This window comes from Hippocampus zosterae, chromosome 11, assembly GCF_025434085.1.
Source record: "Hippocampus zosterae strain Florida chromosome 11, ASM2543408v3, whole genome shotgun sequence".
Lineage (NCBI taxonomy): Eukaryota > Metazoa > Chordata > Actinopteri > Syngnathiformes > Syngnathidae > Hippocampus > Hippocampus zosterae.
In genome coordinates, this window is record NC_067461.1 from 23,169,256 (window position 1) to 23,288,268 (window position 119,013).

The window sequence follows — 119,013 nt, forward strand, 5'->3', positions numbered from 1 at the left end:
GACCGACCCAGTTCTTCAGACACTGACGCGCTACATCCTACAAGGTTGGCCCACACGGGTAAGCTGTGTACCTGAAGCGATCAAACCATTCTTTGGCTTTCGAGAAGAACTGACTGTTGAAAATGAGATTGTTATGAAAAATAACAGAGCCGTTGTTCCAGCTGTTCTACAGGAAGTGTACTTGCAGGAACTACACAAAGGACATCCAGGCATGGAGTCTACGAAAAGAAGGGTGAGACACTGTTTTCTGGCTCACAATCAACTCTGACATTGAGGACCAAGTAAAGTCATGCAGTGTTTGCAACAGCCTCAAGCCTCACCAACAAAAGCAACCACTGAAACTTCACAAAGTTCCAGACCTACCATGGTCCACCAGAGCTACAGACCTATTCGAATGGTACAACAACAACTACCTCGTACTCGTGGATTCCTACTCCGGATGGTTCGAAGTGGACAAACTGGAAAACATGACATCGATGTGTGTCATCAAGAAACTCAAACGCCAGTTTGCAGTGCACGGAATACCTCAGAAACTATATTCTGACAATGGGACTCAGTTCACCAGTCAAAGCTTTCGTGATTTTTCTGAGTCATGGGAGTTTGAACACGTTACGAGCAGCCCTGAATTCCCTCAGTCAAATGATCTCAGCGAGAGAGCTGTTCGTAGTGCGAAAAGACTACTGGAAACAACAAGGAGAGATGGAACCGATTTCTACCTAAATCTATTATATCTGCGAAATACACCCAGAAATACACGGTCAACTTTACCTGTCTGCAAGAAGTTACTCAAGCCAAACCCAATAGCCACCAAAACTGTCAAGGCTCATCTCACAAAGAAGCGCAAAGCTCAAAAACAGTATTATGACAAGACCAGCAAGCCACTCACTCCATTGAAGACAAACCAAGTAGTGAGACTTCAAACACAAAAAGGACATGACAAAATCGCTGTTGTACGTCAAGTTTGCAACGAGGCTCGTTCATACACGGTCGAGTCAGATGGAAAGCAATACAGACGTACAAGACAACATCTACTACCAGTGAAGGAATAACTACCTGCACAAGTCCCTGTGCAGTCCAATGGAATGAACAATCAACGCATGGACAAATCAGAGACTGTTGAAAAAGGAAGAGACACTCTTGAAAAGACTGACATTGTTACACCAACAAAGGACAAAACCCGGAATGAACAAGAAACCACCAACCAAACTGAGAAACAAGATACAAGCCCAGTACAAAACAATGCTGATGTATACCGTACCAGAAGTGGCAGAGTATCAAACCCGAATCGTAAATATTTTGAGTGAGATTCTTTTTCTGTTCCTGAAACTGTTGCTAATTTGAATCAGCCACTTCATGTGTGTTTTAAAAAAAAAGATTTAAAAGGAGGGAGGTAGATCTGTTTATTATTTTGTATAATGTCCCAATTACTTAGCCATTCTAACCCGCTGTTATGCCACCCGTCCACAAGGTGTCGCGGGAGCTCTGGGGTTGATTGGCAACACGAGGAAGCCTGTAACATGTTCTTGGTGCTGCTGAGTAAAGAAACACTTTAAAGCTCATAAGGACTGGTCTCTTCATATAAAAACTACAGTGATGTGTCGTTCGCGAACGAGCCGGCTCCAAGAGAGCCGGATCTTTGAAGTGAACGATGGGAGCCGGCTCCAACCTCATTGGGAGCCGGAAGGGGAGGGTTACACGCGCACGCGCACGCACACGCGCACGCGCACACACACACGCACACACACACACACACACACACACACACACACACACACACACACACACACACACACACTGCAGTTTAGAGAAGGGGGAGGGGTTAGAGAAGAGACGCACAGCAGCACACTGAGCAGCACGCGAACAAGACAGAAGAGGAGACGAGAGAGCTAGTTAGTGAAAAAATCAACACGGTGGAAAGTGGAAAGGTGAGAAAATGGATAGGAAACGCAGTGAAATATGGACTCATTTCAATTTAATTGATAGTTCAAAGGCAGCGTGTAGACTGTGCAAGGTTAAAATATCCCATAGATCAGGCTCCACAAATAACCTGCACAGACACATCAGAAATATCCACCCATCAGTACAATTTGAAGAGAAAAGACAACCAAGAGAACCAGCTATTGATGAAGGTGCTAGTGTGTCTGAAACTGTTGCTGCTGCTGCAATGTCACAACTGCCTAGATGTACAACCCAGAGCTCTATGAGCCACTTTATGCAAAAAGCTATAAAACCAGCAAAACAGAACACAATTGATGAGGAACTGGGTAAAATGATTGCAAGGGATTTTCATCCATTTTGTGTTGGCTGTGTGTTGTCGCAACATCTGTCCCCTCAGAGAGAATCTTCTCCAAAACAGGACAAATATTAACAGAGAGGAGAAAGAGGATCAACACCTCAAAGCTGAGGCACTTGGTTTTTCTTCATGCCAATCTTCGCTAAAGACAAGCTAAAACCTTTACCTGGATGCTGCTTTTTTTCTTTTTGTTTTACAAATTTTAATTTATAATTTGTTGTGTGGTATTCAAAGCTTACTTATGTTGTTTTACTGTAAATAGTTAAAAGCTTATAAATAAACACATTCAGAGATTGGAACTTTTTGACAACCTTGTTTTGAGATGGGTCTTTGTACTTTTTTTTTTTTGTAGCGCTCCATGTTGAGTATGTTCAGAAGAATATAAATAAAGCCATATAAATAATAAATATTTGATATAATGTCTATTTTTTGCATTAGTACTTCATTTTACACATAATATTACGTTATTTTTGGTATTAAATTAATTTAAGCAACAAAAAACTGAGGAGCCATTTGGGAGCCGAAAGAGATCTTTTTAGGGAGCCGATCCAAAAGATCTCTAAAAGGAGCCGGAATTCCCATCACAACTGCGCAACAACCACTTTGGGTTGGCTTGACGAAATTTTTAAATTGACTTTGAAAAAAAATCTAGCACGCCTTGAGCGTGACCCATGTGACCATATTATGCAGTGAAGAAAATTGTTGGATGAATGTACGGATTTTCAAAAATTTGGAGCACCAGAGCTTCAGGAGAGCAGGGGGGGAGGCGACCCTCCAATCAAGTGTGGCCGTTTAGGGCACCTCATTTTCGGCGGAGGGCGTGTGCCCTGGAGGTGGGCTTGGGAAAAAAAAAGTAACCTTGAGAGATTGTATACGATTGTATACTAATATACTGTATACGGACAGATGAAAAGCCTCATTGAATGCATCGTGTTGCTATCTTGGGGAGTGTCATGAAAAAAACTAAATTGCTAATTTCCTAGTCCTCTTATAGAGTGAGGCATGGAGAAGCTAATCCTTGTGATATTTTCAGAAGTTGAAGGGGGCATAAGCACAGAGGGTAACATACATTTGGGTGCCAATTGATCACTGTTTTTGTATGTACAATGATCTTGAATGGGACAAATTGTGTCTAGTTCCTCTGCTGACTCACACCAAGACATGAGAAGAAGGGGTGGTGGGCATGACTATATTGCTGACTAGAAAGGGGAATTTTGAGAGTACTTACTTTTTTACTGATTTCTCCATAACAAATAGCTAAAATTTAAAATAAAAGCTAATATTACTCTCCTGATCAAAAAATACAGAATCAGAATCATCTTTATTGGCCAAGTATGCAGAACACACGAGGAATTTGTCTCCGGTATAACACACTGCATGAGTATCATCATAAACAAGGACGTGACAAATGGAAGGACATTTCGTAATGTAAGTGAATCGTAGTGCGGTGGTACCACCCAGTAACAACTGTGAGACAATGTGCAAAGTATCAAGCAGAGCTAAAGTGATCCGTGGTAGAATGCAATACTATGACAGTTTGTACAGTTGGTGCATAAAATCATTGAACCATTTTAGAGTGACCATAGCAGTATTTGTTGTACAAGAAATGTGACTACGTCTGTGACTGTTTAGGGAGTTAATGGCTAGAGGGAAGAAGCTGTTTAAGTGTCTGCTGGATTTGGTGCGCATGGATCTGCAGCTCCTGCCTGAGGGGATGTTAGAGGAATCTATGAGCTAAATTGTATCATGTTAAAAGTTTCATTTAATATGGGCACATCTAAACGTTTGGGTGCATATCCAGCACCCCCAAATGCCTATAAACAAAGGCGCCGGCCAAATGGCCGGCGGGCTGTTATAGTCCACACTAACACGTCAATACAGGTGGGCGACCACAGGGAAGAAGGCGAAACTTGGTCACAAAAGGGGAATGAATAGGGCCGTTCACACGGCACACATTTGCTCCGGCGCTGCACCGATATATTTTGTTGCGATATATTTTGCACCACAGCAAATTGTGTGGAGCGTTCACAAGTACAAAGCCGCTGAGCGTGGCAGCCCACAGAGCGACTGTGTCGGGGCTGCCCCACTTGCGTTCACACGGCAGTTTCAGCAGCGGAGCAAAACGACAGAAAACAAACGAGCTGTCGCGTTGGTTCTTTTTAAAACGTACTGTATACACACAACTCAAGCGACTACTAGACCGGCACGTCCTTCTCCTTCTCTGTCTCCGTGCCTTCTGCTCGAGAGTGACTGCCCAAGAAAACGTAAATGAACGATAACTCACAAAAGCAAACACTAATGCGCCAAACAGAAAATCAAGAGAGGAAATCACAAAATAAATTCGATGGGGGCTGGGGTGTTGTGAACAAACAACAAAGGAACAAACAACTCCGAGACAGTCCAGTCTCCTACAAAAGGAAAGATGTTACTAGCCAAGTCTTGTGTCGTTATGAAACAAACACATTACGGAAGTCCAACAGAGCACGAAAGCAACGCATTCTCGCCATACGTACTCTTCACAAGCATTTGCTCTGGAGCAAATTTAACCCAGTTGCGTTCACAGGTGCAAATTTACACCGGTGCTGCTTCGCAAACGAGCATTTGCTCCGGAGCAAATTTGGTCCGGTATAAGCTCTTTTCCGGGGCTACGCCGGAGCTAATTTGCACGTGTGAACGCTCTACTGCGGCAGCCCCGGCGCAGCACCCGACCAAATCTTGCCGTGTAAACAGCCCTATAAATTCGGGAACAGCGGGTGAGCAACAAAAGACGAGGAGAGAACACCCGTCGCGCCCAGGCGACATTGGCCATCCGCAAAGTCTGCAACATGTTGATTCAATGTAGACCAGACAGAAAAGGCGCCAATGTACTTGTGGTTTGAGGTTGAAAAACAGGTAACGAATCACTACTGAGGGGCCCGACCGGGGGCGCGCTATGCAAATATCGGGGGCAGTGTTTTTCTTGTATTTTGCATATGTTACAATAAAATGTAGAACTCGCGGAGACGGGACTTTGAGTGTGATCGCGGAGCAACAACCGTCCTTCGCTCTCAGAGGTCCGCTTCCGCCGATATTGAAGACAATTTTCCTGTGTGCCGAGTCGTTTCTTTAAAATCTCTGACAGGGGAGTAACTGGAAAAGATGTTGGGCAGGGTGCGGGGGATCCAGGAGAATTTTCCATGACCATGTCTTGATTCTTGCAGTGTGCAATTCCTCAACAGTGGGTAGGGCGGTGCCAATGATTTTTTCCGCCGTCCTAACTGTCCGTTAAAGTCGGATTTCGTCCTTTTTTGTGGCGGCCCCAAACCAAACCGCGATGGAAAAACACAGGATTGATTCGATGACTGCCGTGTAGAACTGACGTAGCACCTCCTGTGGCAGGCTGTGCTTCCTCAGCAGCCTCAGGAAGTACATCCTCTGCTGGCGATGGTGTTGACTTCCCACTTCATGTTCTGGGAGACTGTGATTCCCAGGAACTTGAAGGTCTCGACAGTTGACACAGGGCAGTTGGATCATGTGAGGGGCAACTGTGGAGAAGGATGTTTCCTGAAGTCCACGATCATCTCTACAGTCTTTAGCGTGTTTAGCCCAAGGTCGGCTGCACCAGAGAGCCAGCTGCTCCACTTGTTGTCGCTATGCAGACTCGTCGCCGTCTTTGATGAGACCGATGACCGTGGTGTCGTCTGCGAACTTTATGAGTTTGACAGCTGGACTTGAGGTGCAATCGTTTGTGTAGAGGGAGAAGAGCAGTGGACAGAGGACACATCCCTGTGGGGCTCCAGTGCTAGTGGTGCGTGTTGATGATGTTGTTGCGCCCAGGCAAACTCAAGAGGGTCCAGCAGGGGTCCGGTGACCTTCTTCAGGTGGTTCAGCACAAGGTGTTCAAAGGGTTTCATGACCACAGACGTTAGAGCGACAGGCCTATAGTCGTTCAGTTCCGATGTTGTCGATTTCTTGGGAACTGGGATGATAATAGACTGTTTGAAGCAGGATGGGACCTCACACAGCTCCAGGGATCTGTTTTTTTTATTTGTGTGAAGACCGGAGCCAGCCGGTCAGCGCAAATTTTCAGGCAGGAGGGGGACACTTTGTCGGGCCCCGCAGCTTTCTTGATCTTCTGCTGCTTGAAGAGCCATCTCACGTCCTGTTCGTGGATCTGTAGTGGAGAAAAAGAGGGCGGGGGAGGGGGTAGAGAGAGTAGTTTCTGGTAGAGGTGGGTGTGTGTGGGAAATGGGGGTGTCTTTTTCAAATCAGCAGAAAAACATGTAGTTCATCAGCAAGACCCTTATTGTTCACTGTTTTGGGGGGGGGGGGCATTCTATAGTTTGTCATTGCTTTCAGGCCATTCCATACAGATGCAGAGTCGTTAGCAGAGAACGGTTTTTTCAGCCTCTCTGCACAGCTTCTGTTTGCGATGTTAATTTCCTTTGTTAATTGGTTTTGGGCGTGTTTGCACAGTGCCCGATCTCCACTTCTAAATGCGTCCTGTTTCTCTTTCCCGAGTTGCCTGAGTTTGGGAGTAAACCATGGATTGTTATTGTTGAAGGAGCGGAAGGACTTCGTTGGTACACACGTGCTCACAGAAACTGATGTATGATGCTAAAGTGTTTGTGTATTCATCCATTGTGCCCGTTGAAGTTTCAAAGACACCCCAATCAGTGCAGTCTAAGCATTCTTGTAGAGCTAGCTTTGCTTCATCTGTCCATTTTTTTCACAGTTTTAACAACCGGTTTAACACATTTGAGTTTCTGTCTGTATGTAGGTATTACGTGGATTAAATTGTGGTCAGAAAAACCCAATGCTGCACGGGCGATCGATCGGTATGAATTTTTGATTGTTGTATAGCAGTGGTCTTAGAATGTTGCCTTCTCTGGTGAAACAGTCGATGTGCTGCTTATATCTGGGAAGTTCACGGTTAAGATGTGCTCTATTAAAATCGCCCAAAATGATCAAAGGTAACACTGGGTATTTTAGTTCGAGTTTGTTTACTTGTTCAGCTAGCGTTTGTATCGCCGTGTTAGCGTTAGCTTGTGGCGCAATGTAAACACCAACGAGTAAAAAGGAGGTGAACTCATGTGGCGAGTAGAATGGATTGCAGTTTAAAGACAGCGACTCCAGGTCCGGGCTGCAGTGTGCGTCGAGCTTTGTGACATCAGTGTACCATTCTTCATTGATATAGAAGCAAATCCCACCACCTTTCTATTTCCCTGATTGCTCCATGTCACGGTCGGCTCGGAGAAGGCGGAAGCTGGGTAGATGTAACACGGAAACCGGGTGGCGGTCACTGAGCCAGGTTTCAGTGAAGCAGTGCGCAGCAAAACGTGCAAAGGTTTTATTGGTCTTTGTGAGGAGCAAACAAGATGCAAGATGGTTCGAAGGGAGCGGGGTTCGAAATCCACGCTGCCGCAGCTTGACTAGCACGCCGGCTCGCTTCCTCGTCCTCCGGCGGCGTTTCCAAGCTCCCTACAGCGCAGCCACTGCGCTCGCGATTAGCTCCGAAAAGCCTCGTGGATTTTCGTGTGCTGGTGAAAAAAGACCGAGCGGAGACTCCCCGATGCTAAGCAACTCGTGTAAGTAAGCTGCTCCGGGTCGCCAAAACGAAAACGACAAAAACAGAGATAATACTAGGGAGCGTGTAACCGAGGCTGCCATACCTGTCGGCACCTGAAAAGACATACAGTTTTTGAGTAAAAAATGGGCCATGCCAGACCGATGTGGCCAAGCTGGTCTCCATACCTCAACCCTCTTGAGCATCTATGGGGCATAATGAAACAGGAGTGGGAGACGATTCCAGAGGCAACCTGGGATGCATTGGTGATCTGCCCAGGTAGGTTATGGTTGGGGGAACAAAATGGTTCAATAATTATATAATTATTATACAAAGATTATATAAATTATTATATAATCGATTATATAAAGAGAGTACTTTAACCTTGTGACAGAAACTGATCATCACTACTTCATATCGTTGCATTGTCCTGATATACATCACTTTGGGTTTAACTACCTGTGAGGTGCATTTGTTTCACTTGTTTTTACTGTAGAAACCAAATCTAAGTTACAAAGTCTTTCTACCCACATTCTTGCTGCTGGAGACTGTAAATTTCCCCAGTGTGGGACAAATAAAGGGTATTTTAATCTTAATCTTAAATGACTTTATTGTCATACAACAAGCCTTTACAAAGGTGGATCCAGCATTTCATAATTAATGATGGTTGTAGAGTCAGCCGGATAGTTAACTGCTACTGGTAATCCTTTTTCATTTCGGTCTTGCTCTTATCCTCTCAGGGACACTTTCAGCTGCTCATACATCATCTGGTCCTGCAAAGAAATACACATGTAGTCAATGCATGTCGCATCACATTTCTTTAGGACTTCAGCCCAATGTTGCTCTCAAACAAACCTTAGTCATTTTCATAGATCATTTGAATAAATACGAACAAACAAAAGGCATTGAAACTTTAGTGGTGGTGTGGTGTAGTGAATCGTTGTCATTCCTATTTGTGTGCCCTGCAACTAACTGGCAACAAGTCTACAGTCTACTACACAGTGTAGGCTGCCTTTCGCCTAAAGTAAGCTGGGATAGGCTCCAGTCCTGACTGTTTTTCATCTCTTCCTGCTGGAAAACAACTGATTCAGGACATCGGCCCTTGAGGACAAAATTTGGATACTCCTGATCCAAGGGGACTTCACCACTCATGGTCAATGACAGTGTGACCTGGAAGGGTGATTGGGAGGAATCCCGTTAGTGGACAGCAGCAGTGAGGTATGCCGTGAAGTTGAAGAAGTTGTTGTCCGGCCCCGTGGAACTCCGGAGGCAGTTGATGGGGACTGGCAGGCCAAACGGAATGAAACATCTATGCACATCACTGAGGCAAAAACTCCCGCGTTGGAGTTCGTAAGGCCATGGAGAACAACTTCCAAATGGCTTTATGGATATTCCAGTTGACAGCTGCCCGGAGTTGTTAAAATCTGTCAATGATGACGGGCTTCTGTACCATCGTGTGGATATCAGAGAAAGTGCCTCTGGATTGGAAGACCAGAGTGTGTATTCCAAATACAGGTGATCACACACCTCAGCCTCCTTGGTAAAGTATATTCCTGAGTGCTCGGGAGGAGGAGGGTCCATTGCAAAGTGGTGTTTGTTGTGGCCATGGAACCAGCTTTCCACTCTCAGCAATCTCCTCAAAGGTGCAGTGGAGTTTGGCCAACCTGTATGCGTACGTTTTGTGGAGAAGGCCTTTGAATGTGTTCCTCAAACAATTCTATGGCAGGTGTTCCAAAAGAATGGAGGCAGTTAGGGAAAACAAATGAAATAATGAAACAAAATCTGACGCCCGCCCCCCTTTTGTTTAGTTTTTTTACAAAATAAAACAAAAATGACTTTAAATTGAAAATTGAACTGAAATTTGAAACTCCATTTTACATTCACAACACTGTTAATATTGTATTTTGTAGTCGCTGGATCATTTTTACGATATGTATTTGATGTGTGGATGATTACATTTTTTTTGTTTTGTTTTTAACTCCACAATCCTTCATGTGACTTTATTTCATCTTGCATGCAGGAAATACACCGTACTTTAAAAAAAAAAAAACCCACAAAAAATAATAAAACCGAAAATAAAGCAGCAAAAACACTAACCTGCTCATGAAACAACTTTTTTTTTTATTATAAATGTAATTAATTTATTGTTCGGAAATAAGATCAACGTACAGAACACTTCACTTGAACAGTTTAGAAACTCACATCGTTCAAATGTGCCATTTGGTTATTCAGAGTGCACCCAAAAAAGGAGCTCTCTTTCTCAACACTTTCTGCAGTACAGATGGAAAGAGTTGGTGTATGAGGTACTGACTGATGTACAGAGGTGGGCAGTCTGTCAGAACTGATGAAAAGTGTGTCAGCCCATCTCTGAAGGACACCCGTTTAGCTGACTATTGATGAATGACGGGGGGAAAAAACAGACCAAGCACTGACTGGCACGAACTGCGTCAAGTACCGACGGATCTCTCAGTCTGTCACTGATGGATCTCCATCCTGTTTACACAAACACACCTGTCTCGTGTGTTTGTTCATGGGGCTGAATCTAAGGAGTATTGCTTGTATGTTGACTACATATGAACACACTTTGTGGTTCTTGTACAATAGGTGACGGTATGCACCAAAGAGCTGCAATCCATAAATGAACCAAAAAGATGCAAAAGAGGAAAAAGAAGGAGAAGAAAGAAGAAGAATAAGAGCACATGAGCACAGGAGTAGGTGTGCAAGACACTTAAATTGGATTTTACCATGCGGTACAATCCATTGGCCACAATGCGAAGTGGGATTATGGTTAGGCATTTTAAACCATACCATACTATTTTCTACCGCTTATCCGGGCGGGGTCAGGTCACAGAGATATTAGCTTTAGCAGGGAAGCCACTTCCCTCTCCCCAGCCACATCTTCTAACTCTTCCAGAGAGATCGGAAGGTATTTGCGGGAGACATAATCTTTCCAGCGTGTCCTGGGTCGTCCGCGAAACACCTCACCAGGGAGGTGTCAAAGAGCCATCCTAATCAGTGCCCGAGCCAACTCATCGAGCTCTTCTCAATGTGGAGGAGTAGCGGCTCGACTCAGAGTCCCTCCTGAAGGACCGAGCCTCTCACCCCATCTCTAAGGGAGAGCTCAAACTGTGGAGAAACTCATTTTGGGCGCTTCCATATCTGGGATTTTTTGGGGGTGTAGGGGGTCACAACCCATACTTCATGACCATAGGTGAGAATAGGAATGTAGATTGACCGGTAAAAAAAAACAAAAACACGACAGACCGATGCAGAGTCCGCATCACAGCAGACGCTACACCGATCTGCCTGTTGATCTCAGGCTCCATTCCACCCTCACTCATGAACAAGACCCCAAGATACTTAAATTCCTCCACTTGGGGCAAAGTCTCATCCGCGACCTGGAGAGGGCACACCACCTTTTTCCGATTGAGCACCATTGTCTCAGATTTGGAAGTGCTGATTTCCATCCCAGCTGCTTAACACTCAGCTGCGACCTCCTCCAGTGAGAGTTGGAAACATTGGAGCATCTCCATACTTTCATCACAGTTTTGGAGAATGTATGGTAGTTTCCCAAACCATTCCCTTTTGTGCTTTTGACACTTTAAATAGGCATTTCATGGTTTTCCTTGCCAGAATTGACTGATCCCTGCTATCGTATTGTTTTGTGTTTTTTGTTATTGTAGTGTCCTTGGGTGTCTTGAAAGGCGCTTATAAATAAAATGTATTATTATTATTATTATTATTATTAATTTATGTGTTGTTGGGGGTTTCAAACGGTGATGTTTCGCGTCCATGTATGATGATGCCCAGATTAGAGTGATTAACCCTTGTGTGCTCCAAATTAAAAAGGCCTTAAATTACGCATTTTACAATTTTTGTAATGATGTATTTTGTGTTATACATTCTTTTTTTTTTCCAAACACTCAAAATGTTCAGAGGCATCTGTGCTATCCATACATATATAGTTTTTATTAGTTCTTTGGGATTTTTTATTCTTTATTTTTTGCAAAAGGAAAAAAAATTGTGTCTGGAGGTCCCAACCAAGCCCTACTAACAATCCCGACCGGACGTGTTCATGTAAAATGCATTGGTTTGAAGCCTCCTGCAAAAAGGCAAACTCATTTGCGATCCTCTGGCGCCACCTAAAAGTTGCACAATTGGAATGACCTCAACCCAACAATGCGGCATGCATACGTCTGTCCAAGCGAAAACAAAGCGATTGATGTAAAAATTGCGTGAAATGCATGTTTACACTAAGGGCGTGGAAAATAATCGATATTAATCGATACATCGATGCGCACGTGCGCGATGCGAGTTCATCGGCTCATTCACTGGGTACGACGCGAATGACGGGTGAAATCGAGATTCATCACGATGCATTGGTGGGTACCGGTATAATCCGATTCAAGTGCCGTTTTATTCATGTTAAACGTCACCTATCTGCCCTTTCCTAGGCGCAATGAATGCACCATCATTGCTTTGCGTTTTGTGTTGAATACGGACGAAAGCCGTGCGTCACATACAGTCCAACAACTAGCGAAACACTATGGAAGTTCGCGCAAGCAGCAGCGAAGAAACTACTGTATTTAATGCTTCCGCAACATTCAGATCTTATGTTTGGAAATACTACGGCTTTGAAAAGAAAGACGGAAAGATTGATAAAAGCTCCGTAATTTGCAAAGAATGTCGCACTACGAAGCCATACAACGGCAGCACCACAAATATGCAGACCACTTAAAACAATGGCACCAGATCACCGACAAGTTTCCCGCCCCCTCCCCGCGCCTCCCCGTCCAGTTCCTCGTTGGACACCGGAGAAACTCTTGGCAAAACAGGTCAGGATCAGAAAAAAATCACCTCTTATTTTGGGGGTCCCCTTGCAGCTCACTGTGACCGCGCAAGGAAAAACTATATATGGATGACTCTTTTGGACATTTCATTTTGACTCAGTCAGAGTGGTCTGTGTACGCTACAATACACACAGCAGCTTTGAGGCGGTGACTGCCACATTGTTTCAATTGGTATTTTTTTCTGTCCTATGGAGATGGATATTTCATGTAAGACACTCAGTGAGTAGTCTGTTTGTGTTTACACAACAGCAACAGCTGTGAGTCTCAGGTGCCAAATTGTTTACATTTTCTTTGCACAAAACCCAATTGTGAAAGGGCTGAAATAAGTTGTTTTACACGTTCTACTGTTTATAGGGAATAAAGTGGTCTACTTTTTGCAATACCATACTGAATTCCATCTTTTTTTAAACTTTTTTTCTTTGCGTATTTGCATCATGTTTAATTGCACAATATCACAACAAATTGCACTGTATCGTATCGGATCGCATTGATTTGAACTAACATCGTGAAGACGGTGAAACGTATCGCATCATGTCGCCAGAAAATTCCACGTATCGTTTAAGTATCTTATCGCTGGTAGTGCATCGAGATGTGTATCGAATCGTCCTCAGTGCTGAGATTCACATCCCTAGTTTACGCATTAGGTTTACGATGCATTCAAAAATATGAATTATAATGGGTCTCTATGGTGCAAAATATGTAAATTGTGAAGATTAAGGTATCAAAACGTTTTTTATTATTGCTGCAATGCCTGAGAATTATCAGGCGGTGATGTCATGAAATTTAGGCCATTTTAGAACCCCTCCATAAGTTTCAGCTCTCTCGTGTTTTTCTGAATGCCTTTGCCTTTGATTCAAAGACATCATTTTACATTTATCGCAAGCGGTGCACTACGAGGGTTAAAAAAAAAATCTAAGGAATGATTCATAGTGGGGGACACAACCTCCTTGCTGGGAGTGAAATTGCCACAAAGGGATGAATAAGAACTATTTCATCTGCAAGATATACAGCCAAGTGAGCCAATTCTACTTTTAAGCTTACCTTCTTTGACACAGATGGTCTAATCTTTCCAAAGGCCTCTTCCATATTCTTTTTGCTCACTCTGATATCAGCGACAGGTCCATGGGAGAATGTGTGACCTGTATGAAACAAAATCACCCACAAGTTTGCATTTCTTGTTCTTTATTCTCTCCATTGTAAGCACTGACAAAATTGAATGTTTCGTTATTTGGACACCCTACTGAAAATTCTATCAAATAATCACGTATTTGGATAAAGTACTTTTTAATGCAACTGTGTCAGGCTGTTAGCATCAGAAGTGTGCATCGTCATTTTTGCTTATTAAATTGCTTGTCAAAATTAGTCAGACGGCTAGCACCTAGCCATTACTTGCTGACACTGGAAACAGACACCGCATTCTACAATGTCAGTGGAGTTCGTTTTTTTGTTTGTTTGTTTGTTTGTTTGTTTGTTTGTCTTTGGAGGGGTTTTTGGTTCCTTGATTAGCAATTGGGGCGGCCCACTGGGTGAGTGGTTAGCGAGTTGACCTCACAGTGCAGAGGCCGTGGGTTAGATCCCGGCTCCAGCCTGGACTTTGCATGTTCTCCCCGGGCCTGCGCGAGTTTTCTCCGGGTACTCCGGTTTCCTCCCACATTCCAAAAACATGCATGGCAGGCTGATTGAATACACTAAATCAGGCATGTCCAGCTCCGGGCCTGGAGGGCCGCCGTCCTGCCTGTTTTCCAACTCTCCCAGCCGCAATACACCTTATTCAGATGATCAGATCATCAGCCAGGTCTGAAGCATTATTAGTAGCATCCTGATGATTTGAATCAGGTGCGTTGCTCCCGGGAGAGCTGGAAAACAGGCAGGACGGCGGCCCTTGAGGACCGACTTTGGACACCTCTGCTCTTAATTGTCCCTTGGTGTGAGTGTGAGTGCAGATGGTTGTTCGTCTTTGTGTGCCCTGCGATGTTCAGGGTGTTCCCTGCCTACTCCCTGAAGGCGGCTGCGATAGGCTCCAGCACCCCCCGCGACCCTTGTGAGGACAAAGCGGATCGTAAAATGAATGAATGAATGAATGATTCGCAATTGAACACGATGTCAGGATGACATGTTGATGTTGTTGGCAATAGTATGTGATGGCACTTTAAACTGAAACTGGGCTCAAACCTTCAGTCAGGAAGATGAGTCCAGTCATCCCCCAAGTGCTGCCACAAACTCTAAAATAAATCACGTCACTGATGTACGTATCCTACTAAATTTGGGAAGATTTTATTTTTAAGTTGGTCTTCTCAGCATGTTGGTGGTTTGACAAATGCCATTATAAAAGAGAATAAACAAGATTTAACTTACCTGAGGAAGAAGGTTGGAAAGAGCTGGACTTCAGGTGGGCCTTCAGAGCATTTACTGATGCTTCCCTCACCAACGCAGTCAGGTCAGCACCACTGTACCAAACAGGATATTTTAGGATCAAGAAACAGACAGGCAGGTAGATACCGTTTTGGCCCGAATATAAGACGATGTTTTTTGCATTGAAATAAGACATTAAAAAGTGGGGGTCGTCTTATATTCGGGGTCTAGACGTTATACCTTATCCTTGAAGTGAATGCTGAACTTCACTCCCCAAGCCAAAGTGAACCCGTCACGAAGAATAAAAATAAAAATTGTGGTAGCACGAAGAAGAAAAATAAAAAATAGCAGTAAGAAAGAAAAGAGAGAAAATAATAGAAGAGATAACAGAAAATGGAGAAACGTGGGTCGAAGATCGGCCAGGTTAATCGGCAGCTGAGAAGTTATGATGTAATTTACATTTCAAAAACCAGAAGCCATTCATTTACGAATGTGATTGCACTTTAGTTTGCATATTTAAACGTTATTTTCTGTATAAAAATTAAATGGGTGTTCAAAAAGTCTTTTTTCAAACTTGAGTCTTGAAAAAGAGGGGGTCGTCTTATTATCAGGGCTGTCTTAAATTCGGGCCAATTCGGCACATCTATATATATATTGCGCGTCGTCCCGCACGCGGTCTGTCCTTCCGTCTGTCCCTTTTCAAAACGTACCTACTTCACCGCGCCGCTATGCGCCGCCACTGCGCCGCTCAGGCAGTGGCTCACTACGATCGCGCGGGCATCTTAGCGAAAAAATGTTGTCTACCCACAAGCATTGCAATGAAATTGTTAGTTATTTAATAGAGCTAAACATCTCTTTATTTTCGCGATAAGCAATGAAGATGAACAAAAAGTTGAACCAAGCAACAACACTTTTGTGGGCCGAAGGCCCACCTTACCAGCCTTCCGCAGGAACTAGCTGATGAGCCGCCCGGAGGGCGGCGAACCAGCTAGTACAGTATATTAAGGGTGTAATCAGGCTGTTGTTTTGGTACATGTATCCTTACTCAGATTGTGTTGAACCGAGGTCAAAAAAGCAGAACATTTGTTGCCTCAAGGAACACTGGGTAAGGGATAGAAAGTCAAAAGGCGCTTTTCCATCACCGTATTTTCACAACCACAAGGCACAATTAAGTCTTTAATTTTCTCCCAAATAGACAGGGCATCCAAAAATGCGGACTGACTGATGTTGTGAAGACATGCTGCTAAAAGGGAGGAAAGGCTGACGTAACTGAGAATAGCATGCAGATGCTAAAGTGGCGGCGGCGTGAAAGAGAACAAAGATGCCCCTGGAGGTGTAGTAAATAGTAATGTGGCACGTTAAAGCTGTCATAAACAAGGCAAACAAAATGGCCTTGTAGCACCACCTGCAGTGGAAAAGTAAAAGCAAACCCGGTACGTTTGACCAAGGCCTATGGCAGGTATATGTCGCACCCCGAGACTACTGTTTAGAGCAGGGGTGCTCAAACTTTTTGGATCGAAGATCTACTTTTCGATCAACTAACCTCTCGGGATCTACCCTTACGCACGCACGCACGCACGCACGCACACACGCACACACGCACGCGCACACACACACACACACACACACACACACACACACACACACACACACTCTGATGAGAAACAGCCTGAAACGGAGGCATGCTCGCACGTGTGACCACGTTAACTATCGTAGCTCACACGTACTGTTTTAAAGTGCTTCCCTGGGCCTTCCTAGATTCCTATTCTTTGCTCGTGCCCTCGGTGAATTGTACACGAAGCAAACTCTGAATGAGAATAATGACGATAAAAGATAGAGCGCAACAGTTCTGATCACAAGCTGCAATTCCAGACTGCTTCCCCTGACCGCACGTCTCTGCTTGCCCCTCTTAGTCACCATCCGACCATCCGCCTTTCTCAAGCCCGAATGACATCCCGATGTCGCTGCTGAGTCTATGTCCCTTTCGCTCTGAGCATACAGCTTTATGTCATCCACATGTAGAGGAGGTGACTGATCGTAGATCCATTTCTGAGGCAGTATCCATAGCCTGTATTGGCGATTATTTGGTTTAGGGGGTTCAGTCCTATGCAAAACAGCAGTGGGAGAGTGCATCACCTTAGTATATGCCAAATGTGATGGACACAAATGGGTACCATATTTTCACAACTATAAGGCGCCATTAAAAGTCTTAAATTTTCTCCAAAATGGAGAGGACGCTTTATAATGTATGCGCCGAGTTCCAAAGACTGAGAGCACCTCTGGCCGACACGCTGTTTATATAGAGAAAAGGCGGAGTGAGTGTCGACAGGCATGCGGAAGTCCGCCAATGAGTGAAGGGTGGGCGTGTAAGGGGATGCTAAAGTCACGTCTCTAGCAGGCACCAGTCCCCAATGAGTGAAGGTTGGGAGTAGAAGAGGACGCTAAAGGCACGCCCCTAGCACTTTCTGTTAACAGCAAATTTTTGGGTGAGGGCACCATCTGATGTTTCAGTTTATGGCACCCAAAGAGGAAAGAGCAGAACTGGTTGAGGACCAGAGAATTGAAGAGGCGAAATCAAGTTGTTTTTACTAGTGAAAATGTATTCTTTCATTCGATAGATTTGATCTATAAATAATTGTAGAACACAATATTCTGTGGGTTCTGAAAAAAACGGTCAAAATGCTGTAATAGGCTTGCACTCAAGAGGGGTGACCACTGAAAATGGCTGTCATTGAATAGGTTAATATCTGTAATTCAAATGTTTTTGACCCATCCTCATGATAATAGGTTAAAAAAAAGGCTCAAATTACGCACAAAAGAATTCCAAGACATTTTATTGGTTGTAAAGAACTCAAAATACCGGTAGTCATTTGTTGAATTTGCAGCGTTAGATAGTCATATTTACAGGAATCAAAGAATGATGCAGAGGTATTCCTTGCTGCATGAGACTATTAGCTGATAGCCAGGGTCACTTCCCGACAAGACTGCAATGTTGTAAGGAGGTAGGATAGCTGTTAGGTTGATTGTTTTTAGTTATCATACATTTGCTTATTATTAATAATATATTGATTATGCCCGCAAAGAAGAATGCTTATTATTATTAGGCCATTAATGATAAATTGATTATGCTTGCAAAGAAGAATGCTGATGTCTGCAATGATAAATTGATTATGGCTGCAATGAAGAATGCTTATGCTTTTAATCATTATATACTCACATTTATAATCAAGAATGTGCACTGTGGGTGACGTGCAGAGAACTGAAACCCACGCTTCTCCTCGTTCCCCCCTGGTACCAGAATTGAGTCTCCTGTCTCCTCCTTGTGTTTAATGTTTGAATGTCAAATTGATGGACTTGACAAGAGCCATGCTTGCGCCAGAATCATGGGGAGAAAGTTGGTCGGCCCCTTTTGGGTCCTTTAAGGTGTGAAAATGCCCACTGAAAAAGTGAGATTTTAGAGGTTTTGTAGTGCAAATCGGATGTTTTATTATTTTTTTAGAAAATATAACCAAGATGGTGGGCCCGTCTCACATTGCTACTAGGTGGCTATCATGACATCCTTCAAAGAAAATTAAAATTCCAAAGAACATAAATTCAATGGATGCAAAAATGATTTAGATGCTCTAAGATAAGATGGGCGGCCCGGTAGTCCAGTGGTTAGCACGTCGGCTTCCCAGTGCAGAGGTACCGGGTTCGATTCCAGCTCCGGCCTCCCTGTGTGGAGTTTGCATGTTCTCCCCGGGCCTGCGTGGATTTTCTCCGGGTGCTCCGGCTTCCTCCCACATTCCAAAAACGTGGCAGGCTGATTGAACTAAATTGTCCCTAGCTGTGAGTGTGAGCGTGGATGGTTGTTCGTCTCTGTATGCCCTGCGATTGGCTGGCAACCGATTCAGGGTGTCCCCCGCCTACTGCCCGAAGACAGCTGGGATAGGCTCCAGCACCCCCCGCGACCCTAGTGAGGATCAAGCGGTTCGGAAGATGAATGAATGAATGAATGTTCTAAGATAAGATGTTCTATGTTGAAATGTTAATGAACATGTTAAGATATTGATTGAAATAACAGAAGTTTGTTTTAGTAAAGGAACTTAATGTGCATTTTCACAAAACGCTTGCCCTCCTGAGACTGACGAAGCAGGAAAAGTTCAAATTATTACTGTGGCAAACTCAAGTGGACCGCATGTTAGGAATGTGGCCTGGGGGGTGGGGGTGGGGTACACATTGTGTGACTGAAGCCAAATATTTAAGAGCAGCAGTGAGCAAAAAACATTTTACAGAAGACCTGTGGTAAGTTATGCAAATTTAGCAGTACAGATCAGGCTTTGGAGCACTGGGCCTTTCATGAAATGTGGGATGCTGACATTTCCATTTGAAACTTACGTGAAGCAGTCACAGCGTTCATCATATGCAATCTCTTCCAGACTAACATCTTGCTCCAGCTGAGGTTTGGTTCCATTCTACAGGATAGATAAAAAGATGTTTATTTTAAAAATTTGACAAAAAGATCATCACATCATTTCATTTAGAGGTGCATGTATATCTCAATAAAGGTCATTTTACATCCTGACAATGATACAGATCCCATTCTCTATTTTTCTTTAAAATTTGATTATCATATAAAATTATTGGACATTTTCAGCAATCTATTAATCATTTATATTTTAAATAAATGTTTTATACAGACCACACAATATATTTTTTAAAAAGTTCAATAAAAACATCAAGTGTAAAACAGCAAAGGAGGGTTGGCTCCCCTCTGGGAATGTTTGTGTAAGTGTATAATTTTATTTATAAGCACCTTTCAAGACACCCAAGGACACTTTACAATAACAAAAACAGTAAAACACAATACGGGTTGAGCAGCGCCAGCCAAATGCACTAGCGCAGGGGTGCTCAAACTTTTTGGATCGAAGATCTACTTTTCGATCAACTAACCTCCCGGGATCTACCCTTACCGGGACGCGCGCGCACACGCACACGCACTTCCCTGGGCGCTCCTAGATTCCTATTCTTTGCTCGTGCCCTCGGTGAATTGTACACGATGCAAACTCTGAATAAGAATAATGACGATAACAGATAGAGCGCAACAGTTCTGATCACAAGCTGCAATTGTAGACTGCTGAGAGCTAACAACTTCCGGTGATGTAATCACGCGCCACCGTAAATTCAAGATTTACCTGCTTTATTTTATTTTTAAATATTTTTTGGGTGAAAATGAGACTGCTAAGATGATTAGGGTGCAGTGTACATTAACACAAAAAATAAAATTATATGTACAAAGACACACAGATGGTCGTTTGTTTTTTTTTCTCCTCGACACTCCTCGGATCTACTTGGGACCTGTCTTAGATCTACAGGTAGATCAGGATCTACCTAATGGGCACCCCTGCACTAGCGTTTACTCAACCTGGAAGTCAGAAAGAAACCACAAGGGAGGGAGAGGGGGAGAAAAGAAAACACACTCGAACTATCCTCATTTTGAGCATAATTTGAGTTCGGCAAAAAAAGTCCTGCACAAGCATATGACAGTTACAACAGGTCACAAGGCATAAATAATGAAGGCCGTGATACAAGGGAGTGTAAGCGCGAGTGATTGTCTGGCTGTGTGTGGGTGTCAGGCCGCAGCTGGTACGTCAAGGTCTTCTCATTGAGACAGTCCTGGCATATCAGTCTATGGCCGAGAAGGAGGGGGTGATGGTGGGGGACTAGCTTCCGTGCGTACTTTCATCGAAGGTCGAGATAGCAGATATTGTTTTGGTAGCAGGCTGCCCAACAATTTAAGACAGCCTTATGTCTCTTAAGTGGCGTAGATCAGCCAAATCTGCGATTTCTTTCAATATTTGAGCACGGATTCCAGTTTCTCCAAGTTGTTGTCCATCTTGCAGTGACGCTCCAAAACCACAACAGTTTGTGGTGGAGCACAGTCTGAATCTGAGTGTTGGACATCCACACTATGCCATCCTTAGACCGGCAGCCTCTTCACTTCCAAAAGAGCCGCTCCACTCGGTTGAATTTTGAACCTCGAACAACATCCAAAGAACTCCAGATGTTGCTGGCCTTAGTTCAGGTCAGTGTTCACAGCCCGACCATAAGAAAGACATTGGCCAAAAATTGCATCCATGGGAGAGTTCCCAAAGGAAAACCACTGCTGTCCACCAAGAACAAAATGGCTCGTCTCACGTTTTCCAAAAGACATCTTGATGATCCTCAAGACTTGAAAAAAACGTCGGTGGCCAAAAATGGAACCTTTTGGAATATGTGCGGCCCATTAGATTTGACAAAAAACATGCCACAGCATTTAACAAAAATAACATTAAGCCAAGAGTTAAGCATGGTGGTAGCATTGTGAAAGTCTGTTCTGCTTTGCTCCCTCTGGATCGAGACGACAAGCTGTGATTGACGGGACAATTAATTTTGTTGTCTCCCAGAAGTCCTGAAGGAGAACATGTGAACATCAGTTTGTGCTCTCAAACTCAAGTATTCTTGGATCATGCAGCAGGACAACAATCCGAAACACCCCAGCAATTCCACCTTTGAATGGCTACAAAAATAAATAAAATAACGTTTTGGAGTGGCCAAATCAAAGTCTGGATTTGAATCCAATTTAGATGCTCTGGTGTGACCTGAAAGAAGAAGCTCATACTAGAAAACCCTCCAATATCGTGGAGTTCAAGAAATTTTGCAAAGAAGAGTGGGCCAAAATTCCTCCACAGTGATGTTAAAGACTCATTACCAATTATCGCAAACATTGGATTTCAGTTAATGCTGCCAAGGGTGGCACAAAGTATTAGGTTCTAATGTTACTTTTTCACACAGGGACAGGTAGGTTTGGAATCTTTTTTTTTTGGTCCAAATTGGCATTTAGAAATTAAAATTTTGTGTTTCCTTGGGTTATCTATGTGATATAAAAAAAACACATTTCATCGAAGAATTCATCCCCAATTTTTTTTTTTAATCATAGTGGTAGTGCCACCGATTGATTAGCTAAAGGAAATATGTCTTGATCTTTGATGATTTTCTCTGAGCGGGTGAACCAGATCTACCTCATTATTGCTGGGATGCGTGTTTAGTATTTCGTGATGTTGAAATACGTTTGTAATTTTCATGAGATGATGTTGCCATGGCGAAGAAGCCCCAGTTGTATTTTTCACCAAGATCTATGAAAATTTGGACCAATATGTAAGACCCCACGACCTACAAAAAGGCTCTTGTCTAAAATCTAACAGGAAGTTCACCATTTTGAAAGCTCTTTCAAATTTGGACAGATTTTTCGCATTTTTAAAGGTTAGTTTCAAAGACCATATACGTTGTTTCCACTTCCCAGTGGAACCAATCTTATTTTATATATTTGTTTAAAAGCTGACATTTTGCAAAAGGTCAAAACGTTCAAGGTGCTTAGATACTTTCTCAAGGCAAGATCCTTAACGTACCTTTGTAATGGTCAGCAGAATTGCAAGGCGGTCAGCTGGAGGTGGCATACCAACATACAATGTTTTATCTAGACGACCTGGTCTCAGTATAGCAGGATCAATGATATCTGGCATGATGGGGAAACAAGGAACTATTTAGTGTCATAAATTTTAAAAAAACACTATTTTCTGGTGATTCAACAACTTGACCAGCACTATTGACTATGACAAGCAGAGCACATCCTAGACAGATTGCCAGCTGGCAGACATTGTAGAAAATGATTTAAGCCGTATCATCGAACTGATGATGTCCATCGGCCATTTTCTTACTTTCTGTTGACTGAAAATGACATCACAGTTTCTCAGTGCTCGGGTAACGACGCATCATGGCTCAGCTTCTGAAAACGCTTGAGCCATGAACAGACAAACTGGGGTGGGGGAGGGATGATTTGGAGAAAAATAAACCGGGGCAGTGGACCAATCAAGTTCTCTGTGTTTTTTCACGATTTGCCATTTGGGCATCATAGGCAATGTTTCACTTCACTACTTTTTTTTTAAAGACATTTTTAACATGTCGGGTTCGATTAGGTAGGTATAAAGGTATAATTGGTGCGTGAAAGCCTGTGTGAGTGGGTGATGTCATTACGCTGGAGTATGCCCTACGTTCAAGTGCCCCAAGGAAAATCAGCAACTCTTCCACTGAGGCACAGTTACAACTAATAAAGATGTGCTTCGGAACTGAAATTTGGTACCATTTTGATTTCACGTGAATCGGTGTTCAGCGGTACCAACCCTAATTGCTGCGTACCACAAAAAAGTACAATTTCGGTTCAGTGTTTGGACAGACACAAGTGTCTCAGGCCTATTTCTGGTATATGGTGACTCAACAGGGGTGGGCATACGGCCCGCGGGCCGGATCCGGCCCATTGGTCTTTTTAATCTGGCCCGCCGAAGATTGGTGCACAATGAAGGTTTGATTGCAGGTATTTCAACGCCAGGTGGCGCAGTTATTTCAAGTCGCAGAGCACAGGGAGAGAGGGGAAGATGAAGAAAGAGGGAGAGAGTAATGACCATGGAAGGGAAAGTGATATGTATCTGATTAAAGGAAGTGGGTAACAAAGTACGAAACATTCAGGAGATGCCTGGAGTCGGAAAGACTCAAATCTACAAGACTTTGAAAAACAAGGAAGCGATTCTTACTCGGTCCGATTCTGGCAAATAATTGCCCACCCCTGATGTTGAGGGTATTTTATGGACTGGCCATACAGCCAGCAAGTAAAAAGTGTGTTTGTTCCCCCCCCCCCCCAACAGGCTGGACAAAATCTGGATCACTACCTGGTCTGTTGGTTGCAGCCATGATAAAGACTTGTCGGCGAGTTTCTAAGCCATCCATTTCTGTTAGCAACTGGTTCACCACACGTGTGCTGGCTCCTGACTGAAGATAGACAAGATAATTCAATGCAGACATACAGTACATGCATCACTATAAAAACATCCATCCATTTTCTAATCCGCTTATCCTCACAAGGGTCGTGGGGCGTGCTGGAGCCTATCCCAGCTCTTTTTGGGCAGGAGGTGGGGTACACATCATTGGATTTAAGGCCGTATGTCTTATAGAACTGCTTGAAAAGAGCAGTCAGCTGTTCACACAATGGTGTGCTGGCTCTGATGGCAGAGGGAAAAAAACGGCCCAACCAGGGAGACCCAAACGTAATTTGAGGGCCTGCAAGGAACAACAAGCAGAGTCCCCACTCTCACTTTCCATTCCCACCTGCGGTCGAACTTCATTCACATTCCGGGTGAGGCGGAGGACAATGAGTCCGAGCGGACCATCTTCCGCGCCTCCACTGCAGAGGTGGCTGACCGGAACTATAGCCCCAAGTTGCCTGTCGTGGCGGCAATCCCCGAACCCGTTTGGACACCTGCAGTAAGGGTTTGCAGAGGAGTGTGAAGCAGTTGGGCTGAAACATAGCCCTCCGAATCTCAGACTATGGTCTCAGCCAAGAAAGGGTGGAGTTGCATCTCCAGGGAAGAGATTATGCCCAAAATGGAGAAGTTCAACAATCTTGGGGTCTTGTTCACGAATGAGAAAAGAATGAAACAGGGGATCAACTGGCTGATCAGGGCAGTATCAGTTTGTCATGGTGAAGAAGTAACTGAGCCAAAAGGCAAAGTTCTCAATTAGGTCGATCTAGGTTCCGACGCTCACTTATGGTTACGAGCTGTGGGTCGTGACCAAAAGAACATAATTCCGGATATAAGTGTCCGAAATGAGTGTCCACAGGGTGTCCAGGCCCTCTCTGAGAGATACAGTAAGAAGCTCACTTATCTGGGAGGGGCTCAGTGTCAAGCCACTGCTCCTCAACATTGAGAGGATCCAGATGAGTGCATCTGATTAGGATGCTTGGACGCCACCCTGTTGAGGTGTTCTGGACACCTTTCATCAGGAGGAGGCCCCAGGAAAGACCCAAGGCACACTGGAAAGACTGTCTCCCGGCTTGTCTAGGAATGCTTCGTGTGAAGTCGCTGGGGACAGGGAAGTTTGGGCTTCTCTGTTAAAGCTGCTGTGCCCGCAATTTGACCAAAAGTAAGCAGAAGTAAATGGATGGATGAAAAAGTTGTGTAAATTTTGAAATTTACTGTACTCTATTATAAAACTTGTAAATGTTAAATGGAAAGTCAAGTCAATAATATATTCTATGTGACCCCATGAGTCACATAGAAAGCCCAAACAACTTTCTGATTAATATTGGATTTGTGGAACATGAATTAAGCGGCAAAATGCATCAGTTTTTATCCATCTTACATTTTGCCACTTGCTGTCGACTGAAAATGACATCACATTGCATAAGGGCTCAGGTAACGACCAATCCCGCCTCGCTTGTTTTCTGTGTTTGGTCATAAGACATTCACAAATGGAGAATTTGTAAGATATTAATCAGAATATCATGTTTGGATTAGAGGGGGAGCATCGAATTTTTATATTTTTTTTACTTGACTTGACCTTGAAGGGCAAGTCACTGGTGTGCCGATATTGTACCTATATTTAGTACATATTTTCTCACCTCATGGCCTGAACGTCGAGGACATAAAGCATCAATCTCATCAAAGAAGATGACACAAGGAGAAGAATTGCGGCCCCTTTGAAAGACTTGTCTAACAGCCCGCTCACTTTCACCAACATACTGTACAAATAGAAAGCACAATTAGGAAGTGTATCCAAATTTCAAGCATATACTGTATAGGCAATTTATATTCTGTTCAACTGATATCGGACTCCTGACTCTTCTAGTCAAGAAGTAGTGGTAGTGAAGAATCAATTCGAACAGAGACTAATCTCCTGGGTCATCCGGATTTTGAATTTCCAGTTCCCTGTTGATGATGATGACTCGTTATCGACCCAAAGAAGGAGAGACCAACTTATACCAAGCATGCATGTGCTCTCATCTACAGTAATCAGCGCAACATGTCCAGAACAGACACACTGTTAACACATACTGTACCTGCTGCTAATCTGAACTGGGCTGCCAAATTGCTCTGTTTTTTCCATCTAGCCAATCATTGTATATTCATTTTGGGACAGGTATTGAAATATCAATGGAGGTAAGGGCTGTTTTGATTCATTTATTCAGCATGAACCCAATTGTCAGTGCAGGGAAAAATATGTGAATCTATATTTATTTTCATATATACTGTATAGTTTGAAAACAACAGCTTGGTAATAAAGCAAAACTAGCATGGCTGGTGGCTTTGTCCAACGATGATTAATTGATTGAAAACAAGGAAATGAGAGATGAGAATAAACATTCCCCTTAATTGCCACTCCATGTAGAAGGTAGGTACCATAGTACAATGGGCAGTGTCAAATGTTATTTTAGTCTATGCTGGGAGCTGCGAAAAAGTGAATGGCCTGATGCGAGTTGTCAGGTTCTGAGGCAGAAAAGCAGCCCCACACCATCACACTGCCGCCACCATATTTCACTGTTGGCAGTCTTTTCTTGCTTGGCTCTCGACGAAGGCGGACGCGTTTGCCTTTGCTCCTGTCTCCCCCACCCTTCCCTGCTCGCCACTCAGTCCATGTCTTTGACTGACATTTCCTAGCTTCCTGTCGTATTTTTCATCCTAAAAACAAACATGGAATTGGTTGGCTGGTCTCGATGCCATCGACAAAATTTTCTCGACGAGAAGAGCAGGCAGTGCGGAGCCTACTTGCCCCTCGGGGACTTTTGCTGCTGGCTACACCCGAGATCCTTGGAGGAGTGGAGAATGGTGTGCCTGTCAATACTGTCCGTTGAGTAGGAGGAAGACATTATCGGACTTTCTGATAGCAGGTGTGCTGTTGTTTGGTGCTAGCAGTTTTTTCCTGATCTATCGTAAAATTCAACCGACGGGAGCGGCTTTATTGAAAGTCAAGAAGCTGCCGGTCTTTTTTTTGTTGGGGACGGCACGGCGTAGATATACAACACTCAAGCGATGACTGAGCTCAACCGCAAAATGGATGCGTTTTTGGAGCATCTCCGCATGATGGTTTTCAACTGGAGAAGTTGAATCTACGCTTTGGAAAGTAATTGCGGATTTGGCTGATGGGCGCCAGTGAAGGGATACAGCCAACGGACTCAAGGCCACCTGAAATTGTTGGCGGCCGTCCCTCCAAAACAAACAACGGTATTTGGACCCCTTTCTCCTGGGTGGAAGGTATGCACGGAAGCTAGTGCCCCCACCACCACCCCCTCCTTCTCGGCCATGGACTGATAAGATAAGAAAACCTTTATTAGTCTCGGAATGGAGAAATTCCCAATTCACGGCAGCAAAGTTATGAAAGGAAGAATTAGAACAAAATATAGAAGCTGCTGGAAAGGCAGCCACTCTCGCGGCGCCATTTTACAGTCAAAATAAAAAAAAACACAACACAACACATAGGACACAGACAGTCGTGCAATCTTCACCAATTTTCTGCATACACTTTGTTGTCTGAAGCAGTTATAGATGAAAGAGGAGAGGATCAAAGTGTCCTTTCACCAGTGGATCAGAGACGTCATGCTGAAAATGTGCACACGTCTGCTACAAGCTAAGTTTTGAAAGCAAACACGAAGCTGTAGCGTCCATTGACGAAAAGAGATTAGTTCACTTCTCCTGACCCACATAATCCGCTTCAAACTCCAAGCCGCGACTCCCCATTTCAAATCCGCATTGGCGCTGCGCGCTAACGCTCCTTTCTTCTCATCGTCGGCTCCTCAAGCCTTACATCCATCCATCCGCAGACCCTCCAACAGCACCGATCTCTCCGCTGAACAAAGCGGGGCTGTGAAAAAAGCTGCCCATTACAGGCACAAGACACAAGCGCCCAGGGACTGTCCAACAACGACAGTCAAATGGCGCCGACATTCCTCCCAGTCAAAAACAGTGCTGGTATAGCCATGATGCCAAGAAGGTGCAACCACCAAGCACAGAGTCTCCCCCTTGATGAATGTCGTGGCCAAAAAATGCTGAAAAACGTCCACATCAGGTCCACACGACGTAACAACAAACACAAAGTGACAAAACAAACACAAAAACAACTAAAAAAGCAAGGCTCATGAGAACACTTGCCGACGGCTGCCAACTCGGGCGCCATGTTGACTTCCTTGATAAGCCAGGACTGTCTCCATGAGCAGACCTTGACGAAGCAGCTGCGGCCTGTTCACGCAGATACAACCAGACAATCACATGCGCATACAGTACACATCCTTATCATCACCGTCTTCATCGTTCCTATTCTTTTCCCCCGCAACGTGGAATGATCTGCGGAGTGCTCGGTGGACCGCGCAGCTGGAAGGATGGGCCGCGTTACGGTCCCCCGTCCACCTTCCTATTCATCAGCCCCCTCATTACGTTACGTCTTGTGACTTGTTATAACTGTCATATGCTTATTTATGGGATAGGGTCTTTTTTTATCCTGGACTTAAATTATCCTCAGAAGAGGATAGTTCGAACGTGTTTTTTTTTTCCTCTCACTGCCTTGTGGTTTCCTTTCTGAACTCTGACTGTAAATTTCCCCATTGTGGGACAAATAAAGGATATCTTAATCTTAATAATGTTCTTCTGATCAAATCCTGTGTCATTTTAATTTGTCTGTCCTGGTCTATTGTCTTGTCATTGAGTACTGCAACTGTTTGTACTGCCCGTTTTATGATGTCTTAACCTCAATATAAGGACTTAATTGCACAAACCAAATCCAACTATTACTCCGGCCTCATCTTCTCCAATGAAGGAAACTCAAGAACTCTCTCCTCTGTCATGAACAAAATCCTCCAGCCACCAAATTCTACCCCGGCCCCACCTGTACTACACAGCAACCTGCAACTCCATAATGCAGTACTTCAATGACAAAATCGTCAAGATTCATCATCACCTCCATCAAAACCTGCGAGCTCACTCCCCACCTGAACCTCCTTCTCCTTGTCATCCGTTTCCCAATTTTGTTGCACCCATGCCTGCTAAAATATCCAACCTCATTCACAAATCCAAGCCCACCACATGCCAGCTTAATCCCCTCCCTTCATCCCTCGTCAAATCCTGTCTCCCTTCCCTGCTTCCCCTCATATCTGCCATTATTCACTCTTCACTTTCTTCTGGAATTGTCCCATCACTTTTCAAAACTGCTGCTGTTGCCCTTATACTAAAAAAACACGGTTCAGACCCCAATAACTTTGATAACCTCCGCCCCATCTCCAACCTTCCATTTATCTGTAAAATCCTTGAAAAAATTGCTGCTGCTCAACCAGTGGCGGTTCTGGGGGGCGGGGGGTCAACGAGGGCCAGTGCCCCTGTAGCACCGATTCTGGCCGCCCTTGTGGCCCCCCCTTCGAGCGCAGATTGCGCGGTCGTGCCGAGTCGCCAACGCGAAAGGTGGAACCCAAGTGCGTGATTTAACATTTACGTAGAATTACCACGACACTAGTGCTATTTGCGTGTATGTGTGTGTGTGTGTGTGTGTGGTTTTTTTAGTCTCCCTTTTTATTTAAAATTTTATTTAACAGGATCAATATATAAGACATTACCTTTTAAAATTTGGATAATTATATGCATGTAAAACATCTAGCTTCAGTGTATTTAACTTAGCTTGTAGCAGACGTCTGCACATTTTCAGCCTGATGTCTCTGATCCACTAGTGAAAGGACACTTTGATGTTGTTGTTGTTGTTGTCGACCCCACCCGTGCCCCGACATTGGGGGACCGGGCCCTCACTCCGTCTCCCGGATCCCCAGACCCCCCTCCTCCGCCCAGCGGGCGAGCAGGGCCGCCACTCCGCTTGGGTTTCGCCAGAGGTCCTCCGGAGTCAGTGTGGTGGGTATGTTTGTGCAGGTGAACAGGTGTTGTGTGTCGTGCACTTGCGTGCCGCATAGCGCACAGAGTGGTGTTGGGTGTGTGTCCGGTGTAATGTTGTGTAGGTAGGAGTGGAGGGCTGGTGATTTGTTGGTTCGGAGTTGTGCTAGGAGTTGTCTGGTTCTGTGTGGTAGGTCTTGCTCTGATGGGTCTATTTCTGGTGCTGGTGCATGTATTACTTTGTTGTGTTGTCTGGTGTCCAAGTGTGTTTGTACAAAGTGGGTGTGTATGTCTTTCATGTTCCGTTTTATGGTGTCGTTGTTGGTGTCCTGTGGTGCTGTGTCTTTGTTGTGTGTGTAGTTGTTGTTGTGGAAGATTGTTTGTTTCTTTTGTCTGGGTGGTGGTGGTTGTTGAGTGAGTGGGTGTAGTGGGTGGGTTGGGTGTTGGGCTTTTTGTCTGATTTGCGATGCGTGTAGTTTTAGATGGGTGTTCAGTGGGAGAGTTTTTGTTTCCTCATGCAAGTGTTGTATGTTTGTGTCTTGTGTGCATCCTGTTGCTATTCTGAGTGCTGTGTTCTGTGTGGTCTGGAGTTTTGTCTTGTTTGTGTCCGATAGTGTTGGTGACCATATAGTGTTTGCGTATTCGAGGCGTGTGAGTGTGGTTGCTTATTCTCTCTTCTTTCATCTATAACTGCTTCGGAGAACAAAGTGTATGCAGAAAAGTGGTGAAGATCGCGCGACTGTCTGTGTCCTATGTGTTGTGTTGTGTTTTTTTTTTTTGTTATTTTGACTGTAAAATGGCGCCGCGAGAGTGGCTGCCTTTCCAGCAGCTCCTATATTTTGTTCTAATTCTTCCTTTGGAGCATTCTGGGACTTCCGGGTAGAGTGAACGCTGGCGCGTTTTTGGCTGCCGCTGCTCTCCCACAAACTTTTGTGTTTTACGGTGTTTTTACGCTCGATTGTTTTACTGTTTCGCATGGAATCACGATCATCATCTCACAGTCATTCCACCCAGCCCCCATTCAGGCCTGTCTCGCACTCTCAACTATCTTCGACTGTTTCGTCCCGGCGTCTCAGCGTCCTACCTGTCAACCTGTCGATCCTCCATCGACCTGTCAAGGGTCTGCTCCAGTACTCGTTGGCCGAGCTCCTTCGGCTCCGCTTCCAATGGCTGGGCCCTCCTCCTGCGCTACACCGGCTCCCGGACATCGTTCGCTTTCCTTCCCGGAAATATATTCATCGTGGGTCTCGTCGGGGCTTCTGCCTCAACCGATCCAACACCATCGTCTCCTTCTGGTCTTCCTCCCGTCGGCCATCCAGAAACGCCGGCCGATCCATCGACCATCGTGCGTTAGCCGGCTTGGCTAGGTCGGCTAACGGCCCCCGCAGCAGCGAGACTGCCGCCGTCAACTTCGGGCTACTTAACATCCGTTCGCTTACTGGGAAGGGTAATCTCATTCAAGATATCCTCACGGACCGTAAGCTTGACATTCTCTGCTTGAATGAAACCTGGCAAACTCCCGGGGACTTCTCACAGTTGAACGATTCCACTCCCCCGGGATTTGTTTACATTTCCAAGCCCCGCGATTCTGGTCGCGGAGGAGGTCTCGCGATAGTATACCGCGAGAAGTGGAAAGTACTTTCGGTTTCACTCCCGCCACTTTCCTCCTTTGAATGCCTTGCCTGTCAAATATCCGGACCCATCCCCACGATTATTGCCACAGTGTACCGCTCCCCCAAACCCCACCGCGACTTTTTAAATGAAGTGTCTACTGTCCTCTCCCATCTCTCCTCTCTGTCACCAAATGTAATAATCCTGGGAGATTTTAATATACATATGGACAACACTGCTCTTCCTCTCACCATTGACTTCACTTCTTCAATTAACAGTCTTGGTTTTGATCAATTTGTAGATTTTCCCACACACATCAAAGGTCACACCCTGGATCTGATCTGCTGCTCTGGTATTTCCCCCTCCAACTGTACTGCTGACGAACTTCCAATAACGGACCACTTCCTTATCTCATTCAACATTACACTCCAGCTCTCAACTGCCAAATCACCCCGGACCATTGTTTACCGTAATATTAAAGACATTAACATTGACTCTCTCACTGCATGGCTGACCACCCTGACTCCGGACATTGACTCCACTCCTGATGATTTGGTTTTCCAATACAACTCTGGTCTCACCAGCATCCTCAATACGCTCGCCCCTGTCAAGTCCCGCTCTGTCCTTTTTACTCGGTCTGCCCCTTGGTTCACCCCTCATCTACGTTCCTTGAAATCCCAAACCCGGCAGCTTGAGAGACTTTATAGGAAAACCGGCCTCACTGCTCACAAGGACATCTATGCAGCTCAGCTATCCCTCTACAAGGATTCCATCTCTCAAGCAAAATCACACTACTACTCCGGACTCATCTGCTCCAATGCTGGAAATACTAAGACTCTCTTTTCCCTTTGGAACAGAATCACTCAACCTCCTGACTCCCTACCACCTCACTTTTACTCTCGTGACACCTGCAATGCACTTCTCCTCTTTTTCAATGAAAAAATCAACAGAATCCACCAGCATCTGGGCTCCTCTGTACCTTTCCCCTCATCTGAACCTCTCACCCCTTGCAAACTGTTCTCTTCTTTTGAACTCCCCCATCTCTCATTAATTTCAGACCTCATCATTAAATCCAAGACTTCCTCCTGTCAGCTTGATCCCCTCCCCACAGTTCTGGTCAAATCCTGCCTACCCTTTCTGCTTCCCTTCATCTCAGCCATTATCCATTCCTCTCTGTCGACTGGAATTGTTCCTGTACTCTTCAAAACTGCAGCTGTCACACCAATCCTGAAAAAAACTGGTTCAGATCCCAATGACTTCAATAACCTACGCCCCATTTCCCATCTTCCCTTCATCTCGAAAATTCTGGAGAAAACTGTCGCCTCTCAGATCCACTCCCACCTCACCGACAATAGTCTTTATGAACAATTCCAGTCCGGCTTCCGTCCCCGTCACAGTACTGAAACAGCCCTCATAAAAATCACAAACGATCTTCTCATGGCAGCAGACTCTGGCCTTATCTCCATCCTCATCCTCCTTGACCTGAGTGCAGCCTTCGACACAATCTCTCACCCCATCCTCCTCAATCGACTCTCTACCATAGGCATCACCAACACCCCTCTACATTGGTTCCACTCATATCTCACTGGCCGCTCTCAGTTCATTCAAGTTGATTCTTTTACTTCACAATCCCTCCCCGTTTCTTCTGGTGTTCCCCAGGGTTCTGTCCTCGGTCCGCTCCTCTTCATTGTCTACCTCCATCCACTCGGAAACATTTTCCGCAAATTTGGCTTACACTTTCACTGCTTTGCGGATGACACCCAGCTCTATCTCTCCAGCAAACCCGACGCTTCTCTCCCACCCTCGTCCCTCTCTCACTGTCTCTCAGAAATCAAATCTTGGTTCACCCACAATTTCCTCAAGCTAAACAGCAATAAAACTGAACTCCTACTCGTCGGTACCAAATCCACTCTAAACAAAGCCGACAGTTTCTCCCTCACAATTGATAATGCCACTATATCTCCTTCCCCCCAGGTGAAGAGTCTGGGTGTCATCCTTGACAGTTCACTATCCTTTCACTCCCACATCAATAACATTACCCGGTCCGCTCATTTCCACCTTCGCAATATAAACCGCCTCCGTCCCTCACTCACTCCGCACACCACCGCTATCCTTGTTCACAGTCTCGTCACTTCCCGTATTGACTACTGCAACTCACTCCTCTTCGGTGTCCATCAAAAATTCCTCCATAAACTTCAACTTGTTCAGAATTCAGCAGCCCGGATCATCACGAGAACCCCCTCCTTCCATCATATCACCCCCATCCTCCGACAGCTCCACTGGCTTCCTGTCAAACTTAGAATCAACTTCAAAATACTTCTCTATACATTCAAAGCCATCCATAACCTTGCGCCCCCCTATCTGTCAGATCTTCTTCAAATCTCCATTCCCTCTCGCTCACTCAGGTCCTCATCCTCCCTCCACCTTTTTCTACCCTCTGCCCGTCTCAGTACAATGGGGTGCAGGGCCTTCAGTCGCTCTGCCCCCAAACTCTGGAACTCACTTCCTCCCAACATTCGTAATATTGACTCTCTTTCCTTATTCAAAACCCAGCTCAAAACCCACCTATTCAGACTTGCCTACCCGCCTTAAATCTTTCTTTATTTATTTATTATTTTATCTGTGTTTTATTATTGGTCTTGGCTGTACAGTGTCCTTGAGTGTTGTGAAAGGCGCTTACAAATGTGATGTATTATTATTTCATAACTTTGCTGCCGTGAATTGGGAATTTCTCCATTCCGAGACTAATAAAGGTTTTCTTATCTTATTTGCAATTTTTGTCCCCGGCAGGCTGGTACTATAATCATCCCATGGCTTGAATATTCTCAACAGATGGACACAGCGTATTGTTACGCTTGCAGACATTTTAGCCCTACTAATAGTTTTTTTTTCCATCACTGTAATGTTATGACTACAATTTCAAAATCTGAAGAAATAAAAAGTCAAATAAGATTTCGAATCTGTCTTTTTAGCCCTGGGTTGAATGTGCCCCCCCTCATCAAAACCCCTGGCCCCAGCCCGGCCCCCTCAGTGAAATTGATTCAGAACCGCCCCTGTGCTCAACTCCACTCCCACCTATCCCTCCACTCCTTCTATGAACCTTTTCAATCTGGCTTCCGCCCCGCTACAGCACAGAGACCACCCTAATCCAAATTGTAAATGATCTCCTTATAGCAGCCGATTCTGGTTTAGTCTCCTTTCTCATCCTCTTAGACCTGAGTGCCGCCTTTGACACCATCTCTCACTCTATACTCCTCAATAGACCCTCCTCCATTGGTCTCTCCCACACTCCCTCAGTTGGTTCCACTCCTACCTCACCGGCCGCACTCAGTTTGTCCAGCTCAAACCCTTCACTTCAACGCCCTCCCCAGTCACCACAGGTGAACCCCAGGGATCTGTCCTAGGTCCCCTTGTCTTCATCATCTACTTCCTGCCTCTTGGCCATATCCTCCGCAAATTTAATATCCACTTTCACTGCTTTGCTGATGACACCCAGCTCTTTCTTTACTGCAAACCAAACTCCATACTACCACCCACTTCCTTGCCTCTTGCCTCTCCAAACTCAAAACATGGTTCACAACAAACATTCTTAAATTAAATTCTAATAAAACTGAAATCCTCCTTCTTGGCACCAAATCCACTTTATTTTAAGTTAACAGTTTCTCCCTCAACATTGACAGTTCCTCAGTGTCCCCCTCCCGTCAGGTTAGGAGACTGGGTGTCATCCTTGACAGCATGCTCACCTTCCAGTCACATATCAATGCTATCACCCGCAATGCTTATTTGCACCTCCGCAATATTAACAGACTTCGCCCTTCCGTCACCCCCCGCACCACTGGTATTCTTGTCCACAGTCTTGTCACATCCCGCTTAGATTACTGCAACGCTCTCCGCTTCGGCCTACCTCAAAAGTCTCTCCATAAAATCCAGTTGGTTCAAAACGCCTCTGCTCGCATTGTTACAAAAACACCCTCCCAGCAGCACATGACCCCCGTCCTTCAGTAACTCCACTGGCTCCCTGTCCATTACCGCATTAATTACAAACTGCTCCTATATACATAGGCCACCGGCCACTTTATTAGGTATACCTGTCCGCCTGCTCATTATCACTTTTTTCTAATCAGCCAATCACATGGCGGCAACTCAGTGCATTTAGGCATGTAGACATGGTCAAGACAATCTCCTGCAGTTCAAACCAAGCATCAGTATGGGGAAGAAAGCTGATTTGAGTGGCTTTGAACATGGCATGGTTATTGGTGCCAGAAGGGCTGGTCTGAGTATTTCAGAAACTGCTGATCTACTGGGATTTTCACGCACAGCCATCTCTAGGGTTTACAGAGAATGGTCCGAAAAAGAAAAAAATATCCATGAGCGGCACTTCTGTGGGCGGAAATGCCTTGTTGATGTCAGAAGTCAGAGGAGAAAGGTCAGATTGGTTCGAGCTGATAGAAAGGCAACAGTGACTCAAATAACCACCCGTTACAACCAAGATAGGCAGAAGAGCATCTCTGAACGCACAGTACGTCGAATTTTGAGGCAGATGGGCTACAGCAGCAGAAGACCACGCTGGGTGCCACTCCTTTCAGCTAAGAACAGAATTTCGACAACAGAAGATTGGAAAACCTTGCCTGGTCTGATGAGTCTGGATTTCTGCTGCGACATTCGGATGGTAGGGTCAGAATTTGTCATCAACAACATGAAAGCATGGATCCATCCTGCCTTGTATCAACGGTTCAGGCTGTTGGTGGTGGTGCAATGGTGTGAGGAATATTTTCTTGGCACTCTTTGGGCCCCTTGGTACCAATTGAGCATCGCTGCAATGCCACAACCTACCTGAGTATTGTTGCTGACCATGTCCATCCCTTTATGACCACAATGTAACCAACCTCTGATAGCTACTTTCAGCAGGATAATGTGCCATGTCATAAAGCTGGAATCATCTCAGACTGGTTTCTTGAACATGACAATGAGTTCACTGTACTCAAATGGCCTCCACAGTCACCAGATCTCAATCCAATAGAGCATCTTTGGGATGTGGTGGAACAGGAGATTCGCATCTTGGATGTGCAGCCGACAAATCTGCGCCAACTGTGTGATGCCATCATGTCAATATGGACCAAACTCTCTGAGGAATGCTTCCAGCACCTTGTTGAATCAATGCCACGAAGAATTGAGGCAGTTCTGAAGGCAAAAGGGTTCCAACCTGTTACGAGCATGGTGATGTGATAATAAAGTGGTAGGTGAGGGGATATGGCCATCCACAATCTGGCCCCTCCCTACCTGTCCGACCTACTTAGAGGTGCATTACCCCACTCGCTCCCTCAGATCCTCGTTCTTCCTCCGCCTGTCAGTGCCCCCTGCCCGCCTCAGCACCATGGGAGCCAGAGCCTTTCGTCGCACTGATCCAAAGCTCTGGAACAATCTACCTCCGGACCTCCAAAACTGTACACCTCTCTCCACTTTCAAGTCCTGTCTAAAAACATACTTGTTCAGGAGTGCCTACAATACATAACTCTTCCATTTGCTCTGTTTTGTGATCTTATGTCTTGTTGTTATACAATATTTATTTTATTTATTTTTACATTGTATTGTCTGTACAGTGTCCTTGGGTGGCATGAAATTTTAAATGAATGTATTTTTATTATTATTATTATTATTTGGTTCTTATTTCTGTCATCGTGGTTTTAAGTCTCACTGTGCTCTTTTAGAAACCTGCCTTGAAACTATGGCTGACAACTAGTATTTATTATAATTCCGGCGCAGCTACACTGATTATTCTCGTGTTGATTAATGTAAAACTGACCCAATGAAATAAAATACTGGTACATTAAAATAATTATATTTTTTACCAGATGTAATGGGCCATAAATCTTCCAAAAAGTTCACATTTTTGATTCAACAGTCAACAGAATGTTTTTCTAAAAGTCTTTTGAGGATCTTCAAGATGTCTTTTGGTCAATGTAAGAAGAGCCTTTGTGTTCTTTTTGTGTGATATTAAAATTGGTTTGATGAGCTCTAAATTCCATCAGAGGAGTTAAACATGGCACAAAGTGCACTTGTTTCGTTTAAAAGCCTTTTAAAGAATGCGTACAAACTTTGAGGCATACAGTTAGTCAAAAGCTTTGTCACTGAAATTTTTCACGTCAGCCATTTTGTATAAAACTCAATGCAAAACAAGAAGGTATGAAACTAAACTATACAGGATAGTAGCTAATACCTAAAGGACAAAAAAAAGTAAGACTTGATCTCAATTGGAAATACATTGATGTGAAAAGTTCCCTTATACAGTATATTGAATTGCACTCAACTCAACAGTATTTATAGAGCACTTTCAAACAGCCATTGCTGCAAACAAAGTGCTGTACATCAAATAAATTAGTAAGAAATTCCACTAAAAGAGCAGATTAAAACAATAATGCAAACAAATCTGTGGCTTTTCCACTTGTACATACCCAACTTCATGTTTCATGAAACATGGTACGTAAACACGGACTGCACTTTTTAAAACAATACAATACATCCTGCTTTATATAGCGCTTTCACAACAGCTGCAACTGGAACAAAGCGCTTTTCAAAACAGTTAACATTTTTCATTAATCACATTAATGATCAAATATAAATAATACAATTAATAACATAATCACCCAAACTAACATGTTTACTATCATCCAAAAATATTGAAACTGAAATGTCAATTCAATTGTTATGTTATCAGGAAGAGTGAAAATGCATGGAATAAATATTCAATTTCCAAGTCAATTTACAGTACGCACCCCCCTAATACTTCACGTCAGGGGCCAGTGTGCTTCTAGTTAAAAAGGCAGTTTGGAACCCTGTTCTGCAACACCAGCATATTCCGATGCTGTGTAACTCACCATGTTGAGAAGCTCTGGACCTTTGACAGATATGAAGTTGAGACCCGACTCATTGGCCACCGCCTGTAACAACAGATTACAGTAAGACTTTCAAACAACAGGCAATGTAAAAGTCACTTGTACAAACCAGCGCGAACCCCCTATTATATTATATTATAATATATTATATTATATTCCTCCTGGATCCCCCGCACCCTGCCCACCACCTTTTTCAGCCACTCCCCTCAGGCAGACGCTACAGATCCATGCGCACCAAATCCAGTAGACACTTAAACAGCTTCTTCCCTCTAGCCATTAACTCCTTAAACAGTCACTGACATAGTCACTCATCTTGCACCACAAAATGGTACTACAAAACTACTGGTTACTCTAAAATGGTTCAATGATTTTGTTGTTTAAGATGTGCAGCGTGTTATACCGGAGACATATTCCTTGTGTGTTCTACATACTTGGCCAATAAAGATGATTCTGATTCTGATTCTGATACGCTTCCTGTCAAGTCTCGACTTTTATTATTATTTTTTCCTCCCTCCTTGCGCTTCCTGCTTTCTCTGCACTCTGCGCTCAACCTGACAACAAGGCACTTTTAGGCAGCTCTGCACTATACACTGTTCAAAATGATGAAAGGAAAATGTGTTTCATGGTGTAGGTAGCTAAATGCCCAGGGCAATTGTGGCTGATGCTGAAAAGGGTTTATATAGTGGGGATGAGGAGACTTATGCCCGAAACCAAGGTGCATCATTGAGCTCTGTCTGTGGTTGATATAAGAGCACTGTATTTGCTGGTTTCTTGGCATAATACCCTACAGAGAGGCCCTGACATGTTCTGCTTTTCTGATGCAGGGTTAGAAGCGCTGGTGAGCGGTGCCTGCCGTCGTGTGATGAACACTGGTATTACACATTTCAATTGCTCATCACCAGAAAACATTTTTACTTTCAAAAATAAATTGAGGGCCATGCCGAGTGTGGGTGACAGCATGCCTGGGAAGTAAACATTTTTTGAAATGTTAGTGTCTTGGAGAACCTTTGCAAGAAGGGTTTTTCCACAGCCTGGAGGACCGGCCAGCAGCACTCCTGATGGAGCACTCAATCCAAGAGCCCTGAACTGCTCAGGAGAACGTACTGGAGCCTGCATGACACATGGATACGTTATATTTCATTTACAATTGTGATGAAAATAAATGTTAACGTTTAGAACAGCGGTGCCCATTATGTCGATCGTGAGCAACTGCAAAGTAAGTGTCGGTAGCTCCCATGGCAATAACTCAGTCACTGCCAGCCCTCTCAGATATATGGTATTTATATAATATACTGTAGCTTCCTGTCGACGACAGAGAATGAGTTAAAAATAAAAATAAAAAGGTAGACTCCCCCCTATTATCCATTGTGAAATCTTTCACTTGATTGATGTACAGGGACGCCAGTCACTCAGCTGTCGCATGCTTTAGTGATGGGAATTCCGGCTCCTTTTAGAGATTTTTGGATCGGCTCCCTAAAAAGAGGCTCCCAAATGGCTCCTCAGTTTTTTTTGTTGCTTAAATTAATTTAATACCAAAAATAACGTAATATTATGTGTAAAATGAAGTACTAATGCAAAAAATAGACATTATATCAAATATTTATTATTTATATGGCTTTATTTATATTCTTCTGAACATACGCAACATGGAGTGCTACAAAAAAAAAACAAAGTACAAAGACCCATCTCAAAACAAGGTTGTCAAAAAGTTCCAATCTCTGAATGTGTTTATTTATAAGCTTTTAACTATTTACAGTAAAACAACATAAGTAAGCTTTGAATACCACACAACAAATTATAAATTAAAATTTGTAAAACAAAAAGAAAAAAAGCAGCATCCAGGTAAAGGTTTTAGCTTGTCTTTAGCGAAGATTGGCATGAAGAAAAACCAAGTGCCTCAGCTTTGAGGGGTTGATCCTCTTTCTCCTCTCCGTTAATATTTGCCCTGTTTTGGAGAAGATTCTCTCTGAGGGGACAAAAATGGATGAAAATCCCATGCAATCATTTTACCCAGTTCCTCATCAATTGTGTTCTGTTTTGCTGGTTTTATAGCTTTTTGCATAAAGTGGCTCATAGAGCTCTGGGTTGTACATCTAGGCAGTTGTGACATTGCAGTAGCAGCAACAGTTGCAGACACACTAGCATCTTCATTAATAGCTGGTTCCCTTGCTTGTCTTTTCTCTTCAAATTGTACTGATGGGTGGATATTTCTGATGTGCCTGTGCAGGTTATTTGTGGAGCCTGATCTATGGGATATTTTAACCTTGCACAGTCTACACGCTGCCTTTGAACTACCAATTAAATTGAAATGAGTCCATATTTCACTGCGTTTCCTATCTATTTTCTCACCTTTCTACTTTCCAGCGTGTTGTTTTTTTTCACTAACTAGCTCTCTCGTCTCCTCGTCTGTCTTGTTCGCGTGCTGCTCAGTGTGCTGCTGTGTGCTCTTCTCTAACCCCTCCCCCTTCTCTAAACTGCAGCGTGTGTGTGTGTGTGTGTGTGCGTGCGTGTGTAACCCTCCCCTCCCGGCTCCCAATGAGGTGGGAGCCGGCTCCCAATGAGGTGGGAGCCGGCTCCCATCGTTCACTTCAAAGAGCCGGCTCTCGGAGCCGGGTCGTTCGCGAACGACACATCACTAGCATGCTTCACTGCCAAGGCAATTACAAAGGCACGATGTGACAAAACAAGCTAACTAGCAGTTTCTATGTTTTTTCCTACTCTAAACTTAATAACAAAGAATGAAAATGATTAGGGGATCAAGAAAGCAAAATATTTCCATGCAGTGTGAGAAGATTTTTTTTTTTTGGAGTGGGCTCAGTGGCGGGGGGAAGCGGGCAATGCACTTGGGCACGTGCATTTGGTTTCACTGGCGCTGGAGAGGGAACCACTGGACGGGGCAGCCATACACCGAAACACCGGTGTGAGGCCTGAATCCTCCAGTGGTGTGTCATGGCTACTGGTTTGGGGTGGTGGTGGTGACTGAAATGACTGGCTGAGCATCGTGTCATGCTGGTAAAGCCCTTAGGGCTCTTTGTGGCTGGCCAAAGATGAGAAATATGGAAGCGCATTTTCGGTACATTGATAAAACATGAAAGGGACACTGTGGAACAATTTGTTGATTTTTCAATGTGGATTATTTAAAAAACCCACTCATGATTTCAAAAATAATTATAAATATAAAAATAAAAATAAGATGTCCTGTCACATCAGTGTATTTTTTAAAGTAATTATATTTCATAGGCTATGACTCCCAAGACAGGAGGCTGCAGTGTTTCGTCGTCATCGTTCTGCTACGGATATCCAAAGGATATCCAAACTTAGCGAATGTAGTTTGTCAACATGGTGACGACAGCATTTGTAAAAAATGGCAAGCACTTGAGGCAATACTAGGAATCATTTGGGACAACATTTTGCTTCCACCTCTGATAAAGAAATTGTTGGTAGGCTCATGAAGTGCGGTCTCTTTGAGGCACAGTATTACGGACACTTCGAGTTTAGGTTGTTGCATAAATTCACCACTAAATGACACTAAATTCTACACACTGTATCTTGAAATCCTAGGCCTGGACCTAAGTGAGGACAGCATGCGGATGTTAAAGTGGGACGGGTGGGTGTGAAAGAAGATGCTAAAGACACACGCTCAGTAGGTGTTGGTGCATCGTGCAAAACACCACAGTGAAAATGGCACCTACAAAGAGACAAGCAAACAAAACACGGTTTAAACCGAAAGCTGTCAGTTACACAGAGGACCAGGGGAATCACACAGCCATGAGAGAATTTAAGATCAACTAATTCAATGGCACCATCCGGAAATGGACGACCGTGCCACAGCAACATCTGTCGGATTACAAGGAAAAACTGGCCAACTTCTGCTCCTACTGCAGTAGAAGGTGTAATGTTCTGCGTAGAGGTGTCAAATTATCGTGTTAATTGCCAGTAATTAATTACAGTCATATTTAGCGGGTAATGTTTTTTTAATCGCGTTAATATACATTTTAATCTCTAACTATTGTTTCTCTAGGTGGGTTGCCTTTTTATAATATCCCTTTTCATGCGTTGGCTTCCTGTGTTCGAGGGTGGAGAAACAAATGTCAGTCACGGCCTTAAGCGGACAATGATTGGCTGTCATTATGTCTTGTTTAGCATAAGCTGACAGGCTCCCATTGAAGTTGGGCGGGCCAGGTAAGCAATGGTGAGGAGAGATGTGAAAATGGAGGAGCATGTGAGAGTTCTCAGTCCAATGAATGGAAAATTCACATTCCCAAAATGCCCTAACGGCATTAAAGGTAGAGTGTTGTGCCTAATTTGTTAAAAGGAGTTTGCTTCTCACCGAAGCAGCTCACATTAATGCAAAGCACTCAGTCAGGAGTGCTACCACAGCTAACGTTAGCAATACAGCGAGCCATAGCAAAACTCTTCTCCAACCTAAACTTGAGGAGTATGACGCATGAAGTCAGCATAGCTGCTGTGTCCTCTGTAACCTACTAGAAGTGATTCATGTTTATTTCAGCACTTTATTTTGGAATGATGAACGGTGTTATTCCCAAGGTGTGAGTGTGAGCATGGATGGTTGTTTGTCTCTGTGTGCCCTGCTATTGTCTGGCAACCGGTTCAAGGTGTCCCGCACCTACTGCCCGAAGACATCTGCAATAGGCTCCAGCACACCCCGCGACCCTTGTGAAGATAAGCGGATCGGAAAATGGATGGATGCATGGATGGCTGGATATTCTCCCTGGTGGTCGAAACTAAAGGTTGCAGGTCGAACTTGGGACTAGTCTCAAATAATGCAGAAAGGAAATGGATAGGGCTGCATCTGTTCAAGTCTGTTTAAAAACAATAAAGCACTTTATAATTCCACTTTTTTGTGATGTCAATCTTTTGATCTGCCTCAATAATGTAATGAATTTAAAATGAAAATAGGGGTTTTCTAAACAGTTTTTAGGTGAGATTAAAATATAATTAATTTGATCAATTAATTCATTCATTCATTCATCTTCCGTACCGCTTGATCCTCACTAGGGTCGCGGGGGGTGCTGGAGCCCATCCCAGCCGTCTCCGGGCAGTAGGCTAATCGCCAGCCAATCGCAGGGCACACATAGACGAACAACCATCCACGCTCACACTCACACCTAGGGACAATTTTGTGTGTTCAATCAGCCTGCCATGCCTATTTTTGGAATGTGGGAGGAAACCGGAGCACCCGGAGAAAACCCACGCAGGCCCGGGGAGAACATGCAAACTCCACACAGGGAGGCCGGAGCTGGAATCGAACCCGGTACCTCTGCACTTTGAAGCCGATGTGCTAACCACTGGACTACCGGGCCGCCCTGATCAATTAATTACAGATCTTAATTAATCTTACATTTTAAAAAAAATCTCGTGACAGCATGAGTTCTGCATCACATTAAATGAAGACGGTTTCTTGGGAGATTTTCATCTCTTACTCTGCCGCTCTGCCGGCCTCACTTGGCTTCCATTACTGACTGTTCTTTCAACCAGTCCCCACATTCCCACCCACATAACAGCTTGGACTATGGCAAGTAATGAGGGACGACACTGTGAAACAATCATTTTGAAATACGACAAAAAGATTGCCGACAAACACATACAGCCCAACCACATCACCCACATGGATGGACCACTCACTTTCGACATCCCGGCGAACTACACTATAGAGAAGAAGGGGACCAGCACAGTAGCCATACGCACAACGGGGCGTGTGAAGTTGACTTTTATTTTAGTGCTTGGTTGCCGTGATAATGGACAGAAATAGTCAAAGTTAAATTGCGAGCAGTGTGGGAGCGATGGCAAACACAGCTTTCCTAAGATTGGAAGGGAGCGCCGGGCAAGTTACACCACAATTTGTGAATGGATTGTGGATGCTTGGGTTTACATGTCTGTCTGCACTGTTGTTCGAGCTTACACAAACGCATTTCTGACAATGATGCGAGGGGGAACCTGGCATGTTTGATTTTGAACTTTCCCAGCTGTTCATTTCGAACAAAGATTAGGACTTTGATGGATTTGATCATGAGGAGTGATCCAAAAAAAAACATGAGTACATTATTAAATACTTCAATAAATTACAAACTAATTCAATTTTGCTGCCGCTGACTGTTTAAAAACATACGATGGCGTGCATGTATGCTACCGTATTATTTAAGTGACTGTATAAGATACCATGCCTGTGTCCAATAATCCAATGCGTCTTGTGCATGTGTTAAACAGAAACAGCACCCGTAACTGACGCTATGCCTTTTAATACGGTGCACTGTATGGTCGTGAAAATACGGTAGTTGCCATACTGAGTGACCTTCTGTGCATGCACCTCAGACAGCGTAAATAGTGATGCAATGGTTTCCATTGACTGGAAGTCTCAGCCCAAGTTTTTACTTTACTACTACTATACTGCATTTTTTGAATACTTTTCAGCAGCAAAATTGCCAAAACAACAAACAACAGGTGCTGCCATGTTTGATGGCGGAAGTCGATGACCTAACACAATTTTCACACGCTTGTAACCTGCCCTCTCAAACACTACGTACACTTCTATTATGTGTACATTTGAATAAGGACCGTAGTGTGTAGTGTGGGTATTGTGGTTGGGCCCGAGTACCGTTCCAACGTGAATGATTTTCATTGGGAAGCATGCACACGGCTCACTATCAGCAGCTCCTGTCCGGAGTCAATATCTGGCTGATTCAATTCAGCCTACATCGTCAATGTGAAGTAAGAGCAAAAATTGTACACTAGTTGTATTGTTCAATATGGGTTCATGCAATTATGAGAGGTAGAACGGTATATATTGTACACAAAAATTATATGTACATTGCTCAAAAAAATAAAGGGAATACCAAAGCAACACAATGAAACTCCAAATTCATCACTGTTCTCTGATATTAGCATGCCCAGTTAATGCTCTCTACCATCTTTGGTACTGATTTGTTGTTTTGCTTTAAGGTTGTACAGTATATGTTAGTTGCTACAGCACTTTGTGTGCAACGATGGCAGTTTGAAAGTGCTCTATAAATACTCAACTCAACTGTCAACAGACGCCACGAGGGGGGTATAGAGCAGTTTCAACGTTGGCAAACATTGACTCCAAGATGCGCGCGCATCTTAATGACGCCACTGTTGTTTACAAAGATGAGCATTCTTAATTGCCTCCTCAGTGCTCGGCGCATGTGTAAACCACTGGTGGTTGCTGTTGCCATTTCCGAACGAAGCAACAGAGGTCGCTGTGGCATGCTGAGGGTGCATTACACTTTTGCGGAAGGCTTGTTTTCAATGTTGTGAACGTCATTGCGAGGCAAGGGTGGAGAAAAAGTTTTAGTATTACGCAACAGGGGGGAATATTCATTGTCGGGGGAAGCAGAAAAGAAGGAATGGCTTAATGCATGAAGATTTATTCACACTAGGGCGTATTTTCGCACATGTAGGTATCGTTTTAGAGGAGTTACACTGTATTACGACTTGTGTGCAGCCAGACTTAATGTATGCATACATATGCATACATTAAGTCTGGCTGCACACGCATTTTGGAGGCAGGAAACACACCTCACATGAAACTGGTCTATGAAGAGCCGATGGCCTCAAGTGGGGACTGCACTTATAACCTGTACAGCCAACACTGTGCAGCAAGACTGCCATTTGACAGGAAACAAAGACAAAAATTGGTAATTTCGCCACTGCTGCCCTGTGCTCTTCACGGATGAGAGCAGGTTCACACTGTGCACAGGTGACTGACGTGTCAGAGTCTGGAGACGCTGAGGAGAACATTATCCTGCCTGCAAAATCATGGTGGTAATGATTTAGGGAGATATTTTTTAGAACACCACACAGCTATCCTTGTGTAAGCCAGAGGTACCTTCACTACCGCTAAGTACTGGTATGAGATCCTCGGGTCTGTTGTGAGACCATGTGAAGTGGAACTTGGGTTCTTTCTAATGCATGACAAAGCTTCATGTGGCTGAAGTGTATCGAAAGTCCCTCCATGATAAACGGATTGATGCTATAAACTGGCATTACTGTTTTCGGACCTGAGTCATGTCTCGTTCTATACTGTATATCAACGCCATGCCACGTTGCACCAAAGACTGCGCAGGAGTTAACTGATGCTTTATTTCAGGTCCAAACCTGGAATAAAGCATCAGCTCCCTGAGCAGGTACTTTGCAGTCTCATCCGGAGCATGCCCAGGTATAGGCACCAGGAGGCCAAAGACAAGACTGAGCCCCATTTTGACTTGTCCTGAGGAATTTCCATTCAAACTGGATCAGCCTGTATTCTGAGTTTCCACTTCTATTGTGAGTATGATTAAAAAAAAACCCTTTGGGTTGGGCATTTAATTTTATGTTGATCATTTTCATGTTATTTTGTTGAAGACATTGCACTGTGTGCTTCATAAAGATTCTCAGATGGAACATTTGATATGTAGGATGTAGTATTTTAGTGTTCCCTTAATTTCTTTGGAGTAGTATATATTTTTAGATACATCCACACTGATATAAATAAACACATGCATGCATCAATAAATGCATACATAAGGTAGATAATTTGGCATGTTGAAAAAAATGTGGGCAACCCTGTCTTAGAACATTGACCTTGCACTGTGACATTTACAGAGAACCGACAGGCCATAATATCATACACTAAGAGTTTGTTTTAAAAAAAAAAAGAGAAAAAAAAGGGATAAAGCAACTGTGAAGCAAGGTGGGATATAAAAATCAATGGATATTTGGATGAATAAGCACAGATTACTAATGGTATCCCTAAGTATAAAAAAAGCATTAAATCAGGGAAATACTTTCAAGAAAATGTAAAACTACTTTACCAAAATGGCCATTGTAAGTTCTTCTCTTATTTCATGAAGTGCTCCCACATCATCCCATGTGACATCAGGCACAGTGGCAAAGCCCTCCCTCTTGGCTGAAGGCTGCACGTTGGAAAGAGATGTCTCAAAGTCTGACATGATGAGATAGAGGCTGGTCAGCTCATGCTCTGGTAGAGTATTAGTGTTCTTCAGCAATTGCAGCAGGTGCCATAGATCACCCTGGTAGAAACAAAACACAAACCACCCCAATGTGAGGAAATGTAACTCTTCATGGAAAGCATATATCAGGGATCTCTAAAAATCTCTTAAATTACAAACAAAATGAAACAATACCTTAATGAAAATGCATTCCATGCTGTTGACTTCACCCTGACAATTTTACACTTTTATATTGTGGTGCACAGTAAATCACTGACATTACAGTAACAAGCAGTTCAGATCATTCACAAGGCTGAAGTTCCCAACACAATCATTCATTCAATACTGTTTATGTAGTCAAAGCTGCTAAAATCCAATGATCTTGTTAAAAACATCACTTGTCCAAGTTAAAGCATTGAACAAGTTATTACTAATCAATTCACATTTCTCTCTAATATTAATATAAATGCAATACCGAATTTGATACATTAATATAAATATTAATGATAATATTAATATTATTAATACTAATATAAAACAACATTAATAGTAAGAGAGAGTCCATAAATTGAGAGGGTATTGAGATTCTACACTGCCCAAACGTAGAGCTTAATGGGGAAAAAAAGTCGAGTGCCACTGTATGCAGAATGAAACTCTTGAACCGTCTGAAAACACACAAGCATACTGTGCATAAATAAAGATGTATTGTATTGTAAATATGGTATATAACAAGCAATGTCAAGATATTCTTCCTTCCTTCCTTCATTTCATCCTTTCATCCATCATCCCTCCATCCATTCTCTTCCATATATCAGGAGTCGGGGTGGTAGCAGGGAAGACCAGAATTTCAGCCACTCTCCCTTCAGCCACTGAAGACAGCTCTTCCGGGAGAAGCCCAAGGCCATTCTCAGGCCTACTGGGAGATCGTCTATCTAGCTAATCCTGGGTAGTCCCGGTGGTGCTCCTCCTGATGGAACACGCCCAGAATACCTCACGAGGGGGGGGGGGACAGCCAGGAGTATCCTAACTGGATGCCCAACCAAGCCACATCATCTGGCTTGGGCATCTCTCAATGTGGAGGAGCAGCGGCTCGACTCTTGAGTTCCATAACTGAGCTTGTCGGCCTTTCACTCGGAGAGAGCCCGAACTCCCTGTGGTGGAAAAACTAATTTCTGCTACTTGTATCTGTGATTTTGTTCTTTCAGTCATGACCATACATGAGGGTTGGAAACAATCTGTAAAGTGAGAGCTTTGCCTTTCAGCTCAGCTTTTTCTTCACCAAAAAGACCAATACAGAATCTTCATCACTGCTGAGAAAAGTGACCAGAGTGTAATGAATGGCACAAACACTGCAACTCAGGATGCCGGATTGACAGCCACTCAAAGTAGCAATAATTTAACTGTTCACAACTCAAATGACAGCACTATTACTATTACACCATGTCTGTGCATAATAACAATGTGCACACAAAATAAAAGGAAGGACAAAACAAATTTGATCATTGTAACTTCAGCAAAGCATGCTTGGAAGACCTCTTCCTCTGATTCTTAACCCTCGCCTGCTACATATATTTTTTTTAATCGCATGAAACAATGACATGTCAAAGTACAAATCCGATGATTTTACTTGAGATTTTATTGAAAGGAACCACAACTTTTAATTATTTTCTTTTTTTGTAGCATTGATCATATTTTGAACTTGACATTTATTTTAGATACGTGTATATTTATGCTGATAATGCTTTCAAGTTTGGAAGAAATATTGTATGTTGTCTGATTTGATTCATATTTATGTTCAAAAGCAGTTAGTTTTAGTCCGTCCAATAAATTTTTAATTCTGTGTTCTATAGAGTTTTGGCACCTTGTGCGATAGTTTGACAACCCTGCAAAGTATTTCTTATCTTATTTCTCACAGGCATTATTATAACGGACTGACATACTGACTGTAATCATCAGCAACATTCCTCTGGAGGTTGATAATGGCCAGTGTTTAAGCGAGATGCTCGGGAAGTCCTTACCGGCAGATGCTCATGTCCCAAGTTATCCTGAGATAACTGATTAACATCCACTATCTCTGAGGTTCTATTCCTTGGTGATGATGCTTCAGTCCCAAGTGGCAAGTCACTGCTGAGGATGCTGATTTTGCTCTTCTCTGGTACTTTTCCCACCAACAGAACCCTGTTGACAGCATTCATGGCAGCTTCGCGGCAAAGTGCCATGAGATCCGCACCCACGTATCCTGGGGTGAGGCGAGCCAGTTTGCCATAGTCAAAATCTTCTGGCATCTTCAGCTTACGACACAAAGTCTTTAAAATCCTGACAAAACACATTTGTTTTACTTTATTGTCCCTTTCACACATTGATTAAACATATGCATCAATGGTGGCCATATGTTCCTAACATGGCTATCTTTAATTACCATATTTTCACAACCATTCGGCGCACCGTATTGTTGGGCGCAGTCTCAGTAACGGGTGCTATGTTTGACACATACACAAAACGCACAGTATTATTGGGTGCAGCCAGGCATGGTAAAACATACACCACTGAAACATACGGCATGCACGCACGCTAAAAACACGTTTTTAAAAAGGCAACAGAAGCAAAACCGAGTTTGGTTGTACTTTATTTAGCCATTTTACAATGTACTCACGTTTTTCTCTTCACCTCTCTTACACGCTCACCCTTCACTCATTGGCGACTGGTACCTGCGAGGGGCGTGCTTTGAGCGTCCTCTTACAACACCCACCCTTCACTCATTGGCGACTGGTACCTGCTAGGGACATGCCTTTAGCGTCCTCTTACATGTCCACCCTTCACCCATTGGCGGACTTCCGCATGCCTGTCGTCACTCACTCCGCCTTTTCTCTATATAAACAGCGTGTTGGCCAGAGGTGCTCTAAGTCGTGTTTTGGAACTCGGCTCATACACTAGACGCTCCACATTATAAGGCGTCCTGTCCATTTTGGAGCAAATTTAAGACTTTTAATGGCGCCTTATAGTTGTGAAAATACGGTAAACAAGTGACTGCTCAAAGAACTCAATCCTACATAAATGAGAAAAAAGGTTTTCCCTTAAAAACTCTGTGAATCCTGAAATATGCAAAAATGCTACTCTACTATAGCAAATAATGAATTTAAGAAAATAAGCTTGTTTAATACATCATATACAACAGTGGTCCCCAACCTTTTTGCCCCACAGACCGTTTTAATGTCAGGTAATATTTTCAGGGACCGGCCTTTAAAGTGTAATGGATAAATACAATAAAATAATGATACGACATGCATGCAAACTGTGGTATTTTCTCAACATAATAATAATAATAAACAAATCATGCCACGAGGAACGTCCTATCTGGCCGCATCACTCTCTGGTCGCTATGGTAACGTATAAACGTTTCTTCAAAATAAGATGTACCGCAAATACAAAGTGCATGAAAAACACGACTCATCATCTTTTGCTTGGAAGTCTGAGGCTCCTCTTCTGTCTTTTCCCCTTCCAAAGACTTTTTTTTTTTGCGGCGCCCCTGGGTTTCATTTTAGCGGTAACCTAAAATGATGCTTTTAGGTTCGTCTCTTCATGACGAGAAGTGCCATATTGTAGACCAGGGGTGCCCAAACTTTTTTGACCCAAGATCTACTTTTCGATCAAGCAACCTCCCTAGATCGACCCGTTACCGCGCACGTGCGCATATGCACGCACGTACACACTAAGGGTGTGGAAAATAATCGATATTAATCGATACATCGATGTGCACGTGCGCGATCCGAGTGCATCGGCTCATTCACTGGGTACGACGCGATTGACAGGTGAAAACGCGATTCATCACGATGCATTGATGGGTATCGGTAAAATCCGATTCAAGCGCCGTTTTATTCATGTTAAGCGTCACCTATCTGCCCTTTCATAGGCGCAATGAATGCACCATCATTGCTTTGCGTTTTGTGTTGAATACGGACGGGAGCCGTGCGTCACATACAGTCCAGAACACAACTAGCGAAACATTATGGAAGTTAGCGCAAGGGGAGGCGAGGAAACTACTATATTTAATGCAGCCGCAACATTCAAATCTTATGTTTGTAAATACTACGGCTTCGAAAAGAAAGACGGAAAGCTTGATAAAACCTCCGTAATTTGTAAGGAATGTTGCACTAAGAAGCCATACAACGGCAGCACCACAAATATGCAGACCCACTTAAAACGATGGCATCAGATCACCGACAAGTTTCCTTCGCGCTCCCCCGCTTCCACGCCCAGTTCCTCGTCGGACACCGGAGAAACTCTTGGTAAACCAGGTGAGGATCAGAAAAAAATTGCCTCTTATTTTGGGAGTCCCCTTGCAACTCACTGTGACCGCGCAATGGCTATAACTAAGGTCACTGCTTATTTCATATGCAAAGACCTCCAGCCTTAGCGTGGTGGACAACGAGGGTTTCAGACAGCTCGTGCATGTTTTGGAACCCAGGTATAAAATACCAGACAGGTCTGTGTTCACTTACATATTCCCGATGTGTACAACAAAGTAAGGAGTGAGATTACTGTGTCGCTGAACAGTGCACAAAGAGTTGCACTTACAGTGGATGGGTGGACATCTTGCGCTATTGATTCATATATTCATATATATATATATATATATATTATTTTTATATTTCATATAAGACACTCAGTGAGAATAGTCTGTTTCTGTTTACACTACAGCAACAGCTGTGAGTCTCAGGTGCCAAATTGTTTACATTTTCTTTGCACAAAACCCAATTGTGAAAGGGCTTAAATACGTTGTTTTACAAGTTCTACTGTTTATAAGGAATAAAGTGGTATCCTTTTTGTAATACCATACTGAATTCCATCTTTTTAAAAGCTTTTTTTCTTTGCTTATTTGCATCATGTTTAATTGCACAATATCGCAACAAATTGCATTGTATCGTATCGGATCGCATTAATTTGAACTTAATGTGTATCGCATCGTGACGACGGTGAAACGTATCGCATCGTATCGCCAGAAAATTCCATGTATCGTTTAAGTATCGCATCGCTGGCAGTGCATCGAGATGTGTATCGAATCGTCCTCAGTGCTGAGATTCACATCCCTAGTACACACGCATGCCATGATGAGCAACAGACTGACACTGACGCATGCAATGCACTTTTGCAGCCTGTTAACGATCGTAGCTCACGCGTACCATTTTAAAATGCTTCTCTCGGCCCTCCTGATTCCCTGATCTACTGGTCGATCACGATCGACGTAATGGGCACCCCTGTTGTAGACAGATGTAACAAAGAATCCGGTAATTTTTCATAATAAAACATCTTTCAGATTCCGAAATAAATGAAAGTGAAGTAATCTAAGTTTTTATTCTTGTTGACTATGCCATCTTATCTGTCTCCGTTTAAAAATGACTTCAAGAACTTAAAATCATATTTCACTGACCTTAGACGAGACTGTTCATCTGGGATACCAAGACATATCTCTCTGTCAAAGCGTCCAGCTCTCCGCAGGGCAGGGTCAAGGGAGTCTGGCCTATTAGTTGCACCAATGACCAGGAGTTGCGTTCCAGATGCCTGACTGTTCAAGTCTGTCAAGAGGTAAAAAAGGGGAAAAAAATCTCAGTTTCAATTTGAAATTAAAGTTGCGATTTTATTTTTCGACTCGTAACTGTTTTCACACAGAGGTGTAGCTGACATTCAACATCACGGCTCAAGATGGGTACCAAAGATGGTACACTTTATTGGTTTGGACCGATTTGAATCTGTACCACCGAGCACCAATTCACGTCAAATCAAACAGTGCCATGTTTCAGTTCCTAAGAGTAGCTTTCCATGTTGAGACTGCGGGAGAAAAAAGTTCGGCATTTTCCATGGCACACTTGAATGCAGTAGTGCACAGACACCAGCATAACACATTCACATAGGATTTCACAGGTGCAAAAAATATATTTCTGGGTTTGGAAGCAAGCGTGTGCCCACTGCCAAGCCAAACAAATGCAGTTTATGAAGTATTTTGTAGCAAAGATGAAGCCTCACACTTTGCAGCATTCTTTGCTTCAGTGTGAGGGGCGACCTTCTCGGTGCAGATATACTGTGTGTCGAGAAAAAAAAAGTCGAGAAAACAACTTTTTTAAAAGCATTTTTTCAACTATTTTAGACCAAACTGTCCATCCATCCATCTTCCACTGCTTATTCGGGGCAGGGTCGTGGGGGCAACAACTTTAGCAGGGAAGCCCAGACTTCCCTCTCTCAAGCTACTTCTTCCAGCTCTCTCCGGGGGATCCCGAGGTGTCTCCTCCCAGACCCGGAGGGGCAATCCACCCTTTTCCAACTGAGGACCATGGTTTCAGATTTGGAGGTGCTGATTTTCATCCCACCCGCTTCACACTCGGCTGCCAAACGCTCCAGTGAGAGTTGGAGAGCCCTGCTTGAAGGAGCCAACAGTACCACATCATCTGCAAAAAGAAGAGTTGCAATACTGAGGCCACCAAAACGGACCCCCTCAATGCTTCGGCTGCGCCTAGAAATTCTTTCCATAAAGATTATGAACAGAATCGGCGACAAAGGGCAGCCTTGGCGGAGTCCCACTCTAACTGGAAACGATTCCGACTTACTGCCGGCAATGCGAAAGAAACCAAACAGCCCGTATCAGGGGGTTTGGTACCCCATACCCACGAAGTACCCCCCACAGAACTCCCCGAGGGACACGATCAAACGCCTTCTCCAAGTCAACAAACGATGTGATCCTGGTCCCACAGGCCACAAAGGCCCGATAGGACTCCTTCTTCAGCTTGACTGCATCCCTTACTGCTGGTGTCCATCAGCGAGTACGGGGGTTGCCGCCACGACAGGCACCTACCACCTTACGGCCACAACTCAAATTGGCCACCTCAACAATAGAGGCACGGAACATGGTCCACTCGGACTCAATGTCCCCCGCCTCTCCAGGGACATGGGAAAAGCTCTGTCGGGGGTGGGACTTAAAACTCTTGACAGGGGATTCTGCCAGATGCTCCCAACAAACCCTCACGATACGTTTGGGTCTGCCAGGTCGGACCGGCATCTTCCCCCACCATCGGAGCCTACTCACCACCAGGTGGTGATCATTTGACAGCTCCGCCCCTCTCTTCACCCGAGTGTCCTAAACATGCAGCCGCAAATCCGATGATACAACCACAAAGTCAATCATTGAATTGCGGCCAAGGGTGTCCTGGTGCCAAGTGCACATATGGACACCCTTATGTTTGAACAAGGTGTTCGTGATGGACGAGCACAGAAGTCCAATAACGAAGCATCACTCGAGTTCTGATCGGGGGGGGGGGGGGCTCTTCCTCCCAATCACGCCCCTCCAGGTCTCACTGTCGTTGCCCACGTGAGCATTGAAGTCCCCCAGCAGGACAAGGGAGTCCACAGCAGGAGTACTCTCCAGCACACCCTCCAAGGACTCCAAAAAGGGTGGGTACGCTGAACTGCTGTTGGGTGCATATGCACAAACAACAGTCAGGACCCGTCCACCCCCACCCGAAGGCAGAGGGAGGCAACCCTCTCGTCTACCGGTGTAGACCCCAATGTACAGGGGCAATGAGTATGCCCACACCTGCTCTGCACCCCTCACCGTGGGCAACTCCAAAGTGGAAGAGAGTCCAACCCCTCTTGAGAGAACTGGTACCAGAACCCAGGCTGTGTGTGGAGGCAAGTCCGACTATATCCAGTCGGAACTTCTCTGCCTCACACACCAGCTCAGGCTCCTTCCCTGCAAGAGAGATGACATTCCATGTCCCTCGAGCTAGCTTCTGCAGTCGAAGATCGGACCGCCCGGGCCCTCTCCTTTGGCTGCCGCCCAGCTCACACTGCACCCAACCACTTTGGCCCCTCCCATGGGTGGTGAGCCCATGAGAAGGGTGACCCACGTTGCCTCTTCATATATACATTCTGTATGTATGTATGTATGTATGTATGTATGCTTGTACCATCCATGCAGGTGAGGATCTGGGCGACAATCCTCCTTTCCATGTCTTTGGAGGCTATTTCTCGCTTTGGTGTTATAGCATCTATCTCATCAATAAACAGGATACATGGAGCTGAACTCTGCAGGAGAAAGGTGCCAAACAGATTAACACAATAACTTAGACATTTAGTTCAATGTGATTTGTCAAATAAACTTCAAATAAAGCAGCCCAACCACAGCAAGGTCAAAGAGCTCCCTGAGCTTCTGTTCAGACTCTCCAGATACTCCAGACACTAATTCTGGAGCCGACACCTTCAGCAAGGGGAGGTCCAGCTCCTGAAATCAACATATACATTGTCATCGGTAATTTTACAAAAAAATGTATAATTATTTATCATTTATAATTATTTTATTCAAGTGCAGAACGATTTCTCTCTCAAGGTTGAACTGATGTAACCCTAATATTTGGAATAAATGGGTCATATTTTCTCATACCGACTGTTGCTGACTATTTTTGGTTTTAATAGTATCACTTGATGAAGTCTCTTCAAACATTTTACACTAAAAAAATAAGTGCATGTATCATTCCTGTTGATATCATATTGGATAGATACCGGTATCGGACAGTACTCTAGGGTGCAATATCGGGAACATATTCAAAGTGAAAAAGTTGTATCGAGACACCCCAAGCAACACCGCCGGAAAGGTGGTCCACTCTAGGTTTGCGAGGGTGATGTGGAGTCAGGTCCAGCTGTCATTGGAACGAGAGGTGGGGAAACACCGAATTGGATTCCATCCAATCGCAGGGAACAAATAGGCAGCCATTCACACTCACAGCAATGAACAGTTTCGTGTGTTCAATGCATGTTTTTTGGAATGTGGGAGGAAATCAAAGTACCCAGTGAAAACCTCCGCAGGCACAAGGAGAACATGCAAAGCCTACACTGTAAGCTCGGAGCCCAGATCTGAACCCATATGTTCTGCACAGTGAGGCGGATGTGATAACCAGTCAGTGTTCCAATTAAATTAAAATCACCCAATGAAAATTTGAGATTTATTTTGAATTGTTATTCAACAATTATTTTGATCAACTAGCCTGTACAAAAAAGATGGTACCCCAAGAAAAGTTATTAAATTATTTGACCAAAGGGACATGACTAACCAAGGAATGTCCTCGAATAAGCATCACAGGTGCCAAGCATATTAATTGTAAAGGCTTAAATACAATCTCCAGGCAGTTTGAAGTTCCTGTGACTGCAATTGCACACATTATTCAAAAATTTAAGATGCATGTTGCTACCTGATAAAAAATGATGACGTATAGCACCTCACTGAAAAAGAACTGTCTGACTTGCATTGATTAATTGTCATTATTTTTCATTTATTATTACTTTTGTCAGATTCAGGTGCTCGAGTGGTGAGTGCGTCAGCCTCACAGTGCTGAGGTGCAGTGTTCAATTCCAGCTCTGGCTTTTCTGTGTGGAGTTTTCATGTTCTCCCCGTGCCTGTGTGGGTTTTTTCCGGGTACTCCGGTCTCTTCCCACATTGGAAAAACATACATGGTTGATGCAACACTCTAAATTAGGGTTCGGGAATCTTTTTGACGAAGAGAGCCGTGAAAGCAAAACATTTGGAAATGTATTTCAGTGAGAGCCATATCATAATAATAATAATAATAATATTTCTTTTCTAATAATATTCCTTTTCTGTTGCTGGTCCCTCTCTCTGGAATGACCTCCCACTGAAAATTCGGCAAGCCTCCTCGCTGCCAATCTTCAAAGCCCTCCTCAAAACTCACTTGTATTCTTTGGCATTCGGCTCAGCATGACTTAGATTTGTTCTTGATTTTACTGTTTTGTGCTTTCTACCGCCTTTATTACCGATTTGTCTTACTGTTTATTGTGCATGTTAAATTGCTCCATGTACAGCACTTTGTATGCTGCGATGGCTGTTTGAAAGTGCTCTATAAATACTGTTGACTTGACTTGTTGAATATTATTATTATTATTATTAATGCATTTTATTTATAAGCGCCTTTCAAGACACCATATATATATATATATATATATATATACAGTAATCCCTCGTTTATCACGGTTAATGGGGACCAAAACCACCCATGAGAAATGAAAATTCTCGAAGTAGCGTACAATTAACATAAACCGGTAAAAAAAAACAACTTTTTTTTTCAAGTCTGCAAACTGTCCGCGAGAAGCTGCAAAACAACAGCGAGTCACAGAGAGCAACATATACAGTACTGTACTGAATGTATGTTTAAAAATAAATAAATAATTTTAAATGTTTGAAAAAAAATCTGCGATAAACGAACCGCGAAGTAGCGAGGGATCACTGTATATATTATACAGTATATATATATATATATATATACATATATACTCGAGTACGAACTCATGGTTGCGCTGTCCAATCCTTCCTGAAAAAAAAATCCCTACGTGGGAAATGAGCATGGTGCATGTCCTTTATAAATACGTAAAAACAACACAAGCAATGAAATGCAAAAATATTTGCTCCTAACACTGTTTATAACACAAAAGCTGCAGTACAATTTACTGTACACGTACTAAATATGAACAAAATACAGTACAACAAACTTAGGACTATTTGCTCTAAAATGAGACGAGTAACAGACTTGCCGGGGGCTTTTCTTTCCACTATCTCACTGTCTCTAACTCGACCTCCCCTCGATTGCCTCCCAAGACAGTGTTGCTCAGCTGATGTCATGCAATGAACTTTTAAAGCCACCGACAGGACGCTTCGTCGTCCTCGATGGCCATATTTAGCGCGATGGAACTCGTCTTTTCTCCAATTCGCGCAAGGTTTTTAGCATGATAACAAGTAAAGCATTCCAGGAAACGTTCGTTTATTTGACTGTCCGTCGAGCCACAAGCAATTTACTCTGAGCAGCTAATCGGATGCATTGCACTCTATCTTCCACAGATCTTGCTAGAGTATCTACACACATAGATAGTGAAGTCCCTCTGGGCCCATCGGAGACCAGGATGAAGCTCGATAAGCCACTGGCAGAGCAGCTACGAGTATGTTGCATTCAGGAAACTCGGAACTGTGAACCAAATAAAATTCGTTCACTATTGTAGTAAAACTCATGCTAATAGAGTCACATACATGTTGCCGTTTTGTATCCAATGAGAGTAAATAGTGGCGCGGACAGAGTTATTCCGAAGTGTCGAGCGGGACTTGCTTGTGTTTGCGCCATTGCGCGCTTCTGTATGGCTTCCGGGTAGTGGAAATTCCGTTGTTATGAATTGATCATAAATGTAACATTGTAGTCGAAATTTTAATGCATAGGTTTTTAGTCCAGGTGAAGGAATTTCCTTTTGACAGAACTCCGTAGAAGGGAAGCGTGTTTTTATTGCCATTAATTTATATGAATTTTAAAGGGATTAATTTTTTTCTCGCGAGACACGCGGCATACGTCACAGCGGATGTTACGTTTCTTTATTTGTTTGTTTGTTTATTGAACATAAAACATATACAGTAATAATTTGACAGAAAATAAGGTAGATAAAAAAAGTAAAAAGAAATAAATCAGCAAAACAACAGCGAGTCACAGAGAGCAACATATACAGTACTGTACTGAATGTATGTTTAAAAATAAATAAATAATTTTAAATGTTTGAAAAAAAATCTGCGATAAACGAACCGCGAAGTAGCGAGGGATCACTGTATATATTATACAGTATATATGTATATATATATATATACATATATACTCGAGTACGAACTCATGGTTGCGCTGTCCAATCCTTCCTGAAAAAAAAATCCCTACGTGGGAAATGAGCATGGTGCATGTCCTTTATAAATACGTAAAAACAACACAAGCAATGAAATGCAAAAATATTTGCTCCTAACACTGTTTATAACACAAAAGCTGCAGTACAATTTACTGTACACGTACTAAATATGAACAAAATACAGTACAACAAACTTAGGACTATTTGCTCTAAAATGAGACGAGTAACAGACTTGCCGGGGGCTTTTCTTTCCACTATCTCACTGTCTCTAACTCGACCTCCCCTCGATTGCCTCCCAAGACAGTGTTGCTCAGCTGATGTCATGCAATGAACTTTTAAAGCCACCGACAGGACGCTTCGTCGTCCTCGATGGCCATATTTAGCGCGATGGAACTCGTCTTTTCTCCAATTCGCGCAAGGTTTTTAGCATGATAACAAGTAAAGCATTCCAGGAAACGTTCGTTTATTTGACTGTCCGTCGAGCCACAAGCAATTTACTCTGAGCAGCTAATCGGATGCATTGCACTCTATCTTCCACAGATCTTGCTAGAGTATCTACACACATAGATAGTGAAGTCCCTCTGGGCCCATCGGAGACCAGGATGAAGCTCGATAAGCCACTGGCAGAGCAGCTACGAGTATGTTGCATTCAGGAAACTCGGAACTGTGAACCAAATAAAATTCGTTCACTATTGTAGTAAAACTCATGCTAATAGAGTCACATACATGTTGCCGTTTTGTATCCAATGAGAGTAAATAGTGGCGCGGACAGAGTTATTCCGAAGTGTCGAGCGGGACTTGCTTGTGTTTGCGCCATTGCGCGCTTCTGTATGGCTTCCGGGTAGTGGAAATTCCGTTGTTATGAATTGATCATAAATGTAACATTGTAGTCGAAATTTTAATGCATAGGTTTTTAGTCCAGGTGAAGGAATTTCCTTTTGACAGAACTCCGTAGAAGGGAAGCGTGTTTTTATTGCCATTAATTTATATGAATTTTAAAGGGATTAATTTTTTTCTCGCGAGACACGCGGCATACGTCACAGCGGATGTTACGTTTCTTTATTTGTTTGTTTGTTTATTGAACATAAAACATATACAGTAATAATTTGACAGAAAATAAGGTAGATAAAAAAAGTAAAAAGAAATAAATCAGCAAAACAACAGCGAGTCACAGAGAGCAACATATACAGTACTGTACTGAATGTATGTTTAAAAATAAATAAATAATTTTAAATGTTTGAAAAAAAATCTGCGATAAACGAACCGCGAAGTAGCGAGGGATCACTGTATATATTATACAGTATATATGTATATATATATATATACATATATACTCGAGTACGAACTCATGGTTGCGCTGTCCAATCCTTCCTGAAAAAAAAATCCCTACGTGGGAAATGAGCATGGTGCATGTCCTTTATAAATACGTAAAAACAACACAAGCAATGAAATGCAAAAATATTTGCTCCTAACACTGTTTATAACACAAAAGCTGCAGTACAATTTACTGTACACGTACTAAATATGAACAAAATACAGTACAACAAACTTAGGACTATTTGCTCTAAAATGAGACGAGTAACAGACTTGCCGGGGGCTTTTCTTTCCACTATCTCACTGTCTCTAACTCGACCTCCCCTCGATTGCCTCCCAAGACAGTGTTGCTCAGCTGATGTCATGCAATGAACTTTTAAAGCCACCGACAGGACGCTTCGTCGTCCTCGATGGCCATATTTAGCGCGATGGAACTCGTCTTTTCTCCAATTCGCGCAAGGTTTTTAGCATGATAACAAGTAAAGCATTCCAGGAAACGTTCGTTTATTTGACTGTCCGTCGAGCCACAAGCAATTTACTCTGAGCAGCTAATCGGATGCATTGCACTCTATCTTCCACAGATCTTGCTAGAGTATCTACACACATAGATAGTGAAGTCCCTCTGGGCCCATCGGAGACCAGGATGAAGCTCGATAAGCCACTGGCAGAGCAGCTACGAGTATGTTGCATTCAGGAAACTCGGAACTGTGAACCAAATAAAATTCGTTCACTATTGTAGTAAAACTCATGCTAATAGAGTCACATACATGTTGCCGTTTTGTATCCAATGAGAGTAAATAGTGGCGCGGACAGAGTTATTCCGAAGTGTCGAGCGGGACTTGCTTGTGTTTGCGCCATTGCGCGCTTCTGTATGGCTTCCGGGTAGTGGAAATTCCGTTGTTATGAATTGATCATAAATGTAACATTGTAGTCGAAATTTTAATGCATAGGTTTTTAGTCCAGGTGAAGGAATTTCCTTTTGACAGAACTCCGTAGAAGGGAAGCGTGTTTTTATTGCCATTAATTTATATGAATTTTAAAGGGATTAATTTTTTTCTCGCGAGACACGCGGCATACGTCACAGCGGATGTTACGTTTCTTTATTTGTTTGTTTGTTTATTGAACATAAAACATATACAGTAATAATTTGACAGAAAATAAGGTAGATAAAAAAAGTAAAAAGAAATAAATCAGCAAAACAACAGCGAGTCACAGAGAGCAACATATACAGTACTGTACTGAATGTATGTTTAAAAATAAATAAATAATTTTAAATGTTTGAAAAAAAATCTGCGATAAACGAACCGCGAAGTAGCGAGGGATCACTGTATATATTATACAGTATATATGTATATATATATATATACATATATACTCGAGTACGAACTCATGGTTGCGCTGTCCAATCCTTCCTGAAAAAAAAATCCCTACGTGGGAAATGAGCATGGTGCATGTCCTTTATAAATACGTAAAAACAACACAAGCAATGAAATGCAAAAATATTTGCTCCTAACACTGTTTATAACACAAAAGCTGCAGTACAATTTACTGTACACGTACTAAATATGAACAAAATACAGTACAACAAACTTAGGACTATTTGCTCTAAAATGAGACGAGTAACAGACTTGCCGGGGGCTTTTCTTTCCACTATCTCACTGTCTCTAACTCGACCTCCCCTCGATTGCCTCCCAAGACAGTGTTGCTCAGCTGATGTCATGCAATGAACTTTTAAAGCCACCGACAGGACGCTTCGTCGTCCTCGATGGCCATATTTAGCGCGATGGAACTCGTCTTTTCTCCAATTCGCGCAAGGTTTTTAGCATGATAACAAGTAAAGCATTCCAGGAAACGTTCGTTTATTTGACTGTCCGTCGAGCCACAAGCAATTTACTCTGAGCAGCTAATCGGATGCATTGCACTCTATCTTCCACAGATCTTGCTAGAGTATCTACACACATAGATAGTGAAGTCCCTCTGGGCCCATCGGAGACCAGGATGAAGCTCGATAAGCCACTGGCAGAGCAGCTACGAGTATGTTGCATTCAGGAAACTCGGAACTGTGAACCAAATAAAATTCGTTCACTATTGTAGTAAAACTCATGCTAATAGAGTCACATACATGTTGCCGTTTTGTATCCAATGAGAGTAAATAGTGGCGCGGACAGAGTTATTCCGAAGTGTCGAGCGGGACTTGCTTGTGTTTGCGCCATTGCGCGCTTCTGTATGGCTTCCGGGTAGTGGAAATTCCGTTGTTATGAATTGATCATAAATGTAACATTGTAGTCGAAATTTTAATGCATAGGTTTTTAGTCCAGGTGAAGGAATTTCCTTTTGACAGAACTCCGTAGAAGGGAAGCGTGTTTTTATTGCCATTAATTTATATGAATTTTAAAGGGATTAATTTTTTTCTCGCGAGACACGCGGCATACGTCACAGCGGATGTTACGTTTCTTTATTTGTTTGTTTGTTTGTTTATTGAACATAAAACATATACAGTAATAATTTGACAGAAAATAAGGTAGATAAAAAAAGTAAAAAGAAATAAATCAGTCTTCATTCAACACAGTTATTATGTTCAAGGGAGTAGGATGAAGTAAAAAACTTATCTAGTCCTACCCCGTTATGTGTTTATATCTACTAAATCATTTTTATATCAATCAGAAAAGAAAAAGTAAGAAGAAGTCTCCATTAAGGCTCATACTTTACCCTTAACCGTGATATTTTTACAACCTTTGGTTTGTATCGGGATTATATACATCCACACCCTGGCACTCTTGTGTCAATTTTCTCTTGTATTCATAATGGATATGTCAATACCTTTCTCTATTTATCAACTTAGTTCTTATTTATCATTATATTTAATGTTTAGAATTTATCATTTTAACTCTGATTGATGTAGGTTGTTTGTACTTTTTTTTATTTGTTTTTGAACTCAACAAGCAATTGACTCATTTTCAGGTCCGTTTCGAGATTATTCCACAGATTAACACCTTTGCTACATACACTTCTTTGCTTGATGTTTGTTCTTGTTTTGAGTTTTTTGAATAAGTTGGAGGGCGGCCCGGTATCCAGTGGTTAGCACGTCGGCTTCACAGTGCAGAGGTACCGGGTTCGATTCCAGCTCCGGCCTCCCTGTGTGGAGTTTGCACGTTCTCCCCGGGCCTGCGTGGGTTTTCTCCGGGTGCTCCGGTTTCCTCCCACATTCCAAAAATATGCGTGGCAGGCTGATTGAACACTCTAAATTGTCCCTAGGTGTGAGTGTGAGCGTGGATGGTTGTTCGTCTATGTGTGCCCTGTGATTGGCTGGCAACCGATTCAGGGTGTCCCCCGCCTACTGCCCGGAGACAGCTGGGATAGGCTCCAGCACCCCCCGCGACCCTAGTGAGGATCAAGCGGTTAGGAAGATGAATGAATGAATGAATGAATGAATAAGTTGGTAGCTCTTAATTCATAGTTGCTTTCTCGAATTTTGAAAAACTTCTGAATGTTTTGGCAGAGCAGGTTATTGTGTGCTTTGTACATTAATTGGGCGATTTTAAAGTCAACCAGGTCATAAAATTTCATCGTATTTAATTTGATAAACAGTGGATATGTGGGTTCCGTATATTTTGATCTATTAATAATTCAAATTGCTTTTTTTGTAGTTTGAGAATAGGGAGCGTGTTTGTTTTGCAGGCATTTCCCCATATTTCCACACAGTAGGTCATATATGGTAATAATAATGAAGTGTATAATGTGTACAAAGATCTCTTATTCAGCACTTCCTTGGTTTTGTAGAGGATCCCTATGGTCTTCGCTATTTTTCTTATGTTATCGATATGTGGTTTCCAACATAGTTTTGAGTCTATTACTAATCCAAGACACTTGGTTTCATACGCTCTTTCTATTTCAATTGAGTTTACCATAATTTTAGCTTGGTGTTTTATTGGTCTTGTGCCAAAAACAATTAACTTCGATTTTTTTCAGGTTAAGTGACAATTTATTTCTGTTGAACCAGTTCTTGAATTTGTTTAATTCGTTTTCTACGGTTGTCAGGAGCTGTTTCAGATTTATTCCAGAACAGTAGAAAGTTGTATCATCAGCAAATAGGACACATTTAAATTGTTTTGAGACCTTGCAGATATCATTTATATATAAGATGAATAGTTTTGGACCAAGCACTGACCCCTGAGGAACTCCGTGAGTGATTTTCAGTTGATTCATTTTTTTTATTGTCGAGTTGCACGTACTGACATCTGTTTTCTAAATAACTTTTTATCCATTTATAAGCTACACCTCTAATGCCATATCTTTCTAGTTTTTTCAATAATATACTGTGATCTATTGTGTCAAAAGCTTTTTTTAGATCTAGGAAAACCCCAACAGTAAATTCTTTGTTGTCTATATTAGTGGCTATTGCTTCCACAAACTCCATAACTGCCATTGAGGTGGTCCGTTTTTCCCTGAAGCCATATTGATTCTCACTTAACAGCGCATGCTTTTGTATAAAGCTACCAAGTCTGCGAGAAAATAGTTTTTCTAATATTTTTGAAAATTGTGGTAGTAGTGATATTGGTCAATAATTTGTAAACAGATGTCTTTCTCCACTTTTATAGATTGGAATAACTAGCAATTTTCATTTTTGATGGAAAGATACCAGCTTTGAATGACAGGTTGCATATGTGCGTGAAAGGTCGCACTACATATTCTATACTCCGGCGACTGCCAGCTGGCTGGTTGGAGAGCAAGGTGTTTCCCTGTGGATGTTGGTTGCAGAGGATTTGCAGCCCGTTCCTTGGCCAGAGCCTACTGTAGTTTAGGCATCGATGGAGAGAGGAAAAGGAGAGCCATCCGCAATACCACTGAAGCGGCAGAAAGAGCCTCAAGATGGCTGTGGCTCAAAAGAGGAGATCCATGGAGTCATGGTAGCTAGCTAGCTGTCTGGACACAAGCCGGGACTTGATCAACCCCGGCTGGGTCACCTGGAGGAGGGCGTCTGATAGTTGAAAGACCCGAAACGTCCAGTGAATCCAGGAACATCACTGATGATGTGTCCAGACTAGGCATCAGTAGATGTATGTACACAGTATAATCTGCTTGATTATTGTCATATCAATATTAAAGCAATCAGTTGACTTTTTATTTTTAAAAGTTTTTATAATATTTGATACTTCTTGTTTTACAGCAGTAATGAACATCGTGGAGGAGTTTTTTTTCTACGTATCTATTTCAAACAAGTTTGTTGGATCAGGAATTAGTTTTGCTCGGTTATTGCCGATGTTGACAAAATACTCATTAAATTCAGTTGCTATTTCTGCAGTTTTTTCCAAAATAGTATTTTTGCCTTTGATAAAATACTCTGGATAATCCATTTTTTTAGGACTATTTCTGATTACTTGGTTAAGTATTTTCCATATTTCTTGTGTGTTACCTTTATTCTGCTATAATAGTGCATGATAATGATCTCTTTTACTGGTTCTTATAATATTTACAAGTTTATTTTTATAGGTCTTATATTTTTTTCTGCTTCTTCAGTTCTCAATTTTAAAAACAATTTATATAAATTGTTTTTCTTTTTACATGCGTTTTCTATGCCTTTCGTTATCCATGGCTTACTTGGGTCTTTATACTTTTTGGAGACTTTAGTTAATGGAAAATGTTTATCATACAAGGAGATTATGGTAGACTGAAATACTTCAAACGTTGTATTTGGGTCTTCGTTTGAGTAGACCTCGGTCCAGTTTTGTTTTTCTAGGTCTTGCTTAAAGGCATCGATGGAACGTTGGGTTCTTAGTCTTACTTCTGTTATATGAGTTGTTGATTTAGCTTTTCTATCAAAATAATTATGAAAAACTGCAAAAACAGGTAGGTGGTCACTTATGTCATTAATGAGAAGTCCACTTTCTTATTTTATGATCAATCTTATTTAGAAATATGTTATCTATTAATGTGGCCGTGTCAACTGTTATTCTGCTAGGTTTCAGGATTACTGGGAAAAAGCTGTTGCTGTACATAGTATTTATGAAGTCAGTTGTTTTTTTGTGTCGATTTGGGTTTAATAAGTCAATGTTAAAGTCACCACATATTATTCGTGTTTTCTTATCGTTGTAGTAACTGAGCATATCTGTTAGTTTTTGTGTCAATACATGATCCTGGTGTCCTATAGATGCAACTTATGATGATATTTGATGCCTTTTTAGTGTGTATTTCAATTTTATGCAATTTTACTGCATTTAAGTGCTTTGTCTACATATATTGCAACCCCCCCCCCCTTCTTTTTTGTTTTCTCTATTAGTAGCAAACATTTCATAACCTTCTATTTCCATTTCAGTTGTTTTATCTTCATCAAATCAAGTTTCTGATATGGCAATTATTTTAAATTTATTGAATTTAGTCAGGTATTCTTTGATTTTTATAGAGTTTTTATATGATTTTAAGTTTTTATAGAGACTTCTACTGTTTGAGTGTATTACCGAAAGTGCATTTTCCAATTTTATATTAGTGTTGAATTGTTCATCCAGGCAATAGTTTTGAGTTTAGAGTTTGTTACCCTTTGTTTATTGTTGAAGAAGTTATTGTCTGGGTCCAAATTGTTCTCGGGATCGAATGGCTTATAGTCAATATCTTCAAAGGGTTGGAAGTTCATGTTTTTGGGATGTGAATTTCCGGCTCCCATGCGGTCGTCGATGGCTCCCTCGCGGCCGTCGTTGGTTCCCTCGCTGTCATCGCTCGCTCTCTCGCCGTCATCACTGGGTCCCTCATGGTCGCTGGCTCCCTTGCAGTCGTCGCCGACTCCCTCACGCTCGCCGGCTGACTGCCTCCCGGCTCTCTCACGCGCGCTGGCTGGTTGTCTCCCGGCTGCCTCGGGCTCGCTGTTTCCCGGCTCCCTCGCGGTCACTGGCTCCCCTGCAGTCGTCGCTGGCTTCCTCGCGGTCATCACTGGCTCCCTCATGGTCAGTCGTCGCTGGCTCCCTCACGGTTGATCGGTCTTGGAAAAAGTTGTTGTCCGGGTCCAAGTTGTTCTCAGGGTCAAATGTCTTGTGGTCAGTAGGGTTGGAAGTCATCAAAGGGTTCGAAGTCCATGTTTTTTGGTATGTGAATTTCCTGCTTCAGTTGGGTCAGTTTTTATCGTCGGGTGGTGAATAATTCTCAGTATGCTGCTTGATGGTGTTGAACTCGAGCCTGTTGTGTTGGAGTACTGGTGTGGGGGGGACGATAAGTTTGTCATGTCTTAAGTAGGCAGTTTCCCCTCTGTCACGTGCAGCTTTTAATTTTGGGAGGAGCTCTTTTCTTTTTTGTCGTACGGCATCTGTAAAGTCTTCGTTGATGTAGATGTTGGAGCCTTTTAAGTATTTTGCTTTTTGTAGGATCCTTGATCTGCCATTGTATCTTAGAAATTTCACCACAACTGGCCTTTGTCCCGGTCTTCCAGGGTCTTGTCTTCCTGTGCGATGAGCTCTCTCCACCTCAATTTGCCCCTGTATCAGCAGCTTCTCCTTGAGGATTCTTTGAACTTTTTCCTCTGTTTCAGTCCACGTTTCTCCCGGTTTTTCCAGAATTCCATCAATTACTAAGTTGTTTCTTCTTGACTGTCCTTCTAAGTAGTCCACCTTGTCTGTTAATACAAGCATGCCGTCACATACTTTGTAGAATTCTGTTTGCATGTCTTTGGAATGGCCAGTTTGACAGATTAGATTTTTTTTAATGTCGTCTACCTCTTTTTGGGTAAAGTTGATGCTGGTTTTTATTTCTTGGACTTCCCTGGTAAAAGTGTCAAGTCGTGAGTTTGTTGAGTCGATTATCATCTAGACAAATCCTTTGAAAATTTCCTGTTGTTGTTGCAAGAGCGCCGTAAAAAGCTCTTTTTGTAGCTGGAGAAATTCGTTTACTTGAGTGAGGGTCAGGGAATCCTCTTCCTGCTTTGTGTCTTGCTTCTGTTTGGGTGGCATTTTGTCGGGTCTCGTTGCTAGCCGGTTGTATGCTAGTTTGTGACGTGTCCAGTGGGCTTGCTGCTGGGTTTTTCTAACGTGGCTTGTGTGGGTTTACCGGCTCCCTCACGTTCGCTGGCGTTTGGCTGGTTGTTCTCTGGTGGTGGGTTCCAGCTGCGTAGCGACTTTTCGCAGTTAGCTTCCGTGCTAACGTCTGCGGTTAGCTTCCCTGCTAACGAGCTAGCAATTTCTACACATGCGCTGCCACCATGTTTCGCTCTGTTCTTTACTTTCAAATGCGGGAAAGCTTCACATGAGAGAAATGTTTACTTTGCTGTTCCTTCTTTCCCCCTATTCTCTATAAATAAATCAGAAACAAAACAACAAGCGTGCTGCACCGGTCCACGCACGTTTGTTTTGCCAGCCACGGCAGCGCGAGACACAGAAAACAGATACTTTAAGAGTTTACCAAGAACTAAACTGAAGCTCAGAGGGGATCGAGCCTTTTCTGTTGCCGGTGCCTCTCTCTGGAATGACCTCCCACTGAACATTCGGCAAGCCTCCTCGCTGACCATCTTTAAAGCCCTCCTCAAAACTCACTTGTATTCTTTGGCGTTCGACTCAGCATGACTTAGATTTGTTCTTGATTTTACTGCTTGGTGCTTTCTACCGCCTTTATTACCGATTCGTCTTATTGTTTATTGTGCATGTTAAATCGCTCCATGTACAGCACTATGTATGCAGTGATGGCTGTTTGAAAGTGCTCTATAAATACTGTTGACTTGACTTGACTTGTTTATGAATGTAAAGTTTACTTTGAAAAAGTTGCCACATTGTTCCACTGACAAGACCAAAGTTACCTGGATGTTTTGCAGTCATAAACTGAGCTATCAGTTTATGACTGCATAGAGAGCCTGGAAGGTAAAGGTGACAGTCGTGCTTGTGGTGGTCGGAGCACTCGGGGCAGTGACCCCCAAACTAGATGAGTGGTTGCAACAGATCCCGGGAACAACATCGGACATCTCAGTGCTGGGAACAGCAAGGATACTGCGCAGAACCCTCAAGCTTCCTGGGCTCTGGAAAAGTTATGAAAGGAAGAAGTCCATCCATCCATCCATCCATCCATCCATCCATTTTCCGAACCGCTTGATCCTCACTGGGGTCGCGGGGGGTGCTGGAGCCTATCCCAGCCGTCTTCGGGCAGTAGACAGGGGACACCCTGAATCGGTTGCCAGCCACTCACAGGGCACACAGAAAGGAAGAAGTAGAACAATATAGGAGCTGCTGGAAAGGCAGCCACTCTTGCGGCGCCATTTTGAAGTCAAAAATAACAAAAATAACACTAAATGACACATAGGACACAGACAGTTGTGCAATCTTCATCACTTTTCTGCATACACTTTGTTGTCTGAAGCAGTTATAGATGAAAGAGGAGAGGATCAAAGTGTCCTTTCACCAGTGGATCAGAGACGTCATGCTTAAAATGTGTACACGTCTGCTACAAGCTCAGTTTTGAAAGCAAACACGAAGCTGTAGCGTCCATTGACGAAGAGATTAATTCACTTCTCCTGTCCCACGTAATCCGCTTCAAACTCCAAGCTGCGACTCCCAGTTCCAAATCCGCATCGGTGCTCCACGCGAACGCTCTTTTTTTCTCATCGTCGGCTCCTCAAGACTTACATCCATCCAGTCGCAGACCGTTCAACAGCACCGATCTATCCGCTGAACAAAGCGGGGCTGTGAAAAATGCTGCCCATTACAGGCGCAAGACACAACCGCCACGGACTGTCCAGCAACGACAGTCAAATGGCACCGACATTCCTCCCAGTCAAAAACAGTGCTCGTATACCCATGCTGCCGAGAAGGCGCAACCACCAGGCACAGAGTCTCCTCCTTGATGAATTTCGTGGCCAAAAAATGCTGAAAAACGTCCACATCAGGTCCACACGACGTAACAACAAACACAAAGTGACAAACACAAAAACAAAAACAAAAAAAGCAAGGCTCATGAGAGCACTTGCCGACGGCTGCCTCCTCTTGACTTCAAAGTGCAAAATGCAAATATTTACTGCAATAACAATTTCGATTTTCAATTTTACATGAACATTTTTCACTTGGAACAGTTATTCACACATAATCTCTCACACAATATTAGTGTCCATCAACAACAGTGCAAAAAATGTTTTGTCACACAACAGCTGCTTTAACAGCTTTTTTTATGGAATCAAAACAGTGCAATATAACATTATAAAGTGTACATCTAAGGTAAACTAGTACTCAGCCGAGAGTGGATTTAAGCCATGGTTGCATACTTCGTTTTTCCTCAAGTTTGCTTTGAACACAGCAGTCAGGCTATGTTGATTCTGTTGGTCCTTCTTACGCGGAAGTCTCTCTACGGTTTTGTGTAGACATCATTTCGGATGACTACACTTGGTTCGATGTCAACACTGGAGACGTTTTATTTTCAGTGTGTTCGCTAGGTCGCTCCGATTGCACCGCTGAACTCTCGACATGCCTCAACGCCTCACTGTCAATCGAACACAGAGAAGCTCCACCCACTTTATTTGTATGGGCACGGAACACTAACCTTCCACACAAAATAGTTCCAAAGAAGTCACAATCGCGTCAGTGGCATACATCGCATTTGACAGGCTCCCTGCTCTTTATTCACCAGAGGCTCATCAACCTACCGTATTTTCACGACTATTCGACGCACCGTACGGTTGGGCGAAGTCTCATTAATGGGTGACATTTCTGTATTTTACACATAGACAAACAGCACTGTCCTAATGGGCGCAGTTTTACAGTGATAAAACATACGCCAGCTTAAACATACAGCATATTCATGTGCGCACACCAACACGTTAGCTTGAAGCATACGGTAGCATGCCAAGACATACAGATACAAGCTAAAAACACGGTTTTTAAAAAGGCGACGAAAGCAGAACTGAGTTCGGGTGTATTTTATTTCGCCATCGTACAATGTTCTCACGGTTTTCGATCAATCATCACCCAGAAATCCATCAAAGTCCTCATCCTCTGTATCAGAAGCAGAGGACTGCACATCCCAGTTGTCATTGAACGCATCACATGCTACAGTGTGAGTTGCTACGCATTGCCGAGCGGAAAGAAGGAGCAGCAACAAAGTCAACATTTCTCTCGTGTGAAGCTTTCCCACATTTGAAAGTAAAGAACAGAGCGAAACATGGTGGCAGCGCGTGTGTGTGTGTAGAAAGAATTGAGCAATTGTGCAAGTACCGTAATCCATCAAAACGCCACGTTCCCTCTCGTTGTCAGAGTCACTCTCATTGCCATGCGGCTCCACAGAAATGATGCCGGCTTTGCCAAAAACCCGAACAACAGTGCAAGCAGACACGTTCGTCGAAGCAGCCAGAATCCATTTGTAAATTGTGGCGTAACTCGCCCAGCGCTGCCTCTCACTCGTGTATTGTATTGTAAAGTTGTGTTTGCCGTCGATCATCCATTGTTCCCATGCCGTTCGCAACTTTACTTTGAACGCCCGGTTGATGCCGATGTCCAGCGGTTGGAGTTCTTTAGTCAAGCCTCCGGGAATAACGGCAAGCTCAGAGTTCATTTGCCCGACTTGGTTTTTCACCGCTGCTGTGAGATGGGCACGCATGCCAAAACCATAACCGATGGCTTGAAGTTTGAACTGAGCTTCGTAGGCGTGTCTCTTTGTAGAATTTATTTTCGGGGGTTCTTAGAAACCAAAACCGGAGTCGTTTTGCAACAATGCACATTGCCACACTCTATACAGGTGTTGGTACCTGCTTGCGGCGTCCCTTTAGCGTTCACTTACACGTCCACCCTTCACCCATTGGCGGATTGCCTGTCCTCTCTCTCTCTCTCTCTCTCTCTCTCTCTCTCTCTCTCCCCTCCCTCCCCCCTCCCCATATATTTATATATACACGCGCCCACCACCCTTCCCTGATTGGCCGACTTCTTTCCCGCATGCCTGGCCACAGTCACTTCCGACTTTTCTCTATATAAACAGCGTGTCAGCTGTCAGTCAGATTTTGGAACTCAGCGCATGCAAAAGACGCTCCGCACCATAAGGCGTCCTGTCCATTTTGGAGAAAATTTAAGACTTTTAATGGCGCCTTATAGTCGTGAAAATACGGTAGTCTCTTATTTCGCTAACGAAACAGTGTCTTCTCCTGCCTGGTGTACCTTAGCCTTCTCCGCTACATACAATCTCTGTATAGAGCTTGTAAAGGAGGCTTTCGCTGGCAATCCGTAGTGGAGTCGTTAGAATGCAAAGCAAATGATTTCAGCTTGAGTCGAGCTGTTGACAATGTTGACAGGCTTGCATGCAGTAGCCATACATTTAGCTATGGCTTCAGCAAATTTGTTCTTCATCGTGTCATCCATTTTCTTCGCTTTGAAATGATCCATAGCTGTCTGTCTGAGACAAGGGGGTGGAGTACTCATATCAGGTGTGTGCTTGGCCATCAAGTGGTATTTCAGACTCGACGTGCTTTGATGATATCTCAGTTTATGACTGCAAAACATCCAGGTAACTTTGGTCTTGTCAGTGGAACAATCTGGCAACTTTTTAAAAGTAAACTTTCCATTCATAAACACTTAAAGTATCCGTTTTCGGTGTCTCGCGCTGTCGTGGTTGACAAAACAAACGTGTGTTGACCAATGCAGCGCGCTTGTTTTTTTTCTGGTTTACTTATAGTGTGTCATGATCCTGTTTGGTCACAATCTATAATTTGTGAACACTGTATTTATTAACCCTTGCATGCTCCAAATTAAAAAGGCCTTAAGTCACGCATTTTACAATTTTTGTAATGATGTATTTTGTGTTATACAAACATTCTTTTTTTTTTTCCAAACACTCAAAATGTTCAGAGGCATATGTGCTATCCATACATATATAGTTTTAATTAGTTCTTTGGGATTTTTTTATTCTTTATTTTTTTCAAAAGGAAAAAAAAATTGTGTCTGGAGGTCCCAACCAAGCCCTACTAACAATCCCGACCGGACGTGTTCATGTAAAATGCATTGGTTTGAAGCCTCCTGCAAAAAGGCAAACTCATTTGCGATCCTCTGGCGCCACCTAAAAGTTACACAATTGGAATGACCTCAACCCAACAATGTGGCATGCATACAAAGCGAAAACAAAGCGATTGACATCAAAATCGCATGAAATGCATGTTTACACATTAGGTTTACGATGCATTCAAAAATATGAATTATAATGGGTCTCTATGGTGCAAAATATGTAAATTGTGAAGATTAAGGTATCAAAACGTTTTTTTATTATTGCTGCAATGCCTGAGAATTATCAGCCGGTGACGTCATGAAATTTAGGCCATTTTAGAACCCCTCCATAAGTTTCAGCTCTCTTGTGTTTTTCTGAATGCCTTTGCCTTTGATTTAAAGACATCATTTTACATTTATCGCAAGCGGTGCACTACGAGGGTTAAGGTCTCTTCTGCATTGCACCTGTCGGAGAATTGTTTTTGGTATTGCTATTCTCGCTGCTCATGGACTATTGTGCTATTGACCTCGTCGTGTTTCGCGTTTTGCAATTTCGGTACACCTGCTTTTTGTAAGTACGATTTTGGTTTTGTGATTTGGCTTTATGCCCGCATGTATTTTGATACATTGTTTTAGTTTGTATTGGCGGTCTTTAATTTTCTCCCTTGCCTTTGTGCAAGCGCCTTTTGTTATTCGTTTATGTTCTCTCTGGTCCTTGTTTTGACCAGCGCTTTATGTTACCTCTTTGTCGGTGCGATTATAAGCATTAAACCCATTTTTGTTACGGAGACCTTGTTTACGTCTACTTTTTTGGGATCCAGACTTAACTCGGCTTGTCCGAGACGTGACATAGAGCAATTTAACATCCGCTGTGACATGTGCCGCGTTAATCTCGCGAGAAAAAAATTAATCCCGTTAAAATTCATTGAAATTAATGTCAATAAAAACGCTACCAGAATTTTTATTGGCATTAATTTCAATGAATTTTAACGGGATTAATTTTTTTCTCGCGAGATTAACGCGGCACATGTCACAGCGGATGTTAAATTGCTCTATGTCACGTCTCGGACAAGCCGAGTTAAGTCTTAAATTTTTTCGATAGAGACAGATAGTCAAGTCAAGTCAACAGTATTTATAGAGCACTTTCAAACAGCCATCACTGCATACAAAGTGCTGTACATGGAGCAATTTAACATGCACAAAAAACAGTAAGACAAATCGGTAATAAAGACGGTGGAAAGCACCAAACAGTAAAACCAAGAACAAATCTAAGTCATGCTGAGTCGAATGTCAAAGAATACAAGTGAGTTTTGAGGAGGGTTTTGAAGATGGGAAGCGAGGAGGCTTGCCGAATGTTCAGTGGGAGGTCATTCCAGAGAGAGGGACCAGCAACACAAAAGGCCCGATCCCCTCTGAGCCTCAGTTTAGTGCTTGGTACTTCTAATAATGTCTGGTCCACAGACCTGAGGCACCGGGCAGGTGTGTAGGGGCGGATGAGCTCAGAGAGGTAAGGTGGCGCGAGATTATTCAGAGATTTAGATTAAGATTAAAATTCAGAGAGAGAGAGAGAGAGATGTGTGTATTTTAAAAGTGAATACTCACTATTAACGTGAAGGCTTTCCGTTCCACACGATGGTTAAGCAAAGATAGCGGAATTATAGTAAACTTGCCGGGTTCGTATGCGGAGGTGCTGCTGGCTAGCTTGCACCCTGCTCAGTAGCTTGCACGCTTTCTTTCTGGAGTCTCCCAGAGGGTATTATGATGTGAACGTAGCATGGCGACTGTCAAAGTGCCGCTTTACATGATCGACCGTTTCATCGGTGGTGGTTTGTCATTGCAAATTAGACACACCGCAGAAACTGTTCTCTCCACAAAGGTGAATCCTTCAGTCCATTCGTCCTGAAGTGTACCATACTCGTCATCTTTTTGCCATCTTATTTGTCCAAGGATTAGCTTTGGGCTCAGGATCGATCGGGCTGATTCAAAAGGGGGCGTTTACCTGTTACCCAGCATGGCCGACGTAGGCTAGTATCATCCAATTGCAGCAAACTGCAGCCCTGAACAGGACACGAGCAGTGAAAAGTCGATGGATGGAATAAACAAGCGAGAATATTTTATTTTATCTGGAAGCCAGATGCACTCATCCAAAGAGCCATAGCTGTGTTATTGTGAGCGTGCATGGTAGTTAGTCTATATGTGCCCTGCGATTGGCTGGCAACCAGTTCAGGGTGTACACCACCTACTGCCTGAAGACAGCTGGGTTAGGCTCTGCGACCTTTGTGAGGATAAGCGGATCAGAAAATGGATGGATGGATGCAAGTTATATCTGTGACTACTATAGATTGTCCTTTCACTCACAAAGGTGTACCAACAATGTGCGTCGGGAAATTATTTTTGACATTGGTGGATATCTTCACTGTTGAACAATCTTTTCCCAGTCTACTCACCCCTGCCACAGCTTGTGCTAGCAGGGTCTTTCCACAGCCAGGAGGTCCATGGAGGAGAAAGCCCCTGGGAGGAACCATTCCCAGCTGCTGGTATATCTCTGGGTGCCGCATGTGAATGAGCAGTTTACATATTTCCTGCACAGTATTTATAAAAATGAATAATATAAAATAGTTTACATTTAAAGAGTTGCAAAAATAAAACTATACATTAATAGTAATAATAATACATTTTATTTATAAGCGCCTTTCAAGACACCCAAGGACACTTTACAATAACAAAAACAATAAAACGCAACGCGGGTTGAGAAGCGGCAGCCAAACGCGCCTGCTTTCACTCAACTCGGAAGTCAGAAAGAAACCACAAGGGAGTTGGAGGGGGAGGAAAAAAAACATGCTCGAACTATCCTCATTTTGAGGATAAAATAGCTTACTTGCAGTTCAGCTATGGTGTGAATGTTTTAGTTAAGAATTAGAGGCGCTATTGGCATTTCGAGAAAATGTAGTCCGTGTTCGATGGAAATGTGAGTTCATGGTCAATTACAGGACCAAGATATTTGTAGGAATAAACTTTTTCACTTGTTTCATTATTAACTGTGAGTGAGGGTGTGTTTGCAACAGTCCATCAGTGCCCGTAGTCTCAATATTCACACCGTCATCTATCACAGTACTGTATTTGATACATGTCATCCCAAGGAAAAATCCGCGTTTTCCTTTCTGACCATCTGTGGAAAAAGTAATTTCCCCTTGAACCTAATAACGAGTTGTGCCACCTTGGCAGCAATAACTGAAATCAAGCATTTGCCATAATTGGTGATGAGTCTGTCACATCGCTCCGGGGGAATTCTGCTTCAAATCCGCCATACTGAAGGGTTTTCCAGCATGAACTGTCCATTTAAGGCAAAGGTTGTTTTTTTTTTTTTACTGACTTATTTTTTACTTTTTCATATAGAGCCAGATTGGTCCCCCCCGACCCCCTGGGAAATTAAATCATTGTTTCAAAACTGCATTTTATATTTCCTTGGGCTGTGTCTGTGTGAGATTCAAATTGGTTTGATGAATTGCCTTACCGTCAATGTCGCTTCATTACCACCCACATCTTCAAACTTCAGAATGGGATACTGCAGCTTTGTTGATCTTGCCAAGGCAGATCCTTAATTTCAAGAGCACAACAAGCAAGATCTTGTGGTCAAATTGTTTTCAAATTCTCTGTGCACCTGCAGGCTTTTCACAATTCTGTTGACAGCTATGAATGTAATTTCTGGCCATAACACAGCAATGTCACTTCTAGACATTCTGTATGCTTGTCATTGGACAGCAGCAATGCTGTGAGAACCATTAAATTTTCTTTCATGTTTAATTTCTATAACTAGGGAAGACATTGGTTTGCTGCTACCAGAATGATTTGCCTGTTGTTTTCTTGTACTCTATTCTCAGCGGTATCCTCTGCTGGTGAACATTATCAAAGCTTTGCTTAAAGCAACAATGTTGAATTACTGCAACATCCTCCACAAACAGTTTGTTTTCAACAAGCGGTAGCCAAGGCTGAGAAAACACTCGCAGCATGTTACAAAAAAGAACTGCTGTATACTGAACTTCACTTTGAATCAGTGAAGATTATTAATTTGTAATTCTTACTTGACACAGTACCACGGAAGTGCAAAACACAACAAACTGGACATAAAAGCAAATTAAAGAAGACAAAACTTATGAATAAAAGAAAATATAAACACAACAATATAAAAAAACAAATTTAAAAATGACTAGACCAAACAAAAGAATTACAACTGAAATGAAAAAAAAAACCCACAAATGGAAAAACTTTTTTTATCTTTCAGCTATACACTAACTCAAAAGACAATTTTGTCCTATTAATTAATTAAGTAATTAATTAATTAATTGAACAATCAATTCTTAAAATGTTTGATAGTAACAAACTCATTTGTGAAGAAAAGCCATAACAGAGCAGGTCAAAAATAAGACAAAAAGAAATGTTTGGGGGTTTTTTTGTAGATTGATAGAGATATCTCTGAGCAAAATTGTATCATGTTTCAAGTTTCATTTAATTTGGGCACGTCTAGACATTTGGGGGCGTATTCAGCGCCCCCAAATGCGTGTGCGCAAAGGCATGGGCAATCTGGGCGGAGGGCTTTTGAAATCCACAATTATCACGTCAAAGCAAGGGGGCGAACAAAGGGAAGAAGGGCTAGACTCTGTCACAAAGTGGGGATAAACAATTCGGGAACAAAGCGTTCTTGAACAACAAAAGACGGTTTGAGAATGCCAGTCACGCCCAGGCGACATTTGTCATCTGCAAAGTCTGCAACTTGTTGATTCATTGTAGACCAGACAGAAAGGCGTCAACGTACCAGTGGTTTAAAGCTTAAACCAAGGTAACCAATCACTGCCAAGAGGCCGGACCGGGGGTGTGGTATGCAAATATCGGGGACAGTGGGGTTTTTTTTGTATTTTGCATATGTAACAATAAAAGTTCAAACTGGCGGGCAGGGAACTCTTAGCGTGATTAACGGGGCAACAACCGTCGTTCGCCCTCAGCGATCCCTCCCGGCGTTGAGGAAGACAATTTTCCGTGTGTGCCGAGTCATTACTTTAACTTTGTCCGAGAAAAACACAGACATAGATCCACATTGTTACACTCCCACACGCTTCAAACAGTTCCCTAAATGACAAGCATGTAATTTGTACCTTCTAGACAGTACAAATCTATAAATATGCAAGATGGCTGAATGGTTAATACTGTATAGGTACTCCAGACTCTATATCAGAAGTAATACAGGTTGGATTATACAATAATCCAGTCAAAATGCTTTCAAAGTAGGATTTCCTGGAGCATGAAACATACCTTTCTTGCTCGTAGACAGGGTCTCTGCATTTTCATCCGTCTTTTTTCTTTTTCCTGTTTTCTTACAAGGCTCCAACATGGAAACTTCTTTCTGTTGATAAAAACAATATGTATGTAACAATCTCACTCAAGAAAATATTTCATGAAAAATAGTTTTGAGATATCAGTGATCCAATTTCTTTCTTTCCGTCAGGGACAGCACATATATGCCAGAATTATCCAGAAGGCTGTTTTTCATTTGCAGTCTCAGGACAGATGGTCCCACCCTTAACATAAAAATAAATATATTATAACAATAACAATAATATAATAAAAGTAGGGCGGCCCGGTAAGTCCAGTGGTTAGCACGTCGGCTTCACAGTGCAGAGGTACCGGGTTCAATTCCAGCTCCGGCCTCCCTGTATGGAGTTTGCATGTTCTCCCCGGGCCTGCGTGGGTTTTCTCCGGGTGCTCCGGTTTCCTCCCACATTCCAACAATATGCGTGGCAGGTTAATTGAACACTCTAAATTGTCCCGAGGTGCGAGTGTGAGTGCGAATGGTTGTTCGTTTCTGTGTGCCCTGCGATTGGCTGGCAGCCGATTCAGGGTGTCCCCCGCCTACTGCCCGAAGACAGCTGGGATGGGCTCCAGCACCCCCCGCGACCCTAGTGAGGATCAAGCGGCTCGGAGAATGAATGAATGAATGAATAATAAAAGTACTATTCAATTGAAATTACATGTTGACATGGCAAAGCAATCCATTCATCCATCCAGCCATTTTCTAATCATCTTACCCTCACAAGGTTTGCAAGCGTGCTGGAGCCTATCCCAGCTGTCTTTGGGCAGTAGGCGAGGGACATCCTGAATTGGTTGCCTGCCAATCACAGGGCACACATAGACAAACAACCGTCCACGATTGGGTTCGATCGAACCAGACGGGTTCGGTGAATCGGCCTCAGGGGTTTAACATAGCCTCTGCCAAGGAGATTAAGACAGCCCGCTTGGCCATCACAGGCTGGTTCATTTTGTGCACAATTAAAAAACTTTATACTAATTGTGTTTACATTTTTTTCTCTTTTTAATAAATTGTTTTTTTTTAATGTCTTGAATTTGTAAAAAAAAAAAATCATCATACTTTTTTCCCCCCGAATGAAGGGTTCAGTGAATGTACATATGAACCAGTTGGGTTCGGAACCTCTAATAAGGTTAAAAACCACTGATTTAGAGCAGTGGTTCTTAACCTGGGTTCGATCGAATCCTAGCGGTTCGGTGAACCGGTCTCAGGGGTTCGACGGCGCCTCTGCCGTGGAGGGTACAACACACGCGACTCAATTAAGGGTGTGGAAAAGAATCGATATTAATCGATGCATCGATGCACACGTGCGCGACGCGAGTGCATCGGCTCATTCTCTGGGTACGACGCGATTGACGGGTGAAATCTAGATTCATTGGTGGGTATCGGTAAAATCCGATTCAAGCGCCGTTTAATTCATATTAAACGTTACCTATCTGCTCTTTCCTCGGCGCAATGAATGCACCATCATTATTTTGTGTTGAATACGGACGAAAGCCGTGAGCACATACAGTGCAGTACAGAACTAGCGAAACATTATGGAGTTCGCGCAAGCAGCAGCGAGGAAACTACTGTATTTAATGCTCCCGCAAAATTCAGATCTTATGTTTGGAAATACTACGGCTTCGAAAAGAAAGACGGAAAGCTTGGTAAAAGCTTTGTAATTTGCAAAGAATGTCGCACTACGAAGCCATACAACGGCAGCACCACAAATATGCAGACCACTTAAAACTATGGCACCACATCACCGACAAGTTTCCCGCCCCCCACCCCGCCTCCCCGTCCAGTTCCTCGTTGGACACCGGAGAAACTCTTGGCAAACCAGGTCAGGATCAGAAAAAAAAATCACCTCTTATTTTGGGGGTCCCCTTGCAGCTCACTGTGACCGCGCAAGGAAAAACTATATATGGATGACTCTTTTGGGCATTTCATTTTGACACTCAGTGAGAGTGGTCTGTGTACGCTACAAATACACATTGCAGCTTTGAGGCTGTGACTGCCACATTGTTTCAATTGTATTTTTTTCTGTCCTATGGAGATGGATATCTATATATATATTGCGCGTCGTCCCGCACGCGGTCTGTCCTTCCATCTGTCCCTTTTCAAAACGTACCTACTTCACCGCGCCGCTGCGCCGCTCAGGCAGTGGCTCACTACGATCGCGCGGGCATCTTAACGAAAAAATGTCTACCCACAAGCATTGCAATGAAATTGTTAGTTATTTAGTAGAGCTAAACATCTCTTTATTTTCGCGATAAGCAATGAAGATGAACAAAAAGTTGAACTAAGCAACAACACTTTTGTGGGCCGAAGGCCCACCTTACCAGCCTTCCGCAGGAACTCGCTGATGAGCCGCCCGAAGGGCGGTGAACCACCACCTTACCAGCCTTCCGCAGGAACTAGCTGATGAGCCGCCCGGAGTCTGTTTGTGTTTACACTACAGCAACAGCTGTGAGTCTCAGGTGCCAAATTGTTTACATGTTCTTTGCACAAAACCCAATTGTGAAAGGGCTTAAATAAGTTGTTTTACACGTTCTACTGTTTATAAGGAATACAGTGGTATACTTTTTGCAATACCATACTGAATTCCATCTTTTTTTAAACTTTTTTTCTTTGCGTATTTGCATCATGTTTAATTGCACAATATCACAACAAATTGCACTGTATCGTATCGGATCGCATTGATTTGAACTAAATGTGTATCGCGTCGTATCACATCGTGAAGACGGTGAAACGTATCGCATCATGTCGCCAGAAAATTCCACGTATCGTTCAAGTATCGTATCACTGGTAGTGCATCGAGATGTGTATCGAATCGTCCTCAGTGCTGAGATTCACATCCCTAGGGTCAATATGTCAATTAGTTATGACACGCCCGCTTGACCATCACTGGGTGCAGATGATCACATTACTTTGCTTGTCCAATCAGTGTTGCGGGAAATTTAGTTTGCTCAATAGTCAAGTGTGACTGCCATGATTGTATGTTGTAAAATTAAAATAATTTATACTTATGTCTTAAAATGTTATGTACTTTTTCTGTTTTTATTGAATGTGTTTTTTATGTTTGGAATTTGTAAAAAGTCACATTTTTGTTTTTCACTAATGAAGTGAATGTCCCTATGAACTGGTTGGGTTCGGTACCTCGAACAAGACTAAGAAGCACTGATTTAGAGTACTGTATTCCATTAACCTGCCATGCATGCATTTTGGAATATGTGAAGAAACCGAAGTACCCGGGGAAAACCCAAACAGGCATAGGGAGAACATATAGCTCCACACAGGAAGGGCGGAGCCCGAATCGAATCCTGCATCTCTGCGCTGTGAGGAGGACATGCTAACAAGTCAATCACTCTGCCCAAAACAATACATTTACTATAAAGTATGATTAACCTAAAATGTACACTGAAAATACAACGGACCAAAAATAAGACAAACATACTCAAAAACATTCACATGGCAAGATGCCAGCTGGTCAGCACGAGCAGGTCTTGTTCGTGTTGACATTTCGGATAATGCATTTATTATATACTGTACTAGCTGGTTCGCCGCCCTCCGGCCGGCTCATCAGCTCGTTCCTGCGGAAGGCTGGTAAGGTGGTGGTTCGCCGCCCTCCGGGCGGCTCATCAGCTAGTTCCTGCGGAAGGCTGGTAAGGTGGGCCTTCGGCCCACAAGTGTTGTTGCTTGGTTCAACTTTTTGTTCATCTTCATTGCTTATCGCGAAAATAAAGAGATGTTTAGCTCTACTAAATAACTAACAATTTCATTGCAATGCTTGTGGGTAGACAACAGTTTTTCGCTAAGATGCCCGCACGATCGTAGTGAGGCACTGCCTGAGCGGCGCAGTGGCGGCGTAGTGGCGGGGTAGTGGCGGCGCGCAGCGGCGCGGTGAAGTAGGTACGTTTTGAAAAGGGACAGACAGAAGGACAGAACGGGTGCGGGACGACGCGCAATATATATATAGATATATTTTTTGTGTAATATATTTGTTAGGATTTCTGATGGGAGTGACAGTCCACTCAGTAGCAACAGACCCTTTTTATATGTAATCGTTTTGCAAATGTGGCTCAACCGTATAAAAATCTTGAAGCCACATTCGGGTAGTTAGCCTCGTCATCACATTTATTATGCAGCAGTCGCTGTCTTGCTACATGTGCTGCCCTATTGCAAAGACTGTAATGTACTGTCCCAGTACTGATGACCACTGTGACATCTGTTTTCGAACACTTAATTTTTTTTTTTTTTAAGTATTTCATGTCACCTGGACACAAACTCAACCCTGATTTGTGGAGCGTGGTCCCAAAATGCACATTTTCTTTTCTCTGTGTGTGTGTGTGTCGTAGTTAAATGTAAAAATGCAGGAATCATGACAGAACATAATTTAAATAAATGTATTGTATTAAATTGCATGTAGGCAAATCAAATAGTAACTATCTATATTCAGACAATACATTGTATATCACAAATTCTCATAGTGGGCGGCCCGGTAGTCCAGTGGTTAGCACGTCGGCTTCACAGTGCAGAGGTACCGGGTTCGATTCCATCTCCGGCCTCCCTGTGTGGAGTTTGCATGTTCTCCCCGGGCCTGCGTGGGTTTTCTCCGGGTGCTCCGGTTTCCTCCCACATTCCAAAAACATGCGTGGCAGGCTGATTGAACACTCTAAATTGTCCCTAGGTGTGAGCGTGAGTGCGAATGGTTGTTCGTTTCTGTGTGCCCTGCGATTGACTGGCAATCGATTCAGGGTGTCCCCCGCCTACTGCCCAAAGACAGCTGGGATAGGCTCCAGCACCCCCCGCGACCCTAGTGAGGATCAAGCGGCTCGGAAGATGAATGAATGAATGAAAAAAATTCTCATAGTATAAAAATATAATGAATATGAGTTATTCGAGCCCGTGCGGCGGCCACTGCGGGATTTATATATTTTTATTATAAGTCCTTATTTTTAGGTTGCATGTGATTAGAATTTAGTAAAATGTTTCATGTTTCATGTTTCAATGTTTCGATTTTTTCCCCCCTTGAACATTACCAAATGATACATGTCAGTTTAACACGTGCAATTGATTTACAGCACTCACTTTCAGATTAACTATGTGGGAAAGGTTTTTCTTCACTTGCAGGCATTTAAATTGTGGATACAGTGAGAATTTTTACTGAAAACATGTTATAAACAAAACATTTTACATCATTATTATGCACGCATTAATGACCATTGTTTCAGTCTGAGAAAAAGTTTAAGACCCTCCATTAAAGTGGAATTTTACTGCTGAAATTACATCGTGTTAAACTGTCATGCATTCCTGGCAACAATATACAAAGTTTTAAGAATAAAACGTCTGCTTTTGTACTACGCCATCGCATGTTCAATAATATCATAAATATATTTTATGATATTATATATAAAATATAATATCACCACACTACACTTGGAGTGTTATGCATGTTTGAGTTAGCACATGAAAGGAAACCTGAGTATTGTACCTGTAGAAAATCTACACAAGCAAACAGGAGAAGGTAACACTGAAGGTAGGCCGGAGTTCAGATTTGAATCCCGAAAACTCAGATCTGTTAGGCAGCCATGCTAATGACAAGGCCACGTAGGAAAGGTCCTTTTCACAAAGGGTAGATTCACACTTACACTTACTGCATCAGTAGGCTGATCTTCACTTAGGTCGATTAAGATGTTGGTTTTTGCAGAACCTTTGCCTCGATCAATGAACCACCCTCCCGTGGATACTTTACTTGCATCGGGCAAATCTCCAACAGTAGGGGTAGTACATGTCGAGAAGGGGCTCGGATCAGTTGTTCCTTTCCGGTATAGAGACGTAAGGGAGCTGTTCATGTGACTGGTGTTCTGCAGAAGGTAAAAACAGTCAGTTATTAATTTTAAGGATTTTTAGGGGGTGGCACTTTATCTCCATCATTGAATGTGTTAGTCGGGTGTTAGTAGTTGGGTTTACTAACAAATGGACCGTATTGGCCCAAATAAGACAAATGTATTTTGTATTGAAATAAGACTGAAAAAGTGAGGATCGTCTTATATTCGGGGTCTATACATTATACCCATTCACGACGCTAGATGGTGCCAGATATTATTGAAGTGAATGCTGAACTTGAGTCCTCAGGCCAAAGCGAAGAATACAAATAAAAATAGTGGTAGCACGAAGAAGAAAAATAAAAAATAGCAGTAAGAAAAAAAGAGAAGAAGATAATAGAAGAGATAACAGAAAATGGAGAAACATAGCGACAATCTGGAGAAAAGTGGGTCGAAGGTTGGCCAGGTTAACTGGCAGTTGAGGAGAAGTTATGATGTCATTTGCATTTCAAAAACCAGAAGCCATTAATTTATGAATGTGGTTGCACTTTAGTGTGCATATTTAAATGTTCAGATATTGAGATTTGAATGAGGCAAAACAATATGCTATTTCTCTCCAATATATTGTTATAATTCATTTTTAATTATTTTCTGGACAAAAATTAATTTGGTGTTCAAAAAGTCTTTTTTCAAACTGGAGTCTCATAAAAGAGGGGGCCGTCTTATAATCAGGACGGTCTTATATTCGGGCCAAAAACCCAAATCTGGGGTCCCCAACCTTTTTTGCCCCATGGACCAGTTTATGTCAGACAATATTTTAAGGGACCGGCATTTAAGGTGTGGCGGATTAATACAAAAAAATAATATGGTATGAGTTGCATGAAAACTGTGGTGTTTTCAAAATATAATAATAAACACAAGGAGCGTCTAATCTGGCCGCAACACTCTGCTCGCTATGGTAATGTTTCATGCCTTTAAAATATGATACGATGCAAATTCAAAGTGCATGACAATGACGACTCACCACAGCCCCGAGGTTGATTTTCTGCAACCAGACATAACCATAACTTTAATCCAGTTGTCTCGAATGTACTTTTAAGGCCGCCGTCATGTGCGATCTCCAGCAGTTTTTTTTACTCATTTTGCGAGCTGCTGCGTTTTGTTTTTAACGTAATCAGTCACGTGACGGAGAAGCGTGGCTTGACGTGAGTCAAGCATGACAGACGTATGTAACGGAAAATCCGGTAATCTTTCAGAATAAAACATCTTTCGTATTCCAAAATAAATAGAATTAAGGCAAGTTTTTTCTGTACGGCCCAGTACCAAATGCCCTGCGGACCGGCGGTTGGGGACCCCTGTATTAGATGATACGAGTTACCAGTATGTTCTACGAAGTGTTTCGTTTTTAGTTAATGATTGATAAAGTGCCAAAACAACAAGACTGCTACAAAGAATACAAATAAATGAATACACTTACCGTATTTTCACGACTATAAGGCGCCATTAAAAGTCTTAAATTTTCTCCAAAATGGACAGGACGCCTTATGATGCAGAGCGTCTTTTGTATGCGCCGAGTTCCAAAATCTGACTGACAGCCGACACGCTGTTTATATAGAGAAAAGGCGGAAGTGACTGTGGACAGGCATGCGGGAAAGAAGTCGGCCAATCAGGGAAGGGTGGGCGCGTATATATATATATATATATATATATATATATATATATATATATATACATACATAGTGGAGAGGGGGAGAGAGGGAGAGGGGGAGAGAGAGAGAGAGAGAGAGAGAGAGAGAGAGAGAGAGAGAGAGAGAGAGAGAGAGAGAGAGAGAGAGAGAGAGAGAGAGAGAGAGAAGGCGGACATGAGAGAGTAAAGGCATGCTGGGGAGCCAATGGGTGAAGGGTGGGCGTGTAAGTGGACGCTAAAGGGACGCCGCAAGCAGGTACCAACACCTGTATAGAGTGTGGCAATGTGCATTGTTGCAAAAAAACTTCGGTTTTGGTTTCTAAGAACCCCCGAAAATAAATCCTACAAAGAGACACGCCTACGAAGCTCATTTCAAACTTCAAGCCATCGGTTATGCTTTTGGCATGAGTGCCCATCTCACAGCAGCGGTGAAAAACCATGTCAAGCAAATGAACTCTGAGCTTGCCGTTATTCCCGGAGGCTTGACTAAAGAACTCCAACCGCTGGACATCGGCATCAACCGGGCGTTCAAAGTAAAGTTGCGAACGGCATGGGAACAATGGATGATCGATGGCAAACACAACTTTACAATACAATACACGAGTGAGAGGCAGCGCTGGGCGAGTTACGCCACAATTTACAAATGGATTCTGGCTGCTTCGACGAACGTGTCTGCTTGCACTGTTGTTCGAGTTTTTGGCAAAGCCGGCATCATTTCTGTGGAGCCGCATGGCAATGAGAGTGACTCTGACAACGAGAGGGAACGCGGCGTTTTTGATGGATTACGGTACTTGCACAATTGATCAATTCTTCCTACACACACACGCGCTGCCACCATGTTTCGCTCTGTTCTTTACTTTCAAATGTGGGAAAGCTTCACACGAGAGAACTTTTGACTTTGCTGTTGCCGCTCCTCCTTTCCGCTCGGCAATGTGTAGCAACTCACACTTTAGCATGTGATGCGTTCAATGACAACTGGGATGTGCAGTCCTCTGCTTCTGATACAGAGGACGAGGACTTTGATGGATTTCTGGGTGATGATTGATCGAAAAACGTGAGAACATTGTACGATGGCTAAATAAAATACACCCGAACTCAGTTCTGCTTTCGTTGCCTTTTTAAAAATGTGTTTTTAGCTTGTATCTGTATGTCTTGGCATGCTACCGTATACTTCAAGCTAACGTGTTTTTAGCGTGCGCGCATGCATGCCAAAACTGCGGCCAATCATACAGTGCGTTTTCTCTATGTGTAAAATACAGAAATAGCACCCATTAATGAGACTGCGCCCAACCGTACGGTGCGGCGAATGGTCGTGAAAATACGGTACTTTCCATTGACATTTTTTTTCCACCACTGGCATGTTTTCATTTGCCACATTAAAGTAAAAAGACTGAAATAAAAAAAGAAAAGAAGGTGCTTATGGAAGAATATTTTGGTCAAGTCTATTGATATTAGTGATGTGGATAGAGAATAATATTAATCTTAAGCAACGACAAAGAATACTTTTGAGCAGACTTCATTGATAATTGTATTGTGTTCTTGTCATGCCTTTTTTCTCATTGTGAACTTACAGTGTTCTCCAGTACGTCTTCAGAACTGCTGCCGCTGTCGTCACTGTGAAGACCAAAGGCAATGATGAAAGCATGCACGTAAATTCCCACGCAGACGCCCCAACATGTGTAACTACCTCGATTCATTGTGGCTATGCTTGGCTCGCTTGGTCAAGTGGGCAGTCTCCAGATCATTGATTTCAGACTCCGTTTTTATTGCTTGGTATACTAGGAGCAAAGTCATCAGGCAATCCATTTGAGAAAGTTCAAATCATATGCATTGAAATAAATCCAGCTTTCATTACACATACGCACGCGCGCACCAGAGAATTGAAACTGTCAAGTTCTCTTCGTCCTCCTTGCGAGATTGGTACTAGAATAAGTGTCTTCTCTCCTGATTGAAGCTATTATTATATATGTTTAAATGAGTACTCTGACAAGGAGTTTACTTGTTCACGAGTGAGGGCAAGAGGTAGTGGGAGATCAATGGGTGGATCGGTGCAGAATCTGCTCTGATGCAGACTTTGTATCGCTCTGTCGTAGTGAAGAAGAAGCTGAGCAAAAAGACAAAGCTCTCAATTTACCGGTCGATCTACGTTTTCACCCTCACCTATGGTCACGAGCTATGGGTCGCGACTGAGATTACGAGATCCCTGGAAACCAAGAAAACAAAAGTCCAGTGTACAACGATGGAATTTATGTCCAGATCTGTGATGGAGTGACTCCCCAAGCCAGGGGTGGCCAATCCACAGCTACCAAGCCACATGCGGCTCTTTTACTGCTTCAATGCGGCTCCCGGGCTTTCACACGACAATTGTGGAAAACGCCTCGGCGACAGCCCTGCCATTCAAACAGCGGCGCTTAAAGAACGAATGTCAGCCTATCATAAATTCTGTTACTTGTTTGACATAGAGGGCAACCAATCAGATGATTGACTGAATCACCGCTCATGCGCAGAAAACGGCGTGAAGTGCTAAGTGCTAAACTAGTCAGCGAATTACCTCTGTTTTTAAGGCAAAGGTGCCCAATACGTCGATCTCAATCGACCTAGAGCTAGCGGACTGGTCCCAAGTAGGAGGAGGAAATGTGTGTCTGTGTGTGTGTGTGTGTGTGTTGGGGGGAGGGGTGCTTGTGTCTTAAGGTTTCATTTATGTTCGGCTGTTGCTCGTTGTAGCGTGCATAGATATGTGCGCGAGCGCATGGTCGTGTGTGTGTGTGTGTGTGTGTGTGTGTGTGCGTGCGTATGTGTTCGTGTGTGTGTGTGCATGCGTGCGTATATGTTCATGTGTGTGTTCATATGCTTGCACGAGCGCGATCGGGTCGATCGTGGGAGGTTGGTCACACCCGAAGTCGATCTTTGGGCAAAAAAGTTTGTGTGTGTGTGTCTCTTTGCAGTAACACAGTAAAAATTTTGGCTCTTAGGCTCTGACTGGTTGGCCTCTGACACCATTTTTTTCTTCTTGGGAGGGGTGAAAGTGTAAAACAAATTTGATACATGTTGCGAATATGGTTAAGTTATACAACGCTACCTTGTCATTGGTCATATGGATTTGTCCATAAACAAAAATAAGAAAGAGAAAGGGGAGAGTACCCTTGTCTTGACATCTGTAAGCAGCTCATCCTGTTTTGCAACTACCGTATTTTCACGACTATAAGGCGCCATTAAAAGTCTTAAATTTTCTCCAAAATGGACTAGACGCCTTATAATGCGGAGCGTCTAGTTCCAAAGCATGACTGAGAGCACCTCTGGCCGATACGCTGTTTATATAGAGAAAAGGCAGAGTGAGTGACGACAGGCATGCGGAAGTCCGCCAATAAGTGATGGGTGGGCGTGTAAGGGGACGCTAAAGTCACGTCTCTAGCAGGCACCAGTCGCCAATGAGTGAAGGTTGGGAGTAGAAGAGGACGCTAAAGGCACGCCCCTCGCAGGTACCAGTCGTCAATGAGTGAAGGGTGGGCGTGTAAGAGGACGCTAAAGGCACGCCCCAAGCAGGTACCAGTCGCCAATGAGTGAAGGGTGAGCATTTAGGAGGTGAAGAGAAAAACGTGAGTACATTGTAAAATGGCGAAATAAAGTGCCACCGAACTCAGTTTTGCTTCTGTTCCCTTTTTAAAAACGTGTTTTAGCGTGCGTGCATGTATGCTGTATGTTTAAGGTGGCGTACGTTTTACCATGCCTGGCTGGGCCCAATAAAACAGTGCGTTTTGTGTATGTGTCAAACACAGAAATGGCACCCGTTACTGAGACAGCGGCTAACAATACGGTGCGCCGAATGGTCGTGAAAATACGGTACATGTCTGAAGCACGGGAAAACCACAAACATGCATAACAACCCTTACAGATAGCAGAATGTACCATCCAGGTTAACACAGTTAATTTTAATATTTCCACACCGGATACAAGTGGCCGAAATAAGTTTCCGCATTCCGCATTACTTTTATTTTCTAAAACGTGTCGCTGCTTCACAACTTAGTCAAGAGTAAGGCATGGTAGCCGAAAGCTGACTATAGCTATAGAGCCACAACCTCCAAAGATCCCAGGAGCTAAGTTTTCTGGGGCTTTCTGACCCCGGTCGGGTCACCCATGGCAAACACTACCTAGGTGAGGGACCACACCAAACACAGTTCTCGCGGGTGTCCAGGCTCTCCCTTAGAGATAAGGTGAGAAGCTCGGTCACTCGGGTTGGGCTCAGAGTCAGGCCGTTTCTCCTCCACATAGAGAGGAGCCAGATGAGGTGGCTCAGGCATCTGAATAATATGCCTCTAGACGCCTCCCTGGTGAGGTGTTCCGGGCATGTCCCACCGGCAGGAGGCCGCCGGGGATGACCTAAACTATATCTCCCAGCTCGTGTGGGAACGCCTCAGGATGCCCCAGGAAGAGCTAGAAGAAGTAGAATGGGGAGAGGGAAGTCTGGGCTTCCCTGCTACAGCGGCTGCCCCCGCAACTTGAGAGGTAGAAAACGGATGGATAGATGGATGGATAAACTCATGCTTTACTCATCAAAAGTGTGATCCTTGACCCGCACACTGAAACACAATTGGGGGGGGTCCTGACTATCTTTTCACTGAGACAGCCAAAGTGTGATCAGTTGTGTGTCTTGCATTAGTGACCGAGGCAAATCAGGCAATTAGAACTCGTGAATTGCACGACACATGACCATCAACATTTGACACGAGTGCCGTATTAATATGCTTTATTGTACAGAGACATACTGTATTTTCACAACCATACAACTCTCTGTATTAAAAATAATGAACAGCTGAGCAAGTTCTCTATCAAACATGCCAGGTTCCCTCGCGTCACTGTCAGAGTCAGTCTCGTTGCCGAGTGGCTCCTCAGAAATTATCTCAGCTTTTATGAAAAACAACAATCCTTTGACAAATTGTGGCAGAACTCATCCGGCGCTGCCTCCCAGTCTTACTAACGCTGTGTTTGCCATCGCATCCACGCTGCTCGTAACTTCACTTTGACTCTGTCTAGAAACTTTTCTTCCAACTTAAAAATCATCATAGCCTTTTCTGTCCATTACCATGGCAACCAACCACAACAGTATAAGACGACATCTCGCGCACTTCTCTGCGAATCGCGACCATGCTGCTGGTCTCCTTCTTCTCTACAGTATGGTTCCCCAGGATGTCGAAAGCAGCACCTCGTTGGGCTGGGTGTGTTTGTCTGCAATCGTTTTGCTGTTCTGTGTTTCAAAATTCAAAGTATGCTTGTCCCTCATCACTTAGTGTAGCCCAAACAGGTAACTCAGGATGTGGGGGATTGGCTAAGAGAACAGTCGGGAATGGAAGCCAAGTGAAGCCAGAGTGGCAGAGTAAAGGATTTAAACCTCCAAGAAAGTGTCTTTATTTAATCTAAAGTAGAAAATTACACTTTTTACTGCTGTAGGATCGGAAGTTGGCCAGCTTTTCCTTGTAATCCGCCGGATGTTGATGCGCCACCGTCGTGCTTTACCGGAGGGATGGATGGTGCCGTTTCATAAAATAAAAGCACCAAGCACCATGGATTAGTTCATCTAGAATTCTCTCGCTGCTGCTCGATTCCCATGGTCCTCCGTGGAACTGAAAGCTTGCAGTTTAAACTGTGTTTCGTAAGCGTGTCTCTTCATGGGTGCCATTTTCGGGATGTTGTTTTGCACAATGCAATGAGTGCATTGTGTGTCCCTACAGGGGGTTTACACCTACAGGGGGCGTGCCTATAGGGTCCTCTTTCACGCCTTCACTTCCCACTCTTAACATCCACGTGTTATCCTCAGTGACGTCCGCCTTTCCTCTTTATCAGCAACATGTCATCAAAACAGTCAGTGAAGCGTACTCCTCATCAAAGTCACACAACAGCATTCACAGATTTTGGAACTCTGTGCAATATACAAGGCATTATTCGGCATCGTCTGCATTTTGGAGAAAATGTAAGACTTTTATGTGTGTCGTATGATCGTGAAAATATAGTAAGTTAGCATCGAGGCTCCCTCCCCATGTCGGTTATGAGCATACTGGTTAGGTTACGAGTAGATAGCGCAAACGCTCGAAAGCCCAAGCATCTGCTCGCAGGGGTGGCTTCCGCAATGTTCGTGTGTCGCAATGACCATGTGTGTTCGCCTTGCATTTCAGTCTTATACCATATTTTTCTTTCCCGCTCCGCCAACTACATATGCCAAATGAACTATTTTTGAAAAAATTATGAGGAAAATTTGAAAATACGAAAAGCAAACACAGCTGGGGTTTGAACTTTGTATGTGCGCTGCATACAATTGCTGTGCCCTGAGAGAGTGAGAGTCTGAACTTCCTCAAACACGCAGCTTGCAGCGAAGTGTGGTCACAAAAAAGACTGATTGCATCGGGGAGTTTTTGAAACGCAAGTGATTTACATGAAAATTACAATCAAATAAAATACAAAAAAAATTGGGACTATCCTGGTGTTACTTACCTTTCTCAACTTGAATTCTGAACGCAGTCTTGTTTCTTCTACCATACTCCATTCTGCAGACATATCAATCATCAAACAAGATCTTCAAAATGAGCATGATAAAAGAATGAAAAGCCAGACTTAAATGTATTTCAAAAAGCATTTGGATTTAGCGATCATTACAATTTAATACAAAACGTATTGTCTAAATATAACTGTTAAATTTAATGTTTTTGGAATATGCACATTTACAATTTTACAATATTTCGAACGTTGTCCACTTTCAATGTAATTAACATGAACAGCACCCTGTATCAAAGAAAATGCAACAGTAAAGCCAATCATTTTATTTTTGTTGAACTTGAAAGATAAATTTGACAAATAAACAAATAAATTAATTAACATTCCAACTTTTATTTTCTAAAACGTGTCGCTGCTTCACAACTTAGTCAAGAGTAAGGCATGGTAGCCGAAAGCTGACTATAGCTATAGAGCCACAACCTCCAAAGATCCCAGGAGCTAAGTTTTCTGGGGCTTTCTGACCCCGGTCGGGTCACCCATGGCAAACACTACCTAGGTGAGGGACCACACCAAACACAGTTCCCGCGGGCTACATAAAATGATGTGGCGGGACACAAACCTCGTGGGCTCACATCCATAAGGGGCTTAATATCCTTAGAAGTCTTGCTTGTCTCCTTCCTTCATTTAGTCAGTAGTTAACTATGCTTTTTGCATTATCTTCGTTTCTTAATGGGTGCACAGAGCTCACAAAGTAATAGTCTGTTTGAGTGTGTGTTGGTGAATCCACATTGTCAATTCGTGTCAGGCAGAACCCTTTTACGTTCCAATTGGTTTCTGCTAATAATCACCAATAGTTGGCATAGGAACGCTAACGGAAACAACTCAATGGGGACGATCAAGAGACTGTAACGAATACCATATATAATTTGCATCGGATTATAGGGCGCATGGCTTTTGGGAAAATTGAACGCTTTTAGGTGCACCTTACAGTGCGGAAAATACAGAACATACGCATCATGTTTTCTGAAACTAAGTGATATATAGGCAGTGGTAAAGTGATTGATTTGTTCGCATTATAGTTGAAATCTGCAGTTTAGTATGTGCCTTTACTGTATAATATGTACTCATATTCTTTGATACTCTGCACATTTTCGCACAGCTGTCATTGGGTGGTACTCAGGCACATTGGTAATCTTACATTACAGAAAGTCTTTCGAAACTGATATGTCATGTCCTTAGTTTATCGGAGTTGCTTGTTATTGCAATACTAAAGTAAGATAAGATAAGATACCCTTTATTCGCCCCACACTGGGGAAATTTACAGCCTCCAGCAGCAAGAATGTATGTAGAAAGAAGAAAGGAGAAAGAGAAAAAAAAAAAAAACAACAAACATCTTTCAATTAAATACAATATGAACACAATGGATAAATCGTAGTACTATTTACAATTTTACTTCACATAATTTAATTATTATTATTATTATGATTGTTATTTTTTATTCATCAGCCTGACAGCAGTCGGTAGGAACGAGCGTCGGTATCTCTCCTTCTTGCAGCGCGGGTGTAACAGTCTCTGGCTGAAGGAGCTACCAAGTGCTGTCAGGGCGGGCTGGAGGGGGTGGGAGGGACTGGCCATCATAGCTTTTAGCTTAGTTAGCATCCTTCTGTTGCCGACCTCCTCCAGAGTGTCAAGGGAGCAACCCAGGACAGAACTGGCCTTCCTGACCAGTCGCTCGAGTCCCTTTCTGTCCCGGGCTGAGATGCTGCCTGACCAGCAGACAATGCCATAATGGATGGCCGAGGCCACCACCGAGTTATAGAACGTCTTAAGGAGTGACCCCTGAACCCCAAAAGACCTCAGTTTCCTGAGTAGGAGGAGTGTCTCTGTCCTTTCCTAATCAGGGTGTCCGTGTTTGTAGACCAGTCCAGTTTGTCGTTCAGAAGAACACCAAGGTACTTGTAGGAGGTCACCCTCTCTATGTCCGTACCCTGGATGTTCATCGGTGCTGGTGAGGACTTTTTCCTGCAGAAATCCACAACCAACTCCTTAGTTTTCCTAGGGTTGATCTGAAGGAGATTCTGCTGGCACCAGTCCACAAAGTCCTTTGTCAGTCCCCTGTACTCCCGATCGTCCCCTTCTGTAATGAGGCCAACAATTGCAGAGTCATCGGAGAACTTCTGAAGGTGGCAGTTTGGAGTGTCGTGTCTGAAGTCCGAGGTGTAGAGGATGAACAGGAACAGGTAGCCTGAACTATTGGGGAAAAATTGCTTGTGTGTTCTATATACTTAAATATATAAAGACGATTCTGTTTCAGATTATGTTGTTCTGGTGTATGCTTCCCAAACGTCAAAGTATTTTGTAAGCTTGTATATGTAATTGTCATTGATAAATTGTCTTTGACATTCATTATTGCTTCATTTTCCTTTACTTTACTATTCTATAGGGGTGTTCACACGGCAAGATTTGGTCCGGTGCTACGCCGGGGCTGCCCCAGTAGAGCGTTCACATGTGCAAATTAGCGCCGGCGTAGCCCCAGAAAACAGCTTACACCGGACCAAATTTGATCCACCTCAGGGAGGTGGTTTAAAAATTTGCTCCAGAGCAAATGCTCGTTTGCGAAGCAGGACCGGTGTAAATCTGCACGTGTGAACGCAACTGGGTTAAATTTGCTCCAGAGCAAATGCTTGTGAAGAGTTGATTAAGTACGTCGAGAATGCGTTGCATTTGTGCTCTGTCGGACTTTCGTCATGTTTAATAACGACAATAAAGACTTGGCTGGTAACATATTTCCTTTTGTAGGAGACTGGACTGTCTCAGAGTTGTTTGTGTAGTTTGTTTCTTTGTTGTGTGTTCACAACCCCCTGCGCCCCATATAATTTATTTTGTGATTTCCTCTCTTGATTTTCTGTTTGGCGCATTACGTGTTTGCTTTTCTGAGTGTCATTAAAGTCATCGTTGATTTATGTTTTCGGGGGCGGTCACTCTCGAGCAGAAGGCACGAAGACCGAGAAGGAGAATGACGTGCCTGTACAGTAGTCGGTTGAGTTGTGTATACGTTTTAAAAAGAACCAACACGACAGCTCATTTGTTTTCTGTCATTTTGCTCCGCTACAGATCGGAATCGCGGTTTTGAGGGTGGAGGTGCAATTAAATTAATTTCCAAAATTGTTCAGCTCTACTTGTGAGTGAACTTGAAATTTGGTGGATACTCATTGAGATTGATCTTCCAATTTAGCCACAACAACATCGAGAAAGGCGGCCCGGTAGTCTAGTGGTTAGCACGTCGGCTTCACAGTGCAGAGGTACCGGGTTCGATTCCAGCTCCGGCCTCCCTGTGTGGAGTGTGCATGTTCTCCCCCGGCCTGCGTGGGTTTTCTCCGGGTGCTCCGGTTTCCTCCCACATTCCAAAAATATGCATGGCAGGCTGATTGAACACTCTAAATTGTCCCTAGGTGTGAGTGTGAGCGTGGATGGTTGTTCGTCTATGTGTGCCCTGCGATTGGCTGGCAACCGATTCAGGGTGTCCCCCGCCTACTGCCCGGAGACGGCTGGGATGGGCTCCAGCACCCCCCGCGATCCTAGTGAGGATCAAGCGGTACGGAAGATGAATGAATGAATGAACATCGAGCAATTAAACCCATCCCCCACCCAAATAAAATTTGAACCAAGCTATAACCTTACCTGTATTGTTTTTGAAGGTCTAATGCAATAGAGCACAGATCCACATAATTACTGCTGGAAGCCAAATACTGAAAAACAAAAAACAAAAGTATATAGATTGGATTAGATCAACTTTATTGTCAAATCTACTGTATGTGTACCATACAGCACAGATGAAATTTCTTCCCTCTCAACATAAAACAAGAGGAGCCACTGCGGGTGACCGCGCCGCTATCAAAAGAAAAGTTAACAAAATAAAGATAAGATAGATAAGATTCAGCCTGTATGTAGGCTGAATCTTACTTATCCCAGTATTCATGTGTGTTTGTGTAGCTATATGTAAATACCTAAAACAACAGACAAACACTATGGGTGAACGAATTTTTGAAAATTGTCCAATCCATTTGGTCCAACAGTTTTGGTTCATATGTGTTACATGTGGTGCGTAATGTCTCCCCGCCCGCCAGACCTCCTGAGTGCTCAAGCCAAATGGTGGTGTGCATGATTACAGTGGTGCGCCGTGATTCTCACTCAAGGCAGGCCATGACGTGCGTTATAGCCTGCCAGCGACACAGCAGGGAATCATTTTGCAGCGGAACTCGTCATGCCTCAGAGGCTTCACCGGTTGGATTCATAAATGACGCTAGCATCATTGTAATGGTGCGGTCAGCCAATGCTAAAGCATCTTTATATGTCCAAGTCAAGATTGTTGCTCCATAAAAAAGATGAATTGGAATTCAAATTGGTTGGAAATTGCTTTGTTCATGACTAAGGTTTTTTGATTATCACAGAAACTTGGTTTAACCCAGTGGTTCTAATAATTTTCTGTCATGCCCCCCAAGGAAGAGGAAAACATCCCACCCACCCCCCCGCACGACTACAAATACAGTCGTATCATTTGTCTAGGATTGATTTAAAAGATTTAAAGTGCATCTGAAATTCAAAAATAACATTGAATCCTTAATTTAACAAATATTTTTTGACTGATCATGTCAAACCATACGATACTGAAAAATAAAATTATATAAACTCAATAACTAATAATGCATTCAAACTAATCACCAACATTAATTAATATATATATCAATTTTTAAATCAATGATGATGTCTGGATTAATGGCTACAATGAGCACATTTTGCAATGCACAAAGATACCAGAGGAGCCAAACATCCGCTCCTGGTTGACAGAACAGTCGCGCAAGACTGCAGGTCTGTCACGACCCCACGTAGACTCGGGGGCCGATGATTGTTTCATTGATACCGGTCTCTCCTCTGACTTAGGTTGTTTTATCGAGGAGTTGGCCGAGAAGAAGCGGGTTCATGACCTCGATGGGCGCCTCCTGGCGGTTGTGACACAAAGAACAGAACCACTTAAACTCCAAGTATCCGGTAACCATGTCGAGCATAGACGGTTTTATTTAATGCGGTCTCGAGCCGCTCCGGTTATACTCAGTTTGCCCTGGCTCAAGACTCAAGACAACCCCATCATTTCCTGGGAGCGCCCGGCAATAGAGAGTTGGAGCCGGTACTGTTACGAGCATTGTTTACGATCAGCCGTAGTGGAGCACGAACGTGCCGGTAACGACTCCCCAGAAACTATCTGCCTTGACGGAGTGCCAAACTGCTATCATGACCTACGACAAGTATTCAGCAAGGATCACGCATGCTCGTTGCCCCCGCACCGCCCATACGACTGCGCCATAGACCTGCAGGTGGGCGCTCCGTTGCCGAATTCACGGCTTTATCAGGTGTCTCAACCAGAACGAGAGGCACTAACGGAGTATATAAATAGCTCGCTCACTGCAGGTCTAATTAGACCATCGCGATCACCGTTAGGCGCGGGATTCTTTTTTGTGGAAAAGAAGGACAAGTCGCTACGACCATGCGTCGATTATCTTGGATTGAATGACATCACGATAAAAAATAAGTATCCGTTGCCGTTGTTGGACTCCGCCTTCGCTCCGTTGCAATCAGCCACTATATTTTCTAAGTTAGATTTACGCAGTGCTTACCATTTGGTACGCATTCGGGAAGGAGATGAATGGAAGACTGCTTTTAAGACCCCGCTGGGTCATTTCGAGTATTTGGTCATGCCTTTCGGTCTTGGTTTTATTATTGAACAGGGCAAGCTGAGAGCAGACCCCAACAAAACGCAGGCGGTGACGAACTGGCCTACTCCATCCAACCGGAAGGAGTTACAGCGTTTTTTGGGGTTTGCCAATTTCATTCAAATGGGACTCGGCTGCGGACACGGCGTTCGCAAGCTTAAAAGCAGCATTCACTAATCCTCCAGTGTTGCAACATCCTAACCCTGACTTTCCGTTCGTCGTAGAAGTGGACGCCTCGGATTCAGGGGTGGGGGCGGTGCTGTCCCAGCGTTCCCCGGTCGACCAGAAGCTGCATCCCTGCGCCTTTTTCTCTCGTCGACTCAGTGCAGCCGAGTCGAACTATGACGTGGGCAATCGCGAACTGTTGGCTGTGGTCGCCGCCTTGCAAGAATAGCGCCACTGGCTTGAGGGGGCACAGGAGCCATTCACTGTCTACACAGACCACAAAAACCTGGAATATCTCCGCTGCGCCAAAAGACTCAACTCCCGTCAGGCCAGGTGGGCCCTATTATTGACCCGGTTCAACTTCGTCCTCACATACTCTCCAGGGTCCAAGAACACCAAGCCCGACGCCCTTTCCCGTCTCCACGACCCCGCGGAAAGGGACCGGCCGCCGGAGACCATTCTCCCAGCCCAGTGCATCGTGGGGGCGCTGAGATGGGAGATCGAGCAGCGGATACAAGAAGCTCAGGATGGTATCCGGGTCCCGGCGGGACGTCCCGCGGGGAAGCTGTTTGTGCCCCCACCGCTGCGTTCGGAGGTGTTGCAGTGGGACTCTGTCATGGGCCTTCCTCCATCCCGTGGGCGGTCCGTCGTTCTCACTATCGTGGACCGGTTCTCTAAGGCCGCTCATTTTGTTCCTCTGTCCAAGTTGCCGTCTGCTTTGGAGACCGCCGACCTTCTCGTCAAGCACGTTTTCCGTCTCCATGGCATCCCGGTGGACATAGTCTCGGACCGGGGGCCCCAGTTCGTGTCCCGCGTATGGAAGCGGTTCTGCCGGTCCTTCGGGGCCACGGCCAGTCTGACCTTGGGATATCACCCCCAGTCCAACGGACAGGCCACGTGCCAACCAGGATCTGGGGGCGGCCCTCCGCTGTGTGTGCCTCCACTGTCCCTCCTCCTGGGCTGACCACTTACCTTGGGTGGAGTATGCGCACAACACCCTCGTCTCGTCAGCCACCGGTAGGTCCCCCTTCATGTCGGCCTACTGGTACCAACCACTGCTGTTCCCGTCCCAGGAGGGACAAGTGGAGGTCCCTTCGGTGCACCACCTGTCCACGTGTGTAAGGAGGCCCGTGCTGCACTGTCCCGCACGGCGGCCCGGAACCGGCAGATCACGGATCGTCGTCGGCGCCCGGCACCTACCTACGTGGTGGGACAAAAGGTGTGGCTGGCGATGAGGGACCTTCGCCTGGCCAGCACGTCTGCGAAACTGGGGCCCCGTTTCACCGGACCTTTCGAGGTCGAGTCCATCATCAGCCCCGTCGCGGTCAAGCTCCGGCTACCGGCCACCATGAAGGTTCACACTGTGTTCCACGTCTCCCTGCTCAAACCGGTGACTTCCAGTCCCTTGGCTCCTTCTCCCGCTCCGCCCCCTCCTCCGCGGGTCGTCGATGGTGACCCGGTCTACACGGTACGAGCCATCCTGGACTCTCGGCGCAGGGGAAGGGGGTTCCAGTATCTGGTCGACTGGGAGGGCTACGGGCCGGAGGAGCGGCAATGGGTCCCCTGCTCCTGGATCCTTGATCCGTCCCTTCTGCGCGACTTCCACGCCGCTCATCCATCTAAACTGGGTAGGCCGCCGGGAGGCGTCCGTTGGGGGGGGGGGTACTGTCACGTCTTGTGTTTGCCAGCAGGGGGCGGGCTTTCTGCCCGCCGCTTGCACACCTGTCACCCATTTGGGAGTGATTGCTCAGCCTTTATTTGGACGCTCTGGCAGTCTACTCACTGCCGGAGTATTCCACGCCGTGCCAAAATTCTCTCGCCCAATTCCTACTTGTATTATTCATTGACTCTTAGCCTTGTGGCTGTTATTGCGCGTCGTTGTTCCTCTTGCGAGTGAAATTTATATCATTGTCTAATCAGACCCTCCTTGCTATTTTTTTCGGCAAGCGTTTTCTGTTGTCCTCTTTATTTTATCCCTGGTCCTTATTTTGACCAGCGCTTTTTGTTATTCTCCCTGTCGGGTAATTTTGTGTTCGTATTCTTTTGTTCTCTGACAAAACCTCTCTCTGTATCTGCTATTTCGGGGATCCACTTTCAGTTATTTTGTTGTGCACGAAGCAATAATTCCATCGCTTCGTGCACAACGTGACAAGGTCCCGACATACCTCCCTGTGAACAGCCTGGATTGATGTGATGTGGCTTTGGAGGCCTGTGACTCAACGACACATACATGGATCACTGAATGCTTGGAGTTGTATAAGGCAAACAGGAGCTTATAAACTGCCACTATTTGAGAAACACTGGTTTAACCTGAGAATATGCAATACTAGCATAGAATTAGCCAGCCCTCATCTTTAAAAACTCATAGTCATATATATAGAGTCATATATATGAATTGCGAGAATTGTGACACCCCTTAAGTCCCCATCTAACTGAGGGGCGAACAATTGCGACTGTTGGTAAAGACCTGTAAAGAACTGTCTCATCAGGTTTCACTGAAGTTCGCAAAATGTCAGCCTAATGTTTGGCAGATCTTCGGCAACTGTTTTAGTGATGTTTCTTTTTGCAAAGAAAGTTTGAATTATGGGCGAACTTCTGGCGACATTGAACGAACCCTGATGAGAATGACACATTCGCCGCCTTCGAAAACACAATTGTTCACTGCTACAGCTCAATGGGATAGGAGCTTTACCTAATTTGAGTGGAAATGTATCCACTCAAATTATAGGTCTGTTTTGAAAACAAGAGAGACACAGGAAGCAGCAGAGAACAACGACACGACGACCCTATACAAGATCGTGCGGGAGCTAACCAACTCCAGGAGCAGCTCTGGCATGCCAATCAGGAGCAAGGATGGCAGGACACTTCTAAGCGACGAGGAGCAAGAAGCAAGATGGCTGGAACACTTCAGGGAGGTTCTCAACCAACCAATGCCTCCCGTGCTCTTCAATCAAGGGCCTTAAGAACAACAAGGCACCGGGACTCAATGAGATAGCTGCCGAGCTGTTGAAACATGGCCAAGATGCTGTTGTGGAGAGCCTTACCCACCTGTTCAACCTGATTTGGCATGCTGAAGAGGTTCCTGCCGACTGGAGACGTGGGGTCATTGTCACGCTCCCCAAGAAGGGAAGCCTCGCAGACCGCAATAACTGGCGGGGCATTACGCTGCTGTCAATTCCCAGCAAGGTATTCTGCAGTGTTCTGCTACATCGCCTTAAAGATAAAGTGGATAACATCTTGAGGGAAGAGCAAGCCGGTTTCAGGAAGGGAAGGTCTTGCGCCGAACAGATCTTTACCCTTCGAAACATCATAGAGCAGTGCCAAGAACTTCAGATACCACTTATGATCAACTATATCGATTTCAAGAAAGCCTTCGACAGCATCCACCGGGAGTCACTGTGGCAGATCGTCCAGCTGTATGGTGTACCCCTCAAGTACATCAACATCTTCAGGTCATTGTACCACAACTCAACCTGTTGTGTCAAAACCAACAGTGGCACAACTGATGATTTGACATTGTCACTGGTGTAAGACAGGGTTGCATTCTGTCACCTCTACTCTTCATCATCATAATTGACTTTGTGATGAGGAAGTCCATCACAGGAGCAAAAGTTGGCATCAAGTGGGGAGGGAAAAGACTAGCTGACCTGGAATTTGCAGATGATTTGGCACTGTTAAGTCACACCCAGCCCGCACTCCAGGAGTTGACCAATAATCTGTATGAGCACGGAGTTAAGGTCGGTTTGCGAATTAGCCAGGAAAAGACCAAGGCCATGGCCGTTGGAAAGCACCAACACCTTCAACCACTCATTCTACACCAACATGACATAGAGTACATTGACAGCTTCACATATCTTGGGAGTAACATCTCAAATACAGGTGGTGTGGAGAAAGACGTCAACAGTAGACTTGGTAAAGCTGCGGGAGTGTTCCAACGCCTCCGCAACATCTGGTCAACGAAAGCCATCACTACGACCACCAAGCTACGCCTCTATATGTCAGTGGTCATCCCAACAGCGATTTACGCCTGTGGGGCATGGATGAAGACAGCCAACATAACCAACAAGTTAGATGTCTTCCATCGGCGTTGCCTGAGATCCATCCTGAGGATATCATGGAGAGACCACATCACCAACGAGGAGGTGATGAAGAAGGCAGGAGTGGCTGAACTGTCAGACATCGTCTCTGAAAGGAGAAGGAAAATGATCGGCCACGTACTCCGACTGCCAAGAGAGAGACCAGCAAGTGTGGCCATGGACTGGATGCCAGAGGGTGGAAAGAGGAGGAGAGGTAGGCCAAAGAAGACGTGGAGACAGACTGCCAAAGAAGACCTCAGTGAGATGGGTGTCAGCTGGCATGGAGTAAGAAGGGTCGCCAGTGACCGGACCAAATGGAGGAAACTCGTCGCCCAATGTTCCAAATAGGAACGGGCAGAACTAACTAACTAACTAACTTTGAGTTAGCAAACTGGAGTGTTTCTGGACACCTTGACATGGAGAAGGACACGACATCTGTCCTGGGTTACATCAAATTCTGCATAGACATCATCACCATGGAAAAGCAGATCTGGGTTTACCCTAATGCTAAATCCTGGATTAAATAGTAGTAGAACCTGCTCCGGGCAAGGAATACCACCTTCAGGTCTGGTGATGAGGCGCTGCAGAGCGCTCCCAGAGCATTAAGGCATTCAGGGGGACATGGCTGCTGATAGGAGGAGGAGAGAGAACTAATTCCAGAGCAACAATTCCGGACAAGTGTAGAAGGGTGTCCAGCACTACAGACACAGAAGATTGACAGTGGACCATGGTGAAACATCATGAGTAAAGCAGCTTTACATGTTCTTCGATAGCTTTGCGGTACAGCCACCAGCTCACAGAACCCACACAAGGACACTAGATGAGGAGTGTGCTGTGGGCAGTGAAGCCGAGGAAAACTCTGGTTCCCGGTGGCATCTCAGGGCAGGTGTTGAGGTACTGTGCTGATCAGCTGGCTGGAATGTTCACCTTCATTTTAAACCGGTCCCTAACTGGCCAACTGTCGCTTCTTGCCTGCCTAAATACCTCCATCATTGTCCCGCTCCCTAAGAGGAACATCAGTCGATTGAATGACTACCCCCCGGCCCCCATTGGCACAGACACCCATAGTCATTAAATGTGATGGAAAACTGATCAGATTCACGTCAGTTCCTGCCTCACCCTGTGTCTGACTCTCACCAGTTTGCTTTTCGAACCAACAGGTCCATGGAGAATGCTCTGGCGAAATCTCTCCACTCTGCTCTGTCGCACCTGTAGGAGCAAAGGAGTTACGTCCGGCTCAACATTTAATACCAGCCTCCAACGCAGACTGATGAATATCATGTCAGGCCCGGGGGTGACTCATTTAATATCCCTTTGGATTTTGGATTTCCAAACGAACGGGTCCCAGAGGATGAAAATGGGCTCCCACTTCTCGGCCATTAGGCTCAGTACCGGCTCCCACTATGGGCTTTGTATCGAGTCCCTATTTCCAGAGGATGAAAATGGGCTCCCACTTCTCGGCCATTAGGCTGAGTACCTGCTCCCACTCTGGGCTTTGTATCGAGTCCCTTACTTTTCACCCTCTGTACTTATTAACTTGCGCCCCCCATCCACCACAACAACAGCATTATAAAATTTGCGGACGACACTACTGCGGTGGGGCTCATCTTTGGGTGGGGGTTGGGGGGTGAACTAGCATACCGGGATAAGGTCGAGTGTGATGTCAACAAAACAACTTTATCCTAAAATACAACCAAAACAAATATTATCGTGGCCTACGGGAGGATGAAGAGACATTCAGCCACTGCTCATCTGTGGGGACCCTGAAGAGACGGGACCTGACATTCATTTCTTGAGTGTGCATATTACATACAACCTGACTTGGAGCACAAATACAACAATTGTGAAGAAGGCACAGCAGAGACTGAATTTCTTGAGGGTCCTCAGGAGTAACAATGTGCCATAAAACTGTTAGTGTCTTTCTATCGCTGCTCCACAGAGAGCATCCTCACTTTCTTTCATGTGTGTTTGCCAGTTGCACAATATCAGACAGGAAGGCTCTCCAAAGGTCTATTAATATGGCCGAGAAAATCATCCGTTGCCCTCTGCATTCCTTCAAAAAACTGGATAGATTTTGTTGTCTCAGTTAGGCGCAAAAAATGATCAGAGACTCCATTCACCCCAGACATCACCTATTTGAACTTCTACCACCGGGCAGATGTTACTGTGTATATGACATGTTTGTATGTTTGTGTGTGTGTGTGTGTGTGTGTGTGTGTGTGTGTGTGTGTGTGTGTGTGTGTGTGTGTGTGTGTGTGTGTGTGTGCGTGCGTGTGCGTGCGTGCATCGCTATTATAATTAACTGCCATATTTTCTCTTTTGAAACACTCTTTGCAGTATATTAAATGTGACAAACAATTTCATCAACCGCAATGTGCTTTTAACGGTGTGTTTCCACAAGATGCTTTTGACGGTGTGTTTCCAAAGATCCATCATGTTGGGAGGGTATGAAATGATCAGTGAAATATAATGCATTAAATAATGACTATACATGGACAGTACCTGGCAGGGCCACCAACACATGGCTCTGCTTCTGTACTTCAATAAATACAGTAGAAGCAGGCAATGGTAATAAAAGACATACTTCTTCCAATCGCTGTTTGAGTCGAACATCCAGGTAGCCATTACCTCGGTTCTTCATTTCTGGAAGGGGGTTTTCGGGACACTAAAATAAGAAAGAAAAGCATGATTTACTTCAGTGCTTTATAGGCCTGGCAGGTCATCATCAATATGTACAGTGATCGATATCAAGAGAAAATACACTTTATAACGTGTGACAGAAAAAAAATCTGTAGGCAAATCCGGACTGCGGGATTGTGTGTGTTGTAGTCAGGGCACAGCCTCCTCCAAACACATATACACACACAGATAGAATTTGAGTCCCTGAGGCCATGACGTACCCGCGATGATTTCCAACTTTGCTGTGCCGTTTACTTACGCTGGAATTACTGCGTTCGGTTGAACTAGAAGTTCAATTGTTTCACTTTAAAATACAATGGAAACATGTTGAAAAAAACTCAGTAAGCTACGTGTCGGATGTGGTGTCCATTTTTATTGGTAACGACTGACAAATAAAATACGCTGGTTGCATGCAATAAACATTTCCTTACTGTGTTCTTTTGTTTGAGTCAGCAGGATTTCAAAGGTGTACAATTCACCTACATGCATTTCGTCTTTTTCAAAGTGAACAGCTACAAAGTTGTGGTAATCTACTGTATTTTCACGACTATAAGGCGCCATTAAAACTCTTAAATTTTCTCCAAAATGGACAGGACGCCTTATAATGCGGAGCGTCTAGTGCAGGGGTGCCCATTACGTCAATCCTGATCTACCGGTAGATCTAAGACCGGTCCCAAGTAGATCCGAGGAGTGTCGACCATTTGTGTGTCTTTGTACATGTTAGTAACATATTTTTTGTGTTAATGTAATGTTAATCAGTCTCATTCGCTGCAAGGAGAGATACCGACGCTCGTTCCTACCGACTGCTGTCAGGCTGCTGAATAAAAATAACAATAATAATAATAATAATTAAATGATGTGTAAAACAATTGTAAATAGCACTGCGATTTATCCATTTTGTATTTATATTGCACTTAATTGAACGGTGTTTGTTTTTTTCTTCTTTCTACCCACATTCTTGCTGCTGGAGGCTGTAGATTTCCCCAGTGTGGGACAAATAAAGGATATCTTATCTTATTTTCAGAGAATAAATATTTTAAAAATAAAATAAAGCAGGTACATCTTGAATTTACGGTGGCGCGTGATGACGTGCAGCTAAATCCCAAAGAAAAGCTGACCAGATTCCACACCTACTGCAGTTAAAAGTGTCATATTTTGTGTTTCATTAAATAGAGACGCATTCTTGGATATCTTAATCCGCCTGCCACACTTGGCTTCCCTTAACGACTGTTCTCTCAACCAATCTTGACATTCTTAGCTTCCCCACTTGGGCTTTGGCAAGTGATGAGGGACAAGCATACTTTGCACTTTCAAATACAACCAAAAGACTACAGACAAACATACTCAGCCCAACCACATCTGCTCACTTTCAACATGCCAGTGAATCACACTATAGAGAAGAAGAGGCACAGTCGCAATACACACAATAGGGTGCAAGAGGTCGGCTTTCCGGTTGTACTTGGTTGCCATGGTAATGGACAGAAACTGCATACGATGCTCCCTAAAGAAAAGTTTCCAGCCGGAGTCATGTTTCAGGCCAACCAAAAGGGCTGGATGGATGAGGAGAAAATGAGAGAGGGGCTGAGTGAGGTGAATGTAAAGAGACCGGATGTTTTTTTTCCCCACATGTCATTGTCCCTATTGATCTTTGACTCCATGCGCAGCCATCTCAGAGCCGCTGTGAAAAACCACGAGCAGCAAATAAACTCGTAGCCTGCCATCATTCCGGGAGGCTTGATCAAGGCACTCCAACTGTCGGACATCGGTGTAAAGTGAAAAAAGTGAAGTGAAGTTGAGAGCCATATGGGAGTGATGGCGAAAACAGCTTTAGTAAGGCTGGGAGGCAGTGCCAGGTGAGTTACGTCAAAATTTCTGAATGGACTGTCGATGCTTGAGCTAACCTGTCTGCTTGCATTGTTGTTCAAGCTTCCGCAAAAGCGAGCATCATTTCAACATGACTGACGATGACTGGAAGAAACCTGGCATGTTTGATGTGTTTATGTAACGGGCAGTAGACTTTGTGAAAATAGATACATACAGGTATGTCACTTTCAAATCTCTTAGCACGGTTGTACACATCACGCTAAAATAGTCAACCTACTATCACAGTAAAATAGCCGATTCACTGCTGAATAGTGATGTGTCCTTCGCGAACGAGCCGGCTCCGAGAGCGATGGGAGCCGGCTCCCACCTCATTGGGGAGCCGGAAGGGGAGGGTTACACACGCACGCACGCACGCACACACACACACAAACACACGCGCGCTGCAGTTTAGAGAAGGGGGAGGGGTTAAAGAAGAGACACACAAACAGCAGCACACTGAGCAGCACGCGAACAAGACAGACGAGAGAGCTAGTTAGTGAAAAAAACAACACGGTGGAAAGTGGAAAGGTGAGAAAATGGATAGGAAACGCAGTGAAATATGGACTCATTTCAATTTAATTGATAGTTCAAAGGCTGCGTGTAGACTGTGCAAGGTTAAAATATCCCATAGATCAGGCTCCACAAATAACCTGCACAGGCACATCAGAAATATCCACCCATCAGTACAATTTGAAGAGAAAAGACAAGCAAGGGGACCAGCTATTAATGAAGGTGCTAGTGTGTCTGCAACTGTTGCTGCTACTGCAATGTCACAACTGCCTAGATGTACAACCCAGACCTCTATGAGCCACTTTATGCAAAAAGCTATAAAACCAGCAAAACAGAACACAATTGATAGGGAACTGGGTAAAATGATTGCAAGGGATTTTCATCCATTTTGTGTTGGCTGTGTGTTGTCGCAACATCTGTCCCCTCAGAGAGAATCTTCTCCAAAACAGGGCAAATATTAACAGAGAGGAGAAAGAGGATCAACCCCTCAAAGCTGAGGCACTTGGTTTTTCCTCATGCCAATCTTCGCTAAAGACAAGCTAAAACCTTTACCTGGATGCTGCTTTTTTTTCTTTTTGTTTTACAAATTTTAATTTAAAATTTCATTCATTCATCTTCTGAGCCGCTTGATCCTCACTAGGGTCGCGGGGGGTGCTGGAGCCTATCCCAGCTGTCTTCGGGCATTAGGCGGAGGACACCCTGAATCGGTTGCCAGCCAATCGCAGGGCACACAGAAACCAACAACCATTCGCACTCACACTCACAACTAGGGACAATTTAGAGTGTTCAATCAGCCTGCCACGCATGTTTTTGGAATGTGGGAGGAAACCGGAGCACCCGGAGAAAATCCACGCAGGCCCAGGGAGAACATGCAAACTCCACACAGGGAGGCCGGGGCTGGAATCGAACCCGATACCTCTGCACTGTGAAGCCGACGTGCTAACCACTGGGCTACTGGGCCACCCACTGGGCTACTGGGCCGCCTAAATTTATAATTTGTTGTGTGGTCTTCAAAGCTTACTTACCATATTTTCACGACTATAAGGCGCCATTAAAAAAGTCTTAAATTTTCTCCAAAATGGACAGGATGCCTTATGGTGCGGAGCGTCCTTTATATGCGCCGAGTTCCAAAATCTGGCTGACAGCCGACACGCTGTTTATATAGAGAAAAGGCGGAAGTGACTGTGGCCGCATGCGGGAAAGAAGTCGGCCAATCAGGGAAGGGTGGGCGTGTATATATACATATATGGAGAGGGAGAGAGAGGACAGGCAAGCTAGTCCGCCAATGGTGAAGTGTGGGCGTGTAAGTGGACGCCTCAAGCCAGTACCAACACTTGTATAGAGTGTGGCAATGTGCATTGTTGCAAAACAACTCCGGTTTTGGTTTCCAAGAACCCCTGAAAATAAATTCGACAAAAAGACACGCCTACGAAGCTCAGTTCAAACTTAAAGCCACCGGTTATGCTTTTGGCATGCATGCCCATCTCACAGCAGCGGTGAAAAAAACAAGTCAAGCAAATGAACTCTGAGCTTGCCGTTATTCCCGGAGGGTTGACTAAAGAACTCCAACCGCTGGACATTGGCATCAACCGGGCGTTTAAAGTAAAGTTGCAAACGGCATGGGAACAATGGCTGATCGGTGGCAAACACAACTTTACAAAGAGTGAGAGGCAACGCTGGGCGAGTTACGCCACAATACGCAACAACGAGAGGGAACGCGGCTTTTTTGATGGATTACGGTACTTGCACAATTGTTCAATTATTTCTACACACACACGCGCTGCCACCATGTTTCGCTCTGTTCTTTACTTTCAAATGTGGGAAAGCTTCACACGAGAGAAATGTTCACTTTGCTGTTGCTACTCCTTCTTTCCGCTCGGCAATGCGTAGCAACTCACACTAGCATGTGATGCATTCAATGACAACTGAGATGTGCAGTCCTCTGCTTCTGATACAGAGGATGAGGACTTTGATGGATTTCTGGGTGGTGATTGATCGATAAACGTGAGAACATTGTACGATGGCTAAATAAAATACACCCGAACTCAGTTCTGCTTTCGTTGCCTTTTTAAAAACGTGTTTTTATCTTATCTGTATGTCTTGGCATGCTACCGTATGCTGCAAGCTAACGTGTTAGAGTGCGCGCATGCATGCCGTACGTTTAAGCTGGCGTATGTTTTACCACTGTAAAACTGCGGCCATTAGTACGATGCGTCCTGTGTATGTGTAAAATACAGAAATGTCACCCATTAATGAGACTGCGGCCATTAGTACGATGCGTCGAATGGTCGTGAAAATACGGTATGCCGTTTTACTGTAAATAGTTAAAAGCTTATAAATATACACATTTAGAGATTGGAACTTTTTGACGACCTTGTTTTGAGATGGGTCTTTGTACTTTTTTATTTTTGTAGCACTCCATGTCGAGTATGTTCAGTAGAATATAAATAAAGCCATATAAATAATAAATATTTGATATAATGTCTATTTTTTGCATTAGTACTTCATTTTACACATAATATTACGTTATTTTTGGTATTAAATTAATTTAAGCAACAAAAAAACTGAGGAGCCATTTGGGAGCCGAAAGAGTCGGCTCTTTTTAGGGAGCCGATCCAAAAGAGCCGGCTCTCTAAAAGGAGCCGGAATTCCCATCACTACTGCTGAATCAGAGCTCGCACTTGCTATATCTATCAATCAGAAATATTCAAGGCAAAATAACGCTCGAGGGGAGTTACATATGAGCATTCAGCGGCCGTGCATTTATTTTTCTGAATACCCTTGCCAGAAATGTGTACATTTTGTACGCAGCCTACGTAATGGGTTAAAATTTAACTCAACATCGTGATTTTGCTTCCTTTCACGAGCAAAGTTTAATTTTTCTGACACAGAGCACAATACGCGTTTCGTGAAACAACACAAACGCGCTACTCAACATTAGATGAAGATTTATAAAAACACATTTTCTTGTGGCTGAGAAGACGCTACAATTAGGAATAAAACAAACCCCGCATGGAATCAAAACAAAAAGAACCCTTATCTAAAACGATCATCGTAATACGTTACAAGGTAATACGTCGAATTTATTCATGTAAGATCTTACCTTTTTGAATTATGCTCAATTTGTTAAAACTAAATAAAAATGTGATGAAAACCTCACGTACAGGATCGCTTTGCTTCGTTGTTATTTTTCTTCTACTACCTCTTCTTCGTCGTCGTCGTCGTCGTCTTCGTCTTCGTCGTCTTCGTCTTCTTCTTCTTCTTCTTCTTCTTCTCCTCCTCGCCTTCCTCCTCTTCTTCTTCTTCTTCTTCTTCTTCTTCTTCTTCTTCTTCTTCTTCTTCTTCTTCTATTACTACTGAAGGTTGGTTAAACAAATTTTGGTACGCTAACGCTACCACGAGCGTTACCACACTGCCCCCACGGTCCACAAACAGACGGTCAAATGTCATCGCATCGTCCCCTAATGTGGAACCCTCAGTAACGGCGCTCGGCATACGCTGATCACACACTGAGTGTAGGGCACTAACAGTTTTTAAAAAATCGGAATAATTGGAATTATAATAACAACAGTACATATACTAAAGTTTTGTAAAATGGGTCTATAAACATAGGTGGAAATATGGGATGTTACGAGACGATGTTGTTTTTATGTATACTGTAATATCTGTTTCTTGTATTTGTGTGTTCGAGGGCTGGGTTCGTTGAGTCGTGGGTGATGTCATAGAAAGGGGACGAGCCAGGTTGGGGAAATACAGATTCAGAATTGTCTTCAGCAGTTAGTCTGACTGTGGAGCGCATGTGCGTGACTTGTGGCAAACTGCAATTTCTACGAATTGTGTTAATTGCCCATTTTGTTTATTAAAAACAAACAAATTGCATCAGCGACTTCGTGCATCCTTCTGTCCACATTGAAGGGCATTACAATACTGTATGTAAATCCTAGTGATGGGTCCAGCGACACCGATGCATTGACACATGCGCCGGGCTCACAGGGAAAACCGCGTCTCGATGCATGTGCTGCTTCATTACGTCACGTGATTGACACGTGAACTGCATTGACACAGTCCAGGCTTCTAATTGACACACCGGCTGCGTTGACACAGTCCAGGCTTCTAATTGACACACCGGCTGCGTTGACACAGTCCAGGCTGCTAATTGACACATTGGCTGCGTTGACACAGTCCAGGCTGCTAATTGACACATCGGCTGTGTTGACACAGTCCAGGCTGCTAATTGACACGTGAACTGCACCGGTGCAGTTTAGACTGCATCGGCTGCTTGGCACAGTCCAGGCTGCGCCACTTTGTCCAGGGGGCGTCGACTCAGTGCAGAGGGCGTTGACGCAGCAAAAGCCCGCCACACAGTGTTTATAAGGAAGTGCGTCTGGCTAGTGGCTACACAATGCCACCTGCCGAAACAAGCCAGACCTCACTCACGCTCGCTTGTCGAAGTTCGTGTCAGTGCAGACTTCGTGTTCGTGCCTTGCCTTCCTTGCCGATTATGGAGCAGAGACGCAAATCATCCGCCGTGTGGGACCATTTTGATGTCCTGGAGAATAAGGTAGTATTTATTTATTTATTTATTTATTTATTTATTTATTCAAATCGCCTTCTGTCGCCGAGAGCCTCTCGGCGAGAGGCACTTGCTGAGTGCCTCTCAGATTATTGACACCTGTTTTACCATTCTAATCCAAATACATTTCAAGGTAACTCTTAGTTACTTCTTATTCACATTTCATTACAGGTGAAATGTCATACACTAACAAAAGCACCTCCACCATGCTGAGGCATTATCGGGCCAAGCATGAGAATGAAGTTCGCGATACACCCAGTATTACACCAGGTATACAAACGTTCACTCATCTTTTCACGGTTGCTATGTTGATGATTAATTGACAATCAGTAATTATTATTGGTTGACTCTCCACTGCATGTTTGACAATCAAGGTTCCAGGAAGCAGCTGTACTGGAAGGACCAACGCACTTCTTTCCCAAACCTCTCCCACCTCGCAAAGGAGTTCCTTTGTACGCCAGCCTCATCCGTCCCTTGTGAGCGTGTGTTCTCCACAGCAGGAGAAATTACTTGTAAAAGACGCAACAGGCTGAAGTTTACAACATTGGAGCATCTTATTTTTCTCAATAAAAAATTGTGAAGTCAAAGCCCACAAGCATCCTCATTCAAATGATCTTCACATTATTTGAACACATTGAATGTTGCAAAATGAATGCATGGATGTGAATGATATTGTATACACTTTATCATCAAATCGATGAATGACCTTATGAAAATGTCTTGGAACAGATGCAGATGCAAAACCATGCTGGCAGCTACATAATAGATAATAAAAGAAAAATATCCCAAACCATAGGGATCCTCCCAAAAACTAAGGATGTGCTGAATAAGAGATCCTTGTACACATTATACTTTTATTACTTTCATATTTGACCTATTGTGTGGAAATATGGGGAAATGCCAGTAAAACGCACTCTGTTTTAAAACTACAATACAAAGCAATCAGAACAATCACTGGCTCCAAATAGACGGAACCCACAAATCCACTGTTTATCGAATTAAACGATGAAATCGCCTGACCTGGTTGACTTCAATTAATGTACAAGGCACACAACAACCTCCTTTGCCAAAATATCCAGAAGCTTTTTAAAATTCGAGAAAGTTGTCATAATTTAAGGGGTACTAACCTATACAAAAAAATCCAAATCACGAACGAACATCACGCAAAGGATAGTATCTGTAATAGGTGTAAATCTGTGGAATGATTCTGAAACGGACCAGTAAAATGAGTAACTCTCTTGCTGAGATTAAAAATGAATTCGAGAGTAGTACAAGACAACTACACAAATCAGAATTAAGCTGATAAATTCAATACACTCATGAAATATAGCAATACATCAGAAATACATTGATGAGATTATTTAATATATTAATGAAATGTAGCATCCATTATGAATATGAGAAAATCGACATATACATGTGCTCCAATGAGTATGTACTGTATATACAAACCTAAAGTTGTAAAAATGTATAAGTACAGCATACATAAGGGTAAAAGCATTTGTTGATATGTAGACTTTCTTTCCTATTTTGAAAAATGATCAATTCATATATAATAAGGGGTAGGACTCGGGGGGGTGGGGTAGGTTTTTTACTTCTTTCTACTCCTTTGAACACATAATTGTGATGATGACTATTTTCTTTTCCTTTTTTTATATCTTACCTTCACTTTTTGCCAATTTATTACCGAATTGTATGTTTATATGTTCAATATACAAATAAATTTATCAGTCAGTTCAGTCTGTTAAGTGGGTTGGCTGCAGGGATCTTGAAGGTCCAGCAGGTGGCAGTGGTCAGTGACACAGTATCAGCACAGTATCAACACAGTGTGTCACTGTGTCGACACGCCTCATGAGGCCTCATGGACCCATCACTAGTAAATCCTATGCCGAAATTTCCGAGAAGTTCCGAGGCCAAGAGCGACATCTATTGGTAAACCTGTTATTTGTGGAAAAATCGATTTTAAAGCTGTGTGGATTTTTCCCTTTCAGATACAGTACACCTGGGGTGGCCAACCAGTCAGACCAGCCAATTTTTCAGTGTGTGACTGCAAAGAGCCACATTATCCACATGGGCACACAGAATCATCACTTCATTCCTTCTGTCATGTTTGCGAAGTGGTGGTGGACCCCAAAAAGCAGGCAGGAGAGAGGAGCAGGTTGCACTTGATGTATTGTATTAAAACAGAGAAAAATAAATCCTAAACAAAGTCCTGAAAACAAAACAAATCCAAAGTAACAAACAAAAACTCAGAAGCTAAAACTCAATGACAGAAACAATGACCAAAACCTGACTGAAACAAACATGACAGTAGCCAACAGCAACAATGACCCAACAATGAGTGTTCCGGCGGGAGTCCTTTTATATAACTACAGTAATTACCTAACGACCAACAGGTGTGCAGCTGCAGGGGGGACCCCTACAGTGCCACCTGTTGGTCCCAAACCGAATCATGGCACCTTCCTCACGCACGCACATGGATTAGCTGTCCATCATGTCTGATGATGACACTTACTCCCAGGGAGGGTAGGTTGGGGGGGGGGGGGGGGTCATCGACTCTGTCGCTGGTGCCACTTCTCGTGGGCATAGAGACCGATCCTTGAGCCGCAGACCCGACCACAGATGGAGCAAGGGAAAACGGATACCAGGGGGGTACCAGCTGCGCGCTGGTGTCGTTGAATGCGTCTCTCGGTTCGTCTGGCTTGGTGAATTTGGTGTATTTGAGAGATTGCAGTGGCAAAAGTGATCTGCCAGGTTGGTCTGTTGAGTGCAAGTGTTTCAAGCTGATGTTGGCTCGCTTTAGGAGGTCCCTGCTGTAGTCCTTGCGGCGGCGCTTTTGCCCCCCAGCAGAACGCTTTGGCCTCTCAGTTGGCCATAGAGGACCTGGCGGGGCAGGCGATTGTTGGGCATGCGAATGGTGTGTCCGATCCACCGAAGATGTTTCTTCGCCACGGCCACTTCCATGCAGATGTAATTGGTGCTTTTAAGGATGTCTGTATGGGGAACTCGATCTTCCCAGGACAGGCCAAGGATCTTTTACAGGCAGCGGATGTGGAAGGCCTACAGGTAGTAATGTGCCGGCGATATGGAGTCCATGACTCTGACCCGTAGAGCAGAGTGGAGAGACATACTGCATTGTACACTACAATCTTGGTACAGGTCTTCAGGTTTCGGTTTTCGAAGACCCTGCTGCATAGGCGACCAAAGGATAATGATGCTTTATTGATACAGGTGTGGACTTCAGTGTCAAGGGAGCAGTTTGAAGATAAAGTGAAGCCAAGGTAGGTGAAATGGTCCACTACGTTTAGTGGAGCGCCATTAATGTGGAAGCTGAGGGATGTGGAAGTTGGGGTAGCGAGTTGGAACATAACCTCAGTTTTTTTAATGTTGATCTGAAGACCAAAGGACTGGTACAGATTGGAAATTGTGTCCAGGGTGTGCTGCATAGAGTTTGAACTGTGAGCTAGTATAGTGCAGTCATCAGCATACTGAAGCTCACAGATCTGACAGATTTTTGTCTTTGTGTGAGCCTGGAGCCGTCTGATGTTGAAGAGGCTTCCGTCTAGGCGGTACTCCATATGGACACGTCTTCATGTCCCATGCCACGGTGGAAGAGGCACGTGGTGGCAGAGAGGAGGATGTTAAAAAGCACTGGAGCCAAGACACACCCCTACTTCACCCCAACTTTCACCTTGAAGAGCTCTGACTGGAGTCCTCCGATGAGCACTTTGGCTTGCATCCCATCATGCAGCTGTTGGAGGATGCAGAGAAACTTGGGTGGCACCCCAAGTTTGGAGAGGTGTTTCCAGAGCAACTCACGGGTGATGATGTCAAAGGCTTTGCTGAGCTCGATGAAGGCTATGTACAGGTCCTTGTGATGTTCTCTGCTTTCCTCCTTTAGCTGTCTTAAAACAAAGATCATCTCAATGGTGGATCTAGTCTTCCGGTAGCCACACTGAGTTTCTGGAAGCACACCTTCTGAGATGTGCTTGACCAGCCTGCTGAGCATGATTTTGGCCAAGCTCTTTCCTGCGATGGACAGGAGAGAGATTACTCGGCTATTCCCACAGGCTGCTCTGTCCCCCTTTCTGCTTATAAATAACTGACTACTACATAATATGGTTTATGTATGGTGTGAGTGTGATAATGCGGGCGGCTGAATTTTGGACCAGCTGAAGCTTATGGGGTTTTTTTTGAGGGAGACCGAACAGAAGGAAATTACAATAATCGAGTCGCGAGGTGACGAGGGTGTGAACAAGTATAGCAGTGGACTGAGGAGTAAGAGAGGAGCGGAGCCGGTGGATGTTTCAAAGATGATAATATGCAGAACGAGTGATGTGGTTGATATGTGAGGTGAAGGAGAGGGTGCTGTCAAGGATGACACCCAGACTCTTGACCTGAGGGGAGGGGGAGATTGAAGAGCTTTCGAAGGGAATGGAGAAATTGTTTATTTTGTTTAGGGTGGATTTGGTGCCAATGAGGAGGAGTTCAGTTTTATTGCTATTCAGTTTGAGGAAATTTGAGTGAGTCGTCACCTTACCGGGGTGGAGGGGTTTGTGTGTCCCAATGATCCTAGAAGCTAAGTTGTCTGGGGCTTTATGCCCCTGGCAGGGTCACCCATGGCAAACAGGTTCTAGGTGAGGGGCCAGACAAAGCACGGCTCAAAGACCCCAATGATGAAAACAATAAATGGATCTAGGTTTCCCTTGCCCGGATGCGGGTCACCGGGGCCCCCCTCTGGAGCCAGGCCTGGAGGTGGGGCTCGTTGGCAAGCGCCTGGTGGCCGGGGCCCGGCCGGGCACAGCCCGAAGAGGCAACATGGGTCCCCCTTCCCATGGGCTCACTACCCATGAGAGGGGCCAAAGGGGTCGGGTGCAATGTGAGCTGGGCGGCAGCCAAAGGCGGGGACCCTGGTGGTCTGATCCTCGGCTGCAGATGCTAGCTCTTGAGACATGGAATGTCACCTCTCTGGCAGGGAAGGAGCCCGAGCTGGTGTGTGAGGCAGAGAATTTTTGGAGTCCTTGGAAAGTGTGCTGGAGAGTACTCCTGCTGGGGACTCCCTTGTTCTGCTGGGGGACTTCAATGTGAGACCTGGAGGGGCGTGATTGGGAGGAACGGCCCCCCCGATCAGAACTCGAGTGGTGTTTTGTTATTGGACTTCTGTGCTCGTCACGGATTGTCCATAACGAACACCTTGTTCAAGGGTGTCCATATGTGCACTTGGCACCAGGACACCCTAGGCTGCAATTTGATGATCGACTTTGTAGTTGTATCATTGGATTTGCGGCCGCATGTTCTGGACACTCGGGTGAAGAGAGGGGCGGAGCTGTCAACTGATCACCACCTGGTGGTGAGTAGGCTCCGATGGTGGGGGAAGATGCCGGTCCGTCCTGGCAGACCCAAACGTATAGTGAGGGTTTGTTGGGAACGTCTGGTGGAATCCCCCGTCAGAAGGAGTTTCAACTCCCACCTCCGACAGAGCTTTTCCCATGTTCCGGGGGAGGCGGGGGACATTGAGCCCGAGTGGACCATGTTCCGTGCCTCTATTGTTGAGGCGGCCAATCTGAGTTGTGGCCGTAAGGTGGTTGGTGCCTGTCGTGGCGGCAACCCCCGTACTCGCTGGTGGACACCAGCAGTAAGGGATGCCGTCAAGCTGAAGAAGGAGTCCTATCGAGCCTTTATGGCCTGTGGGACCCCAGAGGCAGCTGACGGGTATCGACTGGCCAAGCGGACCGCGTCTTCGGTGGTCGCAGAGGCAAAAACCCGAGCATGGGAAGAGTTTGGTGAGGCCATGGAAGCCGACTTCCGGACGGCTTCGAGGAAATTCCGGGCCACCATCCGACGTCTCAGGAGGGGGAAGCAGTGCACCACTAACACTGTGTACAGTGGGGATGGGGCGCTGCTGACTTCGACTCGGGACGTTGTGAACCGGTGGGCAGAGTACTTCGAAGACCTCCTCAACTCCACCAACACGCCTGCGGACTCTGAGGTGGGCTGTCCTATCTCTGTGGTTGAAGTCACCGATGTGGTTAAAAAGCTCCTCGGTGGCCCCAGGGGTGGATGAGATCCGCCCGGAGTTCCTCAAGGCTCTGTATGTTGTGGGGCTGTCTTGGTTGACACGCCTCTGCAACATCGCGTGGTCAACAGGGAGAGTACCTCTGGATTGGCAGACCGGGGTGGTAGTCCCTCTTTTTAAAAAGTAGGACCGGAGGGTGTGTTCCAACTACAGAGGGATCACACTCCTCAGCCTCCCTGGTAAGGTCTATTCAGGAGTGCTGGAGAGGAGGGTCCGTCAGGAAGTCGAGCCTCAGATTGAGGAGGAGCAGTGTGGTTTTCGTCCCGGCCGTGGAACAGTGGACCAGCTCTACATCCTTAGCAGGGTCCTTGAGGGTATGTGGGAATTCGCCCAACCAGTCTACATGTGTTTTGTGGACTTGGAGAAGGCGTTTGACCGTGTCCCTCGGGGAGTTCTGTGGGGGCTGCTTCGTGGGTATGGGGTACCGAACCCCCTGATACGGGCTGTTCGGTCACTATACCACCGATGTCAGAGTTTGGTTCGCATTGCCGGCAGTAAGTCGGAATCGTTTCCAGTGGGGGTAGGACCCCGCCAAAGCTGCCCTTTGTCGCCGATTCTGTTCATAACTTTTATGGACAGAATTTCTAGGCGCAGCCGAAGCGTTTAAGGGGTCCGTTTTGGGGGCCTCAGTATTGCATCCCTGCTTTTTGCAGATGATGTGGTGCTGTTGGCTCCTTCAAACGGGGCTCTCCAACTCTCACTGGAGCGTTTCGCAGCCGAGTGTGAAGCGGTGGGGATGAAAATCAGCACCTCCAAATCTGAAACCATGGTCCTCAGTCGGAAAAGGGTGGAGTGCCCCC

The 119,013-nt window shown here is 44.0% G+C and overlaps 1 protein-coding gene across 3 annotated transcripts; it reads right to left on the reverse strand.

Moving 5' to 3' along the window:
* Positions 1-8,422: 8,422 nt before the first annotated feature.
* On the reverse strand, positions 8,423-110,844 carry nvl (nuclear VCP like). Of its 3 annotated transcripts, none has more exons than XM_052081041.1 (24): positions 110,668-110,844; positions 105,097-105,177; positions 96,185-96,252; positions 92,504-92,556; positions 87,708-87,798; positions 87,592-87,634; positions 84,163-84,372; positions 78,472-78,562; positions 76,679-76,761; positions 75,612-75,746; positions 55,392-55,493; positions 55,180-55,297; positions 52,653-52,797; positions 49,243-49,540; positions 47,087-47,305; positions 39,261-39,365; positions 38,238-38,300; positions 25,512-25,631; positions 23,782-23,881; positions 22,468-22,574; positions 19,418-19,494; positions 15,044-15,135; positions 13,730-13,827; positions 8,423-8,611 (listed from the first exon to the last, which is right to left on the reverse strand). In XM_052081041.1, the coding sequence occupies exons 2-24, from the start codon at positions 105,151-105,153 to the stop codon at positions 8,567-8,569; spliced, it is 2,520 nt and encodes an 839-aa protein (XP_051937001.1). In that variant the 5' UTR covers positions 105,154-105,177; positions 110,668-110,844; the 3' UTR covers positions 8,423-8,566. The 3 variants fall into 3 exon arrangements, with proteins under 3 accessions (XP_051937001.1, XP_051936999.1, XP_051937000.1); XM_052081039.1 differs by having other exon boundaries at positions 84,157-84,372; XM_052081040.1 differs by having other exon boundaries at positions 84,157-84,372; positions 110,729-110,819.
* Positions 110,845-119,013: the final 8,169 nt, after the last annotated feature.

Excerpts from the sequence above, each read along its gene's own strand:
- nvl (XM_052081039.1), bottom strand. The coding sequence starts at position 105,153 with ATGAAGAACCGAGGTAATGGCTACCTGGATGTTCGACTCAAACAGCGA. Across the intron at positions 76,762-78,471 it reads CCTGTCTACGAGCAAGAAAG|GATCTGCCTTGGCAAGATCA; the intron begins GTATGTTTCATG and ends CTTGAAATTAAG. Across the intron at positions 47,306-49,242 it reads TGGGACATGAGCATCTGCCG|GGTGATCTATGGCACCTGCT; the intron begins GTAAGGACTTCC and ends TGTTTCTACCAG.